The following is a 144,179-nucleotide window of genomic DNA, read 5'->3' as shown; positions in this document are numbered from 1 at the left end:
TTTATTGCCTGTGAGAAGTGAATTTTCTAGAAGTTAATTATAGCAATGCCTGAAATAAAATGCTGCTCTGAACTTTTTATATTAATATCCCTGTATAGATATGTGAAATATTTAAAAATATAAAAAGTGTTTTTATGAGAAGGATTTGCACAAGTATTTTAAGCTACTTAGGAAAGTTGGTTGTTTGCCAGCTTTACAAACATGCATTATAGAAAAGGAAAGTCACTTTGTACAGTGTTAATATTAGAAACGTGGTATCTTAAGCCCTAACTTGATATATATACCTGTGTGTACTACATAAAGCACTATTTCTCACGTGTATAGGATTTTCAATCTCTATCTCTGATGAGTAGAGTTGAGCGAAACGGGTCGAAAAAATTCAAAAGTCGCCGACTTTTGGCAAAGTCGGGTTTCATGAAATGAAACCCGACCCTAGGATGAGGTCGGCCACGAGGTCGGCGACTTACGCGCCAAAGTCGCGTTTCAAAAGTTTGTTTTGCGCTCTTTTTCAGCCAATCAGGATCCACGGACACTGTGGGCAACGTGATGACCTAGGCACGGGTCACCACCATCTTTCAGAAGGGCATGCAAGTGATTGGCTTGCTTTGGTGGGCGTCACAGGGGGTATAAAAGGGCGTGCACGCCGACCGCCATGTTACTCATGCTGATCTCAGAATAGAGAGAGCTGCTGCTGATTTTGTAGGGAGAGCGTTAGGCAGGGAAGAAGACACCAAAAACTGCTTCTGCTGCTAGCGATTTTGCCTGTACAACACACCAGTCACTGTGTGTGCAGTGCAAGGGGAGGCTATATTGTGGTGTATCAGTGGTGTTGGTTTTTGGGCTGCCTTCTAAGGCTCCCTGACATTCCTGCATTGCTGTTTACCCACTGCTCCGCAAACTGCTTTTTTAAAAGCAATCCCAATTTTTTTTTTTTGTCCTGCTGAGAAGAAGAAAAAAAAACTGCTTCTGCTGCTAGCGATTTTGCCTGTACAACACACCAGTCACTGTGCAGTGCAAGGGGAGGCTATATAGTGGTGTATCAGTGGTGTTGGTTGTTGGGCTGCCTTCTAAGGCTTCCTGACATTCCTGCATTGCTGTTTACCCACTGCTCCGCAAACTGCTTTTTTAAAAGCAATCACAATTTTTTTTTTTTGTCCTGCTGAGGTACTGAGCGTGCATTTTTTCACACCATACAGCGGTGTACGCTCCTCACACAGTACCGTGTAACGGCTGTTATCACAGCCACAGTGAAGCTATCAGTGAGTCACTCTGTGAGAATAAGTCGAGGACATGTTCCGTTCTTACAGACCTGCACTCTAGGGAGATTCCAATTCTGCCCAATTCTACATACACCTTGTAGTTTGTGATACACTAGCCAATTTCTGCCTGTGACATAGCGCTCAGATATTCAGTGGGCCTCACACAATCCATAAGTGTCCAGCGTCCACAAGTGTGTGCAGAAATTAAAAATCTCCCTTATCCTCTAGTCACTTTGGTCACAGCTCTGCCATCGAGCCTGTGACAGAGCGCTCAGATACTCAGTGGGCCTCACACAATCCATAAGTGTCCAGTGTCCACAAGTGTGTGCAGAAATTAAAAATCTCAGTGCGTAACTTGTATTATGAAGTTAATTAAGGTTGACAAGCTTAAGTAAGAAGAATTGATGCTTTTGGCATTCAAATGGGCACTGTAGGTGTGTTTCCTGTCCTCCTCTCACTGCCGACTTTTATTCCCCATTGACTTTTATTGGGTTTCGTGTTTCGGGACGACCCCGACTTTTCCCTATAATCGGACGATCTTGCTCGACCCGACTTTTGGAAAAGTCGGGTTTCACGTAACGAAACTCGACCCTAAAAAACCAAAAGTCGCTCAACTCTACTGATGAGAGATAAAATATCCTGTACGGTACGTCATGTGCTTCGCCAACAGTCGTTATTCCTCTTCCGTGACTAAATGCCAGGGCAGAAGCAATGAAATACACAGTTGTACGCCTAAAGTATTATTCTAATTATTTATTTGTTTATATTGTTTATATTGTGGCAATATATCCAAGGGAACAATAAATACTAAGGTTCCAATTAATCAAAACTGTCATTTTGTATACCAATTTTGAAGGAGCATTTCCTGGAGTATGATGTGCCAAATACATTGAGTACCTCTTAATGAATATGGTGCACTTTCAGCAACCATGAATCATCATAAGAAAGGTCAATGTATTTTATGTGGCATAAAATATGATGAGTTTGTCAGCCTTGCTTGGCCACTACCCCTCTTTTGTAAGGCTCTGCCCACTTTTGGCTGAACTGAATGATGTTGGAATAAGGAAGATAATGTTGCAAAAAGTTCATATAACTATGAGTTGTGCAAGTATTTTGCACGATGTCAAATAGTTTTCTGCCAGAGATCAGGTGAAAGCTGTTAGATGAATCTGGATATTAGTGTACACAAATATCTGTCACTAAAGACAATTTATGCCGAAAGCTTCTGCCAGCAATCAGATAAGGAGAGTAGTCACTCTTCACTTAAGGGGCCTTTACACATAGCGATATCACTAGCGATATTGCTAAAGCGTCACCGATTTTGTGATGCAGCAGCAATATTGCTAGCGATATCGCTATGTGTGATACTTACCTCCGACCGGCTCCCCCGCTGTCTGTCGCTGATCGCGCAAGATCGTCCAGTTCCATTTCTTGTCGGGCGCTTCCAGCTGGGCTTCCTGCTGGCGCCGATGAGCGACGCGTGGACACGGGCGGGAGGACGTCAGGATCACCGCGTCTGAAAGGTAAGTAACGACCGCTGCTGCGTCGCTACATCGCTGTGAGATCTGCCTGTGTGACATCTCACTAGCGACCATTTAGTGATGCACCAGCGATCCTGACTGGGTCGTATCGTTGTCGGGATCACTGGTGCACCGCTAAATGTAAAGGGGCCTTTACAGAGTAATGTGATAAGAAAAAACGTGGGTTGTGGTACCGAAGGCAGAAGAGCCTGTTTAGAACAATGGACCAACTACATTCAAGGATCCTTTCGTAGTAGCAATCATTTGGTTTGCCCTTTGTAAAGAGCACTTAAGTGTGAGGTGGTTGAATGCTCCACCAATGTCTGCATGTACAGATGCATTAAGGAAATACATTGAGAAAGCACTGATTGTTTGAAATGGCCGTAAGTAGAGTTGAGCGAAACGGGTCGAAAAAATTCAAAAGTCACCGACTTTTGGCAAAGTCGGGTTTCATGAAACGAAACCCGACCCTAGGATGAGGTCGGCCACGAGGTCGGCGACTTACGCGCCAAAGTCGCGTTTCAATAGTTTGTTTTGCGCTCTTTTTCAGCCAATCAGGATCCACGGACACTGTGGGCAACGTGATGACATAGGCACGGGTCACCACCATCTTTCAGAAGGGCATGCAAGTGATTGGCTTGTCGCCATGTTACTCATGCTGATCTCAGAATAGGGAGAGCTGCTGCTGCTGCTGATTTTGTAGGGAGAGCGTTAGGCAGGGAAGAAGACACCAAAAACTGCTTCTGCTGCTAGCGATTTTGCCTGTACAACACACTGTTCAGTGCAAGGGGAGGCTATATAGTGGTGTATCAGTGGTGTTGGTTGTTGGGCTGCCTTCTAAGGCTTCCTGACATTCCTGCATTGCTGTTTACCCACTGCTCCGCAAACTGCTTTTTTAAAAGCAATCACAATTTTTTTTTTTGTCCTGCTGAGAAGAAGAAAAAAAACCTGCTTCTGCTGCTAGCGATTTTGCCTGTACAACACACCAGTCACTGTGCATTGCAAGGGGAGGCTATATAGTGGTGTATCAGTGGTGTTGGTTGTTGGGCTGCCTTCTAAGGCTTCCTGACATTCCTGCATTGCTGTTTACCCACTGCTCCGCAAACTGCTTTTTTAAAAGCAATCCCAATTTTTTTTTTTGTCCTGCTGAGAAGAAGAAAAAAAAACTGCTTCTGCTGCTAGCGATTTTGCCTGTACAACACACCAGTCACTGTGCAGTGCAAGGGGAGGCTATATAGTGGTGTATCAGTGATGTTGGTTGTTGGGCTGCCTTCTAAGGCTTCCTGACATTCCTGCATTGCTGTTTACCCACTGCTCCGCAAACTGCTTTTTTAAAAGCAATCACAATTTTTTTTTTTTGTCCTGCTGAGGTACTGAGCGTGCATTTTTTCACACCATACAGCGGTGTACGCTCCTCACACAGTACCGTGTAACGGCTGTTATCACAGCCACAGTGAAGCTATCAGTGAGTCACTCTGTGAGAATAAAACGAGGACATGTTCCGTTCTTACAGACCTGCACTCTAGGGAGATTCCAATTCTGCCCAATTCTACATACACCTTGTAGTTTGTGATACACTAGCCAATTTCTGCCTGTGACATAGCGCTCAGATACTCAGTGGGCCTCACACAATCCATAAGTGTCCAGTGTCCACAAGTGTGTGCAGAAATTAAAAATCTCTCTTATCCTCTAGTCACTTTGGTCACAGCTCTGCCATCGAGCCTGTGACAGAGCGCTCAGATACTCAGTGGGCCTCACACAATCCAAAAGTGTCCAGTGTCTGCAGAAATTCAAAATCTCACTTATCCTCTAGTCACTTTGGTCACAGCTCTGCCATCGAGCCTGTGACAGAGCGCTCAGATACTCAGTGGGCCTCACACAATCCATAAGTGTCCAGTGTCCACAAGTGTGTGCAGAAATTAAAAATCTCCCTTATCCTCTAGTCACTTTGGTCACAGCTCTGCTATCGAGCCTGTGACAGAGCGCTCAGATACTCAGTGGGCCTCACACAATCCAAAAGTGTCCAGTGTCTGCAGAAATTCAAAATCTCACTTATCCTCTAGTCACTTTGGTCACAGCTCTGCCATCGAGCCTGTGACAGAGCGCTCAGATACTCAGTGGGCCTCACACAATCCATAAGTGTCCAGTGTCCACAAGTGTGTGCAGAAATTAAAAATCTCCCTTATCCTCTAGTCACTTTGGTCACAGCTCTGCCATCGAGCCTGTGACTGAGCGCTCAGATACTCAGTGGGCCTCACACAATCCATAAGTGTCCAGTGTCCACAAGTGTGTGCAGAAATTAAAAATCTCCCTTATCCTCTAGTCACTTTGGTCACAGCTCTGCCATCGAGACTGTGACTGAGCGCTCAGATACTCAGTGGGCCTCACACAATCCATAAGTGTCCAGTGTCCACAAGTGTGTGCAGAAATTAAAAATCTCCTTTATCCTCTAGTCACTTTGGTCACAGCTCTGCCATCGAGCCTGTGACAGAGCGCTCAGATACTCAGTGGGCCTCACACAATCCATAAGTGTCCAGTGTCCACAAGTGTGTGCAGAAATTAAAAATCTCCCTTATCCTCTAGTCACTTTGGTCACAGCTCTGCCATCGAGCCTGTGACAGAGCGCTCAGATACTCAGTGGGCCTCACACAATCCATAAGTGTCCAGTGTCCACAAGTGTGTGCAGAAATTAAAAATCTCCCTTATCCTCTAGTCACTTTGGTCACAGCTCTGCCATCGAGCCTGTGTCAGAGCGCTCAGATACTCAGTGGGCCTCACACAATCCATAAGTGTCCAGTGTCCACAAGTGTGTGCAGAAATTAAAAATCTCCCCTGTCCTATAGACACCTTGTACCTTGTTTTACATTACTATATAGTTTGTTGGATTTTGTCTACATTTCTACCAAAAATGAGGAAGGCCGGTGGAAGAGGGCGTGGAATTTGGCGGGAGTTGGCAGCCGGTAATGATGGTGTTGGTGGTGGATCCGACGGTAGTGGCAAGAGCAAAATAGGACCGATTGCAGGAGGTGTTGAGCCTGCGTCATCGTCTGGCTACATAAGGCCTCGAACGCTTAGTTTTCTAGGAGTTGGCAAACCGCTTTTAAAGCCAGAGCATCAGGAAAAAGTTTTGTCTTACATTGCTGACTCAGCCTCCAGCTCTATCGCCTCCTCTTCTTCAGTTGTAAAAAGTAAAAGCACTGAGTCGTCATCGGAGGCTCATGTTCATGAACCACACCTTTCCTTGTGTCCTTCACCCCAACCAAGATTGAAGGATGACGCAGGCCATAGTACTGATTACTCCATGGAGCTGTTTTCACATACCATGCCTGGATTATCAAGTGAAATGATGAATTACCCAGGCCAAGATGAATCTGACATGGAGTGCACTGATGCACAGCCGCTGATGGATGATTCTGCTGGTACATTCACTCAGAGCACTACATTGTCCTCGCAGTGTACAGAGCCAGATTCTGACCCTGATGAGACTCAGGTGCCCCTTCCCGCACACTATACCACCATACACGGTGACACAGAGGAAGGTGCACATGACATAGAAGAGGAGGTGATGGATGACCCAGTTGTTGACCCAGATTGGCATCCATTGGGGGAAGAGGGTACTGCTTCCAAAAGCTCAGATGAGGAGCATCCACAGCAGACATCGACATCGCAACAGCTGTTATCTGGCAGGCCCGGAGCACTCCAAAGACAGATTCCAAACATCAAAATAGTTGCTGGACAGCTTGTCCAGAGGGTCAAAAGATCACAGCGTGCTAGGCCGCAAAATGTCTGCCAAAGTAGGAAGACTGCAGTGTGGCACTTTTTTTAACAAAATCCTCATGATCAGGCCAAGGTTATCTGTAAGAAGTGCGCAAAGACCTTTAGCCGAGTTAAAAATCTGAAAAATTTGAATACCAGTTGCATGCTTAGACATTTAACCAGCATGCACTTGCAAGCGTGGACACAACACCAAACCTCAAGTGCCACATGTGCAACTGATCACAACGAAAGTAGTCAGCAACGCTACATTGTTTCCCCCACTGTAAGCCCACCAGTTAGCACAGCAGCAAATGTTGAGGTGTCGTTGCAAGGCCACAGCAGTCAGGGAATCCCACTGTTATATCAACGAAAGACTGATTCTAGGCCATCAGAAAGAACAACAACTCCATCACCATCATCAACCCTCTCTCAGTCCGCCCTGTCCACGGCTACTTCCACTATATGCAGCTCTCAAGTCCAGCTCACCCTCCCAGACACTATGAGTAGGTCAAGAAAGTACTCAGTCTCTCATCCGCGTACACTGGGTTTGAACGCCCACATTGCCAAACTAATCTCGTTTGAGATGATGCCCTTTCGGTTGGTGGAAAGCACAGCTTTCCGCGAACTCATGACCTATGCAGTACTACGCTATGACCTACCCAGTCGCCACTTCTTCTCTCGCAAAGCCATCCCAGCCCTCCACCATCATGTGAAAGACCGCATTGTCCATGCACTCAAGCAGTCAGTGAGCGGAAAGGTGCACCTCACAACTGATGCATGGTCCAGTCGGCATGGCCAGGGCCGTTACGTGTCCATCACTGCGCACTGGGTTAATGTGGTGGATGCAGGGTCCACAGTGGACAGCGGTGGTGGGACAGTACTGCCTAGCCCACGGTATAGGAAACAGTTGGCTGTAGGCGTTCGACCCTCCTCCTCCTCCTCCTCCAGAAGCGAAAGCTCGTTCACAGAGCGCAGTCGTACGAGCACTCCATCTGCAGCTGCCACTGTTGCACACGATGTGTCCCCCTATCGAGCAGCTAGTGGAAAGCGTCAGCAGGCTGTGTTGCAGATGATGTGTTTGGGCAACAGACACACAGCCGAGGTGCTGGCCGAGTACTTGAAGCGACAAACTGGGTCATGGCTGGGCAGTGTACATCTTGAGGCAGGCAAGGTAGTTAGTCATAACGGCCGTAATTTTGTGGCAGCCATAGCCCTTTCAAAACTCAGCCACATACCTTGCTTGGCTCACACCTTGAACCTGGTGGTGCAGTGCTTCCTCAAAAATTATCCGGAGTTAACAGCCCTGCTCCAGAAGGTGTGAAGACTGTGCGCGAACATCCGCCGGTCGCCTGTACACTCCGTTCGTATGCAGAAGCTGCAGCGATTGCTCCACCTTCCCAACCACCGCCTCATTATCGACATTGCAACAAGGTGGAACTCCACCCTGCACATGGTGGAGCGGCTGTGCGAGCAGAGGCAGGCCATAATGCATTTGTGGGAGGATACACGGCCAGGCACTTTGAGAGCAGACATGGAGTTGACAGGTGTGCAGTGGTCGAAGCTGAACGACCTCTGTAAAGTCCTTCAGTGTTTTGAGGAATGCACACGGCTGGTAAGCGCAGACGACGCCATCCTAAGCATGAGCATCCCACTTCTGCGTCTGCTCATGCAAACTTTGACGCACCTTAAGGAGCAGGCGTCTGCAGCCAATGTTGATGAGGAGGAAGAGGAGGAGGGAATCCTTGATAACATTCAGCCATTGTCTGCTCAGGGACCTCTCCTGGATGAGGTGGAGGAAGAAGAGGAGGAGGAGGATGATGATGGGGATGATTACTTAGGGGAGGAGGATGCATCTCATGGGGCAAGTGAAAATGTTGGCGTGGCAAGGTCTGGTACAGGGTTTGTGCGTGACTGGAGGGATGTGGATTTGCCAGAAAGTGCTCCTCCACCCAGCACTCGCAGTGCATCATTGACACCGGGAACATTGGCCCACATGTCAGATTATGCCTTGCAGATCCTAAAAAGGGACCCCCGCATTGCCAAAATGATGAACGATGACGACTACTGGTTGGCCAGCATCTTGGATCCACGCTATAAAGGCAAATTACAAAACATCATGCCACAGGAGAACCTTGACCTAATATTGGCTAATAAACAAGCAACTCTGGTAAATCGGTTGCTTGAGGCATTCCCAGCACACAGCAGCGGTGATGGTTCTCACACGAGCCGTACGGGCCAGGGGCAGCTTGGCAGAGGTGTTCGTGGTGCACACAGCAGAAGTGGCGTTGGAGACAGGGGTTTCATGACAATGTTGTGGACTGATTTTTCAAATACCGCTCACACAACTGGTAATACTGCATCGATGGAAAGTGACAGGAGACAGCAGTTGTCAACTATGGTTACAAACTACTTTTCCTCCCATATCGATGTTCTCCCACACAGGTCATTCCCCTTTGACTATTGGGCTGCTAAACTGGACACCTGGCGTGAATTGGCCAAATATGCCTTACAGGAGCTCGCTTGCCCAGCTGCAAGTGTGCTATCGGAAAGAGTCTTCAGTGCAGCTGGATCAATCCTGACAGAAAAAAGGATCCGTTTGTCATCCCAAAATGTGGATGATCTAACCTTCATTAAAATGAACCATCCATGGGTTTCCAAGGATTTTGTCCCACCTTCCCCTGATGACACATAGGGTGACAGAAAAATGGCTTGCTTTGGTCCACCTCTTCCTGGGACTTCACCTATTTCGCCTTTTGCATCAGCTGAATGTCCAACATCAACATATGCCACTTTCTAAAACTCCCTAACTGTGCTGCCTCCCCCCCCATGGCCGGGGTCACCACCTACCGCACGACACCGTGCGAGTGCCGTTGCCCTGGACAGGTGGGTAGGCCGACTCTTGGGCGCGGGCACTGGCACAGGGTCCCTCATAGTGCAATCAAGTGTCTCTGACGGTGGTGGTGCACACCCGCCATCAGACACACCGCTGTACTATGAGGGGCCCAGTGCCAGTACCGACGCCCACGAGTGGGCCCCCCTTGCTTGGGCAGGGCCCCAGCATTTGCAATCTTTACCTCTCCCTGCTCCTCCGCTGTGTAATCTGAGCCGTCAAATCCATACTGTGCCTGACACCGTCTGAGCCTGCCTCCTGATGTATAGACATATATTTGGAATGTGTACGCTATCCATACATGTTATCCGGGGATACGGTACCCTTTCTAAACTTTGTTCAATCACGTGCAATCCATACTGGGCCTAACACCGTCTGAGCCTGCCTCCTGATGTATAGACATTAGAGTTGAGCGATACCAGCCGATACTTGAAAATATCGGATCGGAATGGATCGGCCGATCTTAAAAAAAAGTATCGGTATCGCCGATTCCGATACCGGGAACCAATGCAAGTCAATGGGGCCAAAATATCGGAATTAAAAAAAAACCTTTCTTTCCTTGTAGGTTAATTCTACATGAAGAAAAACAACTAAGAATAATGTAGAATGTATTGTGGGAGGTGGAGGAGACATTAAAGCCATAGAGGTTTAGCCCAATCAAATGGAATAGCAGGAATTAAACTTTTTTTTTTAAAGATGTTAGGAGTTACAAAGATATTGACTATGTTAGCCTCATTTATATTTTGCCAGACATGTATGTCTTCTTCTTCTACTTCCTTTTTTTACATTCTTCTTCTTCTTCTTCTTCTACTTCCTTTTTTTACATTCTTCTTCTTCTTCTTCTACTTCCTTTTTTTACATTCTTCTTCTTATTCCTTTTTTTACATTCTTCTTCTTCTTCTTCTACTTCCTTTTTTTACATTCTTCTTCTTCTTCTTCTACTTCCTTTTTTTACATTCTTCTTCTTCTTCTTCTTCTTCTTCTTCTTCTTCTTCTTCTTCTTCTTCTTCTTCTTCTTCTTCTTCTTCTTCTTCTTCTTCTTCTTCTTCTTCTTCTTCTTCTTCTTCTTCTTCTTCTTCTTCCTTTTCTTACATTCTTCATATTCTTCTTATTCAACAATTATTATTCTACATATTCAGCTTCTTCATCTTCTTCCTATTCTTCTTCATCATATTCTTGTTTGTGTCAGGCATTCCTGTAGTTGTTATCTAGAAAAGTTAGAAGTTTACACCTTCCGTTCTGCCTGTCACAAAAGATTTACAACAGGATTTGTCCGCGTTCAGTTTGGCCTGCAGAAGCAGGCCTTTTCCAGGGGCACCACGAGGAGGAACGGACTCACCCCCATACACTGCTTAGTCTTCTTCTGCTTATAAATAAGATAATATCATTTGCTCAGAGTATTAGTCTTATGCTTAATGTTCTTCTGCTTTGTTTTTTTTATGCTTCTTTGTCTTCTCTCTCTTGTTGTTCTGCATCTTGGTGGTTGTCTTCCTGTTCTTTGTCCTCTTGAACCAGCTGACGGTACTGGCACCCGGAGGGGCAGCAGAAGGAACAAGAGCCAATGGCACTACCGAGGACCAGCTGACGGTGCTGGAACCCGGTTACTAAGCAGGAGGTACCTGTGCTACAAAGCACTACCAAGGACCAGCAGACGTTGCCGGAACTCGGATACCGAGATGGAGGCACCTAGGCCAAAGGCTCTGACGAGAACCAGCTGACGGTGCTGGAACCCGGAGGGGTAGCATAAGCTGCAAGAGCAAATGGAAATAGCGAGGACCAGCTGACAGTGCTGGCACCCGGAGGGGCAGCAGAAGGAATAAGAGCCAATGGCACAACCGAGGACCAGCTGACGGTGCTGGAACCCGGTTACTAAGCAGGAGGTACCTGTGCTACAAAGCACTACCAAGGACCAGCAGACGTTGCCGGAACTCGGATACCGAGATGGAGGCACCTAGGCCAAAGGCTCTGACGAGAACCAGCTGACGGTGCTGGAACCCGGAGGGGTAGCATAAGCTGCAAGAGCAAATGGAAATAGCGAGGACCAGCTGACAGTGCTGGCACCCGGAGGGGCAGCAGAAGGAATAAGAGCCAATGGCACAACCGAGGACCAGCTGACGGTGCTGGAACCCGGTTACTAAGCAGGAGGTACCTGTGCTACAAAGCACTACCAAGGACCAGCAGACGTTGCTGGAACTCGGATACCGAGATGGAGGCACCTAGGCCAAAGGCTCTGATGAGAACCAGCTGACGGTGCTGGAACCCGGAGGGGTATCAGAAGTTACCCCTGAAAAGCAAAGTTGGCATGCCGCAAGCTGGCCGCAGTTACCGAATCACACAGTCCTACAGGGGGTGCTTGTCCTACTGGCACTATGGAACAAACCTTTCTTACCAGAACCCGCAGTCCACATAGGAAGCACCTAAACTGCTGGCACCCTAGCCTCGGCTAACCCAACCGCAACACGACATGGCAACTTGGGGTGGCAAACTGACATTGACACTTCCCGGAAACAGCAGGCAGGGCTGGAACCAAGCTGGGCAGGAGGGAGTACCCGTGCCAAAGTCAGTTATGAGCAGCAACTGGCGATGTTGGAGCCCAGGACAAGCACTTAGCAGGCTGAGGCCTGATGTGCTGTCAATTGGGAGGCAGCAGGACAGATTGCCATCAAAACAGCAGGGGAACAGCTGACGTTACTGAACCCCACAAACACAGGAGCTAGTGTTTTACTCTGTGAAGACGGCACTTCCGAGCAACAACTGGCTGTGTTGAAGCCCAGGGACAAGCACGGAGCAGGCTTAGGCTGCATTGAAGAAATTTTAAGATCGGTTGTAGACTACTAATTTGAACCAAGCTCCACTTAGGCCTGTGGATTCACTGATTTTCGTATTTCCCCTGTCCTCCAACCCCGCCAGTTACAGCTCCGAAGTGGCGTCTGCACAATCCACACTTGTTCCTGTGTTACAGGTGTTCAGTCCGGTCAGTTAATCCCCTGATGTGTGTCCGGCAATGTCGCCTGCTCTGTCCACATTCCGATAATGGGAATGTGGACAGAGCAGGCGACATTGCCGGACACACATCAGGGGATTAACTGATCGGACTGAACACCTGTAACACAGGAACAAGTGTGGATTGTGCAGACGCCACTTCGGAGCTGTAACTGGCAGGGTTGGAGGACAGGGGAAATACGAGAGACAGTGGAGCCACAGGCCTAATTGGAGCACGGTTAAAAATCAGTAGTGGTACGACTGTGTAGGCAGCAGGAGACTTTGCCATCCACACAGCAGGGGATCAGCTGACATTACTGAACCCCACTGAGACACGGGAGCAAGTATCTCTTTCCGTGTGGACGGCACTTCCGAACTACAACTGGCTGTGTTGAAGCCCAGGAAATAGGAGGGTGTAGGCAGAGGCCTACTGTATTTTGAATGAGTTTACAGCAGGAGAGACTGCCATCCACAAAGCAGGGGATCAGCTGACGTTACTGAACCCCACTGAGACACGGGAGCAAGTATCTCTTTCCGTGTGGACGGCACTTCCGAACTACAACTGGCTGTGTTGAAGCCCAGGAAATAGGAGGGTGTAGGCAGAGGCCTACTGTATTTTGAATGAGTTTACAGCAGGAGAGACTGCCATCCACACAGCAGGGGATCAGCTGACGTTACTGAACCCCACTGAGACACGGGAGCAAGTATCTCTTTCCGTGTGGACGGCACTTCCGAACTACAACTGGCTGTGTTGAAGCCCAGGAAATAGGAGGGTGTAGGCAGAGGCCTACTGTATTTTGAATGAGTTTACAGCAGGAGAGACTGCCATCCACACAGCAGGGGATCAGCTGACGTTACTGAACCCCACTGAGACACGGGAGCAAGTATCTCTTTCCGTGTGGACGGCACTTCCGAACTACAACTGGCTGTGTTGAAGCCCAGGAAATAGGAGGGTGTAGGCAGAGGCCTACTGAATTTTGAATGAGGTGACAGCAGGAGAGACTGCCATCCACACAGCAGGGGATCAGCTGACGTTACTGAACCCCACTGAGACACGGGAGCAAGTGTCTCTTTCCGTGTGGACGGCACTTCCGAACTACAACTGGCTGTGTTGAAGCCCAGGAAATAGGAGGGTGTAGGCAGAGGCCTACTGAATTTTGAATGAGGTGACAGCAGGAGAGACTGCCATCCACACAGCAGGGGATCAGCTGACGTTACTGAACCCCACTGAGACACGGGAGCAAGTGTCTCTTTCCGTGTGGACGGCACTTCCGAACTACAACTGGCTGTGTTGAAGCCCAGGAAATAGGAGGGTGTAGGCAGAGGCCTACTGTATTTTGAATGAGTTTACAGCAGGAGAGACTGCCATCCACACAGCAGGGGATCAGCTGACGTTACTGAACCCCACTGAGACACGGGAGCAAGTGTCTCTTTCCGTGTGGACGGCACTTCCGAACTACAACTGGCTGTGTTGAAGCCCAGGAAATAGGAGGGTGTAGGCAGAGGCCTACTGTATTTTGAATGAGTTTACAGCAGGAGAGACTGCCATCCACACAGCAGGGGATCAGCTGACGTTACTGAACCCCACTGAGACACGGGAGCAAGTGTCTCTTTCCGTGTGGACGGCACTTCCGAACTACAACTGGCTGTGTTGAAGCCCAGGAAATAGGAGGGTGTAGGCAGAGGCCTACTGTCTTTGTAATGCGGAGACAGCAGGAGAGACTGCCATCTCCACAGCAGGGGAACAGCTGGCAGTGCTGAACCCCACTAACACTTGAACGAATGTGTTTGGCTCTGTGGAGACGACACTTCTGAACACCAACTGACGCTGTTGGAGCCCAGGATTAGGCGAGGAGCAGGCTGGGGCCTACTGGATTTTGGCAGGTGAAGGCAGCAGGAGACTTGCCATCTCCACAGCAGGGGAACAGCTGGCAGTGCTGAACCCCACTAACACTTGAACGAATGTGTTTGGTTCTGTGGAGACGACACTTCTGAACACCAACTGACGCTGTTGGAGCCCAGGATTAGGCGAGGAGCAGGCTGGGGCCTACTGGATTTTGGCAGGTGAAGGCAGCAGGAGACTTGCCATCTCCACAGCAGGGGAACAGCTGGCAGTGCTGAACCCCACTAACACTTGAACGAACGTGTTTGGTTCTGTGGAGACGACACTTCTGAACACCAACTGACGCTGTTGGAGCCCAGGATTAGGCGAGGAGCAGGCTGGGGCCTACTGGATTTTGGCAGGTGAAGGCAGCAGGAGACTTGCCATCTCCACAGCAGGGGAACAGCTGGCAGTGCTGAACCCCACTAACACTTGAACGAACGTGTTTGGTTCTGTGGAGACGACACTTCTGAACACCAACTGACGCTGTTGGAGCCCAGGATTAGGCGAGGAGCAGGCTGGGGCCTACTGGATTTTGGCAGGTGAAGGCAGCAGGAGACTTGCCATCTCCACAGCAGGGGAACAGCTGGCAGTGCTGAACCCCACTAACACTTGAACGAATGTGTTTGGCTCTGTGGAGACGACACTTCTGAACACCAACTGACGCTGTTGGAGCCCAGGATTAGGCGAGGAGCAGGCTGGGGCCTACTGGATTTTGGCAGGTGAAGGCAGCAGGAGACTTGCCATCTCCACAGCAGGGGAACAGCTGGCAGTGCTGAACCCCACTAACACTTGAACGAATGTGTTTGGCTCTGTGGAGACGACACTTCTGAACACCAACTGACGCTGTTGGAGCCCAGGATTAGGCGAGGAGCAGGCTGGGGCCTACTGGATTTTGGCAGGTGAAGGCAGCAGGAGACTTGCCATCTCCACAGCAGGGGAACAGCTGGCAGTGCTGAACCCCACTAACACTTGAACGAACGTGTTTGGTTCTGTGGAGACGACACTTCTGAACACCAACTGACGCTGTTGGATCCCAGGATTAGGCGAGGAGCAGGCTGGGGCCTACTGGATTTTGGCAGGTGAAGGCAGCAGGAGACTTGCCATCTCCACAGCAGGGGAACAGCTGGCAGTGCTGAACCCCACTAACACTTGAACGAACGTGTTTGGTTCTGTGGAGACGACACTTCTGAACACCAACTGACGCTGTTGGAGCCCAGGATTAGGCGAGGAGCAGGCTGGGGCCTACTGGATTTTGGCAGGTGAAGGCAGCTGGAGACTTGCCATCTCCACAGCAGGGGAACAGCTGGCAGTGCTGAACCCCACTAACACTTGAACGAATGTGTTTGGCTCTGTGGAGACGACACTTCTGAACACCAACTGACGCTGTTGGAGCCCAGGATTAGGCGAGGAGCAGGCTGGGGCCTACTGGATTTTGGCAGGTGAAGGCAGCAGGAGACTTGCCATCTCCACAGCAGGGGAACAGCTGGCAGTGCTGAACCCCACTAACACTTGAACGAATGTGTTTGGTTCTGTGGAGACGACACTTCTGAACACCAACTGACGCTGTTGGAGCCCAGGATTAGGCGAGGAGCAGGCTGGGGCCTACTGGATTTTGGCAGGTGAAGGCAGCAGGAGACTTGCCATCTCCACAGCAGGGGAACAGCTGGCAGTGCTGAACCCCACTAACACTTGAACGAATGTGTTTGGCTCTGTGGAGACGACACTTCTGAACACCAACTGACGCTGTTGGAGCCCAGGATTAGGCGAGGAGCAGGCTGGGGCCTACTGGATTTTGGCAGGTGAAGGCAGCAGGAGACTTGCCATCTCCACAGCAGGGGAACAGCTGGCAGTGCTGAACCCCACTAACACTTGAACGAATGTGTTTGGTTCTGTGGAGACGACACTTCTGAACACCAACTGACGCTGTTGGAGCCCAGGATTAGGCGAGGAGCAGGCTGGGGCCTACTGGATTTTGGCAGGTGAAGGCAGCAGGAGACTTGCCATCTCCACAGCAGGGGAACAGCTGGCAGTGCTGAACCCCACTAACACTTGAACGAATGTGTTTGGCTCTGTGGAGACGACACTTCTGAACACCAACTGACGCTGTTGGAGCCCAGGATTAGGCGAGGAGCAGGCTGGGGCCTACTGGATTTTGGCAGGTGAAGGCAGCAGGAGACTTGCCATCTCCACAGCAGGGGAACAGCTGGCAGTGCTGAACCCCACTAACACTTGAACGAATGTGTTTGGCTCTGTGGAGACGACACTTCTGAACACCAACTGACGCTGTTGGAGCCCAGGATTAGGCGAGGAGCAGGCTGGGGCCTACTGGATTTGGGCAGGTGAAGGCAGCAGGAGACTTGCCATCTCCACAGCAGGGGAACAGCTGGCAGTGCTGAACCCCACTAACACTTGAACGAATGTGTTTGGCTCTGTGGAGACGACACTTCTGAACACCAACTGACGCTGTTGGAGCCCAGGATTAGGCGAGGAGCAGGCTGGGGCCTACTGGATTTTGGCAGGTGAAGGCAGCAGGAGACTTGCCATCTCCACAGCAGGGGAACAGCTGGCAGTGCTGAACCCCACTAACACTTGAACGAATGTGTTTGGCTCTGTGGAGACGACACTTCTGAACACCAACTGACGCTGTTGGAGCCCAGGATTAGGCGAGGAGCAGGCTGGGGCCTACTGGATTTTGGCAGGTGAATGCAGCAGGAGACTTGCCATCTCCACAGCAGGGGAACAGCTGGCAGTGCTGAACCCCACTAACACTTGAACGAATGTGTTTGGCTCTGTGGAGACGACACTTCTGAACACCAACTGACGCTGTTGGAGCCCAGGATTAGGCGAGGAGCAGGCTGGGGCCTACTGGATTTGGGCAGGTGAAGGCAGCAGGAGACTTGCCATCTCCACAGCAGGGGAACAGCTGGCAGTGCTGAACCCCACTAACACTTGAACGAATGTGTTTGGCTCTGTGGAGACGACACTTCTGAACACCAACTGACGCTGTTGGTGCCCAGGATTACGCATGCCGCATGCAGAGGCCAATGGGCAGCGGTTTTTATGGAGGTTGTGGACTACTACTGATTCTAACCATGCTCCACTTAGGCCTCTGGCTCCACTGTCTCTACTATTTACCCTGGCCTCCAACCCCGCCAGCTACATCTCTGAAGTGGCGTCAGCACAATCTACACTTGTTCCTGTGTTACTGGTGCTCAGTCCCATCAGTTGATCCCCTGATGTTTGTCCGGCAAGTTCGCCAGCTCTGTCCTCATTCCCACTACTGGTTATGGGAATGTGGACAGAGCAGGAGACCTTGCCGGACACACATCAGGGGATAAACTGATGGGACTGAGCCACAGGAACACAGGAACAAGTGTAGATTGTGCTGACGCCACTTCAGAGATGTAGATGGCGGGGTTGGAGGTCAGGGGAAATAGTAGAGACAGTGGAGCCAGAGACCTAAGTTGGGCACGGTTAAAAATCAGTAGTGGTTTGAATGTTGATGGAGCTGGTGACTCTGCCGTCCACACAGCAGGGGATCAGCTGGCATTACTGAACCCCAGTAACACAGGAGCTAGTGTGTTTCTCTGTGCAGACGACACATCTGAGCGACAACTGGCTGTGTTGAAGCACAGGGATTATAGTTCAGGTGGTAGAAAAATGAACACACCAGCAGACCTGGATACAGTTGCCAACCACTAATTTAGTCTGTAAGAGGAATGGCAAAGTCTTTGGAGATCCAGGCCTTGTTCATTTTCAGAAAAGTCAGCCGGTCAACATTATCGGAAGATAGTCGCGTGCGACGGTCTGTTAGTACACCACCTGCGGCACTAAAGACACGTTCCGATAATACACTGGCAGCAGGGCAAGCCAGCACCTCCAATGCATACTGGCTAAGCTCTGGCCATGTATCCAGCTTAGAGACCCAAAACTTGAAGGGGGAAGAGCCATCTGGGAGTACAGCGACAGGGCAAGACATGTAGTCTGACACCATCTGACGGAAGCGTTGCCTCCTGCTGACTCGAGGCGTCACTGATGGTGTAGACAATTGTGGTGGACACACAAAACTTTGCCACATTTGGGCCATAGTGGTCTTGCCTTGTGCTGCGGCACTGCCTCTGCTCCCTCTTTGTGCAGAGTTTCCTCCACTGCCTCGACGCACAGAGCTGCTTTGTAAAGCACTTGCAACAATGCTGTCGGGTGGAATGGAAAACATTATGGACTGCACCAGTGACTCTTCGTACTCCCGCATTTTACGCTCCCGGTTCAACGTTGGTATGAGCCTTTGTACGCTGTCCCGGTAGCGAGGATCTAGGAGGGTGTACACCCAATAATCAGCCGAGACGAGAATGTGGGCGATGCGGCGGTCGTTTCTCAGGCACTGCAGCATGAAATCAACCATGTGCTGCAGACTCCCAACTGCCAAAGAACCGCTGTCCCCTGTTTGAGGCGTGACCTCGACCTGCTCTGCATCACCCCACCCTCGCTGTACATACTGAGTAGAGGTTTGTGTACCTCCCTCCTCTGGAGAGATGTCTTCCTCCTCCATCGACTCCTCCTCATCCTCCTCACAAAGTGTCCCCTGCCTAGGCCTTTGTGAGGAAACACGTAGCGCAGACTGTCCAGAAGCAGATGGCATTTGGGACTCCTCATCCTCCACCTCTTCTGAAACCTCATCCCTTAGTGCTTGCAGTGTTTGTTGAAGCAGGCAGATAAGGGGGACAGTCATGCTGACTAGTGCATCATCTGCACTCGCCATCCGCGTGGATTCATCGAAGGCACGCAAAACGAGGCAGATGTCCTTCATAGAGGCCCACTCAATGGTGCTGAAGTGTGAACGGCGCACAGTGCGACTTGTTTGCGCCTGATGCAGCTGGTACTCCATGACTGCTGCCTGCTGCTCACACAACCGCTCCAACATATGTAACGTTGAATTCCACCGGGTGGGTAGGTCACATATGATGCGATGTTCTGGAAGGCCAAATCGTCGCTGCAGAGCAGCGAGGCGCAATCTTGCCGTGCTGGAACGTCGCAAGTGAGCGCACTCTATGCGGACCTTGTGCAACAGTGCATCAAGATCCGGATAGTCCCTCAGAAAGCTCTGCACGACCAAGTTAAGAACATGTGCCAGACATGGGATGTGTGTGAGGTTGCCTAGGCCAAGAGCTGCCACCAGATTTCGGCCATTGTCACACACTACCAAGCCCGGCTGGAGATTCGCTGGCCCAAACCACACATCGCTCTCCAGCTTGATAGCATTCCAGAGCTCCTGCGCTGTGTGGCTTCGATTCCCCAAAGAAATTAATTTGAGTACAGCCTGTTGACGTTTGGCCACGGCTGTGCTCATATCGGTCGTAACAGGCTCCTGCTCTGCTGTTTCTGAGGAACTTGAGTAGGAGGAGGAGTCTATGTGTACAGACTGGAGTCCTGCAATCCGTGGCGTTGGAAGAACACGTACAGCGCCACTCTCCAGATCCGTACCCGGCTCCACAACATTGACCCAGTGGGCAGTGAGGGAAAGGTATCGTCCCTGTCCATGGTTACTGGTCCACGCATCGGTGGTCAGGTGGACCTTGCTACTAACGGCGTTTAGTAGCGCATGTTTTATTTTGCCCTCAACATGTTTCTGCAGGGCAGGGACGGCTCGCCTGCTGAAATAAAAGCGGCTGGGCACGTTGTATTGGGGGACTGCCAATGCCATTAAGTCCCGGAAGGTGTCAGTGTCCACCAGCCTGAATGACAGCATTTCAACTGCCAGAAGTTTGGCAATGCCAGCATTCAGAGACTGTGCTCGGGGATGGTTTGCCGAGTAAGGGCGCCTTTTATCCCATGCCTGTGCTACCGATGGCTGTGATGGATGGGAACGTGCTGTTATGGGTGGAATCTGACAGGGTCTCCGGACAACAGTGGCAGAGGTTCTTCCTTGGCGATCCTGTGAGGAAGCCGAACCAGCAGTGTGTGAGCTGGAGGAAGAGGGCCCAACACGAACTGAAGAGGTGGTAGGTGGTGCTGTACGTTGGCCTACGTCTTGAGGGTGTCTATGCAACTCCAACTCGTGCTTGGTGCGCACATGTTTCCACATATTTGTGGTATTGAGGTTGCTGACATTTCTCCCTCTTTTGACTCTCTGATGACACAGCTTGCATTTGACAAAGCAAATGTCATCTGCAACTGTGTCAAAAAAGGACCACGCACTGCAACTCTTGTGAGCGCCCGGTTTGCCTTTGGAAGGAGGAATGCTCCTAACGGGTGCCGAAGTGGAGGGTACAGGCAACCAAGTCTTCCCCCTCCCTCTGCCTCCTGTTTTGGCCGGTAGGGGAATCTCTTCCTCCGAGCTGCTCCCACCACCTTCCTGTTGCTCACGCCATGATGGGTCAAGGACCTCATCATCTTCCCTCCCCTCTTCAAACAGCTGCTTCTCCGGGGTTGTCTCGCCAGCACCGTACGCACCAGAAAGTGGCAACTGAGTCTCGTCATCATCTGATGCGTACTGAGGTGTGCTGACCATAGGCACTGGCCCACTCGCCTCTTCAGATTCAGAGGGACAAAGAAGTTGCGCATCACTGCATACTCCCTCTTCTTCACATTCAGGAATGCTGCTTGGCTGGCCCCCTCTTTCCAAGCCAACAGATTCCGAGAACAGAAGTAGAGATTGTGATGGCTCCTGTCCATGTCTCTCTGACTGCCTGGGCACTTTGGCAGGTGGTGAAGAGACAGATGGTTGCTCTTCGGTGCTCTGACCCTGAGAGGATGCGGAAGTAATTGAAGTCGATGCGTTAGCTGCCATCCATCCGACAACGGCTTCAATTTGTTCCTCCCGCAGCAGTGGGGTACGTTGAGGTCCTACAAAGCTGCGCATAAAGGACTGTTGCCTGCTAAAACTGGGGGATGCTGATCCACTGGTGCCCGCAGCAGGCCCAGAATCCCCACGTCCTCTACCTGTAGAATCCCCACGTCCTCTCCCTGCAGAATCCCCACGTCCTCTCCCTGCTGAAACTCCACGCCCACGCCCACGCCCCCGCGCCTTACTCCCTGCCTTCTTCATCTTGCAAGACTGCTTAAGATAGGCAAAAAAGGACAAAGGGGGGCCTTAGTGTGCTTATTCCTGAACAGCTGGTTACAGGTACAAGAAACACTAATTTTATGAAGTGTGTGTGTGTGGACTAGACTTTAATAGGAGCTGATGTGGCCTACACAAGTTCAAAATGTAGTGTTTGGTGAACTTTTTATGTGGTTTCTTTGTTTGAAACAAACTCAAAGTATGAGAACAAAGAATTGAAACTGATAGTATCACCAACTTTTTGGAGCTATTACAATGCAGGCAGGTAACCTACAATGCAAAAGATGAGGCTCCAAAAAAATTGGGTAATACTAATCTGGCTGCGCCGGCAGGGCACAAGCCAGAAAAAAAGGCTCCTCTATCTACTCCTATATAGTGTTTGCAACCAACCAATGTTGATGGATACGGATGGATGCACACTAATAGGAGAAGAAAAAATGAGCTGCACTCAGAGACAAATATGTGTGAGGCAGTGACGCACGTTGAGCGTCCTACAACCAGACGTAGCTGCAGGACACTCTACTCAGCGTGAGCTGCACTCACACACAGTCAGAGACCTCTCAGACAGCCGTCAACAGTGCAGCTAAGTGGGCACTGGCACTGACAGGCTGCAGAAAGGCTCCGCTGTGTACTCCTATATAGTGTTTGCAACCACCGTAGATGGAGACGGATGGATGCACACTAATAGAAGAAAAAATGAGCTGCACTCAAATAAAAATATGTGTGAGGCAGTGACGCACGCTGAGCGTCCTACAGCCAGACGTAGCTGCAGGACACACTACTCAGCATGAGCTGCACTCACACACAGTCAGAGACCTCTCAGACAGCCGTGAACAGTGCAGCAAAGTGGACACTAGCACTGAAAGGCTGCAGAAAGGCTCCGCTGTCTACTACTAGTGTTTGCAACCAACGTATATGGATACGGATGGAAGCACACTAGATTGAAATTATTTAAAAAATGCAGCTCAAAAAATAAAAGATGTATGAGGCAGCAGTGATCACACTGGGTGGCCTACAGCCTGACGTGGCTGCAGGACCCACTCCACAGCGTGAGCTGCACTCACACAGCCCTTGCAGACAGCTGTGAAAACAGCGCTGCTAGGGAAAAGCAAGCTACAGTGGTGGTTTATGTAGCCTGGATAAAGCACAATATTGTTTTTAGAATCGCTATTTCTAACTGTCCCTCACAGTCTTCTACAGCAGCCTGTCCCTAACTGAATTCACAGCAGAGTGACCAGAAATGGCGGCTGCGGTGGCTTTTATAGTGCATCATGACATCATTTCGGCAGCCAATCACAGCCATGCCAATAGTTAACATGCCTACATGCCTAACAGGATGTGCCCACACTTCGGAGGATTCCCATTGGCTTAATCAAAGCAAGCAGGCTCATAGCATGATGGGAACTTCCTATTCCGATTCCGATCCCGGAATCCGATATGAAAAAAGTATCGGAATTAAGTATCGGAATTCCGATACCGCTGATATCGGCCGATACCCGATACTTGCGGTATCGGAATGCTCAACACTAATAGACATATATTTTCAATGTGTACGCTATCCATACATATTATCCGGGGATACGGTACCCTTTCTAACCTTTGTGCAATCACGTGCAATCTATACTGGGCCTAACACCGTCTGAGCCTGCCTCCTGATGTATAGACATATATTTAGAATGTGTACGCTATCCATACATGTTATCCGGGGATACGGTACCCTTTCTAACCTTTGTGCAATCACGTGCAATCCATACTGGGCCTAACACCGTCTGAGCCTGCCTCCTGATGTATAGACATATATTTTGAATGTGTACGCTATCCATACATGTTATCTGGGGATACGGTACCCTTTCTCACCTTTGTGCAATCACGTGTAATCCATACTGGGCGTGAGAACGGCTGGCGAGCTGTTAAGCAAGCTACAGCACCTCTGGTTTGCACACGTAAGTTTTTAATTTTTTCAGGAATGACGGTTAGGCCTAATTCCGGAACTGCGGTTGACCTGCACTTACTGGGAAATCATCGTTCGTGGGTAATAATTGTAATCACAGATCCCCATCACTAACGTTGTTCAGCGGGTTATCTGCACCTGTAAGCGACAAACGCTGGCCTTTTCAGTGTAGCGCACATGCAGCCACGGACATGTAAGGGCATGACACACCAGTTATTGGCCAATCTCATGTGCCAGAGCCTCACGTGTCCCTCTAGTAAGCCGGACTCGGACCGCTGGGCATGACGGAGTCTCGTTCGTTAACGGAATTAAGCTTGCAATGTGTGCATCTGTTCTGTAGCTGGCATGGTTGAGGTTGCCCGTGTTGAGTCAAATTACGCAGTAGGCTCCACTCCTGGTGGTGCCCTTCTGGACATTCCTTTAAGGTTCAGCTTTGCAACCATACTGCCCACGTAAAACAAACACTTTGCCTTCATGAACGCTGTTTGGAGGGTCATGACTCGTGGGAATAACGCCGCCCAATCAGTTAACCTGCTAGAGAGATCCTTCGTTGCTCCCAAGCATGACATCACACTCCCTAGGAGGAAGGTAATGCCACTGTGGCGACCGTACCTCCTGGGGGCGACACAAGTGCACTGATGCCCAGCCACTGCTCGATGAATCTGCTGGTACATTGACCCAGACCACTACATTCCCCTCGCACGCTACACGGCCTGAATCTGACCCTGATGAAACTCAGGTTACCCTTCCCATATACAGTTCCATCTTACACGGTGACAAAGAGGAAGCTGCAGATGAAAGTGCAGGTTCGGCCCACCCGCCATCAGACACACCACCGTACTATCAGGGGCCCTGTGCCAGTGCCGTCACCGAAGAGTGGCCCCCCCTGCTTGCTCAGGATCACAGCACTTGCAAGGTTGAAATACTGTGCAGTGAGATGGAAGATGGGGACGACGAGGAGTCCAGACTCCAGACTAGTACAGGGATTCCCTAACGAGGAGACTTATTTGATTGTTTTCAATGTTGGGACAGCAATTTTTGGGGAGCACTATACTCTGGAGAATGATAGATGGGGCCCACCATACACTGGAACATTCCAAAGGTGGACATCAGACACTGGAGCAGCATTTACAGGGCCCATTATACACTAGAGCATTAGAAATGGGGCCCATTATGTTTGGAGCATTATTTGGGCCCATAAGACAGTGGAGCTTCATCCATGGGGACCAACATATACTGTAGCATTATGTGGAGCTCATCATATACTGTTTCAAACATTATATGGGACCAATGATTCTGTATGGAGAAATAGATGGGCCTCGTCATGAGATGTAAAAAGTGAGGTATTTTTCATTGTACTATACCGCTATTTCTCTGCCGTATCGGAGCATGATGAGTTGTGGTATGTGTTAAAGGGGCGCTCTTTTGCCCAGGGCACATGAAAACCTGGAGCCAGCCCTACCCCCCCACAACTTTAGCCAAATAATCCCCATTTTTCAGTGCGTAACTTGTATTATGAAGTTAATTAAGGTTGACAAGCTTAAGTAAGAAGAATTGATGCTTTTGGCATTCAAATGGGCACTGTAGGTGTGTTTCCTGTCCTCCTCTCACTGCCGACTTTTATTCCCCATTGACTTTTATTGGGTTTCGTGTTTCGGGACGACCCCGACTTTTCCCTATAATCGGACGATCTTGCTCGACCCGACTTTTGGAAAAGTCGGGTTTCACGAAACGAAACTCGACCCTAAAAAAACAAAAGTCGCTCAACTCTAGCCGTAAGCTATCTGCTATGTTTTTACTTCCTCCTGTTTTTGCACATACATGGAATAAAGTATCTTTTACTGTTTTAAACATTCAGTTGGTGAGTTTTATATTTGTTTATTCTTTATGTGGAAGATTCTGCTCATCTACTATGCTTTGATACTGACCACAAACAGCCGAACATACTCAGAGAATCATAGATTCATAGAATGGTAGAGTTGGAAGGGACCTCAAGGGTCATCGTGTCCAACCCCCTGCTCAATGCAGGATTCACTAAACCATCTTAGACATCCATTGAAGGAGATCTCACCATCTCTCGTGGCAGCTTGTTCCACTCATTGATCACCCTCATTGTTAAAAAGGATTTTCTAATATCTAATCTGTATCTCCTCCCTTTCAGTTTCATTCCATTGCTTCTCATGTTTCCATGTGCAAATGACAATAAGGATGATCCCTCTACACTGTGACATCCCGTCAGATATTTGTAGAAAGCTATTAAATCTCCAATACTATGTATAGCCTGCTGCTAGGATTGACCATACTCTTGCTAACATCCTCAGAAGGTAGTGCTGCTGACTATGCCTTTCTATTGAATATCAAATGGTCCCTATTACTGTTATATAGCACCCTTTACTGACCCACATATTAATAACCACCACTTTGCCCCTTAAATAGTAAAAAACTCCCTTTGTGCAATCTAGATGATAAAATCTGTGAGTGCCATAGAAAGTGCATATATACAGTATGATGCCCCCACAGTATGACATCTACATACACCCTATATTCAGTATAATGGCCTAATAGCTCTTTATGTACACTATAATGTCTTCATAGTTCGATATACACAGTATGGTGCCCAAACCCCCACTATATGTAGTATGAGATCTCTCACAGCCACCTATATACATTATAATGGCACCCAAAGCTCTCTATATGCAGAATAGAGGCACCACAGCCTCCTATACACTTCATAGTTGCCCACACAGCTCCCTGTATGTAGCACTGGGATCTCAAAGCTCCCTATATAAAATAAGAGTCCACCACAGCTACCTATATAAAGTAATTATTATGTCCCCCACGGCCTCCATATGCAGTATATTGTCTCCACAGCTCCCTATACACAGTTTGGGGCCACCACAACCAACTATAAATAGCATGATGTCTCCCACAGTCACCTACATACAATATTAGGCCCCCATTGCTCCTTATATTCAGTATGATAGTCCCCACAGCTCCCTAAATACAGTATAATGGCCAATACAGCTCCCTATATACAGTATGAGGGCCATCACATCTTTAAATATACAGTATGATGGCCCACAGCTCCATATATACAGTGTAATGTCCCTACAGCTCTTCATATACAGTATATGTCCCTCAGGTTAATATAATTGGGTTATTTATTTTAAAATAAATGTGTAAAACAGGGTGTGGAGTTTTATTTCAAATAAAGGATTTTGTTCTTGCTGTGTGTTTATTTCAATATTTAGTTTAAGGTTAGTATTGAGGGTGTCTTATAGATGCCTCTCCATTACTAACCTGTGTTTGATGTCACCTGAGAATACATTCTTATGGATGCGCCTTTTCTGGGGTGGCTGAGGGATGATATTGGTAGCATGGGATGGGGGGATGGTGGCAATATCCCTGGCCTCTTCCCAGGCTATTAATGTCAGCCCACATTTATCCTTTGCTGTTTTTTTCTGGGGTCTCCCATAAATTTACCAGGAAAAGCTAAGCAAACAGCTGTTTTCAATAGCCTGGGAACATTTGGGAGATTGTCCCCTTTCACAGATTATTAACTTCAGCCCTCAGCCATGGGCTCTCACTGGTTATGAAATTTGCGTGGGAACCCACTCCATTTTTTTTATTTAATACTTTGTTTTACACAGAAGGGATACAGCTGCTGCTGAATTCGACTTCCATCATTGGCGCAAGGTCGCGCCGATCTCAGGGAGACTCAGCAACAATGTTGAGAGCTGGCTTCAGCAGACGATGCCTGGGAACAGTGCAAACTGTACTGCTTTTCCTAGGCACCAGTACGTGTCACACAGACACACAGATGCCACATGGACAGCAAACGGACACATAGATATCACATACGTACATGCAGATGGCACATGGACACAGACCACGGACCCTAACAGTACTGGTTTTTCCTGTACAGGATTCACCAGGACATGTGAAGGAGGCCTTATTTTTTGACAGCATCTAAACATAAAAAAATATATAAATCTGGTATAGCAGTAATTGCACTGACCAGTAGAATAAGTAATCTAATCATTTATACCGCACACGGAATGGTATAAAAAATAAAACCCGTCTTCACATGCTGATTTTTTCATTCTGCCTCTCAAAGATTGCAGTAAGGCTCAGTGCACATTTATTCTTTGCTCTACGCTGAGAGCTTACACCGTGTTTTCAGTGTAAATATCTGAAATACGGAACCATCAAAGGAAGATTCCCTATAATGAAGCAAATGGAGTCACTGTGGATGCTGTTTGGACTGTGATCCATCGGTGTCTGTCTTTTTAGGCGTGCATAAAAGCACCATCTGCCACAGTTTTGTACATTTCTGAAAAGGACATCACTGAACATGGACCAAACAGAGTCCAGAATAACTCTTCTGCCACACTATAGTGAATGGATCCCTCAGGGGTTTCATCTGAATCACGTAACTTGGAGTTTTTGAGGGAAACCCCAAAGTAAGTGCTCATCGTAGAGCGCAGGATAAATGTGATCCTAAAATACATAAAATGTTCCCAAAAAGCTTCAAATCAATCCCCAAAAAATTCAAGTCACCACTCAGGTCCGTCATCTGTTTTTGGAAATATAAGGAGCTTCCACGATACTGGAAGCACAAAGGCTCTGGAAAAGCCCCTCAAAAGAATTCAGCAAATTCTGAGCTCCCAAATCCAAATGCCCTCCTCTCTTCTGAGCCCCAGTGTGCCTAAACCAGATTTAGCGTCCACATGTTTGGCATTTCTGTAGCGATGAGAGCCAAAGCTAATTTATGGGTGCATGTCTCCAGAAGAATGAGCTGGGCAATACAATGGCAATTTTCAATTTTTACTCAGCAATATCCACTGCTGCTTGCTTCTGGAAAACAGCCATGGAGTCAAATCATCACTACACCTGTAGATAAATTCCCAAAGTGGCATAATTTCTAAAATGGGGTCACTTAAGGGGTGATTCTGCTCTTCCAGTGCTTAGGGGCTCTCTATATGGGGTCCATAAACTATTCTAGAGAAATCTGTGCTCCAGGAGGCAAATATTGCTCTGTCCCATTCTAGTAGTTAATTGGTGTATTAAAAATTTTGGCCTGATTTCAACAAGGTGTATTCACCAGCTTTCCATCATAAACCAACTAACTTTTGGCATTTTGTCGCCAACTCCGCCAAAATGAAACTTGCTTCCTGCCCAGAAAATTTATCAAAATTTACAACACTTTATTTCCTGAGTGAACTAACATTTCTTGCGGAGGCACTCAGCATCCAACTCTTTATGAATTAGGCACATCTTAAGCCCCCGTCACACACAGCGATCTCGCTAGCGAGATCCCTGCTGAGTCACAAGTTTTGTGACGCAACAGCGATCTCACCAGCGAGATCGCTGTGTGTGACACTTATCAGCGACCGGCCCCCCTGCCGGGTATCGCTGATCATACTAGAATGGCCAGGACTTTTTTTTATCGCTGGTCTCCCGCTGGCCAGCACGCATCGCTGCGTGTGGCAGGTGGGAGACCAGCAATCAGCGAGCTGGAGCTGGTAACCAAGGTAAACATCGGGTTTTTAGAAAGCGGCGCTTAGAAACCAGATGTGTACCTTGGTTACCAGCTCCCTGCACCAGCGCGCTGGTAACTAAGGTACACAGTGGGTAACTAAGTGACGTGCGTCGCTTGTTACCCGCGTGCCGCTGTCCTGATCGCTGGTGAAGATAGAACAGATTCTATGAAAAATAGATTTAGTAAAATAGCATATTTTATTTAAATATTAAAACACATATGCACTGTTATTGCAAAGATATTTCTTAGCCCATATTATTGCTCAATACAACATAACTCTATGCTTCATGAATATGTACTGGTTAATATCTACATAAAAAACATAAGAAGTTTGCTATTACATTAAATACAAGTTTGGATAAGTTTATATTCAACAAAACAGGGCTAAGCACATTGCTGCCATTATTGCTCATAGGAGGCATTATTGTGACACTGATAACAGTGTCACTTATGGGAGGACAATCATCTAGAACTGAATTATGTGTTTTCTGTAGACTCCATTGAAGTGAATATAATTGTAGAGCAAGCTCCTCAGCGGTTTACATATACACACTTGTTATCGACCCATTGAGACTGTTATAGTCTTAAAAAAAATGGATGCGATAGGAATACCCTTTATTCTGTCATTATAGAGAAGTGACCTTTTTGTCTATGGCATAATTATATAGAAAAAATATTCGTAAAAGTAGGCAAATAAAGGGTATTTATCTAGGACATGTTTGAATCTAGGGCAATGAATTTGTATAAACTGCTATGAAACATTATATGTAGTAATTAGAGATGAGCGAATATCTTCAGCTCCATCCTTATTCGGCAAGCTATAGCACTTACTGAAGAAGCTGCATCGGGAACCCGGATACATGGAGCGCTCCTGCTGATCAGCTGTTCAGCGCTACAGCTGCATGTGCCGCGGCTGTGTGACAGTCACAACACATGCATGGAGAGCCCAACAAACAGGCTATCCATTGCAGCTTATTCGGTAAACGCTATAGCTTGCCGAATAAGGAGGGAGCCGAAGATATTTGCTCATCTCTAGTAGTGATGAGCAAATAGTGAAATATTCGGATTCGGGAAAATCAGCACAAATAATTTCTAATATCTGTGTATTCATACCAAATAATGAATCCAATGCAAGTCAATTGGAAAGCCGAATATTTTTCAGCTGGACCCAACAAACAGGTCTGGGGGCATGAGAAAAAAGCTGAAATGGATGGGAAAGTGCTAAAACTAAATGAGAACAGCATGGAAAATATGCCTGCATGCCTTTCTGACTCACATATGGTATCTGGGAAAAATGTTGTCAGACTATTGCACCGATTTTACGGATTTATAAGATGACTTACCAAACATAAATTTTTTTTTTAACCCCTTTACTCCCAAGGGTGGTTTGCATGTTAATTCCCGGGCCAATTTTTACAAGTCTGACCACTGTCCCTTTATGAGGTAATAACTCTGGAACACTTCCATGGATCCCGGTGATTCTGACAATGTTTTATCGTGACATATTGTACTTCATGTTAGTGGTAAAATTTCATTCATATAACTTGTGTTTATTTGTGAAAAAATGGAAATTTGGCGAAAATTTTGAAAATTTTGCAATTTTCCAACTTTGAATGTTTATGCTCTTAATTCACAGAGATAGGGCACTCAAAAAACTTAATAAGCAACATTTTTCCACATGTTTACTTTACATCAGCACAATTTGGGAGCCAAAATTATTTTTTGTTAGGAAGTTATAAGGGTTAAAAGTTGACCAGCGATTTCTCATTTTTGCAGCACCATTTTATTTTTATGGAACACATCACATTTGAAGTTACTTTGAGGGGTCTATATGATAGAAAATACCCAAAAGTGATACTATTCTAAAAACTGCACCCCTCAAGTTGCTTAAAACCGTATTCAAGAAGTTTATTAACCCTTCAGGTGCTTCACATGAATTTTTTGAATGTTTAAAAAAAATGAACATTTAACTTTTTTTCACAAAAAAAATTACTTCAGGTTCAATTTTTTTATTTTACCAAGGGTAACAGGAGAAATTGGACTGGAAAACTTATTGTGCAATTTGTCCTGAGTACGCTGCTACCCCATATATGGGGGTAAACCACTATTTCGGCGCATGGCAGAGTTCGGAAGGGAAGCAGCGCCATTTTACTTTTTTGGCTGGAATTGAGATCGGACGCCATGTCGCTTTTGGAAAGCCCCTGATGTGCCAAAACAGTGGAAACCCCCCCAATTCTAACTCCAACCCTAACCCTAACCCTAGCCCTAACCCTAGCCCTAACCCTAGCCCTAACCCTAACTCTAGCCCTATCCCTAGCCCTAATGGGAAAATGGAAATAAATATTTTTTTTTATTTTATTATTTTCCCTAACTAAGATGGTGATAACGGGGGGTTTGATTTACTATTTATGGCGGGTTTTTATGTTTGGCAGCTGTCACATGCTAAAAGACGCTTTTTATTGTAAAAATAGTTTATGCATCACCACATTTTGAGAGCTATAATTTTTCCATATTTTGACCCACCGAGTCATGTGAGGTCTTATTTTTTGCAGGACAAGTTGACATTTTTATTGGTACCATTTTCGGGCACGTGACTTTTTTGATCGCTTTTTATTCCGATTTTTGGGACGCAGAATGAACAAAAACCAGCGTTTCATGAATTTCTTTTGGGGGGTGCGTTTACACCATTCCGCGTGTGGTAAAATTGATAAAGCGGTTTTATTCTTCGGGTCAGTACGGTTACAGCGATACCTCAATTATGTCGTTTTTTTATGTGTTGGCGCTTTTATGGAATGAAAACTATTTTATATAAAAAATAATTATTTTTGCATTGCTTTATTCTGCGAGCTATAACTTTTTTATTTTTTCACTGATGATGCTGTGTGGCAGCTCGTTTTTTGCGGGACAAGATGACGTTTTCAGCGGTACCATGGTTATTTATATCCGTCTTTTTGATCGCGCGTTATTGCACTTTTTGTTTGGCGGTATGATAATAAAGCATTATTTTTTTGCTTCGTTTTTTATTTTTATTTTTTATGGGGTTCACTAAAGGGGTTAACTAATGGGACAGTTTTATAGGGCGGGGCGGTACGGACGCGGTGATACCAAATATGTGTGCTTTTATTGTTTTTTTTAATTTATTTTCAAAAAATGAATTTATTGGGGAATATTTTTTTTTTTTACAATTTATTTAGCGATTTTTTTAAAATTATTTTTACACTTTTTTTAACTTTATTACAATGTCCCAGGGGGGAATCACTGTCATGTGATCGCTGATCTGTCACATCACAGATCGCTGTGACAGATCAGCGATCTGTCACAGGCACTGCTGCAGGCTTCCTCATGCCTGCGCCCTACGGGCAGTGAGGAAGCCAGCTCTCTGCAGGCCCCCGAAGGTCCCCGCCACCATATTGGATCCGGGGACCTGCAGGGATGGTGGTCCCCGCAGCGGCGCTGCACATCGCGCTGCTGTGGGGGTCGCAGGGAAGCACGGAGGGAGCCCCCTCCCTGCCGACGCTTCCCTTAACCCCCGGTACACTGCGATCGTGTTTAATCGCAGTGTGCCAGAGGTTAACGTGTCAGGAGAAGACTGTGACTGCCCCTGACACATAGTGCCGGGTGTCAGCTGCGATAATCGGCTGACACCCGGCCGCGATCAGCTGCGCTCCCCCCATGAGCGCAGCTGATCGCACTAGATGTACTATTCCGTCCTTGGGACTTAGGTCCCAGGTCACATGGATGGAATAGTATGTCCAATGTAGGAAAGTGGTTAAAGGGAAAAATGCTAAGAAACATTTTTTCCTTCATAATTAAATGTATATAATGCAAAATAAAAATAAAAAAATAAAAAACTATTCTTCACATTTAGCATATGTTTAGCATATGTTGCTATACCTCACCTTTATGCTTGACATTTTCAGAGGGCCAGCAGGTGCCGTGAAACTTGAGTTTGGGAAGCGCACTCAGGTGGCCCTGTATCATACATTTGGGAGAGCTCATACTCCTATATTTGGGAGGTCCTTCCCTCATTCCAAATTGTTAGTTAGATAGTGGAATACATATTCCCCATCACTTTAGAATGCCAGCTAAAACATGCCCATTTGAACTTTGGGCTTCGCCCGCCACCACCACCACATCTCCACCACCATTATGCGGCCATCACTTGACATTTTCAGAGGGCCAGCAGGTACCAAGAAACCTGAGTCTGGGAAGGACCCTCAGGTGGCCCTCTATCATACATTTGGGAGAGCTCTCACTCCTATATTTAGGAGGTCCCACCTTCATCCCAAATCGTTAGCTAGATAGTGATATTCATATTCCCCGTCCATTTAGAATGCCAGCTAAAACATGCCCATTTGAAAGACACCAAAAGCATTAGAATTAAATTCTGAATACAGTGTATGAAAGCGAGAGACTGTATTGTGGTCAGTCTGTCAGGCCTGAAACCCTCAAGTGAAGTAGTCTCCTCAAAGGAAAAAAACAGAAGTGCCCTTAACCAATGTGCACAAGCCTACACAATTCTTCTGGAAACTACACAACCAGGCAGAATGTATATTTTGCATGGTTTTGAGCAACAAAGGAGTAATTACAGGATATGTCCCAGAGAGTGACGAGGTCTGTGGACATTCTGGTGGAGTTTATTACTCAGGTGCAGCGTCGGACTGGCCCACCGGAGAACCGGTGGATTCTCCGGTGGGCCCTGGCATCTGGTGGGCCCTGGCACCTGCTGGCATACAGGGCCAGCAGTTGCCTAGGGCCCCCGCTGCTCCAGCCAGTGGTGTGTCGCACACTATGCAGCTGCTATGGGGGCCCCTGCCAGCGGAGCAGCAGCGGGTGTCAGGAGGCAGGAGCCCCTGTCCCCGCTGCTAAAGAGAAATGAATATTCACTGTGAATATCATTTCACAGTCTCCACCCCCAGAGGCCCCGCCCCCAGCCCAGTAAGCTGCTCTGCATCAGGGCCGGCGCCGCCCTCAGTCCTCTCTGCTCCTGACTCACAGCCAGTGCGCGATGACGTCACTACATCGCGCACCCGCTGTGTGTCTGGCAGAGGGGGCAGCTCCTGACACTGAAGCCGGGATCAGCGTGGGAGCGAGGAGGAGAGGTGAGTATTGTGTTTTGTTTTGTTTTTTATATCTCTCTCGCTCTCTCTAGCTGTCTCTCTCTCTCTATCTATCTATCTCTATATATCTCTCTCTATCTATCTTTCTATCTCTATCTATTATCTATATCTATCTATCTCTATATCTATCGCTCTATCTTTATATCTATCTTTCTATCTCTACATCTATCTCTATATCTATCTATCTCTATATCTTTCTATATATATATCTCTATATCTATCTATTATGTCTATCTATCTATCTCTATATCTATCTATCTTACTCTATCTATCTCTATATCTATTATCTCTATATTTATTATCTATCTAGCTACCATCTATATCTATCTATATATATATCTCTATCTAATATCTATATCTATCTATCTCTATACCTATCTATCTATTTATCTATCCGTTATCTATCTCTATATCTATTATCTCTATATTTATTATCTATCTAGCTGCCATCTATATCTATCTATATATATCTCTATCTAATATCTATATCTATCTATCTCTATACCTATCTATCTATTTATCTATCCGTTATCTATCTCTATATCTTTTCTCTGTATCTATCTATCTCTATATCTATATCTCTCGCTATCTATCGCTCTATCTCTATATCTATCTCTATATCTATCTTTATATCTATATATATCTATCTCTATCTATCTCTATCTTTATATCTATATCTATATATCTATCTCTATCTATCTCTATATCTATCTCTATATCTATATCTATTTCTCTCTATCTATCTCTATATCTCAATAGCTATCTATATATCTCCATCTATCTCTATATCTATCTCTCTGTATATCTATCTTTCTATCTCTATATCTATATATCTATCTATCTTTCTCTATCTATTTATCTCTATATCTTTTCTCTGTATCTATCTCTCTCTATATCTATATCTATCTATCTATCTATCTTTCTATCTCTATATCTATCTCTATATCTATCTATCTTTCTATATCTATCTATCTATTTATCTCTATCTATTATCTATATCTATCTCTATCTATCTATCGCTCTATCTCTATATCTATCTTTCTATCTCTACATCTATCTCTATATCTATCTATCTAGCTATCTCTATTATCTATATCTACCTATCTCTATATCTTTCTATCTTACGCTCTCTATATCTATCTGTTATCTCTATATTTATTATCTATCTATCTCTATCTATTATCTATATCTATATCTATCTATTTATCGATCTCTGTATCTATCTCTCTCTATATCTATCTCTCTCTATCTACCGCTCTCTCTATCTCTATCTATCTTTATATCTATATCTATCTATCCCTATATCTATCTATTATCTCTATATCTACCTATCTATCTCTATATCTATCTCTATATCTATATCTGTTTCTCTCTATATCTATCTCTATATCTCTCTCTCTATAGCTATCTATATATTATCTCTATATCTATCTATCTCTCTATCTATCTATCTCTATATCTATTTGTTATCTCTATATCCATATCTATCTCTATATCTATCTCTATATCTATATTTCTATCTAACACTATATCTCTATATCTATCTCTATATCTCATTATCTATCTATCTCTATCTCTCTCTTTATCTATCTATTGATCTATCCATCTATCTCTATATCTATCTCTATATCTATCTATTATCTCTATTATCTATATCTATCTATCCATCTATCTATCTAGCTATCTCTATCTATCTCTATATCTCTCTCTCTATATCTATCTATCTTTCTAACTCTATATCTATCTATCTCTATACATATCTCTATATCTAGCTATTATCTCTATATATATCTTTCTATATCTATCTGTCTCTATATCTATCTCTATATCTATCTCTATATCTATTATCTCTATATCTATCTATCTCTATATATATCTCTATATCTATTTTTATTTATAGCCATCTATCTATATATATTTATCTCTATATCTATCTATATATGTCTATATTATTATTATTATTATTATTATTATATCTGTATATATCTATTATCTATCTCTATCTATTATCTATCTCTATCTATTATCTATCTCTATCTATTATCTATCTCTATCTATATATCTATCTATCTCTATATCTTTCTATCTATAGCTATCTATCTCTATATCTATCTATCTATCCATTATCTATTTTCTATCTATCGCTATATCTATCTACCTATCGATCTATCTATCTATATTTCTTTTTATATCTATCTTTATATCTATCTCTATCTATCTCTATGAATCTTTCTATCTATATCTATCCATTATCTACTTTCTATCCATTATCTACTATCTATCTCTATATCTATCTATTTCTACATCTATCTTTCTATCTATATCTATCTAACTCTATATCTATATAGCATTATACCCTATGAGGGGGTGCATTATTCCCTATGAGGGGGGCAGTATTATACCCTATGAGGGGGCAGCATTATACCCTATGAGGAGGCAGCATTATACCCTATGAGGAGGCAGCATTATACCCTATGACGGGGTGCATTATACCCTATGAGGGGGCAGCATTATACCCTATGAGGAGGCAGCATTATACCCTATGAGGAGGGCAGCATTATTCCCTATGAGGGGGGCAGTATTATTCCCTATGAGGGGGGCAGTATTATACCCTATGAGGGGGGCAGTATTATACCCTATGAGGGGGCAGCATTATACCCTATGAGGGGGGCAGTATTATACCCTATGAGGGGGTGCATTATTATACCCTATGAGGGGGTGCATTATACCCTATGAGGGGGTGCATTATACCCTATGAGGGGGGCAGTATTATACCCTATGAGGGGGGCAGTATTATACCCTATGAGGGGGGCAGTATTATACCCTATGAGGGGGTGCATTATACCCTATGAGGGGGGCAGTATTATACCCTATGAGGGGGGCGCATTATACCCTATGAGGGGGGCGCATTATACCCTATGAGGGGGTGCATTATACCCTATGAGGGGGGCAGTATTATATTCTATGAGATGGCTGCATTATATTCTATGAGATGGCTGCATTATATTCTATGAGGGGGCTACATTATATTCTATGAGGGGGCTGCTTTATATTCTATGAGGGGGCTACCCCAACTCCTGCTACATAATTAAGACATGTACAACCTTATATTATACCTGGATATTAGCGTGTTTTACCGCACAATTGGTGGTCTGGTATTTAACTCTATGCAGCTACTTAGTGGGCCCCAAGAATGATTTTGTCTGGTGGGCCCAAGGTGTTCCAGTCCGACGCTGCTCAGGTGACATGCAGTGCTACTGAGCTCAGGCAAAGGCCTTAGCGTGGAAATGACCATGTTCCAATATGTGTAAGGCTGCGGCCTGAATAGGTCTGTGGAGCATAGTAACCCAGTCTCTTAGATGTGCTAAAAATGTACAGAAACTGGGCAATACCCCACCACCATTTTTTTTAGGACCCAAGTTTAGAAAATTTAATGGAAGCAACAGTTTAGTAAATGAGACACAAGTCTCATTTAGGAGCTGTGAAAAGCCAGCAATGATCTTTGTCCAGCACCAGACAATCTAAAGTGGTAACGAATATATGCCCTATCTAAAGGCCCAGTCACACTAAGCGAGATCGCTTGCGAGATCGCTGCTGAGTCACTAGAACTGTGACATTAGAGCGATCTTACCAGCGAGATCGCTGTGTGTGACAGTGACCAGCGACCAGCCCCCCTGCTGGGTATCGCTGATCGTGCCCAAAATGTCTGGACATTTCTTTGGTCGCTCATGTCCCGCTGAGTCGCTTGTATCGTCACGTTTGACACCTAGCCTAACGATCTCGTTAGTGACTCAGAAGCAAGACAAGGCGGGGCTTAGCATTCCCGTTTCCACGCCTACCTCGGCTCCGATTGGTGGTCACTAGAGCGTCCTGATTGGCGGGCTTCCTTTTAAAAGAAGCTAACAAAGTAGCGCTTCAGTTCTTTGTTCCTGACCCGGGTGTGTCCAAGTTGAGATCCTGTTTTTGTCCAACAGCTGCGACTCCATTTTGGATCATCTGCTTTTCCATCTTCGTTGCTTCTCTAGCCAGTTAATGGTAGGTATTTTTTGAATGAAATGGAGTGCCAGTACGTCACCTTCTTTTAAATGCACGGCCAATCAGGACGCGGTAGCGTCCACCATTCAGAGAAGAGAGGGCATGAGAAAGGGAGCGCAATCCACGCCTGTGTAAATACAGAGTCACACAGTACATCCCTCATCGAGGTGTGAATCGTCAATGGAACATGCAATGTGACAGGGTCCCAACGACCACCGACATCGTTACAAAGGTTGCTATGACACGCTAGATCGTTGCTCCGTCGTTGGGTAGATTGGACTGTCCGACATCTCAATAGCGACCACATAGTGATGCGGCAACAATCCCTGTCGTGTCGTATCGCTGTCGGGATCGTTATAGCGTCGCTAGGTGTGACGGGACCTTAACTAACAAATTGTGAACAGACATATATGCTGACAAGGGACAACTGAACGCTGCACTGGGAAAACAAATTCAACGTGATTGCTGCCTGTTGAGGCTGTGCAACTGTAGGTTGTGGGCAGGAGGCATCAGTGCCTGCTTCCTGGACAGCAGATTGGGAAGGACATAACAATGGGGAAGGGCCAGTGGTTTCACCCTCAGACACAGATTTTGTACCCTGACATTCCGCTCACCTACTGGGGTGCTGCATATATAAGCAGTATATGGCGTATGATAACAGAGGTATTATGTTGAAGTTCCCTTTATAAAGGGATGTGTGGGTAAGATTTTCGAACTAGTAGTGTCAGAGACACCGCACTACACTCGCTCACAGAGCCAGTGCATGTGTCCTGAGTACAGAAACAGTGCTAAAAGATACCTGTGGAGCAGGGCAGCAGAGGTGACAATGCGTGCTTCAAACTATTAGTGTCAGGGTCCAGTCAGCGCCAGAAAGTAAAGAGGCACAGGACCTGCGGACACTGAAATTAGCAAGAGAAGTCGGGTCACAAGCAGAGAGTCATACACGAGAGGTAGCGCAGTACAAGAGGGGCAGGCAGAACTCGTAACAGGGACAGAACCGGATCAAAACCAAACAAGCAAGCAAGATACCAGGCACAAGGCACACGTACGCACAAGGTCAACTAACTCAGCCGAGGGCATGAGTATAACTAACACCGGACCTAGGTCCAGTGAGCATTAAATAGCCGCCCTCTGCCAGAGAGAGGCGGAACATTTAACCCCCAGTCTGATCAGGACGGGTCAAAGCGAAACCCCGTCCTGGATCATGACAAGTAGCATGTATAGAGCATGTTTCATTACTCATATTATTATTCTATGTAAGGCTGAAACCTGAAGATTTGTGTGGGGCATATTAATGCATTGATGTTCCAAAATGTCCTAGGCAGACTCAAAAATCAACAACAGGCTAAAGAGACCGTGAGAAGGGCAACACAATAAAACAATTATAATACAATATAAAGAGATTGAGAGTAGAAATTTGACCACTGCACAATGTACAAAGGTTTCCAAAATTTACCCCAATGGGTCTGTATCATACATGCTGAAAGAGACCATGATGGGGACCTCACAATACATTTTACAGCTATTAATTATCATTGCTAGAGATAGGGAGTGCAAGTTTCACCATTGCAAAATGTAAAAACGTTTCCAAAAATTACCCAAGGGGTCTGTATCATACAATCATACACGCTGAAAAAGACAGTGATGGGGATCTCACAAAACATTTTGTAGTTATTATCATTGCTAGAGATAGGGAGTACAAGTTTCACCAAGGCACAATGTGCAATGTTTTCTAATAATTACCCAAGGGGTCTGTATCGTACACGCTGAAATAGACTGTGATTGGGACTTCACAATACATTTTGCAGTTATTATCGTTGCCAGAGATAGGAAGTACAAGTTTCACCATTGCACAATGTGCAAAGTTTTCCAAAAATTATCCAAGGGCTTGTATCCTACAAGCTGAAAGACACCGTGATGGAAACCTCACAATACATTTTAAAGTTGTTACAATAGGTAGAGATAGGGAGTAACAAGTTTCACCATTGCTCAATGTGCAAAGTTTTCAAAAAGTAAAAAACATTTCCCACTTTGGGTATACATAGATGACCACTAAGTACTTGTTGCAGAAGCAGGAGGAGGCGATTTCCTGAACAAAATGGGTTTGGATAGCAAGGCATGGATGTTAAGAAAACTTCCAAAAAAAAAACTTTTTGGCTACATTTACGTTACATTGCTGTCATCCATAGGGCTTACAAAGTCAGAGGAAATCCAGCCCTTGCTCAGTTCTAGAAGAGTCAACCTAGATACATTTAGCGCTGGCTGATCATCTGTTTGGCTCCGCAGCTGAAATTTTTGCGGCTGTGTCACTGTCACAGCACATGCATGGAGAGCCTCTTTTTATTGGGCTCTTCATGCACATGTTGTGACTGTGACACAGCCACAACACATGCATCCAGGTTCCCTCTGCAGCTTATTAGGCAAGTGCTATGGCTTGCTGAATAAGCTGGGCCCCTATGAAATTCGCTCAACTTTAAAAATGAAATGCACCAACTTTGCAATAGTGACTACTGTAAATGTTGCTCAGCATGTGTCACTCCATTGTGAATGACACATGCTGAATAACAGTTGTTTCATTTTAGACATTTTTTATCTCACTTTATCTCTAATTTTAGACCCAAGTCTGCTTTCTGTTAACCTATATCCTTTGGTGCAAAAACTATTTAAATTGGTTGTCCCCACCTGCCAGCTTCCTGGTGTCTTGACTGCATCATTACGTTAACAGCATGGCAGGTAATTTATGAACTCATCGCCTCTGCCAGTACAGATGGAAAGCTCCACTAAGAGCTGCGGAGTTCACTGATTGGCTGCCACACTCTCGTTGTGACGTCAGTGCAGCAGACAACGCATTGGGGGAGCAGAGGCGAATAATTGGTGACAGCCTCAGGAACGGTGAGAACAGTGTTTATTTTAAATACCGTAAGAAACTACTCAGGGACAGTTTTTAACTGAAAGTGGACAACCACATTAAAACATTTAATAAATGTGACACATGATGTTTCCACTTAATTCTGGTGAATTATAAATAGAAAATCCTCCCCATAATGTGGTATTTGTAGAAAACAGTAGTATTTTATTTCACGTTTTCCAGGTTATTTGCACTTGCTCTGCCTACTTAATTATTATTCAATATCATGCAAAACCAAAAGCCAAATCCCTTTTAGTACAAATAACCTCTTAAAGTATCTACTATTCCACAAATGCAACAGCACGGAGTATGTTGGAAGCTAATACTACACATTTTAGGTCAGTTTTGACACACATCGTGTGTTTTCAATATACAGCATCCTATAGCTGTGCACGTTTTACATTATTATTATTGTTATTATTATATTCTCTCTAGAACTACAGTCACAATTACAGAAGTCCTTTTAAAGAGTTTTTTCATTATTTTTTATTTATTCTCAGTAGGCTGAGAATGGTTTTATTGAAAAAAAATCTAAAATTAATTTCGACATCGCTGACACTTCGCCGCACTCGTTAATTTGTCCACTGCTGGCACATCTGGAGAGAGCATCAAAGTGACTACTGTAAGAAAACAGTGGCCACTGATCGGTTGCAGTTTCTAGATTAAAGGGAGAGTATCGGCACAGAATGACTGTTCAAACCAAACACAGGCGCTTAGTGCATCTTGGCGGGACCAATCATTTAAGTATATCTTCCCATCTACTTGCTTTCCATTTGTCTCTCAACCCTTCTCTGGCTCTATGAAGTCAGAGCTGTCAATCAAATTAGAAGCAGTGGTAGAGATAGAGGAAAAACAAATAGGTGGGAAGGTGCATGTAAATGTTTAGCCATGCCAGTGGTGCACCAATTGCCTGTACTTCATTAGAACAGTCATTCTGTGCTGGTAGACAGGCTCCACTTAAGCTTGAGCAGAAAAAGCCAGTTTGGCTGGAATGTGATCAGTGCAGAGGAATGGATTCATTTCTTGTTAAAAATAAAATCTATGATAGTAAAGCATTTTAAAAATATTGTCAAGCTTCTTGACGTCTTTACTAAAGCTTAGATTGTTGTTACAAAATAACATACTCAATGATATTCTGTTGTTGTTGTGCCATTGCTACCCGGTATCTCCACCAGTCTGGGCCTCTGGCCATTGCATTTTCGAAGTGAAAATTTGACTGGTGCGTTCAGTTTTTGATAGCAGAGGAAACCATTGAGGTAACTAATTTTAAATTAAGCAAGACTGAAGGGGTTAAAAACCTTAAAAATATCCTTGTGCTTGTTTTTTTCCCATATATTTAGCACAGTAGATTCTCCCTATTATGTGAAATAAAGGGATGTCAGAATCAGCATTTATAAATGATTTTATGAAAACAAGTCCCATTCATTAGCATAACAAAATTGGAGTATTGTGGCTCCTCAGACTACACACATAACACATAACATTATAAAAAAAAGTCTCTAATGATGGGGAAAATTACACAGGGACCATGAGCCAAGGCTAACCAGGGGCTTCACTTTAATCACTTTATCAGATTTCACCACTATTAGAACAAGGAGAAATGCAGGCAGAATGCAGGCGCTTAGAGGCCTGTTACTTGAGAGAACAAGGCTGCTATTTATAATCCTTATTGTGCTGACTGCTGATGAACTGTCTGCATTAAAGGGAAATCTGCCATACCCGAACATACCTTACTTCTCAATAGTGATTATGTGAGTTATATTTTTCTCCAACATCCATTCCTCCGTTCAATCCTCTATGCCTGGAGGACTCGGCCATTTTTTCTCAACATATATATTTTGCAAGTAGTAAATGATTACTGTAGGTTTTACTACAAATCTTTAGTTTATTATATATTTGACTCTATTGCATTCTCTGCCAGCACTGTGGTAGATTTATGCAGCACGAAATCATACCGGTTTTAATTAGGTGTTTGGTTGTATTTAAACTAATTGCAATGAGCCTTGTCTCTGAATTATAGGATTGTTTAAAAAATAGATATCACCAATCAATGTAGAAAAAAAACTCACACACAATTATATATATATTATATATATATATATATATATATATATATACACACATACATACATATACACATACACAGATACAGTGCTGTACAAATTAATTGGGACAAAGCATTTTTTAAGTAAAATCGTAAGTAGGTTACCAGTCAGTGATTCAAACTAGTTTTAACTGCTTTGAACAGGTGTGAGGCAGTTAAAACTGGTTTGAATCGCTGACTGGTAACCAACTTACGATTTAACTTATAAAAATGTTTTGTCCCAATTAATTTGCATAGCACTATATATATATATATATATATACAGTGCCTACAAGTAGTATTCAACCCCCTGCAGATTTAGCAGGTTTACACATTCGGAATTAACTTGGCATTGTGACATTTGGACTGTAGATCAGCCTGGAAGTGTGAAATGCACTGCAGCAAAAAAGAATGTTATTTCTTTGTTTAATTTTTTTTTAAATTGTGAAAAGTTTATTCAGAGGGTCATTTATTATTCAACCCCTCAAACCACCAAAATTCTGTTTGGTTCCCCTAAAGTATTAAGAAATATTTCAGGCACAAAGAACAATGAGCTTCACATGTTTGGATTAATTATCTCTTTTTCCAGCCTTTTCTGACTATTTAAGACCCTCCCCAAACTTGTGAACAGCACTCATACATGGTCAACATGGGAAAGACAAAGGAGCATTCCAAGGCCATCAGAGACAAGATCGTGGAGGGTCACAAGGCTGGCAAGGGGTACAAAACCCTTTCCAAGGAGTTGGGCCTACCTGTCTCCACTGTTGGGAGCATCATCCGGAAGTGGAAGGCTTATGGAACTACTGTTAGCCTTCCACGGCCTGGACAGCCTTTGAAAGTTTCCTCCCGTGCCGAGGCCAGGCTTGTCCGAAGAGTCAAGGCTAACCCAAGGACAACAAGGAAGGAGCTCCGGGAAGATCTCATGGCAGTGGGGACATTGGTTTCAGTCAATACCATAAGTAACGTACTCCACCGCAATGGTCTCCGTTCCAGACGAGCCCGTAAGGTACCTTTACTTTCAAAGCGTCATGTCAAGGCTCGTCTACAGTTTGCTGATGATCACTTGGAGGACTCTGAGACAGACTGGTTCAAGGTTCTCTGGTCTGATGAGACCAAGATCGAGATCTTTGGTGCCAACCACACACGTGACGTTTGGAGACTGGATGGCACTGCATATGACCCCAAGAATACCATCCCTACAGTCAAGCATGGTGGTGGCAGCATCATGCTGTGGGGCTGTTTCTCAGCCAAGGGGCCTGGCCATCTGGTCCGCATCCATGGGAAGATGGATAGCACGGCCTACCTGGAGATTTTGGCCAAGAACCTCCGCTCCTCCATCAAGGATCTTAAGATGGGTCGTCATTTCATCTTCCAACAAGACAATGACCCAAAGCACACAGCCAAGAAAACCAAGGCCTGGTTCAAGAGGCAAAAAATCAAGGTGTTGGAGTGGCCTAGTCAGTCTCCTGACCTTAACCCAATTGAAAACTTGTGGAAGGAGCTCAAGATTAAAGTCCACATGAGACACCCAAAGAACCTAGATAACTTGGAGAAGATCTGCATGGAGGAGTGGGCTAAGATAACTCCAGAGACCTGTGCCGGCCTGATCAGGTCTTATAAAAGACGATTATTAGCTGTAATTGCAAACAAGGGTTATTCCACAAAATATTAAACCTAGGGGTTGAATAATAATTGACCCACACTTGTATGTTTAAAATTTATTAAAATTTAACTGAGCAACATAACTTTTTGGTTTGTAAGATTTATGCATCTGTTAATAAATCCTGCTCCTGTGTGAAGTTTGAAGGCTCTAACTTATTTGCATCGTATCAAACCTGCTAAATCTGCAGGGGGTTGAATACTACTTGCAGGCACTGTATATATATATATATATACACATATACATATACACACACACAGCTCTGGCAAAAATTACGAGACCACCACATCAAAGCCCTGTCATGGCCAGCCCATTCTCCAGACCTGAACCCATTGAAAACCTCTGGAAGGTAATCAATAGGATGATGGAGTGTCACAAGCCATCAAACGAAGAACTGCTTAAATTTTTGTGCCAGAAGCAGTGTGAAAGACTAGTGGAAAGCATGCCAAGACGCATGAAAGCTGTTTTTAAAAATCATGGTTATTCCACAAAATATTGATTTCTGAACTCTTCCTGAGTTAAAACATTAGTATTGTTGTTTCAAAATGATTATGAACTTGGTTTCTTTGCATTATTCGAGGTCTGAAAGCACTGGGTTGTTTTTTTAATGTTGATCATTTCTCCTTTTCAGAAAAAGAAAACAAAATTTATTGCTTGGAAATTTGGAGACATATTGTCAGAAGTTTGTAGACTAAAAGAACAATTTACATTTTACTCAAAAATATACCTATAAAGAGAAAAATCAGACAAACTGAACATTTAAAAGTGGTCTCTTAATTTTTGCCAGAGCTGTATATAATGTATAATATAAATAATATACAAGTTTTAATAGCTTGTTTTATTTGATTAGAAAATTCCAGCTGATTGGACAAAATAACAAAATAAAAATCTAAATCAAATCAATATTTAGTGTGACCTCCCTTTGCCATCAAAGCATCAACAAACCATTAATTTTTCTTGGTACACTTACACACAGCTTTTGAAGGAACTCAGCAGGAAAGTTGTCCTAAACCACACACTTATAAATAATCATTCACTTTAGGGATCAGAAATATTTAACAAAGTAACCACACAATTCTAATTACTGAAATTACTAGATTTTGTCCTCTATTTATTTTTATTCCTTAGCCAATCTTCACAGAACTGTGGTATTACTGATTCGTTGTTGAGCCGTACACTGAGACGCTCTGTCATGTGACATTGTTTCATAGTACTGTTGAAAAAAAGACACATGTCCAGCAAGTTCAACTGAGGGATGAGAAATCATAAAGGGAATGGGGTATATGATCAATCATAATTCATGATCTAGTCTGCGCTAAAAGAACTAATCTTCCTCTTCTGATCCCAATTGTCGATCCTAGACAAGTGGCGTAATTAGAGTTTGATTTGCCACAGTGTAAAATTTGGGCCTGGGCCCCCCCTTAATAATAATAATAATAATAATAATAATAATAATAATAAATTTTATTTTTATAGCGCCGACATATTCCGCAGCACTTTACATTTCAGAGGGGATTTGTACAGACAATAGACATTACAGCATAACAATAATCACATACAGTAGATTATAACAAATACCAAGAGGAAAGAGGGCCCTGCTCGCAAGCTTACAGTCTATGAGGAAAGAGGGAGACACGAAAGGTGGGTGGTAACAGTTACCCTGATTGTATGGACCAGTCATAACATGTTACCCTTACATGTTAGTCAGATGTATGGACCCTTGTAGCATTCTAGAGTCTATAAAAACATCTATAATATAATGCTAGGAGAGTCACTCTGTCCAAAGCCTTTATAGACTGTGCAAGGGCGTCGCCCTGCAATCTGGATCCCACAGAGTAACGCATCCGGGGATGAGGAGTGTGGCCCAGGAGATTGCGGTATGCGTAAGCACTGAATGCATACTGCGATCTCCAGCACAACAAGCTACCAATCCGGTATTGCCACAAGATTGCCGTACGATGGGTCTCGCTGTGATGTCAGAAGAGGGTGGGATTGTGCCACCGGAATCGGTGCCTGTGCAGTCCACGCTTTCCGGCACCATTTTCTTGAAGACACACTGCAGTCAATTCATCAATTCAATTGAGCCACCCCGCCGCGCCAAGGCAATCTCATGTGGGGCGTCCTACTCTACATTTTTAATAAATGCTGTGCCATTACGGCCTCCTAAATACATTTAGAGCATGACCACATCAAGTGCAATCTGTACCTGGACATTACTGGATCGCTCCCATGAAGCCAGATGAAGCAAGTGCAGATGAAGGCCAACCAGGTCTGAACATAGACATATCAGGATTGGCCTCCACACATTGCCCGACCAGCAAACATAGATGAAGGGCGATGTTGGCCCAGACACAGGTGCACAATTAAATAAAGCTTGGGGCAGGGCGGGGCTGCTGTGTGTGTGCACAGCAGCCTAATCCATCACAATGAACACAGAAAAATTATAGCGGACATAACCAAGCGTGCACGGCAATAGTGGTGGTGAGCCACAAACCAACAACAAGAAAATAGGGGGGGAAGCCAGCACTGCTTGAGGTTAGAACGCATAAATTGGAGTGCATATGCACATAATATCTAGCTGTATTCAAAAATGAGATATTTAGCAAAAAAATTGATCAATTCAATTGAGCCACCCCGCCGCGCCAAGGCAATCTCATGTGGGGGGTCCTACTCTACATTTTTAATAAATTCTGTGCCATTACGGCCTCCTAAATACATTTAGAGCATGACCACATCAAGTGCAATCTGTACCTGGACATTACTGGATCGCTCCCATGAAGCCAGATGAAGCAAGTGCAGATGAAGGCCAACCAGGTCTGAACATAGACATATCAGGATTGGCCTCCACACATTGCCCGACCAGCAAACATAGATGAAGGGCGATGTTCGCCCAGACACAGGTGCACAATTAAATATAGCTTGGGGCAGGGCAGGGCTGCCGTGTGTGTGCACAGCAGCCTAATCCATCACAATGAACACAGAAAAATTATAGCGGACATAACCAAGCGTGCACGGCAATAGTGATGGTGAGCCACAAACCAACAACAAGAAAATAGGGGGGGAAGCCAGCACTGCTTGAGGTTAGAACGCATAAATTGGAGTGCATATGCACATAATATCTAGCTATATTCAAAAATGAGATATTTAGCAAAAAAATTGATCAATGCAATTGAGCCACCCTGCCGCGCCAAGGCAATCTCATGTGGGGGGTCCTACTCTACATTTTTAATAAATGCTGTGCCATTACGGCCTCCTAAATACATTTAGAGCATGACCACATCAAGTGCAATCTGTACCTGGACATTACTGGATTGCTCCCATGAAGCCAGATGAAGCAAGTGCAGATGAAGGCCAACCAGGTCTGAACATAGACATATCAGGATTTGCCTCCACACATTGCCCGACCAGCAAACATAGATGAAGGGCGATGTTGGCCCAGACACAGGTGAACAATTAAATATAGCTTGGGGCAGGGCGGGGCTGCCGTGTGTGTGCACAGCTGCCTAATCCATCACAATGAACACAGAAAAATTATAGCGGACATAACCAAGCATGCACGGCAATAGTGGTGGTGAGCCACAAACCAACAACAAGAAAATAGGGGGGGAAGCCAGCACTGCTTGAGGTTAGAACGCATAAATTGGAGTGCATATGCACATAATATCTAGCTGTATTCAAAAATGAGATATTTAGCAAAAAAATTGATCAATTCAATTGAGCCACCCCGCCGCGCCAAGGCAATCTCATGTGGGGGTCCTACTCTACATTTTTAATAAATGCTGTGCCATTACGGCCTCCTAAATACATTTAGAGCATGACCACATCAAGTGCAATCTGTATCTGGACATTACTGGATCGCTCCCATGAAGCCAGATGAAGCAAGTGCAGATGAAGGCCAACCAGGTCTGAACATAGACATATCAGGATTGGCCTCCACACATTGCCCGACCAGCAAACATAGATGAAGGGCGATGTTGGCCCAGACACAGGTGAACAATTAAATATAGCTTGGGGCAGGGCGGGGCTGCCGTGTGTGTGCACAGCAGCCTAATCCATCACAATGAACACAGAAAAATTATAGCGGACATAACCAAGCGTGCACGGCAATAGTGGTGGTGAGCCACAAACCAACAACAAGAAAATAGGGGGGGAAGCCAGCACTGCTTGAGGTTAGAACGCATAAATTGGAGTGCATATGCACATAATATCTAGCTGTATTCAAAAATGAGATATTTAGCAAAAAAATTGATCAATTCAATTGAGCCACCCCGCCGCGCCAAGGCAATCTCATGTGGGGGTCCTACTCTACATTTTTAATAAATGCTGTGCCATTACGGCCTCCTAAATACATTTAGAGCATGACCACATCAAGTGCAATCTGTATCTGGACATTACTGGATCGCTCCCATGAAGCCAGATGAAGCAAGTGCAGATGAAGACCAACCAGGTCTGAACATAGACATATCAGGATTGGCCTCCACACATTGCCTGACCAGCAAACATAGATGAAGGGCGATGTTGGCCCAGACACAGGTGCACAATTAAATATAGCTTGGGGCAGGGCGGGGCTGCCGTGTGTGTGCACAGCAGCCTAATCCATCACAATGAACAAAGAAAAATTATAGCGGACATAACCAAGCGTGCACGGCAATAGTGGTGGTGAGCCACAAACCAACAACAAGAAAATAGGGGGGGAAGCCAGCACTGCTTGAGGTTAGAACGCATAAATTGGAGTGCATATGCACATAATATCTAGCTGTATTCAAAAATGAGATATTTAGCAAAAAAATTGATCAATTCAATTGAGCCACCCCGCCGCGCCAAGGCAATCTCATGTGGGGGTCCTACTCTACATTTTTAATAAATGCTGTGCCATTACGGCCTCCTAAATACATTTAGAGCATGACCACATCAAGTGCAATCTGTACCTGGACATTACTGGATCGCTCCCATGAAGCCAGATGAAGCAAGTGCAGATGAAGGCCAACCAGGTCTGAACATAGACATATCAGGATTGGCCTCCACACATTGCCCGACCAGCAAACATAGATGAAGGGCGATGTTGGCCCAGACACAGGTGAACAATTAAATATAGCTTGGGGCAGGGCGGGGCTGCCGTGTGTGTGCACAGCAGCCTAATCCATCACAATGAACACAGAAAAATTATAGCGGACATAACCAAGCGTGCATGGCAATAGTGGTGGTGAGCCACAAACCAACAACAAGAAAATAGGGGGGGAAGCCAGCACTGCTTGAGGTTAGAACGCATAAATTGGAGTGCATATGCACATAATATCTAGCTGTATTCAAAAATGAGATATTTAGCAAAAAAATTGATCAATTCAATTGAGCCACTCCGCCGCGCCAAGGCAATCTCATGTGGGGGGTCCTACTCTACATTTTTAATAAATGCTGTGCCATTACGGCCTCCTAAATACATTTAGAGCATGACCACATCAAGTGCAATCTGTACCTGGACATTACTGGATCGCTCCCATGAAGCCAGATGAAGCTTGGTCATGTCCGCTTTAATTTTTCTGTGTTCATTGTCATGGATTAGGCTGCTGTGCACACACACGGCAGCCCCGCCCTGCCCCAAGCTTTATTTCCGTGCACCTGTGTCTGGGCCAACATCGCCCTTCATCTATGTTTGCTGGTTGGGCAATGTGTGGAGGCCAATCCTGATATGTCTATGTTCAGACCTGGTTGGCCTTCATCTGCACTTGCTTCATCTGGCTTCATGGGAGCGATCCAGTAATGTCCAGGTACAGATTGCACTTGATGTGGTCATGCTCTAAATGTATTTAGGAGGCCGTAATGGCACAGCATTTATTAAAAATGTAGAGTAGGACCCCCCACATGAGATTGCCTTGGCGCGGCGGGGTGGCTCAATTGAATTGATCAATTTTTTTGCTAAATATCTCATTTTTGAATACAGCTAGATATTATGTGCATATGCACTCCAATTTATGCGTTCTAACCTCAAGCAGTGCTGGCTTCCCCCCCTATTTTCTTGTTGTTGGTTTGTGGCTCACCACCACTATTGCCGTGCACGCTTGGTTATGTCCGCTTTAATTTTTCTGTGTTCATTGTGATGGATTAGGCTGCTGTGCACACACACGGCAGCCCCGCCCTGCCCCAAGCTTTATTTTTGTGCACCTGTATCTGGGCCAACATCGCCCTTCATCTATGTTTGCTGGTCGGGCAATGTGTGGAGGCCAATCCTGATATGTCTATGTTCAGACCTGGTTGGCCTTCATCTGCACTTGCTTCATCTGGCTTCATGGGAGTGATCCAGTAATGTCCAGGTACAGATTGCACTTGATGTGGTCATGCTCTAATTGTATTTAGGAGGCCGTAATGGCACAGCATTTATTAAAAATGCAGAGTAGGACCCCCCACATGAGATTGCTTCGGCGCGGCGGGGTGGCTCAATTGAATTGATCAATTTTTTTGCTAAATATCTCATTTTTGAATACAGCTAGCTATTATGTGCATATGCACTCCAATTTATGCGTTCTAACCTCAAGCAGTGCTGGCTTCCCCCCCTATTTTCATAATGTTCCAATCCAAGTATCCTCCAGTAGTAATGCTTCCCATCCTGTGCCCCTTTCAGTAATAATGTTCCCAATCCTTGGCCTCTTCCAGTAACAATTTCCCACATCTTGGGCCTCTTCCTGGTATAATGTTGCTATTATTATTTTTTTTTTTAGAGCATCATTGATTCCATGGTTGTGTGCACGAGAAGGGGTTACATGCTGGATAAAAAAAAATAAAACATGGTAAAAAAACTAACAATGACAGACTGATGCAGAAATGAGAGGGCCTTGCTCTTGTGGGCTTAGGCTATGTGTACACGATGCAATGGAATAATAAAGCAAGGTAATGCAATGACAATCCTGAAGTGCTGTGCACATGATCAGTAAATTTCTGTCCGTATTTGTTGCGTTTTATTTTCTGCAGCATGTCAATTTTTTTTGCGCTTCTGCAATGTTTTTGACTCATTAACTTCAATTAAGTCAGTCAAATCTGCAGCATAAATGCCGGTATAAAAAGGTTTGCGTATTAGCTGCAGATTTGTTGCCAAAAATGCTGCAGAATTGTTAAAAGAAATTATGTCAGAAGGAGGAAGAGTGTGTGGGCGGAGAATAAGTGTGTGTCTCTCTGTGGGTGTCTGTGTCTGCCTGTGAGTGTCTGTCTGTGTCTGTCTCCATTTGTCCGCGCCTGTCTGCGTGTGTCTGTCTGCATGTGTCTGCACCTGTCTGTGTCTATATTAATACAGTCTAGTTTAGAATAGGCAACAACGTCTATTTACAAAATACATAAGTTAAATACCAATTCATGAAAGACATGTAAAGTTCACAGTGCTTATGTAAACAATTAATAACGAATTAGTGGTTTAGCAAATAAGCATGACTAAATCTCAATAAAAAAGTGACAAGTGCATAGGCAAAAAAGAATGGCCAGTAAATATCTCATAACACAAGAATCATGTCAAAAATAAAGTGCCAATTGATGCGAATTGTAAACAAACAGATGGAATAAAAATTAGTGCAAATGAGTACCTATAAAGTGCTTTGTATGAGGTTCCCAGCTGCCACGTGGTCTCACCCCGACAGCGCCATTTTCGCATAATGCTTCCCCAATTATGAGATATATACTGGCCATTCTTTTATGCCTATGCATTTGTCACTTTCTTATTGAGGTTTGGTCATGCTTATTTGCTAAACTACTAATTCACTATTAATTGCTTACATATGCACTGTGAACTTTATATGTCTTTCATGAATTGGTATTTAACTTATAGCCTATTTGTCTCAATTGAAAGCCCTTTTTGATTATAACTTAGTGCATTGAGCACCTTTTGTGCATATTACAGTAAGTGCTTACCTTATGTTCTCACGAACCCGTACTCTGTATATGTTCCTAAAGCTTGAACTCATACTATTTTATTAACCATTTTTACCAGTAAATATCAATAAAGATTTAATTTTAATCTTTCATATTTTGCAATTTATCATCATACCTCTTTATACATATTTGAGGGTGTGTCTGTCTGTCTTCAGGGTGTCTCTGTGTCTGTTTGTATCTGTCGTCGTTTGTCTGCGTCTGTCTGCGGGTGTCTACGTATGTCTGTGTGTGTACCCATGAGACAAATAGACCAAAGTGATTGTACTTAGGCGTCATCTGATGAGACTACTACTCCCATCCGGCTATGTCTGCTTTCACATATAATAGAGACAGCATGAACCAATGATGGGATGATAGTCTCATCATCCAGCGCGTGTGTTCAATTGTAAAAAAATCAAAACATTTACATAATTCCATACATATTCACATGCAAAATACATACCCACCGAACACCTAATCCCTGATGCCCGCGTCTCCTGCAAGTAATCAAAAATAATAAACCAACATATACTCCCTGTCCACCATAGTCCATTTAATACCAAGTGTCCCACGGCGATCTCACGTGTAGAACAGTCACATCGGGAGATGTGACCACTCTACCCAGCCTCCGGCGATACACTGACAGGAGGTAATCGCTTTCACAGTGTATCACTGCACTGCTGTGAGAGTTCACCAGAGTTAATCAGCTGATCAGCTCCAGTTCTCATGCAGCGGTGCCGTAAGTGAGAGCACCAGAGCTGATGAACTCCGGTGAACTCTCACGGCAGCACATACCTGACCAATACCAATTGAGCATCTCTGGAGAGACCTAAAAATGGCTGTTCACCAACGTTCACCATCCAACCTGACGGAACTGGAGAGTATCTTCCATGAAGAAAGGCAGAGAATCCCCAAATCCAAGGAGTGAAAAACTTGTTGCATCATTCCCAAGAAGACATATGGCTGTACTAGCTCAAAGGGGTGCTTCAACTCTATAGTAAGCAAAGGGTCTGAATACTTTTTTAATAAATTTGCAAAAATTTCTACATTTCTGTTTTTTTCAGCCAAGGTGGGGTGCAGAGTGTACATTAATGAGAAAAAAATGAACTTTTTGAATTTACCAAATGGCTGCAAAGAAACAAAGAGTGAAAAATGTAAAGGGGTCTGAATACTTTCCGTACCCACTGCATATATATATATATATATATATATATATATACGCAATGTGCACACATAGCCTTACAGTCTACAATATCTAGAGTCTATGATATATCCCATCCTGGTATAATATTCTGTATTCAGGACTCTTTCCAGCAATAATATTCTCCATCTCCATCCTGTGCCTCTTCCTGGTATAATATCTCCCATCTTGGTTCCTTTCTGCAATAATGATTTCCTTCTTGGGCCCCTTACAGTAATTTCTCACAGCTTTCTCTATATGCACACTTATATAAAGAAATGTCTCAGTCCCTGATAGTAGCCCTCACTGGACAGAGAAATCAGAGATAGAACTAAGGTTTAAGTGATTAAAACACAAATTATATTGAATATATTCTCCCAAAACTATATCAATATGCTCAATTCTCCCTGCTCCGTAAAACGATGTATTTTCTTAATGACAAGTTCCCTTTAAGAGCTGTTATGTAAGTGTAGGATAGGTGGGGGGGAAGTGCTGATCCAACAGGAATGGGGGGGTGACCCACTTCTTGCCTCCGACAGACACGAGACAGAGACAGGAGTTATATTCAACAGGTCCATTTTTATTGGCCGCCTCTCTGACGACCACCGCACTTCATCACAGGAATTTCACTGTTCTCTTGCTCACAGACCCGGGTACCTTCACTTCTTAGTTTCACATCGTGGCATCCTTTGTGGCTCTTCCCACCGTGGCTGCCCTAGGCACATCCACCACAGCGCTTCACCAATCAAAGTACACCGTTCACTTGGTACCCCCAGACCGTCTCCGTCTGCGGATACTGTCCTTTGGGTCACCCCCCGTGACCGTCTCAACCGTCAGTTACACTCTGAAGGCTTTTACCGTCGTTCTCTCTACGGCAGATCCTCCTCTCTAGTGAGCTCCCCTGGCTGACTGACTTTCCAGAACCTTCCCTCAGCCTTTATACTCCCAGTCCTGGTAGCTCTGCCCACTATCACCTGACAGTTACCTTTGACCAATGACAGTTACCTCTACCCATGGCAGTTACACAGTCACTCTCTCTTACACTCCCCACTGCCCTCTAATGGTCAAACTACCACATGTCACCCCTTTCACTGTATCTCAGCCTACACTGCGCTATCCCTCTGCCTTTCTCCACAGGCAGACCTGTCCGTCAGTTCAACCTCCCCACATTCACACAAGAAAACATTAAAGAATATGTACCATATCTAATTTTGCCAAGCAGAACATGAGTACCCTTTCAACAAAAAACTTCTTTTATATACAAATTTCAAATTTTGATTTATCAGTCAAGAGCAAGTACTTCCATTTTTCTACACCCTAGTTCCTGTGTTGTTTTGCATTGTTGAGTCACTTTGCTAATTTTCCATATTGAAGTTGGTATGGCTTTATTGTTGCAATTGCTCCATGAAGAACTCTTTTGGCTAGACTTCTCGCAACAGTAGACTGGTGTAACAAACACCCAAGAACCAAGCAGTCAGAAAAATCAATAAAATGTAATATTTAATTAAATGTTATTAAAAAACACATATAAATATATATCTCAAATATGGACATACAGTGTATGGATAAGGGGGAACAAAAATTATGGACAAAAGTGGTCAAAGACCAACCATACTGCAACCGCAGCAACAGGCAACAATAGTGATGGCTATAAAGTAAAATAATAATGAATCAGAGACACTTGAGAAAATGGTAATCCTATGGCAAGGAGTGTTTAGAAAGAACATCACCATATAGCAAGTGCTACTGCAGTCATAAATAATGTACAAACAGTCACTGATAGTCAAACATATATTATAGCCCAGGCGGTGCTCAAAGAGCAGCGCAATTAGAGTAGTAAATAACTATATGCGTATACCTGGAGACAGCGGTGGCAGGGGGTCGGTCAAATCCCCGACGCGCGTTTCGGAGCCAAAGAAAGACTCCTTCCTCAGGGGGCGTGGAAGGAGACACGACCATCCGGTTTATATAGTGCACCCACCAGAGACCGTCTGTGCGCATGGTGAGCCCGCCCTGCACCAGCCGGATCCATGCTACGACGTCACCGTAAACACGCGGGCCCACGTGATCCGGCGCGCCGAGCAGGGAACACAGAGGACAGCAGAGCGGACACAGCGCATGCGCACAGACAGCGTCGGGCCAGGGCAACCATATTTGAAGAGGGCAAAACTGAGGGCAAACAACGGTGCAGCAACCAATAAGATGGGTCATCTATGCACAGCATATTAATGCAAAGAAATGGTATGAAGCTATGGGGCCTGGCAGGGTATATAGGGCTAGATATATACAATCCATATATCAATAGGTAGGCCACATCTGTCACATATAATAACATCAAAATTACTATTGTCAGGACCGAAGCAAAGGACCCACAAAAATAGGGGTCCATTATCCCGTGCCAAACATATCAATGTATCGTATCGCTATATAAATATAGCCATAATGAGATGTAGATAACATAATTAAATCACACCTACTCATGCCAGAGAGCCGAAGGAGAAATAGACAATGCCCCATAACAATGCACATATACATGTACAAAGCATAAAATAATAAATAATAATAAAAGTAAAATAACAAAAAAACTAAAGAAAAAGAAAGAAAAAATGAACAGTACAAATGTAACACACATACACATACAAAAATGCATATAGATGCATATATATTCTATAATAGTAGGGAAACACCAACCCATCACCCATTGCAGATGGATATAGACTGCCCCATATATATATATAAAACAAAAATATACACAAAAAATCAGAAAACATCGTCGTGGAACAGTTCATGAAGCAGATTTTGTGAGCCCGGCGAATCCTCGGACACCTTCCACATGTTCAAGAAGCAGCATAACACGTACAGGTAACTATAAAATGTAAAAATAAAAAGAAATTAAAATTAGAATTAAAAATCAAGACCACAATAGTCACATAAATGTCCACCAAGATGGGTTATAGATATGGGGCATAGGAAATATTTTCATTTAATCCACTTGGATGGATAGTCCCTAGAGTCCAAATCCATCTGGTTTCCAACCTGGCCAGCCGATTAGACAGTTTGCCGCCCCTTATGTCAATATTAAGAGCATCAATACCCTTCACTCCAAGGAGTGTAGCATTACACTGATGGAACTCCTTAAAGTGCCTGGGTAACGTCTTCAGGCTGGAAACATCAGTACAAGTGGCAGCAGCCAATATGCCCAGTACATGCTCCCTTGTACGTACCTTTAACTGCCGTGTGGTCATACCAACATATATGAGCCCACACGGACAGGTAGCATAATATATCACGTACCGAGTGGAACACGATATGCGTTGCTTAATGGAGAATGTCCTAGTGCCATCAGAGTTAGTAAATGAGGTACTCCGTACGATATTAGGACAGGCTATACATCTGCCACAAGGAGAGCACCCATATCTACTAGGAAAATCATCCAGAAAAGTACGTACTGGTGGCCAGTCATTATGTAGATCATCCAGTACGTACTTTTCTGGATGATTTTCCTAGTAGATATGGGTGCTCTCCTTGTGGCAGATGTATAGCCTGTCCTAATATCGTACGGAGTACCTCATTTACTAACTCTGATGGCACTAGGACATTCTCCATTAAGCAACGCATATCGTGTTCCACTCGGTACGTGATATATTATGCTACCTGTCCGTGTGGGCTCATATATGTTGGTATGACCACACGGCAGTTAAAGGTACGTACAAGGGAGCATGTACTGGGCATATTGGCTGCTGCCACTTGTACTGATGTTTCCAGCCTGAAGACGTTACCCAGGCACTTTAAGGAGTTCCATCAGTGTAATGCTACACTCCTTGGAGTGAAGGGTATTGATGCTCTTAATATTGACATAAGGGGCGGCAAACTGTCTAATCGGCTGGCCAGGTTGGAAACCAGATGGATTTGGACTCTAGGGATCATCCATCCAAGTGGATTAAATGAAAATATTTCCTATGCCCCATATCTATAACCCATCTTGGTGGACATTTATGTGACTATTGTGGTCTTGATTTTTAATTCTAATTTTAATTTCTTTTTATTTTTACATTTTATAGTTACCTGTACGTGTTATGCTGCTTCTTGAATATGTGGAAGGTGTCCGAGGATTCGCCGGGCTCACAAAATCTGCTTCATGAACTGTTCCACGACGATGTTTTCTGATTTTTTGTGTATATTTTTGTTTTATATATATATATGGGGCAGTCTATATCCATCTGCAATGGGTGATGGGTTGGTGTTTCCCTACTATTATAGAATATATATGCATCTATATGCATTTTTGTATGTGTATGTGTGTTACATTTGTACTGTTCATTTTTTCTTTAGTTTTTTTGTTATTTTACTTTTATTATTCTTTATTATTTTATGCTTTGTACATGTATATGTGCATTGTTATGGGGCATTGTCTATTTCTCCTTCGGCTCTCTGGCATGAGTAGGTGTGATTTAATTATGTTCTCTACATCTCATTATGGCTATATTTATATAGTGATACGATACATTGATATGTTTGGCACGGGATAATGGACCCCTATTTTTGTGGGTCCTTTGCTTCGGTCCTGACAATAGTAATTTTGGTGTTATTATATGTGACAGATGTGGCCTACCTATTGATACATGGATTGTATATATCTAGCCCTATATACCCTGCCAGGCCCCATAGCTTCATACCATTTCTTTGCATTAATATGCTGTGCATAGATGGCCCATCTTATTGGTTGCTGCACCGTTGTTTGCCCTCAATTTTGCCCTCTTCAGATATGGTTGCCCTGGCCCGACGCTGTCTGTGCGCATGCGCTGTGTCCGCTCTGCTGTCCTCTGTGTTCCCTGCTCGGCGCGCCGGATCACGTGGGCCCGCGTGTTTCCGGTGACGTCGTAGCATGGATCCGGCTGGTGCAGGGCGGGCTCACCATGCGCACAGACGGTCTCTGGTGGGTGCACTATATAAACCGGACGGTCGTGTCTCCTTCCATGCCCCCTGAGGAAGGAGTCTTTCTTTGGCTCCGAAACGCGCGTCGGGGATTTGACCAACCCCCTGCCACCGCTGTCTCCAGGTATACGCATATAGTTATTTACTACTCTAATTGCGCTGCTCTTTGAGCACCGCCTGGGCTATAATATATGTTTGACTATCAGTGACTCTTTGTACATTATTTATGACTGCAGTAGCACTTGCTATATGGTGATGTTCTTTCTAAACACTCCTTGCCATAGGATTACCATTTTCTCAAGTGTCTCTGATTCATTATTATTTTACTTTATAGCCATCACTATTGCAGTATGGTTGGTCTTTGACCACTTTTGTCCATAATTTTTGTTCCCCCTTATCCATACACTGTATGTCCATATTTGAGATATATATTTATATGTGTTTTTTAATATCATTTAATTAAATATTACATTTTATTGATTTTTCTGACTGCTTGGTTCTTGGGTGTTTGTTATTATATGTGCAGTTTTCCTATACTGTCCAGTTCATTATGTGGATCATGATATACGATATATATTATTGATCATTTGTTCATGGCCACTTTAACCTTTGGTTATTTGGCCTCCACATAAATATGCCTACTACCTATTCATTCTAGTAGACTGGTGTAGCAGGGTCCCTTTGGTTACTGCTGGTTCTAAGCCACAATACTGCCAAGTATGTTCCAATTTCCAAGGATAGAAAGTATGATGTGTCTTTCATTTGCTATACTAGACCGATTACTGCATGTACGGTCCTTAACATTGCGATTTCTTTGGGCTGTCAATGCTAAATGTCAATGAAAAATAGATAATTATGAAGTAGATGATTAATTATCCATCATGCAATAGCATCAAGGCATCAAGTGATTTTATTCTGCAACAACCCCATGCATACAGCCAATGACTTCAAATTTTCTTCAGCATAAAAAAGAACACAGAGTCCTAGAAGTAATGATATGGCCAACACAAAGCCTTGATCTTGATAACAATAAAAGCAAGAAATGGGTGCAACGTCCCAAAGGTTATCATCAAAGCTTCTTGGCATCCACTATAAATCCAAATTATGGTTCCGTACTGCAATCAAATAACAAAAAGCTTGGGCACTCAAATAAAAATTTATTGTCCAATGTAGAACAACAAGGCAAATACCACCACCATACAAAAAGGCAAAAATCAATAGAAAGACAGATTATCTTCCGCAACGTTTCGGCACAAGCATGCCTTTTTCAAGCAGAATTTGCTGTAGGAAAGGATTACAGGTAACGGGATCTAGTCTCCTTTCATGCCTGCATGGTGTGGGAGCAATGATAATGAATGCGGAAATGTGGCACATTCCAGCACTCGTTATCATTGCTCCCACACCATGCAGGCATGAACGGAGACTAGATCCCATTACCTGTAATCCTTTCCTACAGCAGATTCTGCTTGAAAAAGGCATGCTTGTGCCGAAACGTTGCGGAAGATAATCTGTCTTTCTATTGATTTTTGCCTTTTTTTATGGTGGTGGTATTTGCCTCGTTGTTCTACATTGGACAATAAGTTTTAATTTGAGTTCCCAAGCTTTTTTGTTATTTGATTGCTACTTGCATACCTTGGAGCACCACCTCTGGAGTTCAGTGAGCACCCCTTATATTCTTCACGGTTCTGTATTGCAGTTCTAAGTCACACCAGTGATATTTGCATGAGCCTTTATTCAAAGTAAACCCCATCTGACCATCTTTTGACCAACGTCTTGAGTTCTTGTGCCTTGCTTTTCTTGCGCATTACTGTATATGAGAAACACAACATACATTTACAATTCTTTGGATTTATTTAGATAATTTCTTGCATGTTTGGTCAATACAGAAATCTGTGAGTTCCACCAAACTTTAGATTTTACATATATGTTTGAAGCAGTGGTAATTGGAGTCATTTTTTTCAATGATATATTCATACTTTTGAGCAGCAAAAAACTGCTATGATTTAGGTAGTCTCCTAAATTGTGGTGGAATTATCTAAACATCCTGAAGGTGAGCTTAGTAACTGTTGATATCTTAGGGGCTTATTATGTCTGCTCCAAAACTTCCAATGTGGTGGCTTCAGGGAAAACATTTTCAGTGACAACGATGTGGATCATTGCCAGAAACTGGAAATCTTGTGGCTATGAAACACATGAAATATTCTCTGTAGAGACTAATTCAGATACTTGGGGAATTAAAGGCAGAAATATTGTAGCTAAGAGGAATGTTATGCACTTTTTTTGCTCAGGCATTTTTATCTACATGTTATAAAGGAAATGTGTTTCCATATTTTGTCACTTTCAGTGTTTAGTGACAGTTTACATAGAATATTAGCTAAAGGTTAGACATATTTAAGATATATGTTATGTTTTAGTTTATAGAAAAGGGAGATTTACATATAATTTTATAAAATGAAATATTAACAGAATTATTTCCAGGTGTTAATGTCACGTCCAATATACACACATAGCCATTTTTAATAAAGTATATATGCTGCCCTAAAATTCCAACAAGTCTCCAATGAATAGCTAAGCAAACAGCAGAGGCTAAAAGTCTTTCTGGAGAAGTTGATGGAGCGCAGACCACTTGACGACTGAGATGTAAACTAACACACAATAAATAAAAAAATAAGTCAAATACATGAAAAGGATAAACATAATAAATATGGCTCTAATTAATAAATAAACTATTGCATCACTTTACACTCTATAAGTACATTGAGTTACAATTTGGTTCACAAGAATTTATTTTCACGATTATAGCTGCAGGAGGAATAGGCATTGTTTAGCAACTAAAAGTTTACTATATGGATAAAATACATACAAATGGAGGTCTGGAGTTATTAGGTAGAAAACTAAGGATCATTATAACATAAAGGGTAACAGTCATTTTATTTTTTATTTAAAAACAGCAGTTTAACGAACGTTACCTAGTTCATACAACACTTGACGAAAGGCACACAAGAAGGACTGTACAGAATACACCATTGGGTCAACCTGCTTCTACAATGATGCAGCCCACGCCAAGACATCTCCAGACAACAAAGAAAAAACACATGCCACTTTGGACCAGTCAGAAAAAAACTGGTGAGGAAACAATTCAAAGTGTATGGTATGTTTGTTTCCCCCAGGCAAGCCTTTGGATCACCAATAAAACATGCAGGTTTGGGCAAATATGGAGAGACATTTCCTAAGCTGAGTGTTGCAGGTGAGTATTAGGCTGTGACAAGTGTTAAGGAGCTTCAGGTGAAAATGCAGTAGTCTGAGGCAGTGTTTTCGCATGAGCTGAGAGTTTTTACAGAGCCTCAACAAGTTCACATTGGGTGACAGCAAGTTGCACCACAAGATGAGGCAAAACATCCATATTCTATGCCAAACATGTTGTAGATGCTGTACCTTTGGAAGCCATTGTCTTAGGATTCCGCTAGGTCCACCTGTTGATGTGGATGCACAAAGCCACAGGTCCAAGTGGGCACACAGACCACAGGCATTGGTACAGCAGGCAGAAAAGGCACGTGAGAAGTGACAATTTGGAACACTGGAGAACAAAGGAGGACAGTTATAACACAGCTGAGTGAATGGTATGAACAAAATCTAACATCGTCTGTGAGGTATAGCAGTTGGAGAATGATTCATGAGATGGCGTTTGCCTGGTAGCTGGCAAGGCCGAAGGTGTGCAGCAGCACAGAGCTCTTGCAGGATGAGAGCACCAAAAGCACAAATTATGAAGCAATCCAAACATTGGACTAGAAGTCTTAATCCTAAAACACAGATTCTCTGTGGATTTTATTAACCTGATGTTGAGCACAATGGAGGGCAGTGAACCCAGTGGTAGGAAGCAGAATCGGGAAATCCCGAACCAGATGTATAACAATTCTACTGCAAGTTCTTCTAAAATCACAGTGACAGTTCTTCATAGAACTTCATTACCACCTGACTTCAGATTTTGCTGATGAAATGAGAATTTTTTGAGAATGGTAAGATATAATTACAAAGTTTATTGCATGTCTTCAATTGATTTATGAAAAAAATTAAAACAACTGCTACTTTTTTATTAAATTTTGTATGAGGAAAGCAGTAAAGAATATGCAATATGCAGAGTCCCTATACTGCATATTAGTCTAGACATCAAATATCATTGCCAACAAAATAACATTGCCAACAGAGTGATGGCTAATATAGTCCAATATCTGTAATCTCAGCTCATAGTTGAGCCTCATAAGCATGTGATTTGCCACTTTTCCCCTAAAATACTTGATGTAGTTTTGTCTTATTGTTCATTATTGAATAGCCTACACAGAGATCATGCTATCCACTGTACAGTGACAGTGTCACACTTGGCGGCGCACCAGCAATCCCGACAGCGATATGACCTAGTAGGGATCGCTGATGCGTCACTACGTGGTCGCTGGTGAGATGTCAAACAGTCAGACCTCACCAGCGACGCAGCAACGATAAGGAACAATACGACGGTCGTTGGGACCCTGTCTCTCAGACCTGTAGTATTGAGGTCGTTAGTTGTTGTCCCTGTCAAACACAGCGATGCATGCGGCCAGCGGGACACCAGCAATCAAAAATGGCCCAGGACATTCGAGCATGATCAGCGACATCGCAGCAGGGGCCCGATCGCCGCTATGTGTCACACGTAGCGAGATCACAGGCGAGATTGCTGTTGCGTCACAAAATCGGTGACGCAACAGCGATCTCGCTAGCGAGCTCGCTATGTGAGACAGGGGCTTTAGATTAAAAGAAATTTCATATATTTCTTTCATGGGGTCATTTATGATTTCAGGACTAATGAATTCCGAATTGACAGAATATCTGTAATTGTTTGGTAACTGTATGCTGTGTGCCTTTGCAGAGTTGGTGGGTTCATATCAATAGCGTTGATAGCCCAATGGTATTTTGATACATTCCAGAAATGACTGGTGTATAAAGATGAAGGAGCTAGTTGGCTTATATTTTGTATAATTCAGCTATGGAAACCCCAGAGATTATGCTCATTTGCATTTAGATTGTGGCTCATATTTAAATATTCACAAAAAAGCAACTGTAACATGATATTCGAGCTAAACAATGTGGTAACTTCATCTAATGTGCTATGCTTTAACTGCATTTTTAAGGTTAATGAAGCATGAATCACATGGAGGTCACATCAGGATTCTCCCTCGTAAGGCTGCGTTCATACTGATGTTCAATAGAGCCGTCTCTTTGCTCTCATACTTTTTCTACTGATACTTCATTAGATAGAACTAGAAAAGACCCAGGTCTCACCAGGATCTCAGACTGTGATGTCTGGGCCTCATCATCTTTAGGTGAGGTTCATGCCAAAGTTGAAAATATCTCTCAATGCTTCTTTTTTTGCTTCATCACAACCAATTGATTTCCTAAACAAATTATGATGACAGCTATGGAAATGAAATTGTAGTATACGATCACTTCTATAAAAACTTTGTCCTAGGCTGTGCCTCTGGGGCGCTTTACTGGCAAGGTCAAGAGGAAAAACGGAAAAGGAGCCGGCACCAAATAATGTTATATGTAATTAAATTGAAAAATGTATTTAAGTCACATGTCACCTATGACTATGGACATGTCTGTCCGAAACGTATAAAGTTTTGACCCCCCTGTCCTCCCTTTCCCCATTTTCTTTTTGCATTACGTTTGCCATTATGATTTTTTAATTACTTAAATAAATGTTGTACGTTTACTACATTTAATATTTTTTTTGCCAGTTCCTTTTTTGTTTTTCCTCTTTTTTCTCACAGGGTTGCTGGCCCTGAGTTTTTTTAGTGCATCATTTCCTGGACTCCGTATTTCCAACATCTACAATGGTGAGCTGATATTTTTTTTTACCTTTTTCGTTACTGCTATGTGCACACAGTGCGGATCCTCCCGCCCGGATTTTACTAAATCCGCAGGTCAAATGACCTGCATTTTTCCTGCGGATTTCTTCCTTTTTTTTTTTGCGGTTTTTGTGTGGTTTTCCACCTGTGGATTTCTAGAATGGAGCAGATGGAAAACTGCAGCAAAACCGCACAAAAGAAGTGACATGCTGCTTTTTTTTTCTGCACAAAAAACGCGCGGAAAAAAACGCAGCGTGTGCACAGCGTTTTTTTTTTTTACATAGGCTTTAATGGTACTGTACATCACCTGCAGTTCTGCTGCAGATCCGTAGCGGCAAATCCGCTGCGGATCCGCAGCAGAATCTGCACCGTGTGCACAGGGCCGTAAGGTCAGCCTCACAGTTCTACAAAATATGTCACATAAACCGTAATGGTACTATATAGAGGTATCTAGTATACTGTGCGTATGATCCTGATTATACATAATTTAAAAATGTCAATACCAATTAGGAGTTTTCGTTTTTTATCTCCCTGTATCGAAATATTTTGTTATACACAAGGACAAAAAAATGGTTAGATGGATAGGGCCTAGATATCTATTTATTAGAAATATACCCTCTGCATGAGTACATCTAAGCTTTATTCCACAGAACATTGCTATCATGAAGTGATTTCTCAGTATCTGGCTCAGAGCAGGTGTGCAAGGCCAGGCATGAGACTGCTTGCACGGCTCTTATTTTTAACACCCTGCTCTCAGGCAGTGACAAGCCATCGCTAAGTGAGGTAATAGCCAATTGATTTTGTTCCGTTTTTTGCAGTAGGCAGTAATAAATCATGCTGCTTGTCAGAGGGGTGTTTTCATGTTTGCTGTAAGAGTGTGCCAACAATTATTCGACAGAAAGCTCTTGTGGCCCCCCTCTCGAGAGCAGGGCTGCTGCCTGAATTAGGATCTCCTTGACCAAAATGAAGCAGCTGTGGCACATGCTCTAACTTGATTCTTTTTGTGTGGGTGGGAGGACTCTGAATTGGAAAGACATGCGATTGATGGATTCACACACACTAGGCCTCACAGTTTAACAAAGCAGCACAGACTAAAAGGAATGTCAAGAGAATAACATGTAGAACAAAGAGGAGCCCAGGATGATATATACATTCCATCTAGCCTTGTTCTACTTTGAAATTGGGGTTAAATGTGTGCGCTATGAAATGTATGCCTGTGTAACATCTTCGCTTTCAAGTGTTAAGTGTCTCAAGCCTTCAGATTGATGTACGCTCCTCTCCAAAATTTGGTGCACCCTTTGTATGTAATGTATAATTTAGTATCACTTATTGGCACTTTGAATTGGATGATTTACATGTTATTGCAGACTGTATGAAGGAGTATTATCCTTTAAAGTCTATTATATTGTGCTTTGTTCTGGGTGTTCTTAATTGTCAAAAAAAATAAAATAAAATTACATTGTATGTATAGAAGGTAATCATAGCATATATCTACAAATCTACTTAAGGAAGCACTTCCATCTATATTTTTTATTAAATGTGTAAGCATGTGCATGTAATGTACTGTGGGTTTATTAATATACTCACCTACCGCCGTTCTCTCCGGTGTTCAACACCATTCTGATCCGCTTCTCAGTGACGTTTACAGTGTTAGTCTATGGAGCATCAGAATGATGATCCATAGGCTTTCATTGTAAAAGAGACTTCTGGCTCACACATAGAACATAGAGTGACCCGGCTAGTCTAAACTGCAGTGACAACACTGAGAAGCTAAGGAGAATGGCGCTGGATTCCGGAGAGAGTGGTTGTATTTGAATATATTAATACACTCACACTATATTACATACACACATTCAATAAAAAAAAATATATGTGTTAGGCACCAGGATTCTCCCACTGCACAGGATAGATCCCGGGCATTGCCTGGTACTGAGGTCCCCATTTGGCTCCAGATGCTCAGATTGCTGCTCAGCACAGACGTCGATCCCAGCGTCTTTCTGAGGCTTGTGGTACATGCTTTGTTGCTGCTGGCTCTTCAGTTAAGTTTATGGGAGCCAGTGATACGCAGGTGTAGTCCTCCGCTCTGGAGCCGAAGTCCAGAGATCACCTTACTGAGCATGTCCATGATGTGGCGCCTTCTCATTGGTGGTCGCCTGGTCGGACATCATCTGCTCTGGTGATGTGGCAGCTCCGTATTGGCCTGAGGGCAATGTCATGAGTGTTTGGGGTGGAGCCTAGTGTATAAAATATTCTCAGAGGCGTACGCCGGAGCGCTAGTGTCATCTATGTTATGGTGTATGTTTGTGGATACTCTAACTTTCTGTCTGCTGGTTGTGTGAGTCTGTCTAAGCTCTGGGGCTCTATTTTTGTAGGCAGGCAGTTAGCGTCAGTGGGGGAAATTAGTCTCTTGGCTTAGCACCAATTTCCTTCATGTGTGCAGTTAGCACAGTTGAGTTACTGGGCAAGTCCAACCCTTAGCCTAAAGGGTATTATATCTAGCATCATGTAAGTTTCACTTACTTTATCCCTGTGACGTTTATCAGGGTATTGCACTTAGTATTCTTTTGTTCAGTACCGCTCTGTGAAGTAACGGAGCTTGGTACTCAGTGTTCCATTCACACTGTGTGGCGTTAACACAGTGTGTTCAAGCACTCGCTCAATGTTTAGTTTCCGTCATTGTTCACTAGCAGCAGTTTGTCATCTCTGCATGGTAGACCCCAGATTGCGATTGCACTTTAAAATTTATTTTAATTTAGTGCAATCCACCAACCCTAACAGCATGCTTCTTTTACAGCATCCTAAAGAAATTCAGAAATAACCTATTGAAATTTTATGCACTTTTGCGATATACCTCATTATATAAGAAGTCTGAGGTAGGCTAAAATTCATCTTCTGTTTAGGCAAACACATTCTAGAGTGGGTATGGAAAGTTTTCAGACCCTTTTAAATTTTTCACTCTTTGTTTCATTGCAGTCATTTGGTGAATTCAAAAAAGTTTATTTAGAGAAAGCTGTGAGAAAATACTGTAAGGGGCCCAAGAAGGAAATCATTATTACAGAAAGGAACCAAGATGGGGGATATTATACCAGGATGGGAAACATTATATCTGGAAGAGGCACAGGAGGAGGATGGGGAACATTATTGCTGGAAAGAGCCCTGGATACAGAATATTATACCAGGATGGGGTGCATTATAGATTCTAGATATCAGTTTTTTGTCTTTTGCATATTAGCTTACTGACCGAGCACTCGGCCCTCCACAAGGTGGTGATTTTAAACTACAGCAGGTCCCTACATACCCATAAATGCAGGCATTGCTGACAGAGGTGTCCACATTCACCCAGGAATTCAGATATCAGCCTTAGAGAGGTATTCACACAGTGTAGGTACCCATCAGACTTTGAGGGCACCTAGTCGTTGGTTGATGGGCAGATATAATTTGGCCAAGTTATATGCTAAGCGTCTCTTATTTTTTCCTAATACTCCATAGCCATATTGCTATTCAAATTTCATATATTCCACATTGATATGCTTTAGCATGATAGAGTGCAACCTTATTTTGCATATTGTATACTAGCTGAAGAGCCCGGCGCTGCCCGGGCATAGTAACTAGCTAAGGTAAAGGGCCTGTCACACTAAGCGATATCGCTAGCAATATCGCTATAACGTCACTGGTTTTGTGACGTTATAGCGATATTCCTAGCGATATCACTATGTCTGATACTTACCTCCGACTGGCTCCCCCGCTGGTTATCGCTGATCGCGCGAGAACGGCCTGGGCCGTTTCTCATCATCAGCTTCCTGTGACACCGACGAGCGACGTGTGGACGCGGGCGGGAGGACGTCAGGATCGCCACGTCTCACAGGTAAGTAGCGACCCCCGACCGCTGCTATGTCGCTGGTGAGATCTGCCTGTGTGGCAGCTCACTAGCGATCACTTAGCGATGCACCAGCGATCCATATCGTTGTCGGGATCGCTGGTGCATCGCTAAGTGTGACAGTACCCTTAGTTATAACAAATTATAATGATTATATCTATATATATAAAGCTGAGTGTAGAGCCCCGCTCACTCCGCATAGCCACATTCACTATAATATCTCACATCATCCTTTCAGCCAGAGCCACCGGACTACTACCCCTAATATCCCACATCATCCCCTCAGCCAGAGCCACCGGACTACTGCACCTAATATTCCACATCATCCCGTCAGAGCCACCGGAATACTACCCCTAATATCCAACATCATCTCGTCAGCTAGGGCCACCAGACAACTACCACTAATATTCAACATCATCCCGTCACAGACGCCGGACTACTCCCCCTAATATCCCACATCATCCCATCAGCCAGAACCACCAGACTACTACCACTAATATCCCACATCATCCCATCAGCCAGAGCCACTGGACTACTACCACTAATATTCCACATCATCCCATCAGCCAGAGCCACCGGACTACTACCACTAATATCCCACATCATCCCGTCAGCCAGAGCCACCGGACTACTATCCATAATATCCTAGATCATCCCATCAGCCAGAGCCACCGGACTACTCCCTCTAATATCCCACATCATCCCATCAGCCAGAGCCACCGGACTACTACCCATAATATCCTAGATCATCCCGTCAGCCAGAGCCACCGGACTACTCCCCCTAATATCCCACATCATCCCATCAGCCAAAGCTACCGGACTACTACCACTAATATCCCACATCATTCCATCAGCAAGAGCCACTGGACTACTCCCCTAATATCCCACATCATCCCGTCAGCCAAAGCTACCGGACTACTACCATTAATATCCCATATCATTCCATCAGCCAGAGCCACTGGACTACTACCCCTAATATCCCACATCATCCCATCAGCCAGAGCCACCGGACTACTACCCCTAATATCCCACACCATCCCGTCAGCCTAGGATCAGAACCAGAGCGCTGAATGGAACGGTCCTAACTTCCATACCAGGGATCCCTTTAAGAGAGGCCTGGGGTCAGAACCAGAGCACTGAGTGGATTTGTCCTGACTTCCATACCAATGATCCCTTTAATAGAAGCCTGGGGTGAGAATCAGAGCGCTGAGGGATATACCCTAACTTCCATACCGGAGATCCCTTTAAGAGAGACCTGGGGTCAGTACCAAAGCGCAGAGTGGATGTTCCCTCACTTCCATACCGGGGATCACTTTAAGAGAGACTGGGATCAGAACCAGAGCGCTGAGTGGATTTGCCATAACTTGCATACCAATGATCCCTTTAATAGAACCCTGGGGTCAGAGTCAGAGCTTTGAGGGATTTGCCCTAACTTCCATACAGGAGATCCCTTTAAGAGAGCCTGGAGTGAGAACCAAAGCGCTGGATGGATTTGCCCTGACTTTCTTACCGAAGATCCCTTTAAGAAAAGCCTGGGGTCAGTACCAAAGCACAGAGTGGATTTGCCCTAACTTCCATACCAATGATCCCTTTAAGAGACCCTGGGGTCAGAACCACAGAGCTGAGTGGAACGGTCCTAACTTCCTTACCAGAGATCCCTTTAAGAGAGGCCTGGGGTCAAAACCAAAGCCCTGGATGGATTTGCTGTGACTTCCATACCAATGATCCCTTTTAGAGGGAAGATGTGCCTACGGGATGGAGGATGTGTGATGGGGATATGGGCAGGGAGGGGGGATTCATTTCTGTCATGTGCTCTCTGCTCCTTTCTGGGGGACAGACAATGGCTGGGAGCTTATGTTCCTGAAGATGCTAGATTTCTCCCACCATGTCAGTGTCTGCTGACATGTTTTCAAGTGGGAAAACTTGCTCATAGCAACCAATCACCGCTCAGCTACTTTTAACCAGCTCTGGTGAAATGAGAGATGCTTAGTGATTGGTTGCAAGGAAAACTGTTGGTCATAGCAACTAATCACAGCTCAGTTTCTTTTGAACAGCTCTGGTAAAATGAAAGATGCTTCATGATTGGTTCGTGATACACACATACATACATTCAGTTTCATATATATATATAGACGGAGGTAACTCCTCCTGGTATGCACCTATTCACACTAGTCTGGATGTGCTAGTCAGTTTTTTGTGTATTGTATATTAGCTTAGTGATCGAGCACTCTGCCCTCCACCAGGTGGTGATTTTAACTACAGCAGGTCCCTACTTACCCATAAATGCAGGCATTGCTGACAGAGGTGTCCACATTCACCCAGGAATTCAGACATCAGCCATAGAGAGGTATTCACACAGTGTAGGTACCCATCAGACTTTGAGGCCGCCATGACGTTGGTTGATGGGCAGATATAGTTTGGCCAAGTTATATGCTAAGCGTCTCATATTTTTTCCTAATACTCCATAGCCATATTGCTATTAAAATTTCATATATTCCACATTGACATGCTTTAGCATGAAAGAGTGCAACCTTATTTTGTATATAAAAAAACCACAGACAGACAATATTTTTATGGACACATTGGAAAGCCATAATAAATCATTATAATTATAAGTCATACATGTCTGCAGCCTATAATTCTGATACAAGACATCAGCTGCATTCTCTGTGACCTGTACGATGTAGATAATTACAGCCAAATTAATCTGTAAGCTTGTTCCGCTTCAAAAACAATCACAGACGTGTTAATTTTTTTACAGACAGGGCAAAAAAGTGCCCTATTTTTATTGACTGTCCTGGAATTTCTGGCAACCCTGGTGGCATTCTGTTGTGTATTTTGCTTTTGGGCTCAGGAGCTTTATAATCCATTCAGATATGCCAATTGGCTATTAAAAAATGTATTGGGAGCAGAACAATCACTAATATGACCCTTTTGTCCCCATACAGTATTAGTACTCCATATTTCCATACAGCGCTATGTTGTCAATAACAATGATTTTATATGTCAGTGACAATGATCCCGTCAATGCTTTAGGTTTAATAGTGTTCCTTTTTAGCAACCTCTGAAAGGAAATATTGTGTAATCATCACCGTGCAATTCCATTTAATATAAGTCAAATTTACACAAAAAAAAGGCTTCCATTGTCAATCTTTCTCTTTACACCTTTCTGTAGAGATTATGATGATTTTGCACTTGTTTGCCTAAAGCAAACTGGCAAATACTCAAATAATCATATTTACTTGCAAATCTTTCAAGCAATCATAATGTGGATTATGGAACAGGATGTTAAGCTGCTCATGATTCATTTCACTTTATAGTCTTCAGTTCTCACAGTACCAAACCATCTATTATCACAAAGCATACGACCTACTCTACAGGAGGATTGAGGACATGAAGTTCTTTAATACATTTCAACTTTTATATATGTAAATTGAGATTAACACATTTCTGCTTATCTTTGATTTTATTACTTTTCAGAACCCTAAACTGTATGTTCAGTCTATCTCATTGAGCATTTGTCGTAAAATAATAAAAAAGTTAACTGTTATCATCAGCTTGGAATCCCAGGCCTGGCATGGTTGCACTATGGTTTTAAAGGTATTTTTTTTCTCAACATGTTCTGTAGGAGACCACTGCTCCCCTGCCTTCCAGGCTCCTGCTTGCCTGGGGGCAATGCGTTCCTGCTTGATTTACAGTTTGGACCAGTGGCAATGTGGCACTGTGCGCTCTGGAAATGCTGCAAAGCAGAGGTCGCTTTGTTGCTGAAACATCAGAGGAGAGCAGAGACATTGAAGATGGATGGATGGATCCAGCTAGCTTCAGAGCAGAGGTGATCACATTTATTGGCAAGAGCTTGTAGGCACTACACTCCTTGAATACGACACTGGCCACTGCTAATAGACCGCAGCAGTGTGTGGTAATCTAAACACTGAGCAGTAAATGGTAGGTTTGAAAATCCGTCCATTCTTAAAATCAGGCGATTTTAAACAAGAAGTGAATTGCAAAATTGCTTGTTTGTATAAGCACTATGCCATTTTAGCCATTTATGGTTATGGGAATAACCCTTCAAGGAATGGCTACGTGACTTGCTGTGGCTCTGGGAATGTCTTATTAGGAAGCTGTCGAAGCGTTTCATCCAAGTCACGCAGTTTTAGATTCATTATTGATATAGAGAAAGGTGGTAGTAGATATTAATGATAGGAAATTATAGGATGAAAGCAAGGGTCTTCCATTCCAAAATTATACAGCCCAGTGCTTAGCACAGTTGCTGTGCAAGCAATGAAGTCCCTGAGTAGGAATCTGATAAAGGGAAACATCTGCATGGAGTGCAGTACCTGGCCCCGGTACACCAGTACGCACTCCATACTGCACTCCAGTATCATGGCGTGCAGTATGATGTGCAGAACCTTGCCACAGCCGTTATACATTTGTGCTGTGCAGCTCCGCTACTAAGAAGTTTTGGCACTGGGAGCAGCTGATCAGGGGGTATTGCACCACCACTAATCTGATATTCGTAACCTATCATAAGGATGGGCAATCAATGTTAAAGTCCCAGACAATGCTTTTAATTTTGGAGAAAAAGGGTTGAATACTTTGCCTTGAAATAAATCACCTAATCTATTACTGTTAATATATGGTGTTTTTTTGGTTACATTTTTATTTTAGGACCTTGTGGTCCTGGTGCTTAAAGGCTAGCACTCATGCTTGAATTTGTACTTGTGTTAGATTAGTGCTGCTTTTTTCCTTTTCTTCTATTCCTCTCTCTCTCTCTCTCTCTCTCTCTATATATATATATATATATATATATATATGAATTTAAATATAGATATGCAATTATTTAGAGAGCTGTACATGAAGTGCTAGCTGTCACATAGAGAAGTAACATCACAAATGAGCAGTTAATGCATACTATAAGCACCTCCTGTAATAAGTCATGGCGGATTTTTCTCACTTTGTCATTTCAGCTGCATTTTAATTAGGGCAGATATGTTTTATAGATTCAATTCACAGCCTATGTAATCTTCCATTTCTGTCTGGTGTACATTTGATTTCTTTTATCCCCAAGCTCTTCGTGCAATAGACAAAGAGTGGGATAATTCACAGCTCATTTCATTTGAATATTCTGTTTAAAAGCCTGGAAAATGGCTGCCCATCATTTTCAAGTTGCTAAATACAGAGATGAATTTTTTTTTTTTTCAAAATGATCACTCCAAATGAAAACTCTTCTGTTTTGCGATACATCTTGTTGAAATTAAGCTTAGCCTCTAGTGATCTTAAAAACGACCATCAAGGATTTGTTTTCCACTACATCTTGCAATGCCTTATCAGAACAAGCACAGCTTATTACCCACTTTCAATGTGTACAATGGAGGAAAATAAACAAATATGGCAAGCAGATTGCAGTGAAGACAATTACTTGTGATGTTGCAAAACAAAGTAAAAAGCTTTACCTGCGGACATCTTTATTTACATGGGCCAATATTGTTAAAAGGGGCCATATTTTAGCATTTTTCTGCCAAAGTTTTGAATACTGTTTCATTCTGTGATCTGTCACTCATTACAGCTGGTTCAGCGTGGAATTTTACTGTAGATTCTCAGGTTTTTCAGATTTTAAAACATATTTGTGAACGCACCCTAGAGGGAACCAAACAAAATATACAATTTTATTTTCATTATGGCATCTTAAAAATTTCCTGATTGTAATTTTTTAATTTTTTTTTCTGAAAATATAGTGTTCCATGTTTGTTCCTCTCGTCTGCTTTTAAGTAACAGCTACAGTGCCCTGCAAAAGTATTCGGCTCCCTGGAATTTTTCAACCTTTCCCCACATATCATGCTTCAAACATAAAGATACTAAATGTAAATTTTTGGTGAAGAATCAACAACAAGTGGGACACAATTGTGAGGTTGAATGAAATTTATTCGATATTTTAAATTTTTGTGGAAATTCAAAAACTGAAAAGTGGGGCGTGCAATATTATTCAACCCCTTTACTTTCAGAGCAGCAAACTCACTCCAGAAGTTAATTGTGGATCTCTGAATGATCCAACGTTGTCATAAATGACTAATAATGATAAATATAATCCACCTGTGTGTAATCAAGTTATGATTTACACCTGCTCTGTGATAGTCTCAGGGTTCTGTTTGAAGCACAGAGAGCATCACGAAGACCAAGGAACACAACAGGCAGGTCCGTGATACTGTTGTGGAGAAGTTTAAAGCCGGATTTGGATACAAAATGATTTCCAAAACTTTAAACATCCCAAGGAGCACTGTGCAAGTGATCATATTGAAATGAAAAGGATATCATACCACTGCAAATCTACCAAGACCCGGCCGTCCCTCTAAACTTTCATCTCAAACAAGAAGACTGATCAGAGACGCAGCCAAGAGGCCCATGATCACTCTGAATGAACTGCAGAGATCTACATCTGAGGTGGGACAGTCTGTCCATAGGACAACAATCAGTCGTACACTGCACAAATCTGGCCTTTATTGAAGAGTGGCAAGAAGAAAGCCTTTTCTCAGAGATATCCATAAAAAGTGCCATTTAAAGTTTGCAACAAGCCACCTGGAAGACACTCCAAATATGTGGAAGAAGGTGCTCTGGTCTGGTAACAATGCCAAACGATATGTTTGGCGTAAAGGCAACACAGCTCATCACTCTGAACACACCATCTCCACTGTCAAACATGGTGGTGGCATCATCATGGTTTGGACCTGCTTTTCTTCAGGGAAGTTGGTTAAAATTGATGGGAAGATGGATGGAGCTAAGTACAGGACCATTCTTGAAGAAAACCTGTTTGAGTCTGCAAAAGACCTGAGACTGGGATGGAGATTTGTCTTCCAACAAGACAATGATCCCAAACATAAAGCAAAATCTACAATGGAATGGTTTACAAATAAATGTATCCAGGTGTTAGAATGGCCAAGTCAAAGTCCAGACCTGAATCCAATCGAGAATCTGTGGAAAGAGCTGAAAACTGCTGTTCACAAGCAATCTCCATCAAACCTCACTGAGCTCGAGCTGTTTGCCAAGGATGAATGGGCAAGAATTTCAGTCTCTTGATGTACAAAACTGATAGAGACATAACCCAAGCGACTTGCAGCTGTAATTACAGCAAAAGGTGGCACAACAAAGTATTAAGTTAAAGGGGCCGAATAATATTGCACGCCCCACTTTTCAGTTTTTGAATTTCCACAAAAATTTTAAATCTAATATATAAAGCTCAAAGTGTGTATGTATGTGTGTATGTCCGGGATAGGCATCCGCACCGTCGCAGCTACAGCTACAAAATTTGGCACAGTCACACGTCTGGACCCCGAGAGCGTCCTAAGCTATGTTGTGAGGTGAAATTTTAACCCTGCACATTCCAATTCACCAAACAATTTTGCCCCTATCTACATACTAGGGAAAAAGTGTGTGTGTCAAGCCCCGCCCCTCATTATGATGTCATAATGCCCCTATTTGCATAATGGGGAAACAGTGTGTGTGTATCAAGCCCCACCCCTCATTATGATGTCATAATGGTTGCCATGGCGACGCTGATGTCATCATAGATTGAAAGCCCCGCCGCTCATTATGATGTCATAATGGTTGACTATGGGATGGAAGATGTGTGATGGGTATATGGGCACTGGACTATGGGGTGGAGGATATGTATGATGGGTATATGGGCATGGGACTATGGGATGGAGGATGTGTGATGGGTATATGGGCACTGGATTAAGGGATGGAGGATATGTATGACGGGTATATGGGCATGGGACTATGGGATGGAGGATGTGTGATGGGTATATGGGCACTGGACTATGGGATGGAGGATATGCATGATGGGTATATGGGCATGGGACTGTGGGATGGCGGATATGTATGATGGGTATATGGGCACTCGACTATGGGATGGCGACTATGTATGATGGGTATATGGGCATAGGACTATGGGATGGAGGATGTGTGATGGGTATATGGGCATGGGACTATGGGATGGAGGATGTGTGATGGGTATATGGGCACTCGACTATGGGATGGAGGATATGTATGATGGGTATATGGGCAAGGGCCTATGGGATCGTGGATATGTATGATGGGTATATGGGCACTGGACTATGGGGTGGAGGATATGTATGATGGGTATATGGGCATGGGACTATGGGATGGAGGATGTGTGATGGGTATATGGGCACTGGATTAAGGGATGGAGGATATGTATGACGGGTATATGGGCATGGGACTATGGGATGGAGGATGTGTGATGGGTATATGGGCACTGGACTATGGGATGGAGGATATGCATGATGGGTATATGGGCATGGGACTGTGGGATGGCGGATATGTATGATGGGTATATGGGCACTCGACTATGGGATGGCGACTATGTATGATGGGTATATGGGCATAGGACTATGGGATGGAGGATGTGTGATGGGTATATGGGCATGGGACTATGGGATGGAGGATGTGTGATGGGTATATGGGCACTCGACTATGGGATGGAGGATATGTATGATGGGTATATGGGCAAGGGCCTATGGGATCGTGGATATGTATGATGGGTATATGGGCACGGGACTATTGGATGGAGGATAATTATAATTTGCTATAACTAACCACAATTAGTTACTATGCCCGGGCAGCGCCGGGCTCTTCAGCTAGTAACCAATAAATTTTGTTCATCTTCACAATTGTGTCCCACTTGTTGTTGATTCTTCAACAAAAATTTACATTTGGTATCTTTATGTTTGAAGCAAGATATGTGGGAAAAGGTTGAAAAGTTTCAGGGAGCCGAATACTTTCGCAAGGCACTGTATAGCTATATGAAGTCTCCATGTTGGATGCCAGCGTTGACATTTAAAGGTACTGTCACACTTAGCGATGCACCAGCGATCCCGACCAGCGATATGACGTGGTCAGGATCGCTGGTGCATCGCTAAGTGGTCGCTAGTGAGTTGCCACACAGGCAGATCTCACCAGCGACATCGCAGGGGTCGGGGGTCGCTACTTACCTGTCAGACGAGGCGATCCTGACGTACTCCCGCCCGAATCCATGCATCGCTCATCGCCACAGCAGGAAGCCCAGCAGGAAGCTGACGATGAGAAATGGCCCAGGACGTTCTCGGCGATCAGCGATAACAAGTGGGGGAGCGGTCGGAGGTAAGTATCAGACATAGCGATATCGCTAGCAATATCGCTATAACGTCACAAAAGCCAGTGACATTATAGCGATATTGCTAGGGGTATCGCTTAGTGTGACAGGCCCTTAAGAGCAGAGTGGATGAGAATTGGAAGAGTAGCACACATTAAATTAAAGCCTTTATATCACAGTGATGCAGGCAGGCTCGGACTGGAGTACAGGAGAATCTTCCAGTGGCCCCTGTGCATGAGTGGACCACCACCATCTTATCTAAGCAGTACTTGGCACAATATACATGAATCACTATGTACAGATGAAGGCAGCACCTTATTGTTTTAACAATCTACTCAGATTATTGTTATATACATTTGTGATTGAGGATAATGTCACATTTGAATGCAGTTGAAAAGTGGGGAACCTGGAGATGGTTACTGGTGGGCTTTTGGCACCCCAGTCCGACACTGGATATAGGTGATAAAACCATGCAGAAAAGTATGTTCAAGCGGCCTCTCATGTCTCCTACCTATTGCTATCAGACATTTTACTTGTTCAAAACTTCTGAAAGTCTACTTTTAAATAAGAAAGATGATTTCTATTTTCTGCTGCATAAATCAGTAGTAAATGTGATAACAAATGTTTTAACATAACTTGTTTGGGAAAAATACCTCTTTCTAGACTTATGAGCCACTTATCCATCTGCTCCCTTACACCAGCTCCTTCGTCCACCTCGTACCAGATAGTTTACTCTAAAAATCTGCTGTAATATTCAATGCTACCATTAGTAATTTCTGTAACCCATAGCCATAGTTTCAGATTTTCCAAGTATCAAACATCAGTTAGCAGGCTATATAAATCATACTATTTCAATCATTTAGAAAAATTGTCTGCATAGGGTAAATGCACAAATTGCCTGTTAGCTGTGGGTTTGCATTGTGGATTTTCCAGCTTCAAAACTGCAGTGTAATACAGTAAAAGCAAATTTTTGTCAAATTCTTAAACAAAATTTTCAGAAAAACCTGAAATTTCCAGCTGAATCTACACAAAATTAGCCACAATCAAATCCACCATGGTTATGTAGCTGTATAATCTGCTCAAAGGAACTTTAGTTACAGCAAATTTTAAATGACTAGAGATGAACAAATTTTTGAAATTCAAATTCACTAGCTTATATGAATTAAAAAAATGATTTGGCTCTCTTTGCAAATATTGTAAAACATCAATTATTCATTTATGAAGATATCAGAAATTTGGTGACAATGTTGAAAATTTTCAGATTTCAAACTTTCACATTTTCTGCCCTTAAAACAGATAGTCATACCACACAAAATATTTTGTAAATAACATTTCTCATGTGTCTAGCTTACATCATCATCATTTTTTAAATGCTCTTTTATTTTGTTAGAACGTTTAAAAGTTTAGCAGCACTGACTGTTTTATTGCTTTTCAACAAAATTCACAAAAATTATTTTTTTACAGATCTATTCAGACATGTATAAGATTGAACTTCTTACAGATCGTTCACTTGTCAAGTTGCTATGACTTGGGATAGAGCCAAGAGCAAATTTAGAAAAAGAAAAAAAAATTCAGGTTAGAAGTGACACTACTGTGAGGGCCATCGTAAAGTGTGCGGACTACAAAAGGGGCCACCATACAGTATGAAGGCTATTATACAATTTAGGGGCCTTCATACAATGTGAGGACTACTGTGAGGGGAATTATACTCTGCTCTGGGGGAGCAGTGAGGACATCATATTCTATATAGGGGACCTGTGGGCCCATCATACTATGTATAGGGGAGCTGTGGGCCAATCAAACTCTGTACACACGTGGTCAAATTTGTTGATACCCCTCGTTTAATGACAGAAAAATCCACAATGGTCACAGAAATAACTTGAATCTGACAAAAGTAATAGTAAAACAAAAATCTATGAAGACGAACAAATGAAAGTCAGACATTGCTTTTCAACCTTGCTTCAACAGGGTTTTTTTTATAAAAAACTCATGAAATAGGCTTGGACAGAAATGATGATATCCTTAACTTAATATCTTGTTGCACAAACTTTTGAAGCAATCACTGCAATCAAAAAATTCCTGTAACTGTCAATAAGACTTCTGCAACTCTCCACAGGTATTTTGGCCCACTCCTCAAGAGCAAACTACTCCAGTTGTCTTGTGTTTGAAGGTTGCTTTTTCCAGACAGCATGTTTCAAATCTTTCCAAAGATGCTCAATAGGATTTAGGTCAAGGCTCACAGAAGGCCACTTCAGAATAGTCCAGTGTTTTCCTCTTAGCCATTCTTGGGTGTTTTTAGCTGTTTGTTTTGGGTCATTATCCTGTTGCAGGACCAATGATCTGCGACTGAGACCAAGCTTTCTGACACTGGACAGCACATTTCTCTCTAGAATCCCTTGATAGTCTTGAGATTTTATTGTATCCTGCACAGATTCTATACACCCTGTGCCAAATGCAGCAAAGCAGTCCCAGAACATAAAAGAGCTTCCCCATGTTTCACAGTAGGGACAGTGTTCTTTTCTTGATATTCTTCATTTTTCTGTCTGTGAACATAGAGTGGATGTGTTGTGCCAAAAAGTTCCATTTGAGTCTCATTTGTCCATAGGAAATTCTCCCAGGAGCTTTGTGGCTTGTCAACATTTAGTTTGGCAATTTACAGTCTGGCTTTTTTATGATTTTTTTTCAACAATGGTGTCCTCCTTGGTCGTCTCCCATGAAGTCCACTTTGGCTCATACAACGACAGATGGTTATATCTGACACTGATGTTCCTTAAGCTTGAAGTTCATCTTTAATCTGTTTAGAAGTTTTCCTGGGCTCTTTTGTTACCATTGGTATTATCCATCTCTTTGATTTGTCATCAATTTTACTTCTATGACCATGTCCATGGAGGTTGGCTACAGTCCCATGGAGCTTACCTTTCGGAATAATATGTGCAACTGTAGTCACAGGAACATCAAGCTGCTTGGGAATGGTCTTATAACTTTTACCTTTAACATGTTTGTCTATAATTTTCTTTCTAATCTTCTTAGACAACTCTTTCCTTTGCTTCCTATGGTCCATGTTGAGTGTAAACACACCATGCCACGAAACAGCACAGTGAGTATCTGTAGCCCTCTATACAGACCCACTCACTGATTACAAGATTGTAGACACCTGTGTTGCTAATTAGTGGACACACTTTGATTTAACATGTCCCTTTTGTCACATTATTTTCAGGGGTACCATCATTTCTGTCCAGGCCTATTTCACGAGTTTTATTTTTTTAAAAATTCTGTGGAAGCATGGTTGAAAAACAATGTCTATTTTTAATTTTCGTATACTTTTGGTTTATTATTACTTTTGTCAGATTCAAGTTATTTCTGTGACCATTGTGGATTCTTCTGTCATTAAACGAGGGGTACCAACAATTTTGACCAGGTGTGTATAGGGGACTTGTTTGACATTAACAGTACTGATATTTGCCAAAAATGAAAACGAGAAATGCGCTAAAGAAAGTTGCAGCTATGGAAACCCACTAAATTGCCATTTGGACCCATTCCTGCCCATGTGCCCAATAGCGTGTGAGGACCAAATGGGGAAATTTACCCCATCCAATGCCAAAAAAGTTTGATCACACCTAATCATGCAATAGTTTTCCTTATTCATATTGAAATGTACACATTGTCACTGCAGTCAAACGTATTCCAAACAATCTGAATTGGGTTGAGGTTAGGTGATTGTGGTGGACATACAATGAGATGTAGCATTCCAAGTCTTTTCTTGGACATATGACCCTTACATAGCTTGGAGGTTTGTTTTTGGTCATTGATCTATTGCAAACATATATGATGGTCCCACTTATTGAATACTTGATGCCAAGTCATGTCGTTGCAAAACAGTGTGGTAGCCTTGCTATGTAAGTGTGTCTTGAATTTGAACTAAATCAGTGTGTCTATAGCAAAGCTTATTTCATCATACCTCCTACCTCATGTTTTACCATGCGCACCACACATGTAGAAACCAAAGACTTTGTGGTTGGTGCCAAAAATGCAAACTATTGACTCATCACACTGTAGGGGAGAGGGCCCCAGAAAAAGGGCTTGCCGTGTGTCCGAGCCAGAACTAGGAGGGCTGTCACCCAGGTTCCCGAGGGGTATGTTCCCAGGGGGAACAATTACAGGCCAGGACCGACAGTCGACCAGGAAATGTGGGGGTGGGTCAAATAAAGGGGGCGGAGCGAATATAAAACAAGTGGTGGAGACCAGCAGGGGATACTCGGTGGGGAGAGAGACGAGAGACAGGAGGAAGAAGTCTAAGTGGCATTCAAGAGCGAGAGTGAGTCAGCACTTTCGGGACAGGAGTGACGGGGGCTCACCTGACAAGGGAAGTGGATGGTGCCGAGCAACGTGAGGAGGATACTCAGTGAGACCTGTGGCCGCCTCTGCCCCAATCCATACCGCGGCTGCGGCCTGTACAGCGAGACCCGCGGCCTCCTATGCCCACTCCATACCCAGACTGCGGCCTGTACAGCGAGACCCGTGGCCACCTCTGCCCCACTCCATACCGTGGCTGCGGCCTGCTCAGCAAGACCCGCGGCCACCTCTGCTCCACTCCATACCGCGGCTGAGACCTGTACAGCAAGAACCATGGCTGCCTCTGCCCCGCTCCATACCACGGCTGCCACCTGTATCGCTCACCCAGCACCAGGGTGTGGGAACTTCCGAAGCCTTCGGCAACTGCCCGGGCACTGCCCGGGCATAGTAACTAACTGTGGTTAGTTATAGCAAATTATAATTATCCTCCATCCCACAGTCCCGTGCCCATATACCCATCATACATATCCACGATCCCATAGGCCCGTGCCCATATACCCATCATACATATCCTCCATCCCATAGCCAAGTGCCCATATTCCCATCACACATCCTCCATCCCATAGTCCCATGCCCATATACCCATCACACATCCTCCATCCCATAGTCCCATGCCCATATACCCATCATACATATTCGCCATCCCATAGTCGAGTGCCCATATACCCATCACACTTCCTTCATCTCATAGTCCCATGCCCATATACCCGTCACACATATCCTCCATCCCATAGTCCAGTGCCCATATACCCATCACACATCCTCCATCCCATAGTCCCGTGCCCATATACCCGTCATACATATCCTCCATCCCATAGTCCAGTGCCTATATACCCATCACACATCCTCCATCTCATAGTCAACAATTATGACATCATAATGAGCAGCGGGGCTTGCAACCTATGATGACATCAGCGTCGCCATAGCAACCATTATGAGATCATAATTAGGGGCGGGGCTTGATACACACACACACTTTTTCCCCATTATGTAGATAGGGGCAAAATTGTTTGGTGAATTGGAACGCGCGGGGTTAAAATTTTGCCTCACAACATAGTATAGGACACTCTCGGAGTCCAGACGTGTGACTATGCCAAATTTTGTGGCTGTAGCTGCGACGGTGTGGATGCCAATCCTGGACATACACACATACATACACACACTTGAGCTTTGTATATTAGATAAAAGTTGAGTTTAACACTTGCTCAGTCTCTGGCCCATCTTTGCATCCTGCATACCTGCGAGTACCACATTTGGGTGTAGTCGGCAGGATGCAGTCTCCGATCATGGAGGATGCAGGCAAAGGGGGTGAGGGTGGACCACGGTCCAGTATATCTTTAGGGGCTATGTTGAATAATCTGCCAAGGTTCACAGGTAGTAATACAATGCTTTGGAGCTGGGCTGAGCAAATGCGGTGCTCGGTCTCTGGCCCAACATTGCATCCTGCGTACCTGCGAGTACCACATTTGGGTGTAGTCGGCAGGATGCAGTCTCCGAGCATGGAGGCCGCAGACCAAGGAGGTGAGGGTGGCCCCTGGTCCAGTATATCTTTAGGGGCTATGTTGAATAACCTGCCAAGGTTCACAGGTAGTAATACAATGCTTTGGAGCTGGGCTGAGTGAATGCGGGGGCTGTTGAGGATGCACCCGATGACCCCTGATCTGGAGGCTGAGATGGCTCTAATGGCGTTGGACGGGGAATCCCGGGACTCAGTGATGTTATGACCCTCCAGACAGTGAAACATCTTCGCCAGGGTATTACAGATCCTGAAAGAAACCCATGGGGACCCTATTGACGTAGGAGAACTGAGGACCCAGTTGTTTAGTCGTATGCAAAGGGAAGGGGAGACGGTAATGCAATACATGAATGTCTTGCAGGAAATGTATACAGTCATTGAACGAAAGGACAGGGTCGGTATGGGGCCCATAGACATTACATTGTGACCTGTTGGTGACCGGGCTGCAGGACCCCCTGACGAAGCAGACCCTGCAGGAATGGGTACGAGTGAACCCGTGTCTGACCTCTGAGATAGGGAGTGAGGCACGCACACAAGAACGGGAGCATGGGGGGGGGCAGTCCCCGTAGGGAAGGCCCGGAGCACCGAAGCCTCCGTGAACGCCGTCGGTGAACCCCAGTGGGTGGAAGAGATGAGACAAGAGCTGAAGAATATCAGAGGTGAATTGGCTGAGGTGAAGAATAGGGCCGAGGCCACAAGTAACCGGCCTGGCGCAGAAGCTCTGAACCTCCGTGGCCCCATGGACCGTCCGGCCTCCACGATCCCTTGCCTGCAATGATTGTGGCGAAGTGGGGCACTTCGCCCTCGAGTGCCCCCCGGCATGGGCGGAACCCACCCCACCGGTCATTAAACATAAAGGGCTCTGAGTTGGGGGATGCCGCTCGGAGCCAGAACCCACAACGCGGGGTGGTGGAAGTCCCGAAGATTTAGTAGCAAAGTGTCTGTTAATCTGGGTAGAGTTCAAGGACTGCGCGGTGCGCTGCCTGGTGGATACGGATTACAAGTTACAAACATGCCAGAGACCTACTACCAGCAGCACTTCCCCGAAGCCGCAAGGCCCCAGTGGGGGTCCGTAATCAAGCTACTGGCCGCTAACCAGTTACCGATTCCAGTCGTCGGGGTAGCTTGGATGCAGATCTCGATGTGCGGCAAAGAGCTGGGCCGACGAGGCATGGTCCTGACCCGAGGGGACGTGGGTGACAGACACACTGTCACCCTGGGCATGAATGTGCTAAAGGAATTCGGCAGCCTCCTCCTCAGTGAACCGGCCTAAGAGACTCTGAAACAATGGAGCACCCACACCCCCAAGGACAGATCTTTCAACACCTAGTACGGGGGGCACAAGTGCAGGAGGCCTGCCAGGAGGGGGAAGTGTTGGGAAAGGTGATTGCGCCCGTGGCCTCCCAGCTCGCACTGCCACCAGGCTAGACGGTAATCTCACTGCCCGTCCGAGCCTATGTACCCCTAGACAGAGTGGAAGTGCAGGTGGAGCCATCGTTTTACGAGCACTTGCCCCCTGGGCTCCTGATGGCTCGCGCCCTGGCTACCGTGGGGAAGTGGACAGCCCTTCTATGCTGCATCAATCTGGAGGACCAGAACATCATCGTGAAACCCCGCAGCGAGATGGCCAAGCTGGTAAAACCACTGGAAGAGGTGCTCGTGCCACCGGCGCAGCAGCTGGATTGAAAATCCGGGGAACCCCTGGGCAGTGACTGTGAATTCCACCCAGACCTTGGGGTCCCTGCCTGAGCAGGAGGGGCAAGAAATCCTGGAGCAGATGCAAGCAGAACTCTCCGGGCTTGGGCAATCCCAAATACAACAAGTGGAGGCCCTCTTGGGCCATTACAAGGAGGTGTTCGCTCGCCATGAAGACAATTTTGGCTGGACCACGGCCATTACTCATGGAATTCCCACTGAAGGGACAGCCCCCATCAGAGAGCGCTATCGGAAGATTCCCCTGCAGTTGTACCAGGAGGTAAAGACACTGTTGGGCCAAATGCTGCGGAAGGGGGTCATCTGGGAAAATCAGAGCCCCTGGGCTGCCCCCATTGTGTTGGTACAGAAAAAGACGGCACGTTGCATTTCTGTGTGGATTATCAAAAGCTGAATGCCTGCACCATCAAGGACTCATATCCGCTTCCCCGTATAGAGGAATCCCTGTCTACCTTGGGGAAGGTGAAATATTTATTTACCCTGGACCTGGCCAGCGGATACTGGCAGGTACCCATGCCGGAACAAGATCGAGCATCTTGCCCATGGGGCTGTTCGAGTTCAATTGGATGCCTTTCGGACTGGCCAACGCCCCTGGAACCTTCCAACGGTTAATGGAGCGATGCTTGGGTGACCTGAACTTCGAAGCCACTCTAATCTACCTAGACGACATTATCATCTACGCCGCTACGTTTGAGGACCACCTGTACCGTCTGGGCCAAGTACTCGGCTTGCTACGAAAATATGGGTTGAAGGTGAAGCCCCAGAAATGCCATCTGTTCTGCACACAGATTGAATGCCTGGGACATGTCGTCTCCGCCGAAGGCGTGAGACCGTGTCTGGAGAAGTTCACTGTGATATGGAAGAGGCCTACCCCCTGAGATGGTGAAGGATGTGCGGGCCTTTCTGGGGCTGGCTGGATATTACTGTTGCTTCGTGAAAAATTTCGCCCAGCCCCTGCAGGACCTGTTAAAAGGAACCCCGGATGGCGCCAACAGCTGGAAGATTCAATGGCACAATACGCAGGAACAAGCTTTCCGAGACCTCAAAGCAGCACTCTCGGAGGCTCCAGTGTTGGCTTATGCGGATTTCTCACAACCGTTTATTCTGCACACCGATGGGAGCTTGCACGGGCTGGGGGCTGTGTTTTCCCAGATACAGGATGGCAGGGAGAAGGTGATCGCCTATGCCAGTCGGTCCCTTCATGACTCCGAGCGAAATCCGGACAACTACAGCTCCTTTAAGCTTGAGCTCCTCGCGTTGTGTGGGCCATGATGGAGCGATTCATGCAGTACCTAGCGGGTTCCGAGGTGTTGGTGCGAATGGACAACAAACCACTAGCCCACCTCAAAAATGCCAAGTTAGGGGCCCTGGAACAACGATGGGTAGCCATAATGGCAAAGTTTAAGTATAAGATCGTTTACAAACAAGGGGCTGAGAACATCCACGCAGATGCCCTGTCCCGAATCCGACACATGACCCCGGGGTGGAGCCGGGACAATGGACCGACAAGGGGACTGACAAGGGGCATCCTGAAGCAGTCCAGAGACAAATGGATACGACTGCAACAGGAAGATGGGGAAATCACCCCCTTACTTCAATGGGTAGCCATGAAACAGTAAAATGGACTGTTGTATCGAAAAGTGGAATTGCAGGCGGAGCCAACAGTCACCTGGCAGGTGATAGTACCGGGAGCCCGGCTGGCTGAAATTGCCCAAGAAGCCCAAGAAAAAGGGGCTCACTTCGGGGCTCAAAAGACTTTTCAGTGGCTGCAGCGGATAGCCTACCATCCCCGATTACAAACTGAAGTAGAGGAGATCTGTAGAAAATGTCGTCAATGCGAACTGACTAAACCACCGGAGCAAAGAGCTCCTAACCAAACGATAATAACAACGGCACCCCTCGAGCTGTTAATGATAGACTACCTGACCATTGGCCCAGCCTACCAGGGGTATGAGCACTGCCTGGTTATGGTGGACCATTTTACCAAGTTCGCCGTGGTGACCCCCCCAAGACCAAATGGCAGAATCTGCTGCCTATGCCATTTGTAAGAACTTTAGTCAAATCTATGGCTGCCCCCAATGTATTCACTCAGATCAGGACTCCTGCTTCCTGGGAAAAGTAATGGAGGAGTTACATCGTCTGTATGGCATTGACAAATCACGGACCTCACCATACCACCCACAAGGAAACGGGGCCTGCGAACGGTTTAATCGGACCCTAATCCAAATGCTGGGTACCCTGGAAGATGACCGAAAGACCCGTTGGCCCGAGTATATCCCTGAGTTGGTCTGGGTATACAATAACCGAGTTCATCGGGTCACCAGCTACACTCCATACTCATTACTCTTCGGCCAAGAAGGAAAAGGGATCACTGAAGTAGAGTTGGACCCAGACGAAGAACGACCGTGGGCAGGGGTCTCCTTGTGGGTCCAGGATCACCGGTATCATCTACAGACTCTACACAGGCTAGTACAAACAAGGCTCTGAGACCTGGAGCACCCAGGCAAAGCCCCATTGCAGCCAACAGAATTCCAAGTGGGGGATCGCATCCTCGTACGGGAGTGACACCACCAGAACAAATTGGAGCACCGGTGGGAGGAGGATCATTACCGGGAACTATGTCAAATAAGAACAGATGGGCCTCTGTACGAAATATAATCTGAAAAAGAAGGAAACCGACTTGTCGAAACAGTCCATCGCAACATGCTGTGGCCCTGTATATCCACGGACCCCAAGCAACCCAAGGTCCCTCCTGAGGCCCCGGATCCAGCACCAACAGCCTGGGATAATGAGGGGGATGAACACTTCCCAATTCACCTGGGGCCAATGCCCCCCCGCGACCCCAGCAACCCAGTCGCCTCCCACCACCCCAGACGACTCCACTACACCATCCGAACTGCGATGCTCCGAGCGGTCTGCAGCTGGTAAACCCCCCAAAAGTTACGAACAAGACCAGTTTGTATGGCAAAAACGTCTCCAATGCCAGGACAGGCGCTCAGACCCCCCAAAGCCCTCACCCATGGACTGGCAAGCAAAAAGGGTGGGGGAGAGGGCCCTGGAAAAAGGGCCCATCTTGTGTCCGGGCCAAAACTAGGAGGGCTTTCATCCGGGTTCCCGAGGGGTATGCTCCCGGGGGGAACAATTACAGGCCAGGACTCACAGTCAACCAGGAAAAGTGGGGGCGGGTCAAAAAAAGGGGGCGGAGCGACTATAACACAAGCGGTGGAGACCAGCAGGGGACACTCGGTGGGGAGAGAGACAAGAGACAGGAGGGAGGAGTCTAAGTGGGGTCCAGGAGCGAGCGTGAGTCAGCACTTTTGGGACAGGAGTGACGGGGGCTCATCTGACAAGGGAAGTGGACGGTGCTGAGCAGCGTGAGGAGGATACTCAGCGAGACCCGTGGCCGCCTCTGCCTCACTCCATACTGTGGCTGCGGCCTGTACAGCGAGACCCTCAGCCGCCTCTGCCCCACTCCATACAGCGGCTGTGGCCTGCTCAGCGAGACCCATGGCCGCCTCTGCCCCTCTCCATACCGTGGATGCGGCCTGCTCAGCGAGACCCATGGCCGCCTCTGCTCCACTCCATACCGCGGCTGTGGCCTGCTCAGCGAGACCCGCGGGCGCCTCAGCCCCACTCCATACCGTGGCTTTGGCCCGTACACTGAGACCTGTGGCCGCCTCTGCCTCCCGACGAGACAACCCCGGTGTTGGGGGACCGGCACGGGGCCTGTATAGCCCACCCAGCACCAGGGCGTGGGAACTTCCAAAGCCTTCGGCAACTCTTCTTTGGCTGGACCCGGCGGCTAAGGCACCACCCGAACATCCCCCGGACACCAACTCTGCAGGACATCAGAGACCGAAAAGTGGCACTCCATCGTTCATATTCCCGTTTAGTCCAAGGATCTGTAGCCGGCCATACCATGGCCAAATAGCCGTCACTTCTCGCCGTACCGTCTAGTTATGTGTGATTTGTGTATTTGTGTTTGACTTCCCTGCATGGAAAACTTTTGTCAGCTTTATCCTTTATATGTATATATATATATATATATATATATATGCTGAGTTTAACCCTTGCTCGGTCTCAGTCTCGTCACTGCATCCTGCGTACCTGCGATTACCACAACACCACAGTACAGATGTCCACTAATCTAATGTCCAGTCCTTGTGTTCCTTAATTCAAAGAAGTTTCTTCTTGCTTATGGTCCTCAGTAATGACATTTTTGCAGCTGTTTCAGCCATAAAGGTTTGCTTTTTGCAGTCTCCTCTGTACTGTTGAAATGTGTCTGCTACTTGATGCCAGTGCATCATTTTAAGGCTGTTATCTAATGTGTTGTCAATTTGCATTTTCTGAGGATAGAGAGCCCACACACAGTATAATGCCACCACAGTGCCCATAACATACAGTTAAACTGTACCAACATTACATCCCTTCCACACACAATGTGATGCCCCAACAGTTCATTCCCCCACACACAACATTTTGCCCTCACAGAACATTTCCCCCACACAGTATGATGCCAGTACAGTACATTCCCCCCATATATAGTATGATGTCCCCACAGTAAATGTTCCCACACATAGTATAAGGCCCTTAAAATGTCCATCACTCACAGTATAATGTTGCTACAGTACATTCCACCCATACAGGTTGATGCCCTTATTGAATACACTTTTCCTGCTTACTACCCTATTCTGAAATGTCTTCTAAATGAGGAAATGTCCAGATTTAAAACAAAAGACTTATTTAAAATTAAAAGTAAATATAGGTTAATAAAATAATAGAGATAAATAAATTGTAATTCTTTCAATGTCCTATACTTAGAAATAATACATTAACAAATATTCAGTTGTGCTCAAAAGTTTACATACCTCGGCAGAATTTTTGCTTTCTTGGTCTTTTTTCAGAGCATATGAATAATAACACCAAAACTTTTTCTCCACTCATGGTTAGTGGTTGGGTGAAGCCATTTATTGTCAAACTACTGTGTTTTCTCTTTTTAAATCCTAATGACAACCCAAAACATCCAAATTACTCTGACCAAAAGGTTACACATTCCATTTCTTAATACCGTGTGTTGCCCCCTCTAATAACATCAATGACACCTTGATGTCTTTTTGGTAGCTGTGGATGAGGTTGTTTATTTTCTCAGATAGGAAAGCTGCTCACTCATCTCGGCAAAAAGCCTCCAGTTCCTTTAAATTCCAGGGCTGTCTAGCATGAACTGTGTGCTTGAGATCTCCCCAGAGTGGCTCCATGATATTGAGGTCAGGAGACTGAGATGGTCACTTCAGAACCTTCACTTTGTTCTGCTGTAGCCTATGACAGGTCAACATGACCTTGTGTTTTGGATCGTTATCATGTTGGAATGTCAAAGTAAGTCCCATGCGCAGCAGTATTTGCTGATAACGTGCTGCATTCATCTTTCCTTCAACTTTGAACAAGTTTCATGTGCCTATGTAGCTCACACTTCCACAAAACATCAGCGATCCACCTTTGTGCTTTACAGTAGGAATGGTGTTCCTTTCATCAGAGGCCTTGTTGACCTCTCTCCAAATGTAGCATTTATGGTTGTAGTCAAAAAGTTCAATTTTGGTTTAATCACTCCAAATTACCTTGTTCCAGAAGTTTTGAGGCTTGTCTCTGTGCTGTTTTGCGTATTGAAGGCAAGAAACTTTGTGGCATTTGTGCAGTAATGGCTTTCTTCTGGCGACTCAACCAGGCATCTCATTTTTCTTCAAGTGCCTCCTTATTGTGCATCTTGAAACAACCACACTACTAGTTTTCAGAGAATCCAGTATTTCTGCTGCTATTTGTGGGTTTTTCTTTGCATCCCAAACAATTTTCCTGGCAGTTGTGGATGAAATTTTTGTTGGTCTAGCTGACCGTGGCTTTGTTTTTACAGAGTCAATAATTTTCCTTTTGTTAATCACAGTTTGAATGCTGCTGTCTAGCATTATCAATTCCTTGGATATCTTTTTGAATCCCTTTCCTGTTTTACACAGTTCACCTAACTTTTCCCGTAGATATGTTGACAATTCTTTAGTTTTCCCCCTGACTCACAATCCAGAAACATCAGTGGCTGGATGAAAGATGCAAGAGTCTGTCTGGATCCCAGAAATTTACTCAGCTTTTATGCACACACTGATTACAAGCAAACAGGTCACATGTGAGGATGTTACTTTTAGTAGCCATTCAAACCCATTTGTGTCAACTTTTGTCTATGTTATGAAGCCAATATCACCAGGGTATGTAAACTTTTGATCAGGGTCATTTGGATGTTTTGGGTTGTCATTATGATTTAAAAAGAGAAAACACAGCATTTTGACAATAAATGGCTTCACCCAACCCATATTCTTGAGTGGAGAAAAAAGTTTTGGTGTTATCTTTCATATTCTCTGAAAAAAGGCAAAGAAAGCAAAAGTTCTGCCGGGGTATGTAATTTATATTTAACTGTATACTCTTTTAATGTTAAAAAGTACCACTGTTAAGACCCTGTATATAAATCAAATTTCGTCATATCTATGCCCACATAGAACCCATAGAATCCTCTTGGTCCAATATTCTTATGAAAGTCCATGCAATTAGCTTCTGGTAATATAATACTGGCCATTTGCACATGTCGTTACAGTGATTGTCTGACTCCCTTGGATGGCACCCTTGCACTTTGGAAAAGTTTTTACTTTGAATGCCTGAGGCTAGATGACCTCTGTGAGGCATTTAAGACACAGGATTCTCACAGGATTCATTTTAAATGAAGGTGTGCCCTTTGAAAACAGTGGCTGTGTAACATAGTCAGCACCAGTCATGTGTGTGAACACTCACATCTGACAAAGGATGTTATAATATGTCCTGTGTAGTGAATGTGTTAAAGAGAAATTTAACCCTTTAGGCTATGTACACACTGAGAAATTTTTCTGACTCCAAGTTTTTGAGAGGTTTTGAGCTTTTAAATAGGATTTGGAGAGATCACGCTCAGCTTCTTCTAAGAAAAAACACCTCAAAATACTCAGTGAATGTAAAGAAACCCTTAGAATATGTGCATACACCTTTTTGGATGGATTTTACTCTAAAAACTACCTGAATAAGCATTAACTAAGCAAAAGAATAAATATTTACATTTCTATGTAAAATCAACTTGGTGTTCATATCTAGAGATGAGCGAACTTGTTCTGAAATCTTTTGCCAATGTCAAATTCAGCACAAACATTGCATATTTGGATTTGTTTTCGAATTCCTGAGTAGTGATGAGCAAATTTGTTTGGAAAACGATCACCAAACATAAATTCGTCACGAACATGACACATTTGGAATAAAAAAAGAGAAGAGCCAGCATTGACACATTTGGATTCGCGATCGGAAACATGAGGAAAATTTTATAAAATTGGAAAAAATCGGTAACATTCAGTAAAAGTGTGGGAAAATATTTGCGTTGCCACAAAAGTATTTTCAGCACTTTAGCAATGATAATGGTGGTGTATCATGACCGTTTGGCACGTGTTTGATGAGGGAAGGAGGTTTGCAGAGCTCAGAAGCGAGGAGTCCTTGTAAACAGTCATTTTTTTCACCTAACTTTATGTGTGCGCTTTGCGGCTAGCCAATCAGAGCGCAGGAAACATCTACAATGTCCTGACACATCAGCTTGTGTCATTGGCTGCTGAAATCACATGTCCTTCTCCATATAAGTAGCGGACATCTTGTTTTAGTGCCATTTTGACACTGTAACAGCACAGAGAGTCTGCTCCTGACGCCGGCACTGTTAGCAGCAAGATTTTAGCTAGTTAGCTAGGCAGTTGTATATCAAATTCAAAAATAGTCACAATGATCAAATAGCAATACTCACAGAGATAAGAAATGCCCACAAAGGACAAAATAGAAGGCCAATACTCTAACTCAAGTAACAAAGAGCTGGAGGACTACAAACCAGTCTATGAGGTGAATCATATTATGAAGGAAACACAGCAGAAATAAAGCCCATTGCCACCATGATGGTAAAGAGGAGGAGGGTGACTATTTTTGAATTTTTTCTAGCGTTAACCCTTTTCACGGAATTTCAATTCTTGTCTTCTTATATACTTTTTGTGATGTCTATGGTTCCCTCTGTTGGGTCAGTATTATGTATTTCCATTTGGTCTGCAATACATGAGGCATAGGATTGCTGGCTCTCATTTATTGCTTTTTACTCCATATATTATCTGCTGTTATGAATGAGTCACTGTAGGAGGCAAAAACAGAAATACTAGCTAAGTCCAGAAAACCAGAGAAGTTGGCAGCTATCGGATTGCAGACCCCTGAACCTATCAACAACAACTAGCAGTAGCCGTGGGGGGTTCCTACGGTGCCCTAGACCCCTCGATCACAGCCAGAGAACTACATAGCCTAAAGACAGAAAGGGAAATCTAAACTGCCCCAGAGCAGACCCCAAAGCAATAGGCAGCCCCCAACATATAATGACGGTGAAGCAAGATGAAAAAACACTCACACAGATAGAAAGATAGGCTGAGCAAATGATGGGGCCCAAGCTAACTAGATAGGACAGGATAGAAAAGCTGCTGTCTGTAATCCGCCAAAACCCTATCAAAACAAGAGCCAACAGCTGATAGGGAAAAAAGCCCTGAAGACGCTAGGCTTCAAAAAGACTATATCAGTACTCAGGTATTTTCTGAAGACAGAGCAAAAAGGAATTCAGCTCACCCCAGCAGGGAATGGCAGAAATCAAGGAAAACAATGCAAAACAAAACCAAAACACAAATGCAAAAAGTAGAGCAGAAAACTTAGCTTTTGAGGAGCAGGAATCAGACTGGTCTCCTAGAATCCCTCAGAGAGATCACCAGCAAGGCAGAAGGGCGTTGGCTGCCTTATATCCAGTCAGTAATTCCCATCACCCAGTCATCATCATCCTGCCCAGGTGCTTGGTAATCAGCGTCACTAACTTCCTTCACCAGAAGAGGGAGTTCATCAGACCTCAATGGTGAAGGGGAAAAGGAACTCACAACAATCTGCTGTATGCATGTTCTCTGATCTTGGTTCTCCTATCATTAAGTGGGCCATTATATCAGCTCTGTATTTTTATTATAATTGAGATTTATGATACCAAAATACCAAAATATTAAGTGTCAGCATGTGTCTGGATTCCAACAACAATTGTATGTGTAGCTAATAAACCAGAGGTGTTTATTTGTTTGGATATCTTTACTGTCTGTATATATATATATTTTTTTTTTTTCTAGCATATTGGAGTCCTTTGGGTCCTTACATGGATCTTGAGAGGTTTTTTCATATGGCTAACTTTTAGCCTTTTTAATTGTTTTTAATTCTTGTCTTTGTTGTGTGTTTTTTTTCTGCATCAATAAAAATTATTTTGCTTTGAAGCATTATGGTTCTGATTGTGGGGTTGATCGTGACCTTTTATACACACTTCTTTTTCTTAGTCATATGTTTATGTACATTTGTGTGTGGTCAGTGATCCCCTTTAATATTTAGTAGTGCCCTCAAGTTTTCCCTTTCAAAGACAGCAGTGAAGCACACAGTTTGCATCGCAGCTCTAGACTTCCAACCTTCAGCACGTCAATTTGTCAATGTCAAAACATTAGCAGCAGTGGTGGTGGAAGAAGCAATTTCTGTGAGTCCTTTAACACTTTTTTTAGATGAACTCGTGCACCAGCAAAACAGAGTCCAAGTCTTACTCGTCATGAATGAATGGAGTGGAGGTTGCAGGATTATCTAGAACTGAATATCAATAACATCAAGGAGGGATTGGACCCTTTCACATTTTGGTCTTTCAAAATGGATGAGTGGCCTGAGCTGGTGTCACATGCCTTGGAGGTTTTATCGTGCCCGGCAGCCAGCATTCTCTCAGAACGTGTCTTCAGCGCTGCTGGTGGTGTCCTGATAGATAAGCGCATCCAGCTGTCCCCACACAATGCAGAGTACCTAACTTTCATAAAGATGAATGTTATGGATCTCCAATGGCTTTTGCAATGACTGGGTAGACTAGGCAATGATTTAGTTTTTAGTGCGATGCGTTGATCTCGCGTTACTGCAGTCTGTGACTTCTGTGGCTGCTGTTGCTACTGCTGCTGATGTTACTAAAAAAAATTTTAAATGTGGAGACTCCAAACTGGGTCTTCATCTGTTGTGTTGCTTGTAGTGGAAGAGGTTTCAGAGCCCCATCATTCTATTTCTACTCTGGGGAAATTGACGCCACTTTTCCTGGTGTCTGCCCTTAATTTTTGGAAATGTTTGAAATCCAACTTACTTTTCCTTCAGGTGTGTTGCACCTAGCAGTAGGTCTCCCAGATCGGCAGACCTGCACTTGCTTTCAGTCAGCTATCTGTGTTACTATCCTTAATTTTTTCTAATAATAGTAGTCTTTGAAACTGATATTTGTGCCACCTGAGTGTGGCTGGATAGAAAAGCAGTTTGAGCTGTTGCATTAGATATCAGGACTCCCAGCACACCAGGCCTAGACCGGTCCCTCACCAACCTCTTATATTTTGCTTAAATTCAAAGCTGTAAATGCTGGCCTGTCTCATGTATGGCTCATACCTGACTGATGTTGTGCCATTATAAAATTTCTACTGTAAGTCAATTGATGTGACTTTTCCTGGTGCCTACCTATAATTTTTGGAAATGTTTGGTCTCTAAGTTGGGTCTCCTCCATGTGTGTTGCCTGAATTTGGCAGGGCTCTCAAAGCACCAGGAGTACACCTGTCACTCATCCACCTGTTACTGATCAGTGTATAAGCTGGAAATACTGGTCCAAGCCATGTGCCAGGCGCAGTCCCATTCATCTGTGCTGTGCTACTATATAATTTGTACTCTGGGTCAATTTATGCCACTATTTTTGGTGTCTGCAACTAATTTGAGCTGTTTTGGCGGCTTTTGGGCCTCCTTAAGGTGGTGACTATGTGTTGGTTTTGCTTCCCCTTGAATTCAATGGGGTTCGGTTATTTTCGGCCAGCTGTTCAGCCAACATCAGTATGTTCGCCAATCTGAAATGAACAGAACCTTGAAAGGTTCGCTCATCTCAATTAATATTTTCAGTTTTTTGTACTTTTTTAATCACTTCTGGCTTCCAAAAGACACCACACAGTTAAAAGAAGCAACCTGACCATTCTTCAGGCATTTTCCGATATATAGTTTAAAATAGAAGTCAATAGGTAGCCATAAAAAATGCCCAGACTTCTTGTTGAATGTTTACCAGGATTTTGCCTTAAAAACAGCAGATGGTTCCTTCATAGTTTAGTGGAGTTAAAAAAAAATGCCAAGAAAAAAACAGTAAAAAAGAAACACTACAAAACTATAGAAAAATAGGAAAAATGGTTTCGGTAGGCAAAAATGTCAAAGCAGCTCTCAGGAAATGAACAAGAAAATGTAAAAACAGTAATTTCAGGAGAAAAACACCAGCAATTCCGAAATCATCTTCCTCTGGAAAAAAATCAGTCGGTTCACTTACCTGAGAAAGAAGTTTAAGGTACGTGCACTCGATTTCTTTTTCATGCAGATTTCACTCTGAAAATAGCCGGAAACAGCACTATAACTAAATTATCTAAAGAATAAATGTGCATTTCGTAAAAACAACTTGCTCTTCTGTATGATCAGGTTTTTGAGCATTTTTTAACCCATTCAGGTTTCTAATGACGCTAAGCAGTCACAAGATGTGTACCGACCATCCTTCAGGCGTTTTCTGCTCAGCATACACTTTATACTTTATATACGTCAATAGGACGGTACAAAGGATGCCCAGAAGATGATGGGACTTTTCTCAGCATTTTCTAGCATTTTTACTTGCATTTTCTTTATTGCTAAATGACCTTAAATAACATTCGAAAACGTAAAAAAAGATACTATATAAGCAAACAAAGGACTGGCACCGTCAATGAATAGAGTTTCTGTGACATACAACCAAAAACAGTAGTACTAAGAGAAAGAGAATAGGCATAAATAGTGTCTTGCTAAATTTTCTCCCAAATTAGGTTATTTACCTTAACTTACGTAGCGCTCACTGGCATCCCAACCAGGCAAAGATTATTGACAATCTTTTATTTTAGCAAGCAATCATTTTGTTTTACATAGCACATGAATAGTCTCATTGATTTAAAAACGACAGTTATGACATGAAAGATTTCATCATCAATAATAATTACCGAGTTATTGTAGCATCACCCTTCACATCGGGGGACCTCGATCAGCGGGAAGGGGTTTTCCTCGGTCAGCATCACAGACTAAGTGCGTCCACTTGAATCGTCTGGAAAGTCCCCACCCGCTGAGGAGGTCAGTACTTTTTATAATATTAATTGCAATGATCACGCACTGACATGCGCAGTGAATCAGGTTTCACCTTGATCACGCGCTGTCATGCGTAGTAACTTGTTTTTTTTCACATTCCTCCTTTATCTCAGTTGCTTTGGTTCTCACATTCCTCCCTTCCAACTCCCACAACAATGCCTGAGCAGGTGGTTGCTTTTCACATTCCTGAGTGTGTGCTCTCCTCATGGTAGGAAAAGTTCAGATTCCGGTCACAATCCATAGTATCCAAATGGATGTTTCAATGTACTGCAATCACTATCTTATTGACTGGATGCCTATCTATACCAGTCTCTCACTCATGCATATCCCATTTGTATCACAAATAGTCATTAGCAACCTCAAATAAAGGAAAATATAATTATACTGTAAGCAAAAAAGTGAAATATTTTTGAAATATTGAAGGTGAGCCATAGGACATTAAAACATTTAGAAGGCAAAAAAAAATCATAAATCTCCATACAAAATACGTATGGAGATTAAAACAGATCCCATATGAGCCAAGAATAAGACTAAACAGATATAAATAGGAGGCTTATAAAATCAAAACATGACATGTATAAACACAAGAACATAGCAAATGGCAATATGTAATGGCTATGGTAAACCAATAAATCATAGGCATATAATAAATAGAAGGTGGAAAATGTAAATATGAATGTACATAACAGACAAGGAAAGCCAGATCAAAAAAATAGGTGTGTAACCTGTAAGGAATACATGAAGGAAGAATCTCCAGCGTAATGATAGTATTTTTTTAAAAACAAAAAATTTATTATGCATAGTTAAAAATACAATGGAAAAATGGACATGATGAAAAAAGAGCAGGCAGATGGGGTCTCTAGTGGTCAGAAACCAAGACGTTTCGACCTAGGTGGTCTTACTCATGGCTGACATGGCTTCAGTCAACGCCTTGATCCAGGTGGCTCCATGCGTGACAGAATTGTGGATTACTACTGAGACTGGTGAGCTGGCTTTTTTTTCCCTTTTTTTTCTCCCCTTCCTATATGTACACTCCCTGACAGAAGTTATGTCGCTTATTCATGTTATGTAAATAAAAGCTTATAGCCTATTGTTAAATTCATCCATTGGTTGTATAAATTATTCTTTTGAAAGCTGAAACCCTCCGAAATGTGGTTTAGGTTATGAAAATAAATTGGCATCAATGCATAAATATTGATCATTTAATCGGCACAGAATGGTCAGATTTTGGCAAGACAAAAGTTTTGTCGCAAGGTCATATAATGCAGTTTACATCCTGATTTACATCCTCACCTGTGCTCAGTAAATGATCAGTTAATTAGTGGGTGTGTATAAAAAGAAACCCAGCACCCCAGACCTTCACTTGAGCAGCAACTTGAGCTTTGACAACATGCCAAAAATCCACCCTGCGACTAAAGCCTGGATTATCAAGAGGCTGAAGACCAGATCCACTGCAGAGGTGGCTGGCACCTATATTGTGTCTCAGCATCAAGTAGAAAGAATTAAAAAAAATTCAAAGAGACTGGATATGTGTTTGACAAGCCCAGGTCTGGCAGACCCCGCAAGACAACTGCTCAGGAGGAATGTTTGTTGGTTAGAAAATCCAAAGCAAGCCCCTCTTCCACTGCAGCAGAGCTCCAACAGTCCCTGTGTCAACTAGAAAAGTTTGTAGGATTCTGTCTCGAAATGGCCTCCATGATCGAATCAGTGCCCAGAAGCCAGCCCTGGGTACCATAAACCTGTAAAAAAATAGAATTAAAATAACAAATGGTGATATACTCCCCTTCCGACGGCCCTCGGACTCTTTCCCTCCTCTCACCACGTGCCCGGCATCTTCCGGTCCCAGTAATGCTTTGCGTGAAAGACCACTGATGACGTTGCGCTCTCACGAGAGTGACGTCATTTCCGGTTCTTCGCACTAAGCTTTACTGGGACCGGAAGATGCCGGGAGCGTGAAGAGGAGATCGGGTGCCGTCGGAAGGTGAGAATAACCTTTTTTTAATTTTTTTTTATTCTAGAATACCCGATGCATTAGAATCGGGCCACCATCTTGTTTATCTAATTAATGAGGAAAATCAGCAACATAAAAAATGCACCAAATACTACAAAATTGTAGAAACATAGAGCAATTTATATGAATATGACAGCTTACTCAGAAAAGTCATCTGAAACAACAATAATGCTTTAACAGCTTCTAATAAAATAAAACTTTTTTTGAATTTTAAATCTGTCAATCTAGGAAATATCCTTCTTTGTAAACTGGATTTGTGTGTATTTTTGGTGAGATTTATGACACTGTTTGTGATAGCCTTAGGCAATGTAAAAGTTAGACTGTAGCCTGTTGTTATCAAGTTCCGCAACATTTGCCTTGGCTGCGGATATACATATTATTTTCTGATTTTTACCAGAGTGTAGTGGTGTTATGATCACAGCTACAATACATTGTGGTTTTGTTGGTTTGAGAAATAATATATGCAGGATGTAGTGTTAAGCTCAGAACAATAATTATGGAGAAATAGTTATTAGTTAGCTGAGTTAGCTGAGATGTAGAAAAGAGGGAAGTTACCCGTATGCCAAAACAGAAACCATAAATCCTGGTCGTTGCTTTTTTTTTCTTTTAGATACAGTATATTATTCACTAATAATTCTTATTTATTTGTTATATCTGATAGTTAATTATCATAAAGCTGATCTGAAGGAGCTATTATCTAAGGGTCCATTTACACAGACTGAGATCTCTTTCACATGTCCTGATATTTCCAGTGCTGGAAAAAAACAGCACTGGAGATGTGTCCGTGTGTGCAATATGCGCGGTACATGTGTGGCAACTGTGTGCCGCATCAGTACCACACGGACATCCACCAGGGAAGAAGCGCTACAGTAAGTGATGTTCCCCGGCTGCAGATGCTGAAGACGACTCTCATCATTCTCCCCTGCTCTGCCGGTGATCATCGCGAGCAGGGGTGATTGATGAGAGTTATATTAAAGTCAGAATGATGACAGCAGGTGGGGGGTTTTGGGACAATTACTCCCATCATCCGACACCTGCTGCCGCTAATAACAGTGACAGCAAGAGCGGATGATCAGGGTTTTCCTCAGCCACCGCCAGCGATTCCCCCCTATTTTCTTCAACCAACCATGCAAAACTCAGAGCTGGGGGCTGCAACACTCAGCTGTTAGCTTCAGCAAGGTTGCTTATCAATTTTGATACAATTTTGGTGTAGATATGATGTTTTGATAACCCATTATTGCATTTTAATGCCATGTTGCAGCAACAAAAAAAGTAATTCTGGCGTTTTGACTTTTTTCTTGTTACGCTGTTTAACAATCGGGGTTTTTTTATGTTGATAGATCTGGCGGTTCTAAACACGGCAATACCAAATATGTGTATGATTGATTTTTCTTTATTGTTTTATTTTGAATGGGGCAAAAGGGGGGGTGATTTGAACTTTTTAATTTTTTTATTTTATTAATATTTTTAAAAACTTTTTTTTACTTTTGCCATTCTTCAATAGTCTCCATGGAAGACTAAAAGTTGCCATAATCTGATCGGCTCTGCTACATACAGGCGATGATCAGATCGCCTGTATGTATCAGAATTGCTCACTTGCCATGAGCGCCAATCATAGGGCGGAGCTAATTGCAACCTGGCTATCACAATTATAGAGGTCTGCTAGAGACCTCTGGTTGTCATGCCAACCCATCGGTGACCCACGATCACGTGACAGGGTTACCGAGAGGCAGGCATTTCGGTGCACTTGCCAGAAACGTAAGTTAAATGCAACAGTCAGAAATTGACAGCGGCATTTAACGGGTTAACAGCCGCAGGTGTTGCAGGTACATGTCAGCTGTATAGGTCAGCTGACATGTGCCTTGAAAGGTGTGGGCTCAGCGCCGGAGCTGCACTAAATATGGCGAGTCCGACATTGGCGTACATTTCCGCCCGATGTTGGATAGAGTTTAGCACTGAAAAACAAGCATTCACTATTTTCTTTCAGTGTAAATCCAGCTTAACTTTCATGCTAAATAATCATACATAGCTGTGGCTAATACAAACTAATTAATTAATGCAAGTCACAAGCAGCAGCAACTTACCTGTGGCTTGTCTGCTATTAGACCATTTTGATACAGAAAAATCACAGCTCTAAAATAGTTACACAACCAACAGCAAGTCACAGACAATTTGTACAGATGTTTTTGATTTTGCGATTTCACTAAGAATTCATAACTCTGCTGTCACATAGAATCACTGCAGACTTATCAATTTTGGCTGGACAACCCCTTTAAGTCTTGGTCATTACAACAATAATTCCCAGCTTTTCATCCTGTTTGCTTGATTTCATCCACTGTTCTTTTATGTAGCGTTCATTGTTATTTAATGTAAATAGTACTGTATTTGCATATTTTTTTTAATGTGTTTGTATGATAACCTCAATGCGCTGACTTTGAGATATCATTCAGTCCTGACAAAGTGCACACCAGTACGAAAAAGCCCTCGCCTTTTATTTACCAGCTGTGTGGAATAATGCATTTGTCAATAGAAACATTGAGTACCATTAGTGATGAGCAAGTATACTCGTTATTCGAGATTTCCAGAGCTTGCTTGAGTGATATCTTAGTATTTTGATGTGCTCGGAGATTTAGTCTCTGTCGCCGTAGCTGCATGATTTGGGGCTGCAAGACAGCCTAAATACATGTGGGGATTTCCTAACAAGCAGGAAATCACCATATATATTCAGTCTGGCTAGCAGCCGCAAATCATGCAGCTACAGCAACAGAAACTAATCTCCGAGCACATCCAATTACTCGGATATCACACGAGCATGCTCGGAAAATCTCGAGTAATGAGTATACTTACTCATCACTAAGTGCCATCTTTCTTCTATTAAATTGTGAATTGTACATATACATCTTCATACATCATGAACTTCTTGGCCACCAAAGTAAGCACTTTGCTTGGAGCCAAACAAACACAACTCATCACCCTAAGAACAACATCCCCACAGTGAAACATGGTGATGGTAGCATCATGCTGTAAGGATGTTTTTCTGCAGCAGGGACAGGGATAATGGTTAGAGTTGAGGAGAAGATGCATGATGCAAAATACAGGGATAAACTTGAGAAAAACCTGTTTCAAAACCTGTATCTGTCTGTCAGTAATTTGAGAAAGGGACGGAGGTTCATCTTCCAACAAGATAATGACCCAAAGCATACTGCTAAAGCTACACTCAAGTGGTTTAAGGGGAAATATGTAAATGTTTTGGAGTGGCCTTGTCAAAGCCAAGACCTTAATCCAATTGAGAATCTGTGGTCAGACTTGAAGTTTGCTGTTCACCAGAGGAAACCATCTAACTTGAAGGAGCTAGAATAGTTTTGCCTTGAGGAATGGGCAAAAATCCCAATGACAAAAGGTGGAAAGCTCATAGATACTTATTCAAAGTGACTTGCAGATGTAATTGTGCAAAAGGAGGCTCCAGAAAGAACATACTTAAGGGGGGATGAATAATTATGGAATTATAGTCGTTATGTTTAGTTGAAGTTTTCAGTAATTTTGCACAATTCATTGTTTTCTTCACAATATGACAAACATGTGAATGTATATATACTGTATATAATAATTTCAGCTTTCCCATTTAAAAAATAATAAAAAAATGAAGTAAGTTACCATACCGGATTATAAAACACACCAGTTTATAAGACACACCCCAAATTTTAGAGAGGAAAAAAGGAAAAAAATGTATTTTTTTAATAAAAAGGTGTGTGTTATAATCTGCTTTTGTGGTAGCTTCTCTGTGGGCAGTGATGGTGGACCGGGGTTGCTGCTGGCAGAAGCAGGAGATGCTGCGGGCCCTAGGCTGGTATGATGAGATGTTCAGTAGTGTGGGGGCCAAGTTGACATTTTATGAAAGCCTGGAGCCCCACACCTTCCATACTTTCTAATGTGGTAGACTGATAGAAAATAGCAGCTGGAAGCAGCGCATGCATAGTTGAGATTAGATGTTGGTGCCAAGATCTTAATTTGCACATAGCCACCTCCGGCGGCCATTTTCTTGGAGTCCACCACATAGAAGAGTATGGAAAGTGGAAGGCTTCATATCAGCCTGGGGCCCACAGCCATTGCCTGACTCCTGCCTCCACCGCTGCCAGATACTTCCGGCAGCAGCGACCCTGGGATCCCGCACTACCACAGCCTGTAAGCTCCACTGCAGCTGTAATTTGGATTATAAGACGCACCCCATTCTCCTCACAAACTTTGGGGAAAAAAATACGTCTTATAATCTGAAAAATACTGTGTGTGTATGTATGTGTGTATATATATATATATATATATATATATATATATATATATATATATATATATATACTGTATATATAAATATATAATAAATATATTTATTTTCTTTCTATAATCTTTAATTGAAACATTGGAAATTATTTCATCTTTTTACTTTCAATTTTAAAAACGTAATTAAATTTTTCTTTTATGAATATTTACTTAATTTGTTAATTATCCTATTCTCCCATGAGACTTGAAAATGTAATCATTTGATCAATTGTGCTATACTGCAGTATATAACAAAAGATTAGTTTCATTGGATCATTATCTCTGTGTCAGGGACCTTTGGCAGCGATGGTAGCCCATTGGCTCCTTTTGATCATGTTGTAGAGGTGGGGAATGGAGAATTACTGAATTATGTAATTTTGCCAATTTAAATCCCACTGTCGAAAACTGACAATAGCATTAAAATTGTTAAAATGCAGCAATAAGAACTAGTGGCAGCAGAAGGCTACTTGTTCTATATCTCCGGAGCTCATTATGCACACCTGCATCCACCTGACATCTGACAAACATATACATTATGTTGGCAATGGTAAAAATAAAAAATGCATCAAAATTGCATCAATAACTGCATTTGTGAATTCACCCTCAAATAAATTGTTCATATTGCAGTGTTTAGTGTTGCCATTAGTTTAACATTTAGCAAAGATATTAAAATAAATATATAGAAATTAAGGATAATGATGATAATAATTAAAATAAAGTCATGTGTCAGTCTACACTTACATTACCATTTTGTACTGAAGTATGCTTGCTACATTAGAAATGTTTTTCTGCTTTTAGAACCCATATGAAATATGTGCTTAGCTAATTTTAATATGATTGCTTTTTAAAGTTTTTATTTTATCAACTGCTCAAAAGTAACAGATGCCTGAGGCTAATTTAAATATTAATGCTAATCATTTTGCAGACCATTTCACAAACCCTGGTTATTGAATTTTAACTACTTAGCTCTGCTATAGTGAGAAAAGTTTGGTTTATTATATTATATAAAAAGTGTCACAAAAGAAATGCAGTACAAATTATTGCACAATAGGTATTATATAAAAAAAAAAATTTCTGATCACAGCATCAAATCAAAGTCGATCATCCATTTCCGACATGCCTCTTAAAAAAGAAACACGGGCATTAATTGATTGCTATGTGAAAAGTGCTAGCTTTTTCTTTGAGACACCATATAGTGTGAGTTAAAGAAACTTGAAATGTGGATGACTGACGGCCACAGGACGAGGGGTACAGCAACAATCAGCAGACAAGCACAAAGAAGTGTCTCTTACAGAAAAGGTCTTTTCTCCTAACTGGACCTCTATAGGGATATTTATATATGCACATATATATTCAGATGTAAAATGATACCATTTAACAAGAAACTGAAGTAGAATTTAGATTGTGAGCCCTATCGGGGACAGTGCCAATAATGTCAGTAAAGCGCTGTGAAATTAATGGCGCTATATAAATGAGTAAAATAAATAAATAGAAGGGTCCTTGCTGGGCTGAGTCACAAAACTTTAGGAACACAATCCTGAAGCTTTTAGGGAATGCCTAGCTCTCAAATGCAAAGCTTCCCTAAGTCGTTAGAGATACAGTTGTGGCCAAAAGTATTGACACCCCTGCAATTCTGTCAGATAATACTCAGTTTCTTCCTGAAAATGATTGCAAACACAAATTCTTTGGTATTATTATCTTCATTTAATTTGTCTTAAATGAAAAAACAAAAAAAGAATTGTCCTAAAGCCAAATTTGATATAATTCCACACCAAACATAAAAAAGAGAGTGGACAAAAGTATTGGCACTGTTCGAAAAATCATGTGATGCTTATCTAATTTGTGTAATTAACAGCACCTGTAACTTATCTGTGGCACCTAACAGGTGTTGGCAATAACTAAATCACACTTGCAGCCAGTTGACATGGATTAAAGTTGACTCAACCTCTGTCCTGTGTCCTTGTGTGTACCACATTGAGCATGGAGAAAAGAAAGAAGACCAAAGAACTGTCTGAGGACTTGAGAAACCAAATTGTGAGGAAGCATGAGCAATCTCAAGGCTACAAGTCAATCTCCAAAGACCAGAATGTTCCTGTGTCTACCGTGCGCAGTGTCATCAAGAAGATTAAAGCCCAGGGCACTGTGGCTAACCTCCCTAGATGTGGACGGAAAAGAAAAATTGACAAGAGATTTCAACGCAAGATTGTGCGGATGTTGGATAAAGAACCTCGACTAACATCCAAACAAGTTCAAGCTGCCCTGCAGTCCGAGGGTACAACAGTGTCAACCTGTACTATCCGTCGGCGTCTGAATGAAAAGGGACTGTATGGTAGGAGACCCAGAAAGACCCCACTTTCTACCCCGAGACATAAAAAAGCCAGGCTGGAGCCAAAACTTACCTGAAAAAGCCTAAAACATTTTGGAAGAATATTCTCTGGTCAGATGAGACAAAAGTAGAGCTTACAGGAGAAAAAAAGAGGCAGTCAAAGAAAAGAACACGGTCCCTACAGTCAAACATGGCAGAGGTTTCCTGATGTTTTGGGGTTGCTTTGCTGCCTCTGGCACTGGACTGCTTGACCGTGTGCATGGCATTATGAAGTCAGAAAACTACCAACAAATTTGGCAGCATAATGTAGGGCCCAGTGTGAGAAAGCTGGGTCTCCCTCAGAGGACATGGGTCTTCCAGCAGGATAATTACCCAAAACACACTTCAAAAAGCACTAGAAAATGGTTTGAGAGAAAGCACTGGAGACTTCTAAGGTGGCCAGCAATGAGTTCAGACCTGAATCCCATAGAACACCTGTGGAGAGCTCTAAAAATGGCAGTTTGGAGAAGGCACCCTTCAAATATCAGGGACCTGGAGCAGTTTGCCAAAGAAGAATGGTCTAAAATTCCAGCAGAGCATTGTAAGAAACTCATTGATGGTTACCGGAAGCAGTTGGTCGTAGTTATTTTGGCTAAAGGTTGTGCAACCAAGTATTAGGCTGAGGGTGCCAATACTTTTGTCCGGCCCATTTTTGGAGTTTTGTGTAAAATGATCAATGTTTTGCTTTTTGCTTCATTCTCTTTTGTGTTTTTTCATTTAAGACAAATTAAATGAAGATAATAATACCAAAGAATTTGTGTTTGCAATCATTTTCAGGAAGAAACTGAGTATTATCTGACAGAATTGCAGGGGTGTCAATACTTTTGACCACAACTGTAGAAGCGCCATCTGGAAGCACATAGGGAATGCCAATCTCTCCAATGCAGGGCTTCCTTAAGGCCTCACCTGACCTAGCCCAAGATGCTGTGTATTTGGTTAACCCCACTGAGTCGGCTCATGTCAAGCTGATCATATTCGAGAGCCATCAACAACAGATCCATAATTCAAACCTTATTCAAACTTTTTCCAAGGATCCACAGCTTCACTTCCCCCTGGAATCTTCTTTGCCAACTCCTAAATGCCTACCACCCACCAAAAATCCCTGCGCTCCATCTCCGGCCACTCCCCTTTAATGGCCAGATCATATATTACATCACAAATTTCCAACACTACAGTAAGCTGTGATTAACCCTTACAAACAATTCTTGGTAGAGATAAATGAGAGCTGACCTGCAATGCCAATGAACGACTGTGACGTATCACACAGGGGAATTGGGTGTTGACTTTGCTCACCTCGGGGGAGGGAAGAGAAGGACCCAGCAGGGATCAGCTCTCTGGCGTGACCACTTGCCCCAGGTCAGTCAGGGAACTGCAGCAAGGACAAACAGTTGCCAGAAAGGCTTACCTTATATGTACGAGTTATTGAGGCACTCCCAGTAAGGGGGGATGTATATCACCAGTACAGGCTGGGGATATATATAAACCTCCCAGCCATCACTGTCAGGGCTCTTCACTAACACAGTACTGTATGCTGCCACCAGTTCCTCATTCGAAATAAGCCCCGTCCGACAGCAGGCTTATATCAGTTCAGAAACCAACCGGGATAGTGTATAATAACCAATGGATCATGTAGACGTGGGGATTCGTGTATTGAGATAAAAGAGCAGCCCAAGATTAATTTTATATTTAATTGCTCAAAAGGCGCACTAGAAATAGACAGGTAGATATTTTCAAGATTAATATACAGGTATATAGTCAGGATTGTAGTACAAGGATAGTGTATAGATAGGTTGCAATTACCATGCTATGTAGCATGTGACCACAGGGAGGTGCTGATGGATCACAGGTCCAAATCTCAATTACTTGGCTCTCTTGACAGCATCAGATATCGTATCCTCCTGCCAGTAGAAAACTAAGCTCAAAAATGAGGAACTGTCTCTTATCTCCTAGGCTGTTATCTCCCAAACTCTGTGCCCACCCCATGGCTTGTGCAGCCTATCTCCTCCCATCTCTGAGAGTATGATTTTCCAGGCACAACCGTGGATGGCCCATAACTTTCCGCCCGTAGCTGTAAATGGGTTGGGGTGCCGCCAATGGGTTCCAGTGGATTTTATCTGTACAGGGAGACCAAATATGCTTACCGTATGTAATCCCTGGTAGCTATGCTTCATAACTCTATAAAGAAGAGTGCTACAGCTGGCTGCTAAGTATTGGGGTGTGGGGGAAGGAATGTCGGTTCTGATTATGTGCTCAGCTAGTCTCAGAGATATTGCATTCTGTTACTATAGGTAATAGTATATATTTTCCAGATTCAATACTTCAAAGCCTTGCTGTGACCTGTGGTGCATGAGTTAGACAAAGGGAGCCAGCTGGCTGTAGCTGCAGGAGAGTTCACACCCTTGTGATAATTGGTGGGGACCAGAGCTTCAAAGGGCTTGTTCTTGGAGTTAATTAAAGGAAAACATTGCAATGATGTCATGATTCCTCTGCTCAGAGTATCTTGGCTGTCGGTGCTTTGATTGACAGCTCGGCTGACCTATCTGACTGGAAGGTGCAGAGACTTCCACAAGTGCTCCATATTCTTGGTAATTGCCCTGCTATTTAGGTGAGTTGTCTGGCCCAAATCATTGCCATTCAAAAGCTTGCTCTAAGCTGGTGCTCTCTGGTGTATTCACCTGTACCCTGTGCTATAAGTTCTGATCTTCTTCTGCTGCTGACCTTTGGACCATGTTCAGACTACCCGTTTGTCATTGCCCCCTTGCATCTGATATTCTGCTTCTGACCTTTGGACCATGTTGAGACTACACGTTTGTTATTGCCCCTTTGCATCTGATATTCTGCTGCTGACCTTTGAACTTGTTCAGACTACCCTATTGTCATTGCCCTTTTGCATCTGACATTCCATTGCTAAATTTTGGACCTGTCCAGACTACCCATTTGTTATTGCCCGTTTGCCTATCCACTGTTTCCCTGGAATTCTGAACATGGCATGTGACCTGAATTGCCACTTCATATTTGCGCTTATTCACGGCCTAGCCGTGGGTTGTGACTAGTGTCAAAATTGCTTCATATGGCCTGGGGGAATGACAATGTGGGGGTACATTTCAGGAGTGGGGGGACAGGTCCTGAACCTATAACGCAAAATGGAGTCTTCCTCGTCCCTCACAATGACTAATGTATTTATGTATTCCGTTTAAATAAGCATCACATGTTTGAAACAATGTTGTTTGTCCACAAATTTGGAAAGGTGTTACCAGTTTTGTCCAGCCCATTTTTCAAAGTTTTGTGTGAAATTCTGTTCAATTTGCCTTTTAATCTGTTTTTTTTTGTGTTGCTCAAATACACACAAATACTCCACGGACAAAGCTCAGGCAAAACACGCGTCAATTGTGCTCCTGTGGTTCCTATGTCCCTAGTTGCTAACTTTGGATGCTGGGATGTTTATAATCTACATAGACATACCTGGTTTACTTACAAGGTTTGTCTCCATGTGACCACATAGTTTCTATTTTCATTAATAAGTATTGCATTTTTGAAACTCATTGTTTGCATCTACACTGCTCAAAAAATAAATCAATTTCACATGCTGTTGTGCAAATGGAATAGACAACAGATGGAAATTATTGGTAATTATCAAGACACACTCAATAAAGGAGTGGTTCTGCAGGTGGGGACCACAGACCACATCTCAGTACCAATGCTTTCTGGCTGCTGTTTTGGTCACTTTTGAATGTTGGTCGTGCTTTCACACTCGTGGTAGCATGAGACGGACTCTACAACCCACATAAGTGGCTCAGGTAGTGCAGCTCATCCAGGATGGCACATCAATGCGAGCTGTGGCAAGAAGGTTTGCTGTGCCTGTCAGCATAGTGTCCAGAGGCTGGAGGCACTACCAGTACACCATGAGACGTGGATGAGGCCGTAGGAGGGCAACAACCCAGCAGCAGGACCCCTACCTCAGCCTTTCTTCAAGGAGGAACAGGAGGAGCACTGCCAGAGCCCTGCAAAATGACCTCCAGCAGGCCACAAATGTGCATATGTCTGCACAAACGGTTAGAAACTGACTCCATGAGGATGGTCTGAGTGCCCAATGTCCACAGATGGGGGTTGTGCTCACAGCCCAACACCATGCAGGATGCTCGGCATTTGCCACAGAACACCAGGATTGGCAAATTCGCCACTGGTGCACTGTGCTCTTCACAGATGAAAGCAGGTTCACACTGAGCACATGTGACAGAGTCTGGAGACGCCGCGGAGAGCGGTCTGCTGCCTGCAACATCCTTCAGCATGACTGGTTTGGAAGTGGGTCAGTAATGGTGTTGGGTGGCATTTCTTTGGAGGGCAGCACAGCCCTCCATTTGCTCGCCAGAGGTAGCCTGACAGCCATTAGGTACCGAGATGAGATCCTTAGACCCCTTGTGAGACCATATGCTGGTGTGGTTGGCCCTGGGTTCCTCCTAGCGCAGGACCATTTAATATAACCGATACAATGGGTGATAGAAAAATTCCATATTCCCCTAAGGGGACGGGCAACTCCCAGCATAGTCAAAATTCACACATGTAAGGAGCATCCAGCCTTACATAAGCCATAGCACAAAGATATATAGTGTTAAAAATAATTTTTATTCAACATCGCATAAAAGCACAATGAACATAGTAATAGATGCAATGGTTGGTTATAGGAGACAAACAGAATTCCCCGGAACCACTCAGAGCTTAGATACAGTAATGTGCACCGCAGAAAAGACCTCCAAAAGGGGGAAAAATGTATATAATACCGCAAGCCACAAGCCTAAGTGTACTATTGCTCATATTTAAAACCTCACCCTGCAGATATATTCAAGTAATACATCGGCTAGACTCCGGTATGAATCAGGGATAAGGGTCCAATACAGAGCATAGGGGCCCATAAAAGGGGTAATGAGTGTGGCTGACCGCAAGTAAATGACCCAAAGGTAAATCCATGTATGAGGGTAATATCCCTTAATACATAAAGTGACAGTGCAGATTAAATAGCCCTTAAGTGCTTACCCATGTAGGTGAGTATCCCGGTTCCAGGAACGTGCCCCGACGCACGTTTTGCCTATTGGCTTCCTCGGGGAGCAGTGTGGATAGGCATGCTAACCAGGTTTAAATAGTACCAAAACCAGGTGTTTGGAATCAGCCGCGGTATAGCAGCTCATGAGGGGCGGGACTTCCGGGTCCCCCACGTCATCACCGGCCGCCCAATGACAGCACGGGTCTGGAGAAATCTCTGGTGACGTCAGTGGCCCGCGTGATCATTACATGGAGGCCTAAGGTGATGCGAGACTCCGGAGCCAACCGCGCATGTGCATCCCCGCGGCGGACATGTTTTGTGACTGGGAAAAGGGTGTGCAAACAGGCCCGCTGTATGGCAATGTAAAAGCACATACAGAATAGGAGCACAAAGCCCATGGGAGTAGACAAAAAAGGGGGGTGAGGGATAGAGGAGAAAAGGACAGAAGGGAAAAAGAGGGCGGGGAGGGAAGGAAAACAGGGGGAGAAAGAAGGGGGGTTTAGGTCTTATAACGTGCGGGACCCAAATTATTGCTATATAAAGACCCATAACACATGCTGAGGGAGGTAGTCACCTGCACATATGTATCCCCACAGCGGACATGTTGGTGATTGGCAAAAGAGAGGGCAGCAGCCCCCAATATATACCATCCTAAGCTGTTTTATACCCCTCATACAATGAGCACACAGGACTTAAAAGTCAAAACTATACATAACACAAGAAGGACAATGCCAAACCTCATGTGGCTGGAGTGTGTCAGCAGTTAATGAATGATGAGGGCATTGATGCTATGGACTAGCCTGCCAATTCCCCTGACCTGAATTCAATTGAGCACATCCATAATGTGGTGCCCCCAGGAGTATTGTTGCCACAGTGGCATTGCCTTCCTCCAGGGAAGGTGATGGCAGGCTTGGAGGCAATGAAGGGTCTCTCTAACAGTTAACCATGTCATGCAACACAGTTCCCACTCCAGGCCAGCAGAGGGAGCTCTGAACCAGAATTGGGGAGGAGTGCTCTCTGAGGGCCAGGAGGGGAAATGAGGGGTTAGTGTGAGGAGGGCGAAGAGTGTAGACGTGTGGAGAGAAGCTGGAGGTTGAGCTGAGGATACAGAGCTCCCTCCCAGTGATAGCGCATGATCTGGAGCCTGGTCTACACGGTTGTATGGATACTGAAGGTCCTGTGTTGTGAGTTCATTCTCACCAGTTGTGAGTTCCCCTTCTGGACTCCCTCTGGTGGTGACGGGAGGTGGTGCGGCTGGTTTGATCGGTGGAGATCTGCCACCTGAGAATGAGGATGATGATTGGATCTCAGGATTCTCAGATTGGATTTAAGACAGCCGACGCCCTATTCAGTTGCTGGTGATTCCTTCTGGCTTGTCAGCTCTTGGTTTTCAGCTCTGTTCCAGTCATCTAAAGCTAAGTTTTTCTGCTAATGTTCACACTTGATTTTGTTGGTCTATTCAGTTTTTTGTGTGGTCTGCCAGCCCCGGCTGGGGGCTGAGCTGAATTTCCACTCTTATTTATCAGTATTTTGTCAAATGGCTTTTTGTCCCTTACTAGTTCGGTCTCTTTTTGCTCTGTCTCAGAATATTCCAGAGTGCTGATATAGTGGGAGAAGTCTAGTGACTTCAGGGTTAATTTTGCTATCTGAAGTGTTGGACATTATTTTTGTAGGGTTTTTTGCAGGCTGCAGACAGTGACTTGCCTTTCCATTCCTGTCTAGTTAGTTTGGGCCCCATCATTTGCTCAGCCTATTTTCCTGCCTGTGTTTGTGCCTTCATCTTGCTTCACCGTCAATACATGTGTGGGGGCTATCTATTCCTTTGGGGTCTGCTCTGGGGCAGTTAGTTTTCCCTTTTCTTGCTTTAGTCTTACGTAGTCCTCCGGCCGTGACGAGGCGTCTAGGAACATCATAGGCACGCTCCACGGCTACTGCTTGTTGTGTGGTAAGATCAGGGATCTGCAATCTGCATAGTTACCAACTTCTCTGGTTTTCTGTGGCTTAGCTTGTTTTGTTTTTTTTCTCCTCGGTGACCCATTCATAACAGAATCACCAGCCTTACCACAGATTCTAGGGAGCTCAAAAGCAGGAAAGAATTGTAAAAAAAAAAAAAGTGTCAGAATTTTTTTTTTTATATATATGTATATTTTTTCCTCTTTTTCTCTGGGGCCGTAGGAGGATTTTTTTTTAAATGGAGATTAAGCAATTGTCTGATCGTGTGGAGCAGCTCGCTGCTGAAGGGCGGGGAATTTCCGCCTATCTCGCTCATTCACATGCTGCTGAACCAAGGATCCCTACTCCTGATGTGTTTTTTGGGGATCGGTCAAAATTTTTGAATTTTAAGAATAATTGTAAATTATTTCTTGTCTTGAAGCCTAATGCATCGGGGAGCTCTGCGCAGCAGGTTAAAATTGTCATCTCTTTGATGCGCGGCGATCCCCAGGATTGGGCGTTTTCTTTGACAACAGAAGATCCTATTCTGACTAATGTGGATGCATTTTTTCAAGCCTTGGGGTTGTTGTATGATGAACATAATGCTATTGATCACGCTGAGAAAGCCCTATTGGCATTGAACCAGGGTCAGGATTCTACAGAGTTATACTGTCAAAAATTCCGAAAGTGGGCGGTCAAACTACCTGGAATGATGGTGCCTTGGCAGCTCTCTTTCGGAAGGGTCTGTCAGAAACCGTAAAATGATACTATGGTGGGATTTCCTGTTCCCTCTGGTCTTGACGATTCTATGTCATTAACCATTCAAATTGATCGGCGTTTACGTGAATGCAAAACTACACGAGAGGAGTTGCCACCTTTGGACAAATGTCTGAACAGAAACCAGAGGAATAGGAAGCTGTAAATGCTCTATTCCCAACTAAGACTTGGAGGCACAACAGCAACGGGTGAGCCAAGAGAGATAGAGGGCTACAGCTGTCTGCCATACGAGGTAGTTCTAAAAGATGATAAGAAGAAGGAACTTCAGTGTAACCCTGTATTGCATGTACCTCAAGCCAGCGCTAGGAAGGAGACTACACAACCCATCTGATAGAGAGATCCCTGAGTTGCTTCCAGGCTAGCCTGCTCCTGTGCCATCTGTAACCAGGACCCTGGACTGCGTTTGCCAAGTAAAGGTAAAGAAACTGCACCCTGTTGTATCCTTGCCTCCTTCCTGCAACATCCTCAGCACTGCTACATCTCTGTGCCAAACACTGCACCCTCTTCCTAAACATTCCACTACACTGCCCTGGGACCAACAGCCCTACCTGTGGAGGGCTACAACATCATTGCTGCACTACACCATCTGTCCCAGAGGATCTGCTTGCAGCGTCGGCTTAACACCTTCCTTGCCGAACACCACAGGTGGCGTCACGAATCACTTATAAACTTTATTCCCAACTCAACCCCTTTTACATGGGCACCCAGGGCCATGGACCGGGTCACCGCTGCTGTGACAATCCCCTCTGAGAGACCGTCCCGGTACCGAGTACCCCACAGCCCTGGGAGGGCAACCAAATGACATCATGTCTCGTTCCATCCACCAATGCCACATTGCATCACAGACTGTCCAGGAGTTGACTGAAGTTTTAATCCAGGTCTGGGAGGAGATTTCTTAGGAGAACATCCACCACCTCATCAGCAGCATGCCCAGGCATTGTAGGGAGGTCATACAGGCACATGGAGGCCACACCCACTACTGAGCATCATTTCCTTGTCTTCAAGGATTTCTACTGAAATTGGATCAGCCTGTAATTTGATTTTCCACTTTGATTTTCAGTATGCTTCCAAATCCAGACCTCCATGGGATATAAAGTTTGATTTACATTGATCATTTCTATGTTTTAATGTTCTCAATGCATGCCACTATGTAATGAATAAAGATTTGTAACTGGAATATTTCATTCAGTGATATCTAGGATGTGGTATTTTAGTGTTCCCTTTATTTTGAGCAGTGTATATTGTCAGTATTCATTCAGCTAGCTGAAATCTTGTAGTTTTTGTTTTAATTCATACACTGGCTATTTGGCCCCTATTTAAAGACTCCACTTTAATATATCTACTTATACATATACTTATATATACATACTTTTTATATTTTTCAGTTAACTGATGGCTAATATATATATTTTTAAAAATTATTTGTCCCCGGTTGTTGGGCTGATTTTAACTTTTTTTCAGCCATGAAGGACATACAATTGTTCCTAAGAAAAGTCTTACTACGCAAACTTCACACGAAATCGGTTGATAGTACCACTTTATGTTCGTCGGCGGAACAGGAAGCTTTGGGCATATTGGAGGAATTAGAATGGGAGGGATCACTCAACCCTCCAGGTATTTTTCCTACTTCTGTTGTGCCGAAGTCCACCACATTCCCCCCTTTTTCCCTTTGTCCATCGATTGAGATTTTTAATAAATTGGTGGTGGAGGATATAAAAACATTAACAAGGACACACAAGGGAGATAACCTGACAAGGGCACATAGAGTTGCCCTAAAAGAGCTTAAATCTTTAAGGGATATTGTCATAAAATCAGCGGATAAAGGGGAATGTGGTTATTTGGCCAACATCTAAGTACGAAAAAGAAGCCTTCCGGCAGTTGAGAGATCGTGAATCGTATGCTATCCTCCCACACAATCCTACTAGTTCCTTCAGTGCAGCCATTCATGATATTCTAGATGATGCCCTTAATCTTGATTATCATTCCTAAAAAGATTTTTGACGGATTATGAGTCAAAAATCCGGTGGTTCCCACCTTTTATCTTCTGCCGAAGATACATAAAGACCCAGTGGATCCCCCTGGACGTCCGATTGTCTCTGGCATGGGAGGGCTTTGCGATCCCATTTGCAAGTTTATTGAATATTATCTTCACCCTTTAGTGGAGACGCTGCCCTCCTATGTCAGGGACACTACGGACGTCCTGAAGAAATTAGATGGTCTCCATCTTGAATCAGGCATGTTGTTTGCTACGATTGACGTAGAGTCCCTGTATACATGCATCGGACATAGAGATGGATTGGAAGCTGTGGGGTTCTTCCTTGGCATGAGTAATTTAGACGCGGCTCTACGATCATTGATCTTAGAACTGCTTGAGTTTATTTTAACACAATTATTTTACCTTCAAAGACAAATTCTATCTACAGCGACGCGGCACTGCAATGGGCGCGGCCTGTGCGCCATCTTACGCTAACCTCTTCCTGGGACACTGGGAGAGGGAGGTTTTCGGGGATGGCGCATGTGCCGCGTCCCATGTGCAGTGCTGGTACCGCTACATCGACGATGTCTTTATAATTTGGCAGGGTACCGAGTCTGACCTCCTCGATTTCATCTGTGGTTTAAATAAAAATTGTCGTAACATCAAACTGACCCACAGGGTGGCGACGAGTGAGATTGATTTTTTGGATATTAAGATCACATTATGTGGGGATGGTGCGATCCAAACTGACGTATTTCGGAAGGACACGTCCGTCAATTCCCTACTACATGCATCATCTGCCCACAATGCTTCAACCATTCGGGCCATCCCTGTGGGTCAGTTTTTGAGAATGAAGCGAATATGCTCCACTGATGGGATCTTTGAGGATCAGGCTCGGGACCTTACCCAGCGGTTCAGAGATCGCGAATATAGTATGAGAAACATTAAGTCGGGCTACTCTCGTGCCAGGAGGACCCCTCGCCAACAACTCCTTGACTCCAAACAGCATGCCAATATATCTAGGGAACAACCACTGAGGTGCATCATGACTTATAATAATCAGTGGCACAAGATTAGAGAGATCATGGGAAAACACTGGTCTGTTTTACAAACAGATATGACATTAAAGGGAATTCTACCTGATAGACCCCTCTTGACTGCTAGAAGGGGAAGAAATTTGAAAGACTTTCTTGTGAGAAGTCATTATGTGGCTAGACCCACTAACCCCTTCGGTGCCAGGCCCCAGAGGTGGGGGTGTTACCCATGTGGCTCATGTTTGGCCTGCCAAAATATCGTTAGGGCAACCACTCTTAAGGCGGCTGATGGTAGTATGGAATACCATATTACAAATTATATTTCTTGCAGCACCACATATGTGGTTTACTATGCGGTATGTGGATGCGACCTGATCTACGTGGGCCTCACCTCCAGGGAGCTTCGTACTAGAGTTAGGGAACACGTTAGGGACATAAGGGCGGCAAAGGAGATTTCAGATGTTACAATATTGAAGACTATCCCTCGGCACTTTAAGCAAGTCCATAATTGTGATCCACGGACATTTAAAGTTAAAGGGATCGATAGAGTACATTTGGGGACTAGGGGTGGAGATTACAAGAAGATCTTAGCCCAGCTGGAGTGCCGATGGATAGTCACTTTGGGTTCTATGACACCTCATGGACTCAATGAAAAGTTATCCTTTGCCCCCTTCCTGTAGCATCAGTATGTCTTTCTGGCTATTATATACATATTTGTGTATAAGTTGTTTTTGTTCTTGTTTTTAATTGCTGTTTTTATTTATCCTTTCTCAGTGTACAATCAGTATGAGTTATTGGATGCATTATGCGGGGTTATTCTTGATCGTATGTCTTCATCAAGTCCATCCGGAATCTTGGAAGAAATGGTGGAGAACTAATTACGTGGAACCTCATTTCTTGTCCGTGTACATGATATGCTATTGCTATTTCTCTGTTTTCTATGTAGATCCTGGAGTTATATTTCTATATATATATTTTTTTGTTTCTACAAGTCATCTTTGTGCCGTAATTTTATGTTCAGACTTATAATACATCAAATGAGATTTTGATATCTTAATAAGTTGGTATGATATACCGCACTCTTTAGATACTATAATTCATAATAGATTGACCATCATGAGTAACCCTAAGTGGGCTTTGTCCCGATTGAACGATGGCGATATCATATTGATGAAAAAGAGTGCTGTAATCATTACCAGATTATTTCAACATCATCTATACAAATAATATATCTAGACATCCTTTTGTGGTGTCATTTTTGTATACTGAGCCACATGCGCATGCAACAGAGATTTTATTTTTTTCTGTTGCGTGTAATATTTTGGTCTTTTTCAGTTGTTATTATAATGTCCGTTAAGTACAATTTTTGTGAGTTGTTCGGCCTTGAGAACAATGCCTATATTGCTTGTTGAAGAGTGCATGTATGGTTATATTGTATGATCATTGGAATTAGTATTGTATTCTTCTTTTCTGCTCCTCCACTTTATACCAACCTTTTTTTCTTATTTTCCTTTGGTTGTATTTTTCTTGTTGGTTCCGCGTTTCTATCTCCACTTGCCCTTTTCCTGGCCAGTATTTAAAATGGCCGCTGCGGGGTTGCACATGCGCGGCTGGTCCTGTTGTTAGTGGGCGTCTCGGAAGGCGTCAGCTCTGCCTGGGGTGCCTGGGGTGGGACAATGACGTCAGGAGAGCTGCATCTCTCCTTGTCCCTCCCACAGGTAATGACGGCCGGATGTGACGTGCCGCGATCGGGGCCCGCCTCTCATGTGCTCACTTCCTCCCGCAGCGATGCTAATTCTGGACACCTGTGCCTTAGACATTTATACCCTGCATTTCCAGCAGCACCACACATGCCCCCCGATGAAGCCCAGCGCGAAACGTACGTAGGGGCTCTGGGGCTGGACACCACGCATATGCACTTTCCTTATGGGTAAGCAAGGTTACTTTTTCATATTTTTCCCCACACCTTTCTGCACATAGCACTTTACTGTAAGGTCCTGTATGAATCCCCCATGTCTTTTGGCATGTACTTCACTTTGGTAGAAACATTAGACGGCCAAGTGTGAGACTCTTCAGCATGGGTACAAGTTTCTATGCAGTTTTTTGGGGCTATATATTATCATTTTTTGTACCATTGCATTTACCATACATGTGCGGCGTATCCATCCCCATTTTTCTTAGTGTCATGTCCGACATCTGATCATATGATTGTATTTTGAAATGTACACCTTTTATGCACCTGTACTAATAAAGAGCGAATAATTTTTGATATTATAACCATTTATCTTTATTGACTCTATGGCGTTATACTCTGTTTTCTATGTAGGTTCATGTATATCCATTGGGCTGTATATTCAAATTATACTTTATTTAAAATCAACTTGACTATTCCCCATTATCTACTACTACTGTGTTCATTTTTTCATAGACTTTCATTGTTGCATCAACCCATTGTACTTAATACACACCCACCCACTTTTTTGTTTTCCTTGTTTGGGTCTCCTTTTGTTCCATGTCTTTTAATGGTTTTTCAATGAAAATGTATTATATTAAATTTATCCTCTGTCTGGCATTTTTGCTTTCCTCATATTTTCTCTATGTCAATGCCTTAGGGCAGTATACTTTGCTGTTTGTTTGCTTTTTTTTTGTTTTGTTTTGGGTTTTTTTTTGCACACAAAGGAAATAAACATGAGTGTACCAAAGCATGCCTCAAAAGGTTGTGCAAAAAAATATTAAGTTAAGGGTACCATCATTTCTGTCCAGACCTATTTCATGCATTTTGATTTTTAAAAAATTCCATAGAAGCATGGTTAAAAAGGAATGTCTGACTTTCATTTGTTTATTTTCATAGATATTTGATTTATTATTACTTTATTATTACTTTTGTCACCATTGTGGGTATTTCTGTCATTAAACGAGGGGTACCATCAATTTTGACCATGTGTGTATAATTGCAATTATTTTCTCAGAGAAATACTTCATTTTCTGGAAGAATTAATATTTCGACCATGATTGTATGTTAGGCCTGATTCACACATCAGTTTTTAAGGTCAGTCGAAATCCGCCAAAATAGCGGAAAACGGATCCGCAGGCGGACTGACAGCAACGGGTGTCACCGGAGTGGTGGATGGATGGATCTGGGGAAGGTTAGAATTTAAAGGAACCCGCTACCGATTGCAGAGATGGCCGCGAGAAGATATCGGCGCGATCTCGCATGGTCTCGCGGCATAGGAGAGAGAGAGAGATTTTAGCGGCTCCCGGGATGGTAGTCAAGGGTTAAATTGCCTCCCGGAGTAAAAATAAAGAACCGTCACTGCAAAAAAATGTTGCAGGGTCCGTCTCATCCGCTCGGGAGCCGCTAAAATCTTGGCGGATCCGTACAATAACGGGTGTGACGGACGACCGTCAGTCAGGATCCGCCAATAATGTAAGTCTATGGGTGTAAAAAACAGATCCGCCCCTTTTTTGGCAGATCCATTTTTTACAAAAATTGGCGGATCTTGACTGATGGGAAAAAACTGAAGTGTGAAACAGGCCTTACTCTTTTACCTTGTGTAAATGCTGCTTGTTGTGAGTTCATTTTTCCCTTCACCATTGAGGTCTGATGAACTCCCTCCTCTGGTGAAGGAAGGTAGTGAGGCTGATTACCAAACACATGGGCAGCTAGATGATGACTGGGTGGCTGGAATTGAGGACTGGATATTAGACTGCCAACGCCCTTCTTCCTGGCTGGTGATTTTCCTGCTGGATTCTTGGAGACCAGTCTGATTCCTGCATCTCAAAGGTAAGTTTTCTGCTCTTCTTTGTACTCTTCAGTTTTGTTTTTGTTTTGCCTTGTTTTTTGGGAGTTCTGCCATCCCCGGCCGGGGGTGAGCTGAACTCCATTTTTGTCTCTGATCTGTTGATATTTTGCTCTGTCTTCAGAATATACCTGAGTGCTGATATAGTCTTTTGAAGCCTAGCGTCTTCAGGGCCTGTTTTTCCTATCAGTCGGTTGGCTCATTTTGATAGGGTTTTTTCGGATGGCAGACAGCAGCTTTCCTATCCTGTCCTATGTAGTTAGCTTGGGCCCCATCATTTGCTCAACCTATCTTTCTATCTGTGTTAGTGTTTTCATCTTGCTTCACCATCATTATATGTTGGGGGCTGCCTATTGCTTTGGGGTCTGCTCTGGGGCAGTTTAGTTTTTCCCCTTTCTGTCTTTAGGCTATATAGTTCTCCGGCTGTGATCGAGGGGTCTAGGGCACCATAGGAACCCCCCACTGCTAGTTGTTGTGGATAGGTTCAGGGGTCTGCAATCCGATAGCTGCCAACCTCTCTGGTTTTTCTGGACTTAGCTGGTATTTTGTTTTTTCCTCCTTCGATGACTCATCATAACAGCTGCAGTTCTGAATCTGCCATTGTTTGATTACTGTTCCTGTGCCTCTCTGTTCCTGCACAATGGCCCCTTTTTTCCTGCATTTATATTCAGTTAGCTAAGTGTACAAAAAAAAGTTGCACTTTATCATGCTAAAGCATATGCAAAATTTGAATAGCAATACGGCTTTTGAATATTATGAAAAAATATGAGATGCTTAGCATAAAATTTGGCCAAATTACATCTGTCCATCAACCATCATCAAGGTGGTCTTAAAGACTGATGGGTCCCTATGTGTGTGAATACCCTCAAAAAATTGACTGGCACATCCAGAATAGTGTGCTTTAGCATGATAGAATGCAACCTTTTTTGTATATTGTATACGGAGGTAGCTCCTCCTGGTATGCTCCTATTCACACTAGTTTGGATATGCCAGTCAGTTTTTTGTCATTTCTATGTTAGCTTACTGACCGAGCACTCCGCCCTTCATTTAAATTATAGCAGGTTCCTACTTACCCATAAATACAGGCATTGTTGAGAGAGGTGTCCACAGTCACCCAGAAATTCAGACATCAGCCATAGGCCGGAATCACACATGAGAGGTATACGGCCGAGTCTCGCATGTTAATACCCGGCACTGCCGCCGGCACTCGGATCGGAGTGTGCAGCCGCATAGCAGTACATGGAGCCGCACGCTCCTCTTCTGAGTGATAGCGGCAGTGACGGGTATTAACATGCAAAAAAAAAAAAAAAGGGAGAAAAAGACTAGGCTAATGATGGTATGCACATCCCAATAGACAATAAAAACCTTAATTTCATATTGGATATACTAAGCTAAAAACATTTAAAATACAAACAAAGAACCGATGACCAAGACACCCCCAAAAACAGGTAATATGAACCTGAGATGTGGCCCATATTGGACTATTCATAGCCACCCATAAGCAGGCACATATCATGCAATTCTATATAACAAGACAGCCATGTACATTGCAGGCAAAGATAAGGCAGAAAGACAGACTTGATATCAAGCATATAATAAATGTAAGAAAATTTATAAATCCTAACTGCCCTAAAGCATGTGGAACTAACCACAGAATGAAATTGTCTAGTGCAAAAGACGCCCAAGAATGGTTATACCATGGCTGAAATTACAAAGTTGCAGTGGATGCATAATGAGCAAATTAGAACCAAGAGATACAGGTCAGAGCAGCAAGAGTCCCAAAGGGGTTAAAGAAAGGAGGTGGTAGGCAGGCCCCATGCGTATCGCCGCTGCGACTGGCGGCTCCATCAGGGGAAGTGAGTCCAATATTGAAAAGACTAGGTTTAAATACCTGTACCAATGATCAGAGAGGCGGAGCGATGCACAGCACAGACACCTGGAACTCGTGGACGAACCAGCGTTACAGCTGTATCGCTGGAAGTAATAATCAGACATCCTAACAGCACATGCGCACTGTATGACACTGGTCAGAAAGTTTATCATGGTGGCCATAGTAACGGCCGCACGCATATCATGCCACAGACTGCAAACAAGGCTGCCTCCAAACACAAAAATATGGACAGACGCAGAAGTTTATTTGTAGTGGTCTAGGTAATGGCCATGAAAAAAAAAAGGAAAAGGTTTATATAAATGTAGAAGGCCGGAATCATGGCTATGCTGTCACAGTCGCAATAGCGCATGCGTGCTATGTATTAATGGCTCAAAGATAATATCAGCCATGTTTACACTGGTCAGAGATTTTACTGTGGCGGTAATAATGGCGGCTGTGTGTGCGCACAAAATGCCACAGGCGCCAATCCATGACCCAAAGGTAGTGACAGCCGTGCATACACTGGTCAGAGCGTTTGCTGTGGCGGTCATAGCAACGGCCGCACAGAAAGTCACAAGCGGCAAGCAGGGCTGCCCCCTGAGCAAAAATTTAGAAATGCTCAGAAATCTGTGCATGATGGGCCAAGTGATGGCCATAATAATGGCCTCATGTGCGCATGAAAAAGTAATAAAACACCAGGGTCACAGCTACATCATCAAGATGGTAATCAGTCATCATGCACATTATGCATAGATAACCCAGGAGTTTATTGAAGGAGGCATAATAATAGCCATGCATGCATACAAATCGCCAACAGGGGCAGTCAAGCCACCTTCAACAGAAATCTGCAGCTGTGTGCAAAGAGTCTAACAGCAGCGGCCACACATGCACATATGAAGCCGCATAAAATGAAACACAATTATATGGTCATAACCAAAAATTGCTTGGCGGTGACCAAAGTCACAGCACAAAATGAACATAAAGTGCCATATGCAGACAATAAGGCTGCCCCCAACATATGAATGTCACACATGTATTTTATATCCAAAAAAAAAAAAAAAAAAATATATATATATATATATATATATATATATATATATGAGAACAAAAAGGAAATCCAGCAAGAACTCAGCAAACCAGGATTGGAGTAAAATGATGCTTTTCTTTATTTCTTCAACAAGGTTAAAAAGACGACCCACAAGGATCAGGAATCAGAGTGCATGGCAGAAATAAACGCAAATGGGACTACGCGTTTCGGCGGCCTAATCCGCCTTCTTCACGGTCCAAACCTAATCTGCTCCTTGTATGTGGCTTGGTTTGGACCGTGAAGAAGGCGGATTAGGCCGCCGAAACGCGTAGTCCCATTTGCGTTTATTTCTGCCATGCACTCTGGTTCCTGATCCTTGTGGGTCGTCTTTTTAACCTTGTTGAAGAAATAAAGAAAAGCATCATTTTACTCCAATCCTGGTTTGCTGAGTTCTTGCTGGTTTTCCTTTTTGTTCTCCTATTGAAGGATGTACTCCTAATCCAGTCCGTGCAGGTACTTGATCACCAGGTGGGAAAGACACATGAGCCTCATTGCTGCAGCTGGACACAGACATACATACTCATATATATAATACGGATATAAAATTATAACCAAGTGCATTTGGCACCCATACTCACTAATATGCATAATGATCACCACTCATTAAGTGCTTAATGGATAATATATGAAAGGGCAGAGTTTGTGCGTGCGCTGGTACCAGCAGTAAGCAAGGGAATAGATATGAACAATGCAAAACCCTTTTATTTTTTCATTTTTCATGATGTGAGCAAATACCAAAAGAAATATAGTACAATGAATAAATCCAAAAGAAAAAATGATAATAAATAAACCCACAATCTCAAAAGGGGGGCAACAGGTCCTACTAAGATTTCCCTGTAATGCATAGGTAACCAACCATTCCTAATACCCCTATAATCCTGTTATATTACAAGCAAAGATATAGCAATCAAGATGCATGAAAAAAAGAAAAAAAAACATCAGATGATGGGTGAATAACCTGGAAGGGAACAGCCAGTGAAAGATTTGTATTCAAGAAAATAGTTAAACTAATGAATCGGATAATTTAACCATATATATATCTGTCCAGGGTTGAAAGTCCATAAAATACTAGGATTTATCCGGCCAAAACCAACTATTCCATGCTTGATGTCCATAGGATGTTGAAATTCATCAGGAACCGAACTAATTCCAAATCATGTGTTGGGGAAATATAGGCATATCAGAGAACCAAATGATGTTCTATTTGACGATTGAAGATGTCCTTGACACGGGCTTGAGAGGTAGCTGGTCACATTCGGCAGATATGTCAGGCAAACAGAAGGCCACTCCGCAATAGATGTCATAGGTACATCATCAAATGCGGTCTGTACCACCTGATGCCATCTGCTGTTTAAATCAGTGACAAATCTGATCTGTGGATTCTGATTATGCCTCTTTGTCGAGAGAAGTGATACCTGGTCCTGTCCCTTTGCCAGTTGAAATGCTTTAGATATAATTCCTTGAGGATAACCCCTCTGCCGAAATCTGTCGGTAAGTTGACGAGCCTTAGTATGTGTTGGGTGAAAACTATTGAACTCCAATAAGGAGTTATTTGCCGTTGATTTACGAAAAAGGTTGTTAACCAAATGTTGGCCATCGACTTCAATTGTCAAATCTCTCCAGATAAAGAAAAGATCGTCGATGTAGCGATGCCAATGACAGACCTGGGATTGAAAAATCTCCAATGAGTAAACGGTGTTCTCCTCCCACCAGCCTAAAAAGATATTAGCATAGGCCGGTGCACATTAGGTCCCCATTGCCACTCCCGATGTTTGTAAATAAAATGTCCTTGTTCAAGAAGAATGTATCAGCCTCGATGCCATTGTCATGACTAGAGTTGAGCGACTTTTGTTTTTTTAGGGTCGCGTTTCATTTCGTGAAACCCGACTTTTCCAAAAGTCGGGTCGAGCAAGATCGTCCGATTATAGGGAAAAGTCGGGGTCGTCCCGAAACACGAAACCCAATGTAAGTCAATGGGGAATAAAAGTCGGCAGTGAGAGGAGGACAGGAAATACACCATCAGTGCCCATTTGAATGCCAAAAGCATCAATTCTTCTAACTTAATCTTGTCAACCTTAATTAACTTCATAATACAAGTTACGCACTGAAAAATGGGGGTTATTTGGCTACAGACTGTGGGGGGGGGAGGGCTGGCTCCAGGTTTTCATGTGCCCTGGGTGAAAGAGCGCCCCTTTAACACATACCACAACTCATCATGCTCCGATACGGCAGAGAAATAGCGGTATAGTACAATGAAAAATACTTCACTTTATACATCTCATGACGAGGCCCATCTATTTCTCCATACAGAATCATTGGTCCCATATAATGTTTGAAACAGTATATGATGAGCTCCACATAATGCTACAGAATATGTTGGTCCCCATGGATGAAGCTCCACTGTCTTATGGACCCAAATAATGCTCCAAACATAATGGGCCCCATTTCTAATGCTCTAGTGTATAATGGGCCCTGTAAATGCTGCTCCAGTGTCTGATGTCCACCTTTGGAATGTTCCAGTGTATGGTGGGCCCCATCTATCATTCTCCAGAGTATAGTGCTCCCCAAAAATTGCTGTCCCAACATTGAAAACAATCAAATAAGTCTCCTCGCTAGGGAATCCCTGTACTTGTCTGGACTCCTCGTCGTCCCCATCTTCCATCTCACTGCACAGTATTTCAACTTTGCAAGTGCTGTGATCCTGAGCAAGCAGGGGGGGCCCACTCATTGGCGACAGCACTGGCACAGGGCCCCTGATAGTACGGTGGTGTGTCTGATGGCGGGTGGGCCGAAACTGCACTTTCATCTGCAGCTTCCTCTTTGTCACCGTGTAAGATGGAACTGTATATGGGAAGGGTAACCTGAGTTTCATCAGGGTCAGATTCAGGCCGTGCAGCATGCGAGGGGAATGTAGTGGTCTGGGTCAATGTACCAGCAGATTCATCGAGCAGTGGCTGGGCATCAGTGCACTTGTGTCGCCCCCAGGAGTACGGTCGCCACAGTGGCATTACCTTCTTCCTAGGGAGTGTGATGTCATGCTTGGGAGCAACGAAGGATCTCTCTAGCAGGTTAACTGATTGGGCGGCGTTATTCCCATGAGTCATGACCCTCCAAACAGCGTTCATGAAGGCAAAGTGTTTGTTTTACGTGGGCAGTATGGTTGCAAAGCTGAACCTTAAAGGAATGTCCAGAAGGGCACCACCAGGAGTGGAGCCTACGGTTAAATTCGACTCCACCTGGGAAACCTCAACCATGCCAGCTACAGAACAGATGCACACATTGCAAGCTTAATTCCGTTAACGAACGAGACTCCGTCATGCCCCGCGGTCCGAGTCCGGCTTACTAGAGGGACACGTGAGGCTCTGGCACATGAGATTGGCCAATAACTGGTGTGTCATGCCCTTACATGTCCGTGGCTGCATGTGCGCTACACTGAAAAGGCCAGCGTTTGTCGCTTACAGGTGCAGATAACCCGCTGAACAACGTTAGTGATGGGGATCACTGATTACAATTATTACCCGCGAACAATGATTTCCCAGTAAGTGCAGGTCAACCGTAGTTAAGGAATTAGGCCTAACCGTCATTCCTGAAAAAATGAAAAACTTAAGTGTGCAAACCACAGGTGCTGTAGCTTGCTTAACAGCTCGCCAGCCGTTCTCACACCCAGTATGGATTACACGTGATTGCACAAAGGTGAGAAAGGGTACCGTATCCCCAGATAACATGTATAGATAGCGTACACATTCAAAATATATGTCTATACATCAGGAGGCAGGCTCAGACGGTGTAAGGCCCAGTATGGATTGCACGTGATTGCACAAAGGTTAGAAAGGGTACCGTATCCCCAGATAACATGTATGGATAGCGTACACATTCAAAATATATGTCTATACATCAGGAGGCAGGCTCAGACGGTGTTAGGCCCAGTATGGATTGCACGTGATTGCACAAAGGTTAGAAAGGGTACCGTATCCCCAGATAACATGTATGGATAGCGTACACATTCAAAATATATGTCTATACATCAGGAGGCAGGCTCAGACGGTGTTAGGCCCAGTATGGATTGCACGTGATTGCACAAAGGTTAGAAAGGGTACCGTGTCCCCACATAACATGTATGGATAGCGTACACATTCAAAATATATGTCTATACATCAGGAGGCAGGCTCAGACGGTGTTAGGCCCAGTATGGATTGCACGTGATTGCACAAAGGTTAGAAAGGGTAGCGTATCCCCAGATAACATGTATGGATAGCGTACACATTCAAAATATATGTCTATACATCAGGAGGCAGGCTCAGACGGTGTTAGGCCCAGTATGGATTGCACGTGATTGCACAAAGGTTAGAAAGGGTACCGTATCCCCAGATAACATGTATGGATAGCGTACACATTCAAAATATATGTCTATACATCAGGAGGCAGGCTCAGACGGTGTTAGGCCCAGTATGGATTGCACGTGATTGCACAAAGGTTAGAAAGGGTACGTATCCCCAGATAACATGTATGGATAGTGTACACATTCAAAATATATGTCTATACATCAGGAGGCAGGCTCAGACAGTGTTAGGCCCAGTATGGATTGCACATGATTGCACAAAGGTTAGAAAGGGTACCGTATCCCCAGATAACATGTATGGCTAGCGTACACATTCAAAATATATGTCTATACATCAGGAGGCAGGCTCAGACAGTGTTAGGCCCAGTATGGATTGCACGTGATTGCACAAAGGTTAGAAAGGGTACCGTATCCCCAGATAACATGTATGGATAGCGTACACATTCAAAATATATGTCTATACATCAGGAGGCAGGCTCAGACGGTGTTAGGCCCAGTATGGATTGCACAAAGGTTAGAAAGGGTACCGTATCCCCAGATAACATGTATGGATAGCGTACACATTCAAAATATATGTCTATACATCAGGAGGCAGGCTCAGACGGTGTTAGGCCCAGTATGGATTGCACGTGATTGCACAAAGGTTAGAAAGGGTAGCGTGTCCCCAGATAACATGTATGGATAGCGTACACATTCAAAATATATGTCTATACATCAGGAGGCAGGCTCAGACGGTGTTAGGCCCAGTATGGATTGCACGTGATTGCACAAAGGTTAGAAAGGGTACCGTATCCCCAGATAACATGTATGGATAGCGTACACATTCAAAATATATGTCTATACATCAGGAGGCAGGCTCAGACGGTGTTAGGCCCAGTATGAATTGCACGTGATTGCACAAAGGTTAGAAAGGGTACAGTATCCCCAGATAACATGTATGGATAGCGTACACATTCAAAATATATGACTATACATCAGGAGGCAGGCTCAGACGGTGTTAGGCCCAGTATGGATTGCACGTGATTGCACAAAGGTTAGAAAGGGTAGCGTATCCCCAGATAACATGTATGGATAGCGTACACATTCAAAATATATGTCTATACATCAGGAGGCAGGCTCAGACGGTGTTAGGCCCAGTATGGATTGCACGTGATTGCACAAAGGTTAGAAAGGGTACCGTATCCCCAGATAACATGTATGGATAGCGTACACATTCAAAATATATGTCTATACATCAGGAGGCAGGCTCAGACGGTGTTAGGCCCAGTATGGATTGCACGTGATTGCACAAAGGTTAGAAAGGGTACGTATCCCCAGATAACATGTATGGATAGTGTACACATTCAAAATATATGTCTATACATCAGGAGGCAGGCTCAGACAGTGTTAGGCCCAGTATGGATTGCACGTGATTGCACAAAGGTTAGAAAGGGTACCGTATCCCCAGATAACATGTATGGATAGCGTACACATTCAAAATATATGTCTATACATCAGGAGGCAGGCTCAGACAGTGTTAGGCCCAGTATGGATTGCACGTGATTGCACAAAGGTTAGAAAGGGTACCGTATCCCCAGATAACATGTATGGATAGCGTACACATTCAAAATATATGTCTATACATCAGGAGGCAGGCTCAGACGGTGTTAGGCCCAGTATGGATTGCACAAAGGTTAGAAAGGGTACCGTATCCCCAGATAACATGTATGGATAGCGTACACATTCAAAATATATGTCTATACATCAGGAGGCAGGCTCAGACGGTGTTAGGCCCAGTATGGATTGCACGTGATTGCACAAAGGTTAGAAAGGGTAGCGTGTCCCCAGATAACATGTATGGATAGCGTACACATTCAAAATATATGTCTATACATCAGGAGGCAGGCTCAGACGGTGTTAGGCCCAGTATGGATTGCACGTGATTGCACAAAGGTTAGAAAGGGTACCGTATCCCCAGATAACATGTATGGATAGCGTACACATTCAAAATATATGTCTATACATCAGGAGGCAGGCTCAGACGGTGTTAGGCCCAGTATGAATTGCACGTGATTGCACAAAGGTTAGAAAGGGTACAGTATCCCCAGATAACATGTATGGATAGCGTACACATTCAAAATATATGACTATACATCAGGAGGCAGGCTCAGACGGTGTTAGGCCCAGTATGGATTGCACGTGTTTGCACAAAGGTTAGAAAGGGTAGCGTATCCCCAGATAACATGTATGGATAGCGTACACATTCAAAATATATGTCTATACATCAGGAGGCAGGCTCAGATGGTGTTAGGCCCAGTATGGATTGCACGTGATTGCACAAAGGTTAGAAAGGGTACCTTATCCCCAGATAACATGTATGGATAGTGTACACATTCAAAATATATGTCTATACATCAGGAGGCAGGCTCAGACAGTGTTAGGCCCAGTATGGATTGCACGTGTTTGCACAAAGGTTAGAAAGGGTAGCGTATCCCCAGATAACATGTATGGATAGCGTACACATTCAAAATATATGTCTATACATCAGGAGGCAGGCTCAGATGGTGTTAGGCCCAGTATGGATTGCACGTGATTGCACAAAGGTTAGAAAGGGTACCTTATCCCCAGATAACATGTATGGATAGTGTACACATTCAAAATATATGTCTATACATCAGGAGGCAGGCTCAGACAGTGTTAGGCCCAGTATGGATTGCACGTGATTGCACAAAGGTTAGAAAGGGTACCGTATCCCCAGATAACTTGTATGGATAGCGTACACATTCAAAATATATTTCTCTACATCAGGAGGCAGGCTCAAATGGTGTCAGGCACAGTATGGATTTGACGGCCCAGACTACACAGCGGAGGAGCAGGGAGAGGTAAAGATTGCAAATGCTGGGGCCCTGCCCAAGCAAGGGGGCCCACTCGTGGGCGTCGGTACTGGCACTGGGCCCCTCATAGTACGGCGGTGTGTCTGACGGCGGGTGTGCACCACCACCGTCAGAGACACTTGATTGCACTATGAGGGACCCTGTGCCAGTGCCCGCGCCCAAGAGTCGGCCTACCCACCTGTCCAGGGCAACGGCACTCGCACGGTGTCGTGCGCTAGGTGGTGACCCCGGCCATGGGGGGGAGGCAGCACAGTTAGGGAGTTTTAGAAAGTGGCATATGTTGATGTTGGACATTCAGCTGATGCAAAAGGTGAAATAGGTCAAGTCCCAGGAAGAGGTGGACCAAAGCAAGCCATTTTTCTGTCACCCTATGTGTCATCAGGGGAAGGTGGGACAAAATCCTTGGAAACCCATGCGTGGTTCATTTTAATGAAGGTTAGATCATCCACATTTTGGGTTGACAGACGGGTCCTTTTTTCTGTCTGGATTGATCCAGCTGCACTGAAGACTCTTTCCGATAGCACACTTGCAGCTGGGCAAGTGAGCTCCTGTAAGGCATATTGTGCCAATTCAGGCCAGGTGTCCAGTTTAGCGGCCCAATAGTCAAAGGGGAATGACCTGTGTGGGAGAACATCGATATGGGAAGAAAAGTAGTTTGTAACCATAGTTGACAACTGCTGTCTCCTGTCACTTTCCATCGATGCGGTATTACCAGTTGTGTGAGCGGTACTTGAAAAATCAGTCCACAACATTGTCATGAAACCCCTGTCTCCAACGCCACTTCTGCTGTGTGCACCACGAACACCTCTGCCAATCTGACCCCGGCCCGTACGGCTCGTGTGAGAACCATCACCGCTGCTGGGTGCTGGGAATGCCTCAAGCAACCGATTTACCAGAGTTGCTTGTTTATTAGCCAATATTAGGTCAAGGTTCTCCTATGGCATGATGTTTTGTAATTTGCCTTTATAGCGTGGATCCAGGATGCTGGCCAACCAGTAGTCGTCATCGTTCATCATTTTGGCAATGCGGGGGTCCCTTTTTAGGATCTGCAAGGCATAATCTGACATGTGGGCCAATGTTCCGGGTGTCAATGATGCACTGCGAGTGCTGGTTGGAGGAGCACTTTCTGGCAAATCCACATCCCTCCAGTCATGCACAAACCCTGTACCAGACCTTGCCACGCCAACATTTTCACTTGCCCCACGAGATGCATCCTCCTCCCCTAAGTAATCATCCCCATCATCCTCCTCCTCCTCCTCTTCTTCCTCCACCTCATCCAGGAGAGGTCCCTGAGCAGACAATGGCTGAATGTCATCAAGGATTCCCTCCTCCTCTTTCTCCTCATCAACATTGGCTGCAGACACCTGCTCCTTAAGGTGCGTCAAAGTTTGCATGAGCAGACGCATAAGTGGGATGCTCATGCTTAGGATGGCGTCATCTGCGCTTACCAGCCATGTGCATTCTTCAAAACACTGAAGGACTTTACAGAGGTCTTTCAGCTTCGACCACTGCACACCTGTCAACTCCATGTCTGCTCTCAAAGTGCCTGGCCGTGTATCCTCCCACAAATGCATTATGGCCTGCCTCTGCTCGCACAGCCGCTCCACCATGTGCAGGGTGGAGTTCCACCTTGTTGCAATGTCGATAATGAGGCGGTGGTTGGGAAGGTGGAGCAATCGCTGCAGCTTCTGCATATGAACGGAGTGTACAGGCGACCGACGGATGTGCGCGCACAGTCTTCGCACCTTCTGGAGCAGGGCTGTTAACTCCGGATAATTTTTGAGGAAGCACTGCACCACCAGGTTAAAGGTGTGAGCCAAGCAAAGTATGTGGCTGAGTTTTGAAAGGGCTATGGCTGCCACAAAATTACGGCCGTTATCACTAACTACCTTGCCTGCCTCAAGATGTACACTGCCCAGCCATGACTCAGTTTGTCGCTTCAAGTACTCGGCCAGCACCTCGGCGGTGTGTCTGTCGCCCAAACACATCATCTGCAACACAGCCTGCTGACGCTTTCCACTAGCTGCTCGATAGGGGGACACCTCGTGTGCAACAGTGGCAGCTGCAGATGGAGTGCTCGTACGACTGCGCTCTGTGGACGAGCTTTCGCTTCTGGAGGAGGAGGAGGAGGAGGAGGGTCGAACGCCTACAGCCAACTGTTTCCTATACCGTGGGCTAGGCAGCACTGTCCCACCACCGCTGTCCCCTGTGGACCCTGCATCCACCACATTAATCCAGTGCGCAGTGATGGACACGTAACGGCCCTGGCCATGCCGACTGGACCATGCATCAGTTGTGAGGTGCACCTTTCCGCTCACTGATTGCTTGAGTGCATGGACAATGCGGTCTTTCACATGATGGTGGAGGGCTGGGATGACTTTGCGAGGGAAGAAGTGGCGACTGGGTAGGTCATAGCGTGGTACTGCATAGGCCATGAGTTCGCGGAAAGCTGCGCTTTCCACCAACCGAAAGGGCATCATCTCAAACGAGATTAGTTTGGCAATGTGGGCGTTCAAACCCAGTGTATGCGGATGAGAGACTAAGTACTTTCTTGACCTACTCATAGTGTCTGGGAGGGTGAGCTAGACTTGAGAGCTGCATATGGTGGAAGTAGCGGTGGACAGGGCGGACTGAGAGAGGGTTGATGATGGTGATGGAGTTGGTGTTCTTTCTGATGGCCTAGAATCAGTCTTTCGTTGATATAACAGTGGGATTCCCTGACTGCTGTGGCCTTGCAATGACACCTCAACATTTGCTGCTGTGCTAACCGGTGGGCTTACAGTGGGGGAAACAATGTAGCGTTGCTGACTACCTTCGTTGTGATCAGTTGACATGACATGTGGCACTTGAGGTTTGGTGTTGTGTCCACGCTTGCAAGTGCATGCTGGTTAAATGTCTAAGCATGCAACTGGTATTCACATTTTTCAGATTTTTCCCTCGGCTAAAGGTCTTTGCGCACATCTTACAGATAACCTTGGCCTGATCATGAGGATTTTGTTCAAAAAAGTGCCACACTGCACTCTTCCTACTTTGGCAGACATTTTGCAGCCTAGCACACTGTGATGTTTAGACCCTCTGGACAAGCTGTCCAGCAACTCTTTTGATTTTTGGAACCTGTCTTTGGAGTTCTGCGGGCCTGCCAGATAACAGCTGTTGCGATGTCGATGTCTGCTGTGGATGCTCCTCATCTGAGCTATTGGAAGCAGCACCCTCTTCCCCCAATGGATGCCAATCTGGGTCAACAACTGGGTCATCCATCACCTCCTCTTCAATGTCATGTGCACCTTCCTCTGTGTCACCGTGTATGGTGGTATAGTGTGCGGGAAGGGGCACCTGAGTCTCCTCAGGGTCAGAATCTGGCTCTGTACACTGCGAGGACAATGTAGTGCTCTGAGTGAATGTACCAGCAGAATCATCCATCAGCGGCTGTGCATCAGTGCACTCCATGTCAGATTCATCTTGGCCTGGGTAATTCACCATTTGACTTGATAATCCAGGCATGGTATGTGAAAAAAGCTCAATGGAGTAATCAGTAGTATGGCCTGCATCATCCTTCAATCTTGGTTGGGGTGAAGGACACAAGGAAAGGTGTGGTTCATGAACATGAGCCTCCAATGACGACTCAGTGCTTTTACTTTTTACAACTGAAGAAGAGGAGTCGATAGAGCTGGAGGCTGAGTCAGCAATGTAAGACAAAACTTTTTCCTGATCCTCTGGCCTTAAAAGCGGTTTGCCAACTCCTAGAAAACTAAGCCTTCGAAGCCTTATGGAGCCAGACGATGACGCAGGCTCAACACCTCCTGCATTCGGTCCTATTTTGGTCTTGCCACTACCATCAGATCCACCACCAACACCATCATTACCAGCTGCCAACCCCCGCCCAATTCCACGGCCTCTTCCACCAGCCTTCCTCATTTTTGGTAGAAATGTAGACAAAATCCAACAAACTATTTAGTAATGTAAAACAAGGTACAAGGTGTCTATAGGACAGGGGAGATTTTGAATTTCTGCTCACATTAGTGGAGAATGGACACTTTTGGATTCTGTGAGGCCCACTGAATATCTGAGCGCTATGTCACAGGCTCGATGGCACAGCTGTGACCAAAGTGACTAATGGATAAGTGAGATTTTGAATTTCTGCAGACACTTGTGGACACTGGACACTTTTGGATTGTGTGAGGCCCACTGAATATCTGAGCGCTATGTCACAGGCTCGATGGCACAGCTGTGACCAAAGTGACTAGAGGATAAGGGAGATTTTGAATTTCTGCAGACACTTGTGGACACTGGACACTTTTGGATTGTGTGAGGCCCACTGAATATCTGAGCGCTATGTCACAGGCTCGATGGCACAGCTGTGACCAAAGTGACTAGAGGATAAGTGAGATTTTGAATTTCTGCTCACACTAGTGGACACTGGACACTTTTGGATTGTGTGTGGCCCACTGAATATCTGAGCGCTATGTCACTGGCTCGATGGCACAGCTGTGACCAAAGTGACTAGAGGATAAGGGAGATTTTGAATTTCTGCAGACACTTGTGGACACTGGACACTTTTGGATTGTGTGAGGCCCACTGAATATCTGAGCGCTATGTCACAGGCTCGATGGCACAGCTGTGACCAAAGTGACTAGAGGATAAGTGAGATTTTGAATTTCAGCAGACACTTGTGGACACTGGACACTTTTGGATTGTGTGAGGGCCACTGAATATCTGAGCGCTATGTCACAGGCTCGATGGCACAGCTGTGACCAAAGTGACTAAAGGATAAGTGAGATTTTGAATTTCTGCTCACACTAGTGGACACTGGACACTTTTGGATTGTGTGAGGCCCACTGAATATCTGAGCGCTATGTCACAGGCTCGATGGCACAGCTGTGACCAAAGTGACTAGAGGATAAGGGAGATTTTGAATTTCTGCAGACACTTGTGGACACTGGACACTTTTGGATTGTGTGAGGCCCACTGAATATCTGAGCGCTATGTCACAGGCTCGATGGCACAGCTGTGACCAAAGTGACTAGAGGATAAGTGAGATTTTGAATTTCTGCAGACACTGGACACTTTTGGATTGTGTGAGGCCCACTGAATATCTGAGCGCTATGTCACAGGCTCGATGGCACAGCTGTGACCAAAGTGACTAGAGGATAAGGGAGATTTTGAATTTCTGCAGACACTTGTGGACACTGGACACTTTTGGATTGTGTGAGGCCCACTGAATATCTGAGCGCTATGTCACAGGCTCGATGGCACAGCTGTGACCAAAGTGACTAGAGGATAAGTGAGATTTTGAATTTCTGCAGACACTTGTGGACGCTGGACACTTTTGGATTGTGTGAGGCCCACTGAATATCTGAGCGCTATGTCACAGGCTCGATGGCACAGCTGTGACCAAAGTAACTAGAGGATAAGTGAGATTTTGAATTTCTGCTCACACTAGTGGACACTGGACACTTTTGGATTGTGTGAGGCCCACTGAATATCTGAGCGCTATGTCACAGGCTCGATGGCACAGCTGTGACCAAAGTGACTAGAGGATAAGGGAGATTTTGAATTTCTGCAGACACTTGTGGACACTGGACACTTTTGGATTGTGTGAGGCCCACTGAATATCTGAGCGCTATGTCACAGGCTCGATGGCACAGCTGTGACCAAAGTGACTAGAGGATAAGTGAGATTTTGAATTTCTGCAGACACTTGTGGACACTGGACACTTTTGGATTGTGTGAGGCCCACTGAATATCTGTGCGCTATGTCACAGGCTCAATGGCACAGCTGTGACCAAAGTGACTAGAGGATAAGTGAGATTTTGAATTTCTGCTCACACTAGTGGACACTGGACACTTTTGGATTGTGTGAGGCCCACTGAATATCTGAGCGCTATGTCACAGGCTCGATGGCACAGCTGTGACCAAAGTGACTAGAGGATAAGTGAGATTTTGAATTTCTGCAGACACTTGTGGACACTGGACACTTTTGGATTGTGTGAGGCCCACTGAATATCTGAGCGCTATGTCACAGGCTCGATGGCACAGCTGTGACCAAAGTGACTAGAGGATAAGTGAGATTTTGAATTTCTGCAGACACTGGACACTTTTGGATTGTGTGAGGCCCACTGAATATCTGAGCGCTATGTCACAGGCTCGATGGCACAGCTGTGACCAAAGTGACTAGAGGATAAGGGAGATTTTGAATTTCTGCAGACACTTGTGGACACTGGACACTTTTGGATTGTGTGAGGCCCACTGAATATCACAGCGCTATTTCACAGGCAGAAATTGGCTAGTGTATCACAAACTACAAGGTGTATGTAGAATTGGGCAGAGTAGGAATCTCCCTAGAGTGCAGGTCTGTAAGAACGGAACATGTCCTCGACTTATTCTCACAGAGTGATACAGATAGCTTCACTGTGGCTGTGATAACAGCCGTTACACGGTACTGTGTGAGGAGCGTACACCGCTGTATGGTGTGAAAAAATGCACGCTCAGTACCTCAGCAGGACAAAAAAAAAAATTGGGATTGCTTTTAAAAAAGCAGTTTGCAGCTCAGTACCTCAGCAGGACAAAAAAAAAAATTGGGGTTACTTTTAAAAAGGCAGTTTTCAGAGCAATGGGTAAACAGCAATGCAGCTGTCAGGAAGCCTTAGAAGGCAGCCCAACAACCAACACCACTGATACACCACAATATAGCCTCCCCTTGCACTGCACACACAGTGACTGGTGTGTTGTACAGGCACAATCGCTAGCAGCAGAAGCAGTTTTTTTTCTTCTTCCCTGCCTAACACTCTCCCTACAGAATCAGCAGCAACCTCTCCCTATGCTAAGATCGGCAGAAGTAAGATGGCGGTCGGCGTGCACGCCCTTTTATACCCCCTGTGACGCCCACCAAAGCAAGCCAATCACTTGCATGCCCTTCTGAAAGATGGTGGTGACCCGTGCCTATGTCATCTCATTGCCCACAATGTCCGTGGATCCTGATTGGCTGGAAAAGAGCGCAAAACAAACTTTTGAAACGCGACTTTGGCGCGTAAGTCGCCGACCTCGTGGCCGACCTCATCCTAGGGTCGGGTTTCGTTTCATGAAACCTGACTTTGCCAAAAGTCGGCGACTTTTGAAATTTTTCGACCCGTTTCGCTCAACTCTAGTCATGACTAATGTTGGAGTAGAGTGACTCCATGTCATATGTTGCCATACAGAATTCCATAGGTAAAGAAATATGACAGCAAATGTCAATAAAATGGGCAGAGGCCCTGACAAATGAGGGCAAGGAAAGCACAAAAGGCTGTAGAAAAAAATCCAAGTATTCACCAGCTTTTTCGCATAGACTCCCCATGCTGGAGATGATCGGCCGACCTGGGGGCTTTTTGTCATCTTTGTGTACTTTTGGCAACATATAAAATGTTGCCGTAACCGGGTTGTCCACCCACAAGTACCGCTTCTCACTTTCAGTGATGATACCTTAACTGTGGGCTTTGCAAAACAGTCCCTGAGGGGACATTGAAGAAATGTCACGCTTGACCAACTCAAAGAAAATTTTGATGGTGGGAACCAAAGAGAAAGAGGGAGCCCTGGAAGACTTATTCTTACACTGAAATTTTCTCCTATTAGTCACAGACTCATTTTCCTCGAGCAATTTCAGTAAATCTTGAAAGGCCTAACATTCATCCCAAGGAATGGACTGTATCAGGTCTGGTTTCTTATACATGACCTGAAAGGTAAGGTTCCTGTAAATCATTAACATGCGAGACTTGGCCGTATTCCTCACATGTGTGATCCTGGCTTTAGAAAGATATTCACCTGCAACCTTTTTTTGTATATTGTATATGGAGGTAGCTCCTCCTGGTATGCACCTATTCACACTAGTCTGGATGTGCCAGTCAGTTTTTTCTCATTTTTAGCTAAGTGGGCATGGTCCTCAGGAAGACTACCATAGACAGGAGGTGAGATCCAAGCCAATTAGGCTAAAATAGCTTGATTTACAGATAATGAAGAGTGGGCCACCTCCAGAATGAAGAAGTGCAGGAACAAAAAAACGCCAAATTTAAACGCCAAATTTAGGAGCATAAAACCTTTACACCAAGTTTAAAGGGAAAAAAATAGATATTTATGACAAGTGACAAGTCCTCTTTACATTTGGGCACTCATTAAATGTTGCTTTGAACTAAGAGAATTGGTGCTATTGTTCGTGCTCACTGCTTTGGAATACTGTATATACTCGCGTATAAGCCAAGATATTCAGCCCATTTTTGGGGGCTGAAAGTCCCCCTCTCGGCTTATACGCGAGTCATATACCGGGGGTCGGCTGGGCGGGGGTGTAGGAGATCATACTCACCTCTCCTAGCATGTCTCTTGCAGCCCCACATGCTTATTCCATCTTCTCGGCGCTGTTCTTCCTGCTTTCAGTGGTCACGTGGTGCCACTCATTACATATGCGAATATGTAATGAGCCGCTCATTACATATGCGCATATGTAAGGAGTGGCACCACATGACCACTGGAAGCAGGAAGAACAGCGCTGAGAAGATGGAATAAGCACGGGGGCTGCAAGAGACATGCTAGGAAAGGTGAGTATAGCAGAGGGAGCCATATTCACCTGTCCCCCATTCCACCGCTGCGCGTCGCTCTGCTGTCTTGCTTCCTCTGGCAGTGACATTCAGGTCAGAGGGCACCATGACGTAGTTAGCAGGCGCCCTCTGCCTGAACAGTCACTGTGCAGAGCCGGCAATGCTCAGGAGCAGCAGGTGCAGCAGCAGGGATGAGGTGAGTATATAGGTTTTTTTTTAATTGAGGCAGCGGCAGCATCAGCATTATGAGGGGCCACTAATAACTGTGCATCATTGTAAGGGGCCGCTCACTGTGCAGCATTATAAGGGGCCACTAATAACTGTGCATCATTGTAAGGGGCCGCTCACTGTGCAGCATTATAAGGGGCCACTAATAACTGTGCATCATTGTAAGGGGTCGCTCACTGTGCAGCATTATAAGGGGCCACTAATATCTGTGCATCATTGTAAGGGGCCGCTCACTGTGCAGCATTATAAGGGCAGTAGCTTTGGCATTTTCCACCCTAAGCTTATGCGCGAGTCAATAAGTTTTCCCAGTTTTTTGTGACAAAATTAGGGGGCTCGGCTTATACATGGGTCGGCTTATACACGAGTATTGTATATGCGGTAAGTATTTTTTTTAAGGAACTCGCGTTTAAAAATACTATACAGTATTTAGGACTTTTAATGATACTGTGATGCAAATGTATAGTGGTAGCAACATTGTAATAAACAAAAGTCATTCTCTCTGTCAAGTGTTGGCTGGTTGAGGTACAGCAGTCTGATCATGTTTATATAACCCTGACAAAATATGTGAGTAACAGTGTAGTAAATCCATTTATAGCATAGTAAAGCATGTTTGTGCAAGAGAAGAAATATGATGAAACAATAATGTTTTGTGGACTCTTAGTGGTCAGTTTGTATTAACCACAAATGGACAAGGTTAATTCACAAGTATGAAGAGTGGTGAACTTTACCACAGCATCCAGTACAGTAAGGAACATAAATTTAGCCAAAGGAAAAGTTAAATTACTTTCTCCTGTTCTGTAAGTAAATAATGCCTATAACTTATACAATCATGGCCTCAGCTATTAATGATGTGTTTGAGGAACTGTAACTATACAGTGGATATTAAAAGTCTACACTACTCTGTTAAAATGCCAGATTTTTTCATGTATAGAAATCATACCAGGAAGAATAATTTCAGAACTTTTCCACCTTTAGTGTTTGCTCACACTGGTGATTAACCAGAGTGTAACTCTGACAAGTGCTCTCAGATGCTTCATCTTATAGCAGTCGCTCAAATGTTACACTATGGAACAATGCTAATTAGCGTTTTTTTTTCTCATTCTAAGTTGACAAGAGAAAAAAATCGCAGTGATTTGCAGTGTATATCAGACAGCGAGCACCCATTCAAGTCTATGGTTGCGTGCAAAACATCTGATGTCAGTACGATATAGGCCGACTCACACAATGGAGAAGATAGAGAAATTTAGTTCTCCATCTTTTCAACACTTGTGATCTGATTCTCACATGTGAGAGAATCAGTTCACAGTTAAATGACACTCAGATCCAGCATTGAACTGGAGCACCTTGTGCCCACCAGAGAAAATTCTTGAGGCTCACTATGTAGCTACATAGAAATAAATACAAGACCATCAATTGTGTGGTAAAACACGCTAATATCAGGGTACAGTATAAGGTATATAAACATATGGGAACAATTGGGTTACAATATACATATTCAACCTTTCAGGATACTCTCAAAAATACTATAAAAACATAGAGAACACCAGAGCGTTTTTTTGATCCTACTATCAACAATATGTTAGAAAAAATATGATCAAAAGACAAGCTTCCATAAGAAGTGCAATTTTTCTTTATTTATTGTAACAATCATATACATATTAATACCAGAAAAACATTTTACTGTGCTAAAAACTAACATATTATGGAACAAGCGGGCAGCAATACAACTATACAGCCATGGAGGGCATAGTAGAAAAATATATATAGACGTGCAGCTGAATAATCATTACATTTTAAAGTGCATAGTGCAATATATAGCGATATGATACATTATTTTGCACAGTCCGTCAAATGTAAGCACAAAACATAGGCTAAAGTAAGGAGGATAGGAGGCTAAAAAGTCTCATTTTGTAACATAACATGCCTTACTAATCAGGAAAATGCCAATATAATCACATACATTGGTTTCCCACTAGATAACAATCAGTGTGCAGCATTTCCAACTTCAAATAATGGCCCCACATCATCCTTACCCATGTCTGAGCCCAATCCAAAGAGCAAATGCCCCGACGCGCGTTTTGCTATGGCTTCCTCAGGGGCAGTGCGCAATGTGTTCCCAGCGCCATCCTTAAATATACCACCATGAGTCCATACAGCAAATGGGCACAGCGAGGCTGTGAGACTTCCGGCCGCGTCTACAGAGCGTGTGGAGGCGGGACCTCTCGTGGATCCGCGACGTCACATCCAGCATCAAGAGGCGGCAAGATGGAGAATGATTGTTCTGTCCATCAAAGTAGTATCCGCCCCCTGCAGATGCCATCTATGACACGCGCCAGGAGAAGACCGTCGACACACGCTACCCGCGGCAGGAAGGAACACTACATAGTAATGGTGCCGTCATATTAGCATAGGGCAACTGAAAGGGCAAGAGAGAGGACATAAAAAATACATAATAAATGCCGAGAGGAAACAAAATTGCAAATGCTAAACACATAAATATATTATTATAAAGGAGAACATTTCTTTTATCCATTATCATTCGAATCGTAATGTATTTCTCCATAGCCGCTTCCACATTATCCTCTCATATCCAATCCCGATTTTGTCCATTTATGATGACAATCCAGATGTATCATTATCTCATATCCCAACAGCCATCACTCACAGTGACCACAGCGACCATTGGATGAATAAATCATCATGGCAGTTTTATAAGAAGTGCCAAATCATACGATATGCTAAGATGACATCCGCAAAAAGAAAAAAACTATTAAAAGAAACACAAAAACACACAAATTAAAATAATATAAAAAACCTGAACCATGGAAACATTATAGGTGAACACATCAAAGATGAACACATTAAAGCCAAGGGCAAAAAGACACCTCATAAAAATGATGAAAAACTTAGTTTTTCATTAAGACCCAATGGGGTCATGATGTTTAACCTAAAAATCCACTTGCATTCAAGCTGCGCCAGCCTGCGCTTCAGATCCCCTCCTCTAACACCAGAGTGTAACCGGTCAATACCCCTAACTCTGAGGAGATCCAGATCGCAGGCATGGCGCAGCCTGAAGTGGCAGGGAAGGGTCTTCAGGGATGCCACATCATCAATATAAGGTAGTACATATCTTAATTATGTAGCAGGTGTTAGTGTTGCCCCCTGACGGAATATACTGCAGCCCTAAAATAGTATAATGCAGCCCCCTCATAGAATATAATATAGCCCCCCCATAGAATATAATGTAGCCCCACTCACAGAATATAATGCATCCCTCCATAGAATATAATGTAGCCCCCTCATACAGTATAATGCAGCCCCCTCATATAGTACAATGTAGCCCACTCACAGAATATAATGTAGCCCCTCAGAGTTTAATGCAGCTCCCCCATAGAATATAATGTAGTCCCTTCAGAGTATAATGCAGCCCCCTCATAGGGTATAATGCAACCCCCTCATAGGGTAAAACACAGCCCCCCTCAGATAGTATAATGCAGCCCATTAATAAGGTATAATGCAGCCCCCCTCATAGGGTATAATGCAGCCCCCCTCATAGGGTATAATGCAGCCACCCACAGAATATAATGTAGCCACCCTCATAGGGTATAATGCAGCCACCCTCATAGGGTATAATGCAGCCCCCCTCATAGGCTATAATGCAACCCCCTCATATGATATAATGCAGCCCCACTCATAGAATGTAATGCAGCCTCCCTCATAGGGTATAATGCAACCCAATCATAGGGTATAATGCAGCCCATTCATAGGGTGTAATATAGCCACTTCATAGGGTATAATGCAGCCCCCCTCATAGGGTATAATGTAGCCCTCCTCATAGGGTATAATGCAGCCACCCAAAGAATATAATGCAGTCACCCTCATAGGGTATAATGCAGCCACCCTCATAGGATATGGATGTGTAATGAAAGAAAGGGTGTACTTTCATTCCGTTATTTGTGTCCCATTGACTTGCATTGGTTTCCGGTATTGGAATCGGCGATACCCGATATTTTTGGGGTATCCGTCCGATCCAATCCGATATTTCCCGATATCGGAAGGTATCGCTCAACACTACTGATGACACAAATCTAGGAGGGATAGCTAATACTAGAGAAGAGAGAGAGAGGATTCAAAAAGATAAAAATAAACTGGAGCAGTGGGCAGCAACAGAATGGTTTTTAACAGGGAAAATGCAAAGTACTACATCTAGGCAATAAAAGTGAAAAAAGCATATACAGAATGGGAGGAATAGGGCTACGCAACAGCAAATGTGAAAAAGACTTGGGTATACTAATAGATCACAGACTGAATATGAGTCAACAGTGTGATGCAGCAGCAAAAAAAGGCAAATACAAATGTGGGATGTATTAACAGAAGCATACAGTCTAGATCACGTGAAGTCATTATTGCCCTCTACTCCTCTTTAGTCAGACTTCATTTCGAATATTGTGTCCAGTTTTGGGTATCACACTTTAAAAAAGACTTCAACAAAGTTCAGAGAAGAGTGAGCAGAATGGTGACCGGTCTGCAAACCATGTCC

General features: G+C 44.0%; 1 long non-coding RNA gene across 1 annotated transcript; it reads left to right on the top strand.

The window, feature by feature from the left end:
• The first annotated feature begins 61,973 nt into the window (after positions 1–61,973).
• Positions 61,974–119,159, top strand: LOC141096314 (uncharacterized). Its single transcript, XR_012233649.1, has 2 exons — positions 61,974–62,672; positions 117,654–119,159. It is a non-coding gene; the product is annotated as an uncharacterized lncRNA (long non-coding RNA).
• The last annotated feature ends 25,020 nt before the right edge of the window (positions 119,160–144,179 follow it).

The sequence above is a fragment of the Dendrobates tinctorius genome, unplaced genomic scaffold (assembly GCF_039654945.1).
Source record: "Dendrobates tinctorius isolate UK_male_01 unplaced genomic scaffold, ASM3965494v1 ptg000073l, whole genome shotgun sequence".
Taxonomy (NCBI): domain Eukaryota; kingdom Metazoa; phylum Chordata; class Amphibia; order Anura; family Dendrobatidae; genus Dendrobates; species Dendrobates tinctorius.
Note: the sequence above shows the minus strand (reverse complement) of the source record. Positions and strands in the feature narration are given on the sequence as shown.